The 121,896-nt window shown below is 41.1% G+C and overlaps 3 protein-coding genes across 5 annotated transcripts; 2 read left to right on the top strand and 1 right to left on the bottom strand.

Moving 5' to 3' along the window:
• Positions 1-6,090: 6,090 nt before the first annotated feature.
• Positions 6,091-30,535, top strand: DDX21 (DExD-box helicase 21). Its single transcript, XM_079900718.1, has 15 exons — positions 6,091-6,272; positions 8,181-8,630; positions 9,798-9,873; positions 10,590-10,768; positions 12,561-12,678; positions 15,014-15,199; positions 17,155-17,300; positions 18,018-18,167; positions 18,549-18,710; positions 20,616-20,735; positions 21,898-21,971; positions 23,935-24,094; positions 24,882-25,016; positions 27,092-27,136; positions 27,704-30,535. The coding sequence occupies exons 1-15, from the start codon at positions 6,186-6,188 to the stop codon at positions 27,971-27,973; spliced, it is 2,358 nt and encodes a 785-aa protein (XP_079756844.1). The 5' UTR covers positions 6,091-6,185; the 3' UTR covers positions 27,974-30,535.
• A 4,353-nt stretch (positions 30,536-34,888) lies between these two features.
• On the top strand, positions 34,889-76,687 carry KIFBP (kinesin family binding protein). 3 transcript variants are annotated; one of them, XM_079899427.1, is made up of 7 exons: positions 34,889-35,374; positions 42,107-42,205; positions 58,442-58,521; positions 58,831-59,014; positions 61,552-61,648; positions 70,584-70,699; positions 74,941-76,686. In XM_079899427.1, exons 1-7 carry the CDS (start codon positions 34,949-34,951, stop codon positions 75,814-75,816), a joined length of 1,878 nt encoding a protein of 625 aa, XP_079755553.1. In that variant the 5' UTR covers positions 34,889-34,948; the 3' UTR covers positions 75,817-76,686. The 3 variants fall into 3 exon arrangements, with proteins under 3 accessions (XP_079755553.1, XP_079755554.1, XP_079755555.1); XM_079899428.1 differs by having other exon boundaries at positions 34,892-35,374; positions 61,552-61,636; positions 74,941-76,684; XM_079899429.1 differs by lacking the exon at positions 34,889-35,374 and adding an exon at positions 41,153-41,697 and having other exon boundaries at positions 74,941-76,687.
• On the bottom strand, positions 46,731-47,900 carry LOC307175573 (thymosin beta-4-like). Its single transcript, XM_079900784.1, has one exon. It carries the CDS (start codon positions 47,280-47,282, stop codon positions 47,148-47,150), a length of 135 nt encoding a protein of 44 aa, XP_079756910.1. The 5' UTR covers positions 47,283-47,900; the 3' UTR covers positions 46,731-47,147.
• Positions 76,688-121,896: the final 45,209 nt, after the last annotated feature.

The raw sequence follows: 121,896 nt of genomic DNA, 5'->3' as shown, positions 1-121,896 counted from the left end.
GAATAAAACCTAGGCTTTGTCACTGAGATAGGTACTAGAACAAAGCAAGAAGAGTTATGTGGGGAGAGAGTGGGAATATGATTAGTTCAGGATTAGATGTATTTTAATATTGAGTAGTCCATGAGATATAGCAGAGGAGATAAACAGTAGGCAGTTGGATTTATAGGTCTGAAGCAGGAGAGAGATCTGTTCTAAAGATTTGGGAATAATAAACAAAAAATGGTAATTGTAGTTAAGTTAGTAGATGAGATGATCCAGGGAAAGTATAGTGAGGTAAGAGGGCTGAAAAGAACCCAGAGGCACACCAACATACTTAACTGCATAGCAGAGGAAAGGGGATCCCACTGAGAAGGGATGACAAGAAGAGGGCATAAAGCCCAGAAGTACAAGGCTTTCAAAGGAACCAGAAGACAAGTCTGAAATGGCCCTTGGATTTGGCAAAAAGACATTGACATGGGGAGCAACCATATATATATATATTTTTTAATTTAATTATTTATCTTTGGCTGTACTGGGTCTTCGTTTCTGTGCGAGGGCTTTCTCTAGTTGTGGCGAGCGGGGGCCACTCTTCATCGCGGTGCGTGGGCCTCTCACTATCACGGCCTCTCGTTGTGGAGCACAAGCTGCAGAGGCGCAGGCTCAGTAGTTGTGGCTCACAGGCCCAGTTGCTCCGCGGCATATGGGATCTTCCCAGACCAGGGCTCGAACCCGTGTCCCCTGCATTGGCAGGCAGACTCTCAATCACTGCGCCACCAGGGAAGCCCCGGGAGCAACCATATTAATAGAGTATTGAGAGTAGAAGCTATTTAACTGTGGCTTAAGCAGGAAATGGGAGATAAAGCAGTAGGGACAACAAACATGAACACGTCTTCTAGAAATTTGGCTGTGAATTCAAGGGAAGAATAAGCTAAAGCTGGACGTAGAAGAAAGGATATGAAATTGCAGTGAGAATTTTGTGTTGGTGAGGTGGAGAGATGAGGGAAATCGGAGCATGGTGAAATACTAATATGGGAGGGAGCCAGAAAGGAGGCAGGAGGAGACAGAATGAATGTATGATGGAGCAAAATCCCTATGAGGACCCAGACAGATGAGCTCAAGCACACTCTGGAGATTTTAGCCTTAGATGGTAGAAGCACATCTCTAACATTTTGTCAGAGGAAAGTATGATTATCATGTAGGTGTTTGCAGGTATTAAGGTAAAAAGTTGAGGGAGTGCCTGCCTGATGTCTTCTGGTTTTTTTTTTCCCTGTGGTATTTTTGCATGGTCATCCACTGAAGGTGAAGAGGGAAGTAGTACGCTAGGAGATTTGAGGAGAGTGGAGAAATGCTCAGGTATTGACTACAGAACATGATGAAGAACTCCTCAGGCAAACTAGGGGTCACAGCTGAGGTGAGAGACTGAATTTGTAGTGGCATTAGAGTGATTATGTGATTTCCTATGACAACCCTCAGCATCGAGTTGTAGGAGTGGAGATGGGAGACAGTTGATTGAGGATTGGGGTTTTGCTCTGTAAGATGAAAGGATGACAAGGTGAAGATGTTAAGGACTCAGCAAAAGTGATTAGAGTAATGGTCCAAGGAATCTAGACTGCTTAGGGATTGAAGTGGAGATGGGGTTGATAGCAGGGAGGACGTAGAAGGGGCATGGGAGTGAAGGTCAGTGAGGGCTGACTGAATTTGAGATTTCAAAAGTGGAGCACTTGAGGAGAAGACAATTGCAGAGTATGGTGGTAGGCCTGTTGGGGGCAAAGGTTATTTCAGTTGAGGTGGTCAAAGAACTGAGAAGCCAGTGTTATGTGGATGGTTTTCATGGACGGTGAAGTCCTCTCGAATGAAGACAAACAAGGACTGAGGAGGGAGAGGAAGACTAACCCAGGTGCCAAAATACCAGGAAGTGGTGGAGGTTGGTAAATTACCTGAATTAGCAGGGGGGAAAGGTGAGATTACCACAGATTTTCAAAGGGACCAGGGCGTTTATGTGAAAGTCAAGGAGTAATAATCAGGAAGCTTTGGGGAAGAGAGGAGGACACCAGTGTATATCGAATGTGAGGGAATAAGCAACATATGTATGAGAAAGCTATATGGGAGTATTTTCCAGTAAGAGCCAGATTTTAGTTAAACCAAGGAGGGAAGAAGGACTCTCAGTGCTGGATTGAGAAAGGGGGAAGTTTTGATTATAGGCAGTGGGATTCCAGATAGCTATGACTGGGAGGAGGGGATCTCAGTTGCCTCTGCATCTGAGTAAATGTGAGCTCTGTATTTATACCCAAGATGGAATAGGGGCTCCATTCCTACTGAGGTGCTTGGTTCACCAGCACCTACTGCAGGTGCTGTGTTCCTACGAGGTGCCAGGCACTATGTTTGGGATATAAAGGTGAATAAGGAGTTCTCAGTCTCTGCCCTTGAGAGCTCAGAATCTAGTGAAATAGATGGACACATAAACCTAGGTCCATGTCAGTGACTAAGTGTGATGATTTGAGAGTTCTGAACAAGGAAGCCTAGCTCACCCCAGGAATGCAGGTGGGAGTTCAGAGAAAGCTTTTGGGCCATGATGACTGAATGTGAATTAAGTGAGGTAAAAGAGACAGAAGTGGGAACATGCATCCAGGCAAAGGCACAGAATAGTTAATAAAACACAGCCTATGTATGGTGAACTGTAAGTAGCTCTTGTTGCCAGGATCTTAACTATGAGGAAAGCAGTGGTGAGAACACGACAAGTGTCATATCTTGTGTGTGTTTTTTTTTAAGTGTCATATCTTGAAAGGCTTCATAGGCCTTGTTTTGGACAGCCACAGAAGGGTTTCAGGGAGGAGAGTGAAAAAGATAAGCATGTAGGCAAATGCCAGCAAGGGGGAGGATGGATTTAAGGGGTCCTCCTGCTAAAGGCTGGCTTCCCTATTAGCAAGGAAAGGGGGACAGATCCTAAGAAGATAAAATACCTTTCCATGTCTCCTGAAAGAAGGAGGGGGCAGGGCAAATTCCTCACCAAATTCTCAGCTTTGGACTGCATTCAGCCACTTATATTTACTCTGCTCCTTCTTCACAGAGCCCAGCAACTTCATGGCTCCACCTTTTGGCTATTCAGAGCCTTCTGTTTAGTACTCTGTACCCTAATGTTGTGGTCCCTTAATATCTACTTGAACTTGAATCTATTACCCTGATCTTCAGCTTTTGAATTTGTAAATAATATGTTTTATTCCCTTCAGCATTATAAATCTGAATAATAAATTCACATTTAGGTGTGAATGTCTGAGAGCCTTCTCTCACATTATTTTTGTTTTGTATAATTTGGGAGTAGTGCTTAATAGTCATTTTTAAAAAACTATATTCCTTTTCTTTTTAACAATTTTTAAAATTTTTATTTATTTGTTTTTGGCTGCGTTGGGTCTTTGTTGCTGAGCGCGGGCTTTCTCTAGTTATGGCGAGCGAGGGCTACTCTTCGTTGTGGTGTGCGGGCTTCTCATTGCAGTGGCTTCTCTTGTTGCGGAGCACGGGCTCTAGGCGCGCAGGCTTCAGTAGTTGTGGCTGACGGGCTCTAGAGCGCAGGCTCAGTAATTGTGGCGCATGGGCTTAGTTGCTCCGCGGCATGTCGGATCTTCCAGGACCAGGGATCGAACCCATGTCCCCTGCATTGGCAGGCGGATTCTTAACCACTGCGCCACTGGGGAAGTCCCAAAACTATACTCCTTTTAAAAAATATTATAATAGTAATATATGTCCATTGTTGAAAATTTGAAAAAATAGAGAAGCAAATGGAAGAAAATTAAAACCACCTATAATACCTCTCTCAGAGATAATTACTGCTAACATTTTGTGGTGTAGACTTTTGAATTCACTGTGTGTGTATACAAACTTTTTGAAATAGAAATTCTCCCAATTTTATGAAAACATATTACATCATCTACATCAGAGGAAACTGGTCTGGCAGAATCAATATTCAAGAAGTACTTCCCGTTTCCTATCAAATGGATATAAGACCCATATATTCTACTTGTTACTGAATTTTGTACTGATGATTAGATTAAATACAGTAATTTGGCCACCTTTGAGCCAGAAAGGGCCTTTCGCATGTTTCCTCTTGGAATTTTGGCCTTGTGCCTATGTGCAGGTATGTTACAAAGGAATTTATATACTTTATAAGTCTTGACAAAAATTTTCCATTTAGTACCATTTTGGGCTTACCCTGTTGCTGAACATCTGTTGGTAATAAAAATGTCCCCGGGGCTTCCCTGGTGGCGCAGTGGTTGAGAGTCGGTCTGCCTATGCAGGGGACACGGGTTCGTGCCCCGGTACGGGAGGATACCACATGCCGCGGAGCGGCTGGGCCCGTGAGCCGTGGCCACTGAGCCTGCGCGTCCGGAGCCTGTGCTCCACAACGGGAGAGGCCACAACAGTGAGAGGCCCGCGTACTGCAAAAAAAAAAAAAAAAGAAAAAAAAATGTCCATGTACTGTGTACAGCCATATCATATACTGCAGTATCACATAATTTTGTGGTTTATTAACCAGACTGCAGGTTCCTAACTGCTTTCCTGCCTGGGCATACAACTAAAATTTATTTCAAAGGGTTTCTTCCTTATCCCACTACTGGTGGTAGGCTAGTGTGTGTCAGGCACTGTCCAAAATCTTAAGGATACAAAGAGAAATCAAAGCTCCTGGCTCAAGGATATCAGAGTGTAAGTGAAAGCATTGTTGTATATTTACATAAATTTATCTGCTAAAAAATTGACACTGTGAAACAATAATTTGTGAAATATGAAAAATTTCCTTTAAACTGTCAGATTAAAAAATGTGCAGCAAAAACTAATCTTATGAAATACAGAAATAGAACTTCCAGCATTTTCCTTTGTCATAAAATGATTACATTTTGAATTGTCTTTCTAAAAGCCTTGAGGTACCTATGAGGTTTTTTTTCCCCATGGTTTTATTTTATTTTTTTATTGAAGTATAGTTGATTTACAGTGTTGTGTTAGTTTAGGTTAGTGATTCAGTTATACATCTCTATGTATTTTTTTTCAGATTATTTTCTCTTATAGGTTATGACAAAGTATTGAGTATGGTTCCCCCTATGAGTTTTAATAGCTCTTATTTATTGTGCTCTGAGTGCCAGGCAATGCTAAACCTTTTTCATTCATTATCTTACTTAATTTTGTCAACTGATGAAATAGGTTTTCTTATCCCCATTATGCATGAGAAACTCAGGTTCAGGTTAAGAAATACACACATTTGTCATGTGTCCAAAATCACAGAGGAAATGGTGCAGGTTTTCAAAGCCAGGCAAGATTTCAACCCATTTTTAAAAACGATTTTGTAATGCACTGGCTCCCAATTCTTTGCCTCACTTGTTCTTCACAGAAAGTTTAGCAATATTGTCACACATCATTCAACGAACCACTTTCCCTCAACCGCTTGAATTAGTACATGTCCAAATTCTTCAAGACTAAGAGCCCCTGTATTTTCTAATAGAGGTCTACGTGGTTTGGGGATCCTTTCTACAGGTCCCAAGGCCGGCTTAGGTGCCTCTCCGTGCCTTCAAAACAACTGACATTCATCCGTCTCCCACAAGCCCATAAAGCTTATTGAAGACAGGCTTCTGTGCTGAATCCTAACCTTGTTTCTCACACCTGACACGGTGAATGCTCAGGAGATGTGTGTTGAGTGCACACATAAACGAATGACCAGACCCGCCCGACCTCTAGTTCTTATCCAGGTTTATGAGCCTGGGTGTCTCCTTTCAAGTGTCGACGTCTTCACAAGATGATCAAGAATATACATCTAGCGAGTCTGCGCGTGAAAGGACCTTACAAAAGAGAGCAATCTAATATAAAGCACTGAAGGGGCGCTATTCAAAAGCAACTAGAAAGCTTCATTTATCAGGCCGGGGCTGGCGAGAATCTGGGCAGGGTGTGAACGAGAATAAAGCCAGCCTCTGGGTTTCCTACCCTTCTGTAGGTGCCTTTTAGTCCAGGCGCCTTACTCGGCTAATTCAGTGAGTCCAGCCACCTAGAGTGGCAGCTGCTCTGGAACTACCACGTGCGCCCCAGCCTCTCGGCAGTTTCCGCTTCCGCAGGATACGCTTTGCTGCCGGAAGTGACGAAAGCTGGGTGGGCTAAAGAGAACGCTGGGCATTTTCTTCCTTTCCACGCGGTAGACGAAAGCGGTCGGCCTGTTCTGCTTGTCCTGAGTGATGCCGGGGAAACTTCTTAGTGAAGCGGATTTGGAGTCGGACACGGCCATGGCGAAAGTGGAGATGCCGCGAAAGCGAAATGAGAAGGTACCGCCGGGGGCCGAGAGACTTGGGGCAAGACAGGACACGGAGTGGGGGGACGGCCGCTAAGAGGAGGGGCCCGGGCTGGGGGCGCGTGGCGCGCCGCGCGAACCCGGCTCGTCCCGTGACCCGCGTGAGTTTCGGCCAAGGGGCGTCCGGGGGTGGTCGGTGCTCTCCGCGGGCGGTGGGCGCGCTGCCCAGAGGTCCGGGCGGATCGGAACTGGAGAGCGGGCCGGGTGTCCCACGTGGTCCCTGAGTCTGGGCGTCCCGCACCCGGTGCACAGAGTAGGACGGTCATGGTTAGGCCCCACGTTTTGCCCCAGACTCAGACCTACCGGCTTTCGACTAAACTGGCGAGACCATAAAGCCATCCGCACACGTGGGCGGCGTCCGTGGTGACATTTTTTTTACCTTAGTAGTGGGAGTACAGTTTTCTGGGAAGCGACCCTTAGACGATAAAGTAGTTCAATTGCTCTTAAGATTTATTGGCCATATTTCCCGTGGAAATGTAGACATGTTGTGGTGATAACTGCGCACCATATTTTTTATATAGGCCGCCAGTGTGCGGAAGTCTTAAGTTACCTCGATAGCCGTCTGCCTCCTTGATGTTACTTCCTTAGATAGCGATTTAACTTGTGACTGAGTCTGTTCTGAGATAAGGTCAGTGAGAACAAAGATTGTCTCAGAACTTGTGTTGTACGTGACTTAGAATTTTCATTCCTTGCTGTTTCTGGCAAGGAATATTTTGCTGTTGTAGGAAGCCGAGGTAGCTCAGACTTGTCCCCACAGGTGGGGAGGAAGTGGTCTTGGTTTTACCTGCCTTGCATTAGTCAGCGTGTCCTGTTGTGAGATGCTGAAATTAGAAGGGACATGACCAACAAACTCCATTGTATTCCAAAGACCACCGGGATTGGAAATCCACTGATTGGTGGAACCAAGGGATGAAAGAATTGAAGTCTTGGGATGGGGTGGACCAGATTGGTTTTCAGATGTCTGAAGGATGGGTCATATGGGAGAGATTATCGTTCATCCATGATTTAAGAGCAGAGGCCAGGCCTGAAGTTTCATGGAGGCAGACAGTAATAGTAGCTCAATGTAACAGTCCCCATACTTCAGGAATTGGCCTGAGGCTCTGCCACAGAGGTCTTAACAGAGGGTAAAACACGTTTTCAGTAATACTAAGTTTTCAGAAATACGAAAAATTGGAGAGGGTCAGACATTTCAAGTAGGAGCTGTAATCTGGTTTGGTTCTGAGGTTTCACCCATTCCGTTTTCTTGTAACTTGTGCTCTTTGTTTTTCCCTGTAAATTAGGTACACCTTTTTTACACATGGGGTGATAGACTGTGGGTTTTTATAACTTTTTGGTTCATAACATGTCTTTATGTAAATTTATGTGCGTTTGTGAGATTAACAAGGCAGATACTATGAATTCCTGTCTTACTTGTAGAGGAATTCTAGCAGAGAAAGAAATCTGCTTAACACCATCCGTCTGTGGGTATACATGGTCTTATTACTCTACCAGAATTAAGTTAAATTGTTCTTGATCACTTCCTATATAGTGTGTGTAGTTTACAATATGTTGGAGCATCCCATGAGCCACTCCAAGTCCCATATGAAAAATTGACTTTACAACTAGTTCGACCACCATGAATTGAATAATTACCAAGAAGCGCGTTTTTTTCCAAGCTAATGAAGTTATTGATATATTCTTCTTTCCATATAGCCAAGAAATGGTATTAAAAAACATACCGTTTGATTTTTGCCTTATTTCAAGATGAAAGTACACATGTTGAAAATGCCCCCAAATTGTATTCTTCATAATTATGTGATCTTGAATTAATGCAGAATCGATATATTATACAAATGTATCAATGTTTTGTTCATTGTTTGTATTGTCTTTATTAATTTTTTAGAAAGGTAAAAAAGAGAAGCCAAAATCTAATAAGACTGAAGAGGCAGCAGAAGAAAAGGACGAAACGATTTCTCCCAAAGCTAAAAAGGTTAAAAAGAAAGCAGGGCCTTTTGAGGCTGACATGAGTTCTCCTAAATCCAAAAAGGCAAAAAAGAAAGAGGAGCCATCTCAAGATGACATTATTTCTCCTAAGACCAAAAGTGCGAAAAAATCAAAGGAGCCCTGTGAAAAGACAGTTGTTTCTCCTAAAACCAAAAAACTAATAAAAAATGAGGAGCCTTCTGAGAATGACTTGGGTGCGCCTAAGTCCAAGAAGATGAAGAAAGAAAAAGAAATGAATGGAGAAATTGGAGAGAAAAGCCCCAACCTGAAGAATGGATTCCCTCATTCTGGACCTGACTCCGACTCCAAGGAAGCTGCCAGTGAAGAAAGTAACAGTGAGTTAGAGCAGGTAAAGTGGCATTTTAATATGTAGAATGTATCTTTCGATGTTATTTCAGGTAAATAAGTACATAATTATTAAATGAATTATTTAATAATGGGAGGAAATTTGATGTGTCAGCACTTCATGGGGGGGGTGTCCCTTGAGCTGCAGGGTGAGACTTCATCTTAAAAACTGCAGTGTTAGAATGCCTCCTTTGCAACTGAGCAGATCTGTTTAAGTTTTGAGAAAGTCTTCTCTCCACACATGGTCTGCTTATTTGCAAGTCAGAAATCAACAGGAGGGATCTGGTTATGCAAATATGCTCCAGTTTCCCTCTGAGGGGTTTCACCTAATAAATCATGATTAAGTGGAACCACTGAAAAGGTGTTTGCTTGATTGCATAAGTCTTTTTGTATAGGCCATAAACTAACTTGAGTTGAATAAGATACTTAAATGTCCCTTTGGAAGCTAATACTGCTATCTTTCAGAAACTCAGTCATCAAAGAAAAATCCTAAATCTAATAATTTTCTCTTTGCTGTAGGTCATGATCAGCATTTAAAAATTTTTCCTGATTATAAAAAATATATACAGCTTTTTAAAAATCTGATTATGATTGTACTATATGCAATATTGTAGTTTGCCTTTTCCTATCTTGCCTATATTTTTATATAGGCATTTTTCCCACTTTTAAATATTAAATATTTTAAATGGTTACATAATACATCATATAAATGTTTAGAAATTCACTTAATTATTCTTTTGTTGGGCATTCAGATTGTTTATAATCAAATAGTGCCAATGTGATCATTTTGTCATAAATGTTTGTTCCTTACTTTCTGTGGATGTATATATGAAAGATGTTGCTATGAGAAGGGGTTAATAACCTGTTCAACAGTGTATTATTCATTTGGAATGATTGTGGAAAAGTTCTTAGTCGAGACTGAATCTGCTTTCACTAGCTACACATGGTATATATGTGCTGTATATATTTGCTACAAACTTTTCTTTTGTTAGAGTTTTACCTATTACTATGATCTATTTCCATTTCAAATCTTGATTTACCTACCAAAGTTTTTGTGTCTTTTTAGTTGATTTAGAAGAGATGTTTTGGAATAGTTTTTCTCAGAAGGCTTTCTGTATTTAGCTTGTAGGGTAAAGTTATTGATTTCTTTCTGTGGCCCTTTACTTGACAGGAAATAACTGTGGAGCAAAAAGAAGGAGCTTTCTCTAATTTTCCCATATCTGAAGAAACTATTAAACTTCTCAAAGGTAATGTTCTTGGAAATATTGAATAATGTTAGAACATATTATTTGGAAGCACTCCACTGTTTCTGTTGAGATGAACCGGCACATGTTCTTATTGGAGGATGATATAGGCGACCATATAATGAAGTAGATCTGTATATTTGGTATAGGACTAAACTAGTGATGGCCTTTGCTACCTCTTAAACGAGTGATTAAAATTTATTCAATACAATATATATATTCAGAAGTGTAATGACTGATCGTGCTGGTGAAAGTAAACAATGGATACCATGTTGGTATTTTCTTTTTTACCTTCTTCCACTTCTTGAGGCATCTCTAGGTTAATGATACCAGCCTGACTCAGAACTCAGCATAGTGCCTGTGAACCAGGTAGGAAGTCACAGATGCCCAACTTAGGTGTTTTCTGAATCAGGTGTGGCAGTCAGACAGCAAAACACCTGATTTTCAGGCTTATACTGGCCTTTGGATGAGATTTTGTGACAAGGGCTTAATCTCTTAAGATAAGTATTTACTATAATTTGGTGCTTTAAAATTTATTGATATCTTTTATTCAAGCAGATTCTTGCCAGAATATATTTGAACTTGACTTTGTAGATGTGACCAGAATGTAGAATTCCATAATTCTGCAGGACCAGAAGCATGGCTATGCTTTCATTCTCCAGTATGGCTGGGACTTTTAAGAACTGCAGTGTCAAATAACATGGTTCATGTGTTCACAGCCCGTGGGGTGACCTTCCTGTTTCCTATACAAGCAAAGACGTTTCACCACGTCTATAGTGGGAAGGACTTGATTGCACAGGCACGGACAGGAACTGGGAAGACATTCTCCTTTGCTATCCCTTTGGTTGAGAAACTTCAGGGAGAACTGCAAGACCGGAAGAGAGGCCGTGCCCCTCAGGTAAGTATCTTTAATGCAGTCCTTAGGGGTTCCAAGTCTGCACAGGAAGAGACATTGCTTGAGCATCATTTACATACCCTGTTGTTTTTTATTGGGTTCTCCTTAAGGCCTTTCTCTGGTATTTATTGGAGATCTTTATCTGAAGGTAAACCAGGATAATTCTTTTAAGACTGTTGACTACAAACCTTATATATTTAAATATTGTAATCTGCCCCCATGGTTGTGATCACCGGTATTATTAAAGCTCGCATATTTCTTTCAGACTCTTAGATGTCCCTGGGGCTCACAGGTTTGGTCAGGTTTTGCCTAAAATGGAGAAAGCATTTTTAATAGAGATGCCTGAATAGGAGGGGTATCAGAGGTGAAGAGGCCAGGCCCTGTGATCAGGATGGTGCTCATTGAGCTCATTTCTGGAGAAGCTGGCGTTTGACAAACCTTAACCTCATTGAAATGCCTGTGTTGTCACCTTGGCTTTGGGTTCTTTCACCTAACTTTCTGGTCTCATCTCATTTATTGGCTTTCCAGTGTCCATGCTCCCTCCTAATTAATTGATTTGTTTACTGTTGTATTAATCTACAGTTACAACAGCAGTAAACAAACGAATTATTCTAGCACCTGGAATAGTGCCTGACACATAGTGGATGTTCAGTAAATATCTGTTGGATGGTTATACTAAGTTTTTTTTTTTATTATTTATTTTTACTTATTTTTTGTTTTTTGGCTGCGTTGGGTCTTCGTGGCTGCACGCGGGCTTTCTTTAGTTGCAGTGAGCAGGGGCTACTCTTCGTTGTGGTGCGTGGGCTTCTCATTTCGGTGGCTTCTCTTGTTGCGGAGCACGGGCTCCAGACACGCAGGCTTCAGTAGTTGTGGCATGCGGGCTCGGTAGTTGTGGCTCGCGGGCTCTAGAACGCAGGCTTGGTTGTTGTGGCGCACGGGCTTAGTTCCTCCGTGGCATGTGGGATCTTCCCGGACCAGGACTCGAGCCCGTGTCCCCTGCATTGGCAGGCGGATTCTTAACCTCTGTGCCACCAGGGAAGCCCCTACAAAGTTGTTCTTAAATCATACTTGTTTCATGCTGTTAGCCTATTTGAGGACCTGTAGTGGTTGTGTCGTGTGTCCTGTTAACTGCTGTAGGATTCAAAGCCCCTCACCACGTTGGCCCTGCCTTACTCTTCTGACTTCCATTCTACTTCAGATTCAGTGTAGTGCAGAGGTTCAGACTCTAGGTTTTGTAGCGTGGCTACCTGAATTTAAATCCAGGCTCGCCTTTTGGTTTTAGAGATCTGTTGTATGTTATTGTAGATATTATAATACAATTGTACAGTGTAGTTGTAGGTAACTTCATTGTGAGAAATAAAAATAATGCATATTAAGCATTTAGTAGCTCCTGACACATAATAAAAGCTCAAATATTAGCTGATATTATCATCAGCAGTATTACTCCTTGCTCAAGTTGTTCTTTTCCTGGAATGCTGTTCCTTAAGTACTAGTAGCTCCATGAAACTTATCCCAATTCCTCCAGCTTGCTGTGTGCAACCATCCTAGAGCACCATAAATTTGAGTACCTGTTTCTCTTTTGATTGGTAAGATCACAAGCTTTTCTAGTGGGTAGATTTGTCAGAAACCATATTATATTTACTATTCTCCCACACCACAGTGTATTGCAACGCACATAATAGATGTTTTGAAAATAATTATTAGGATAAGTTGAACCTCCTGGTGCATTCCAGATTTGTTAAGAAACAAATACTGCATAATACTTTGGATTCCATTATTAGTTTTTCCTTTTCAGGTACTGGTTCTTACACCCACAAGGGAGTTGGCAGGTCAAGTAAGCAGAGATTTCAGTGACATCACAAAAAAACTGGCAGTGGCTTGTTTTTATGGTGGAACTCCCTACGGAGGACAAAGTAAGTAAATCCAATGTGAGGGAAGGAAAATGCCATCTCCTGTTGGGTGCCCTGATTGGATTTCTTCTGACCTTGACGTCTGGCTTTACCTACCTGATCTAGTCATTTATGGTGGTTTTCTTTTGTCATTATTGTGTAAAGATGGTCAGGCACATGGTCCTGCATGATGATGTATCAAATCCTGTATGTGGTTCTTAGGACTTTTGTATTATTTATCTGTATTTATCTAAAGGCTGCAGTGGTACTTTGCTGAGCCCAAGAGGACAGAGTCTAGGAACTAGAAAGTCAGAATTCAAGGTTATTTTTACCTGTCAGGGACCTTGGGTCTCTGCCTCTTTTTACTGTAGACAGGCTTTCTTTTTTCTGGTCCTGAGGGCCAAATCTTGTAGGCTCTGCTGTAGTATTCCATTACTTCCCAGTTCAAGACCTTGAAGCTTTATTTTGTAGATTAGATATGTAATTTGGGAAGGGATTTAAGCATTTTAGAAGTCTTAGCATTGGACAGATAAATGGGTAAAGAAGATGTGGATATATACAGTGGAATATTACTCAGCCATAAAAAAGAAAGAATGCCGTTTGCAGCAACATGGATGCAACTAGAGTTTATCGTACTAAGTGAAGTAAGACAGACAAAGACAAATATCACATGATATCACTTATATATGGAATCTTAAAAAATGATACAAATGAACTTATTTACAAAACAGAAACATACTCCCAGACATAGAAAACAAACTTATGGTTTCCAAAGGGGAAGGGTAGGGGGGTGAATAAATCAGGAGATTGGGATTAACATGTCCACACTACTATATATAAAATAGATAATCAACAAGGACCTACTATATAGCACAGGGAACTCTACTCAATACTCTATAATAACCTACATGGGAAAAGAATCTGAAAAAGAATAGATATATGTATATGTATAACTGAATCACTTTGCTGTATACCTGATACTAAAACAACATTGTAAATCAACTATACTCCAATATAAAATAAAAAATAATATGAAAAGATAAAAGTAGAAGTCTTAATATTGGCACAGAAGGCTTGTGATTGTCTCTTTTCAGCTTTGGTGGAACTAACATAGGCTTTGGCATCAGGACGGCCTGGGTGTGAATCTAAACTCTGCTCACAGAGTAACTGATTTTTCAGTTCAAGTTGCTTGATTTTTTTGTACTTTAGTTTGTTTATGTATAAAGTAGGGTTGCTAAACTCACCCTGCAGTGGTGTTGTGAGGATGAAACTGGGTAAGTAGAGTGCCTAGCAGTAGATCTCTTTTTTTTTTTTTATAAAAAACTTTTATTATAAAAACGTGTATATTATTTAAAAATGTAGCTCATGGTGCGTCAAAGTATTACTTGCTTTATTCTTGCCTTTTCTCGTTAAATCCAGTATGTGGTGAACAGGCTATTTCCTTTTTATTCTTAGGTTTTATAATAATATATAAAGTTACTATTCCATTTGTTCTTTCTGCTCCATATACTACATAGGTCTGGAAACAATAATTTCTTTTTAACTTTTAACCGATTTCATTTCTTTTTATGGTAAGGAGCAGTAATTAGGTCCCCTGATTTAAATTGTTCTAATTTATACTTAAATCGTAATCCTTATACAAACAAACTTTTTTAATTTGCTCACAACTCTCTCTCTCTCACACACACACACACACACACACACACACACACACACACACACACAGTATTTTATTTTTACAAGAGATAAATAAACTGACACCAAGCATTGTAAATGTGACCACAACAAAAGCAACAGTGATTGCAATTACCAAACACGAAACACACTCACACTATGTCATAATATTGACATTCAGTCCAGGAATCCTCCCTAGCAGTAGGCTTCTTTACTGCAGTAGTAACCCAATAGAAAGTTGCATCATTACCATCTCATCCTAGTTATATTGAACTCCATTTTTCTGAACATCTCTGTACCTTCTTGGAATATTTGCCCTTCTATCTTGTCATTCTCCCTATACCTGCTTACCTTATAGAAAGTTCTCATTTCTTTTAAGATTCTTATTTTCACTTTGTGAAATCTTGATACCTTCCTCCAGCAAAGGAAATCATTTCTTTCCTGGTGCTACCATCCCCCATTGGTGCATTTTTCTGTTTTGTCATGTAATACACTGGACTGTCACTTCTTACATGTTTCCCCAGTAGGTCAAGGAGTGCCTCGAGCGTCTTTATCTTCAGTAGTTAACATATTACCTTGTATGTAGTTAATAAATATTTTAGAATAAAAATGTATCTAATTTGGTATCCCAGATTAATAAAAGGAATTAAAAATCCATAATATTTTATCATTGGTGTTCTTATAGTTGAACGCATGCGGAATGGGATTGATATCCTGGTTGGGACACCAGGTCGTATCAAAGACCACCTGCAGAATGGCAAGCTAGAGCTCACCAAACTTAAGCATGTTGTCCTGGATGAAGTTGACCAGATGTTGGACATGGGCTTTGCTGATCAAGTGGAAGAGATTTTATGTGTGGCATACAAGAAAGGTAAACTCCACATTCAAGAACTGGTATAAGGGATTGGAGGAAGGGTGGTGATTAACTATCTCCTGAAAGTTAAATGAAGCCTTAGGAAAGTTGGTAGGTGGCTTATTTTATTCAGGAAAACTTAAATTAAAAAAAATGTCCGGGACTCCCCTGGTGGTCCAGTGGTTAAGACTGTGCTTCCAATGCAGGGGACATGGGTTTGATCCCTGGTCGGGGAACTAAGATCCCATATGCCGCTCAGCGCAGCCAAAAAAAATTTTTTTTCCCCATCAATTGCACATAATTACAATAGGGAAAATAAAAGAAACCAGCTTGGTATACTTTGCTTTTGGTTTATTTCTTCCCGATTTGTGGTATTGTGTGTATGTGTGTGTTAATTGTAATCTTACTGTACATATAAAACTCTGAACTGTTTGTGCCATGATTTAATCCATCTATATATTTTAAGTTTTACATAATATAAATCTGCTTGCAGACATTTTTATGTAGACAGCTTTCTTCAAACATCAGTATTTGGGGGCTTCCCTGGTGGTGCAGTGGTTAAGAATCCACCTGCCAATGCAGGGGACATGGGTTCGAGCCCTGGCTCAGGAAGAGCCCATATGCTGTGGAGCAGCTAAACCTGTGCGCCACAACTACTGATCCTGCGCTCTAGAGCTTGCATGCCACAACTACTGAGCCCATGTGCCACAACTACTGAAGCCTGCGCACCTAGAGCCCGTGCTCCACAACAAGAGAAGCCACTGCAATGAGAAGCCCGCACGCCACAACGAAGAGTAGCCCCTGCTCGCTGCAACCAGAGGAAGCCCGCACACAGCAACGAAGACCCAACGCAGCCAAAAATAGAAATAAAAAATAAATTTATAAAAAAACAAAAAAAAATAAGTATTTGGCATCAGTTCTTAAAGATAGATTTCCAGAATTGAAATGACTGAATTGAAAGGTATAAATAGTTCATGTTCTTCAATATACTTTGTCAGCTTACTCTCCAGAAGGGTTCTGTCAGTTACGCTGCCATTTGAAATATATGAAAATGCAATGGTATTCTAAGAGCAAACGAAAAAAAATTGGGGTTGGGGAGCTATTTTTAGTACCTGACCTCAAAGGATGAATAGACTAGAATTCTAACCGTAAAGTGTTGAGGAAATGCTAGGGAGTATAGATGACTATAAAATCTGTTCTGGAAATGCTAGGGAGTATAGATGAATAGAAAATCTGTTCCGGTGTTTATTATAGATTATTTATTTAGTGATTTAAGTTGGTTGGTTACTGGGCTTGATTAATTGTTTTCCACTTAGTAGGTCTCATTATAAAGGACAGATTTCCCTCGTGGTTCATATAGGCCAATGGTTAGAAAGCAAAACAACTTGAAAGTACTCTGAGTATTTCAAGGATCCTTTACATAAATTATTTAGGCAGCATTTCTTTGTCCATTGGGTACTTCCCTGTTTTGCGCTTTTTTTTTTTAATTAATTTATTTATTTTTGGCTGTGTTGGGTCTTCGTTGCTGTGTGTGGGCTTTCTCAAGTTATGGCGAGCGGGGGCTACTCTTCATTGTGGTTCGCGGCTTCTCATTGCAGTGGCTTCTCTTGTAGAGCACGGGCTCTAGGCACACGGGCTTCAGTAGTTGTGACATGTGGGCTCAGTAGTTGTGGCTCGTGGGCTCTAGAGCACAGGCTCAGTAGTTGTGGTGCATGGGCTTGGTTGCTCCGCGGCATGTGGGATCTTCCCGGACCAGGAATCTGACCCATGTCCCCTGCATTGGCAGGCGGATTCTTAACCACTGCGCCACCAGGGAAGCCCGTGTCTTCCATTTTTGTGTCCTTGATGCCTCGCTTGGCCTCAGGTGTTTTCTGTAGAATGCTGACGAACCCTGGAAGAATTGGGTGAGGTGAAATACTGTGTAGGCTTGTTTGACTTATTCATACTGACTTTTTTTTTTCCCCCCCGCAAAGATTCAGAAGACAATCCCCAAACATTGCTTTTTTCTGCAACTTGCCCTCATTGGGTTTATAATGTTGCTAAGAAATACATGAAATCTACATATGAACAAGTGGACCTGATTGGTAAAAAGACCCAGAAAACGGCAATAACTGTAGAGGTAAATGATTCATTCAGTTGCTGGCATTAGTAATAAATTGTATATAATTTTTTTTACCTGTTGGATAGTATTAAGACTGGCAAAAACAAACTTCTTTTCCAAATAAATACTAAATCCATGTCAAAAGCCATGTGAAGTTATATTTCTATTTGAATTGTATATGGTATCTGTGTTTTCTAAATTTCATCATCTGGTGGCCTGATTGCAGAATCTTTTGGAACCTAAATCTGTCTGAATTAGTAAGCAGAGTGACATTACACCTAGAGTTTATACACTAGAGGGCAGTAGAGAATCCTAGTGTTTATGTTGAAGCTGTTTTTATCTTAGGGTCTGGTACCTAGATGAATTCGTTGCACCCAAGGAATAGACCTGTACGGAAACTGACTACTGACTGCATTTTTAAGTGGATGAAAGGACAAAACACAGAGGCTTTTCTCCTGTCAGTTATTTGGTTTCCTGTAGCAATCTAGGGAATGGTATTTCTTTTCCTACATTACCTGTATTAGGTCAGAAAATGGATAAAGAAGCCAGATGCTCTTTGGAGAAAGGGGAAGGGCTCTCTTCTTTAGTGGTTTAGTTTTTTCCTCTAAACAGTGGTGGCAGAAGTTTGCTCTAGTCAGGCTTAAACAATTGCCTCTAGTATCATTAGGGTTGAGCAGGTGATTTTAGATTCCAGCTAGGCTTTACTAAATAATCTTTTTTTCCTTCTTTCCTAAGCATCTGGCTATCAAGTGCCACTGGACTCAAAGGGCAGCAGTTATTGGGGACGTGATCCGAGTGTACAGTGGTTATCAAGGGCGCACTATCATCTTCTGTGAAACCAAGAAAGAAGCCCAGGAGTTGTCACAGAATGTGTCCATAAGGCAGGTTGGTCCATCCCCTCTCTTCCCTTTTAGGGAGAAAGCATCTTTCAATTAATAGAGTATACATCTTAGCGCTCATCTGATCTGCCCATCTCATCTCACAGATGAAGAAAGGGTAGCTCAAACCCAGCGTTACCCTGACAAAGTAGGTTTGATCACTCATGTTTGGTGTTCTTTATCTTGTAAGTATAGTTGGATACAGTTGATTTCATGACCAAGGGTTGGAAATTTGAGGCTTGTCCATGTAAGGCACGTTTTCCCCTTTGTATTATTTTCAGCAGAAATGTCACCAAAATATGAATGTCTTTATAGGCCTAATTGGTGATTTTAAAAGTACCTGTATTGTAGGATCTGGTATTCTTAAATGAGCTTATTTCTTTGGCAGGATGCCCAGTCATTACACGGAGACATTCCACAGAAGCAAAGGGAAATCACCCTGAAGGGTTTTAGAAATGGTGATTTTGGAGTTTTGGTTGCAACCAATGTCGCTGCACGTGGGTTAGACATCCCCGAGGTTGATCTGGTTGTACAGAGTTCTCCACCAAAGGTAAGTGTTTTACACTTAGATTTTACTTTGTTGTTTCTTTTGGGTGCTAAAACAAATTGGAAGTTGTATCTCTTCCTTTCCCATGATTAGTAATAGCTTTCTCTTGGGTGTTATGTTGCTAAGGGTGATTTTAAAATGAACCTCTTGGGGCTTTCCTGGTGGCACGGTGGTTGAAAGTCCGCCTGCCAATGCAGGAGACGGGTTCGAGCCCCGGTCCGGGAGGATCCCATGTGCCATGGAACAACTGGGCCCGTGCGCCACAACTGCTGAGCCTGTGCTCTGGAGCCCGTGAGCCACAACTGCTGAAGCCTGTGCGCCTGGAGCCCATGCTGTGCAACAAGAGAAGCCACAGCAATAAGCCTGCACACCACAGTGAAGAGTAGCCCCCACTCGCCACAACTAGAGAAAACCCTGCGCAGCAACGGAGACCCAACGCAGCCAAAAATAAAATAAATGAATGAATAAATAAATTGAATAAATAAATAAATAGAATGAACCTCCTCAGAACTGACAGTTGAGGGGAAGTGCGGTGAGTGGCCAGAGGTTGGCAAGGTAGTTTCTAGTCAGAGGGAGTCCTGAAAGGCTGCATGGGTGGGGGTAGTACAATTTTGAACTGGACTTTGAAGATAGATAAGACTTAGATGGGGTGGTGGTAGGGTAGATAAACTTGTGAGCTAGAGGACAGAGAAGGGAGAAGAGGCCTGTAGTTAACAGCCTCTGTAGTTAAAACTGCTTGGGTTTGTATATGATAGGAACTGCCCAAAGAGAGCCCTGAAGCATAGTTTATATGGTGTGGACAATGCTTCACTTACATATAAGTTAGTCTGAAGGAACTTGTTCCCATCACTTCAAGCGTGAAGATGCTATTACCCCCAAATTTGGCAAATCCCTCAGGATTAATGTTCACAGTGATGGAAAAACACATTACTGCGAAGCCACTGTTTCTTGTAAAGAAAGTCCCGTACGTGTGTGCCATCGACTTGTTTAAATAGCCTGTGTACCTGTGCTGTCCAGTATGGTGGCCACAGCCACATGGGACTCTTCAGCACTTGAAAGGAAGCTCGTCTGAATTGACGTGTGTGCTGTAAGTATAAAATATACAGTGGAGTTCTAAAAATTTCAAACTTTCTATTATGCACAGTGGATTTTGAAGACTTGTGGAAAAAGAACGTATAATATTTCATTGATAACTTGTTTTGTAGAGATAGCATACTGAAATGATAAACTTTTGGATATATTGGGTTAAATAATAATAAAGTTAACTTTTTTTAACTTTTTAGTGTGATTACTAGAAAGTTGCCTATTAAAATTACATATATGGTTCTGTTGGACAGTACTATTTAGATAATGCTTTTTGCAGATTTACCCACAGGATAAGGACCATTCTTCTAGAGGTTTTTAAAATGTTTTTATAGTTCTTTAATAAATAAATTAATTTTATTTTTGGCTGCGTTGGGTCTTCGTTGCTGCGCACAGGCTTTTCTCTAGTTGCGGCGAGCGGGAGCTACTCTTCCTTGCGGTGTGCAGGTTGCTCATTGTGGTGGTTTCTCATGTTGTGGAGCACAGGCTCTAGGTGCATGGACTTCAGTCGTTGTGGCATGTGGGCTCAGTAGTTGTGGCTTGTGGGCTCTAGAGCGCAGGCTTAGTAGTTGTGGCGCACGGGCTTAGTTGCTCCGTGGCATGTGGGATGTTCCCGGACCAGAGCTCGAACCCGTGTCCCCTGCATTGGCAGGCGGATTCTTAAACACTGCACCACCAGGGAAGCCCCTACAGTTCTTTAAATTAAAGTGCTTGGGAGCCTCCCCCAACCCCGGTCTATAACCACCACACTTGCCTCTGCCTAGGCTACTCAGGTCTATGTCTCTCTTTGTTGTTCGCTGTCACTGACGTATTTTACTTCAATAGGATGTGGAGTCCTACATTCATCGTTCTGGACGAACAGGTAGAGCTGGAAGGACTGGGATTTGCGTCTGCTTTTATCAGCACAAGGAAGAATATCAGTTAGCCCAAGTGGAGCAAAAAGCGGTAAAACTATTTTCTAAGCCTTCACTCAGCAAACGTTGAGTTTTAAAGTCAGTCTTTGGTCTCTTTATTCAGTTTTTATTAACTTGAAATTTTTATTTCTAGCACATGGCCATGACTGAAAGATTGTTGTTAGATATGTGTTTTATATGTTGTCCTATGATATACAGCCCATTTTGAATACTTTGCATTTGAAAACAGTGGTTTTGTCTTCATATTTATAATGACAAGAGGTCTTTTTTATGTTTGAGAGGTGGTTTTCAGTTTTCAGATACACTGTGAACGCACAAGAAATACTTAAGTGTAGATTTAGGGGGTTATAGGAATTGCTTGAAAACCAAAAAGATGAGAATATGTTAAAAGGATAAATTTTTAAATGGGAAAGAAGACATTGATTTTTTTTACAGAAGAATTTTGTAAGGAAATTCTTATGCTGGTACTTCCTCCTCTGGGAAGTAGAGTTTAATCTCCCCGCTTCACTGTCAGTGGACGGTACTTAGTGACTTGCTTACAAAGAGCGGAGTAGGGTCAGGGGGGAGGACTTTCCAGGGCAGAAGGCAGGCGAACACTACCTGGCCAGGGGATCATGGTCAACATCAGTGATAAGCAGGTGCCCCTGGTATGCAACGAAACCAGTCATCTTCCCCCCAAATCCATAACCGCAGTCTAAAGATGTAAAAAACTGATGTTCACGAATTGAGGGACATTCTACAGAATACCTGACGAGCACACCTTAAAACTATCAAGGTCTTGAAAACCAAGGAAAGACAAATTACCACAGATTAGAGAAGACTAAGAAGACATGTTGACTAAATGTAATGTGGTGTCCCGGGTCGAATATCAATAGGAAAAGGATATTAGTAGAAAAACTAGTGAAATTCGAATGAACTCTGGGGTTCAGTTAATAGTAATGTAACAATGTTGGTTTCTTAGCTGTGACAAATGTACCAAAGTAATAACAAAGTAACAGGTGCAGGTAGACAAGAACTCTATACTATCTTTGCAACTTTTCTATAAATTTAAAACCTTTCTAAGATAAAAAGTTTATCTTTTAAGTATGTAACAAATATGTTTGGTAAATATTAAAAAATTGGGGGAATACTAATCTCAATGGAAACAGTTGATGGCCTCATTGTACATTAAGTTATCGTTCATTTTCTTATAGGGAATTAAATTTAAGAGAATAGGTGTTCCTTCTGCAACAGAGATAATAAAAGCTTCTAGCAAAGATGCCATCAGGTATGTTCCCTACCACTGCTATGGTCTGTTTTAGTGCTTGCTCTATTTATTACATGTTTTTGTGTAGTAATGAGATTTAGCCTTTTAAAATTTATTTTATTTATTCATTGTTTTAAAAATTGATAATCTGCTTGTTAAAAAAATAGGCTGTGCTTAGAAAACAAAAACTCTTGTTTCTACTCATCCCTACCCAATCCTGTTCACCAGAGGAAACCACTATTAGTAGTTTGGTTTGTCTTGGGCATTTTAAGTAACTGTACCTTATATATCGTGTAGGAAAAAGTTATGGTAAATATCTAGATGGTGAGGATTAGATTAAGAGTGTCGTTGGAGGTGCTGCTGGCATGGGGGCAAGAAAATTCTTTATTTTGTGCAATTGTCTTACAAGTTGAAGAATATTTTTTATTGAACTATAGTGATTTACAATATTGTATTAGTTTCAGGTATATAGCAAAGTGATTCAGTTTTGTGTGTGTGTTTGTGTGTGTGTATAATTTTGCAGATTTCTTTTCCATTACAGGTTATTACAAGACATTGAACATAGTTCCCCGTGCCATATAGCAAATCTTTGTTGTTTATTTATTTTATATATAGTAGTATGTATCTGTTAATTCCATACTCCTAATTTATTCCTTCTACCTCTCACTCCCCACCCCCAGCCTTCACCTTTGGTAACCATGTTTGTTTTCTATGTCTGTGTGTCTATTTCTGTTTTGTAAATAGGTTCATTTGCATTACTTTTTAGATTCCACATATAAGTGATATATTTGTTTTTGTGTTGCTTACTTTATTTGTATGATAATCTCTGGGTCTGTCCATGTTGCTGCAAATGGCAATATTTCATTCTTTTTTATGGCTGAGTAAAATTCCATTGTATGTATGTACCACATCTTTATCCAGTCATCTGTTGCTGGACACTTAGGTTGCTTCCATTCTTGGCTATTGTCAGTAGTGCTGCTATGAACGTTAGGGTGCGTGTATCTTTTTTTTTTTTTTTTTTTGCGGTACGTGGGCCTCTCACTGTTGTGCCCTCTCCCGTTGCGGAGCACAGGCTCCGGACGCGCAGGCTCAGTGGCCATGGCTCACGGGCCCAGCCACTCCATGGCATGTGGGATCTTCCTGGACCAGGGCACGAACCCGTGTCCCCTGCATCGGCAGGTGGACTCTCAACCACTGCGCCACCAGGGAAGCCCACGTGTATCTTTTTGAATTAGAGTTTTCTCCAGATATATGCCCAGCAGTGGGAACTATCACATGGTACTTCTATTTTTAGTTTTTTAAGGAACCTTTGTACTGTTTTCCACAGTGGCTGTACCAATTTACATTCCCACGAACAGTGTAGGAGGGTTCCCTTTTCTCCACACCCTCCCCAGCATTTATTGTTTATATAGACTTTTCGATGATGGCCCTTCTGACCACTGTGAGGTGATACCTCATTGTAGTTTTGATTTGCATTTCTCTAGTAATTGGCATTGTTGAGCATTTGTTCATGTGCCTATTGGCCATGCATATGTCTTCTTTGGAGAAGTGTCTGTTTAGGTGTTCTGCCCATTTTTTGATTTGCAAGGATATTTAGCTGTTTAGCATCCCTGGTTGTGCAGTGTATTCCTGGGAGGTGAGTGACGTTGGTATTATGGAGACCAATAAGGTTCCGACTGTTTTCCAAATGTTTCCAGGTGGCGAGCTACATCCTCTGCTTCAGAACCAGAGTCTGAGCAACATTTTTAGAGTGCTTTCCACAATTACTATTATAAATATGTGAGATGCTTATTTAAAAAATAGACAGGGAGGATTCATGATCAAAAGAAATGCTAATAAGTATTATACACTGCATCAAAATGATGTTAGACGTATGCAAGATTTGGTTTCAAAGATATTGATTTATCTTGAGATGATGTTGTCTTGAAAATGAAATCTGTCCACTTTTGTCCTTTCTCCTAACAAATATATTCTCAAACCACAGGCTTTTGGATTCTGTGCCTCCCACTGCGATTGTTCACTTCAAGCAGTCAGCCGAGAAGCTGATCGAGGAGAAGGGAGCCGTGGAAGCCCTGGCAGCAGCCCTGGCCCATATTTCAGGTGCCACGTCAGTCAACCAGCGCTCCTTGATCAACTCAGATGTGGTAAGGGTCCCTGTCAAATTCCTGACACTTCACAATTTAGAGTTTGAGCAGGATTCAAAAGTGTTCCATTGAAACTTCCAGTTGTTTTAACTTTTTCATGAAGGTTGAGATATATATGTAAAAACACAAATCTGTAGGGACAGAAAGTAGATTAGTGGTTGCAGTGTCTCCTCAGAGGAGGGAATGACAGTGACTGCTAACGGGAATGTGGGTTTTTGTATTTGTTGGGGGGGGGGGTGGATAATGACATGTTCTGGAATTTGAGATAGTGGTGATGATTGCAAATCTTGTGAATATACTAAAAACCCCTGAACTGTATACATTAAAATGGCAAATTTTATGGTATGTGAATTATATGTCAAGTTTTTTCATCCTAAAAAACCCAATCATGTGGACACATAAGTGCATATGATACATTTAGCCAGCATACTTAGAAACTTAAGAAGGTGATGCTTTTCTTTTTTTTTTTTTAAGTTGAAATCTTTGAGATAATTGTAGGTTCACATAAAGTTTTAAGAGTTAATACGGAGAGATTCCTTGTACACTTTGCCAGTTTCCCCCAGTGGTGACATTTTGCAAAAGTGTACTATCACAGTCTGGATACCAACGCTAGCAGTCCACCAATCTTATTCAGAGTTCCCCAGTTTTACTTGTACTAAAATGGTGGGGTGGGAGGGGTATGCTTTTAGGAAGAGCTTTCCTGTAAATATTTCAGAAACATGAGGACAAGTGCTTATCACTTACGTTTGTTTCTGAGACTTTAATTTTGTTCCCCTTTCTTCCATAGGGTTTTGTGACCATGATCCTGCAGTGCTCAATAGAAATGCCAAATATTAGTTATGCTTGGAAAGAACTTAAAGAGCAGCTGGGTGAGGATATTGATTCCAAAGTGAAGGGAATGGTCTTTCTCAAAGGAAAGCAGGTAAGGCTGGGGCTTTTGTGACTTTGCCTTGGTTCGTTAGCTTCATGCTGGCAATAAAACACTGCACAGTAGCTTCTCCCTGTTCTATGGGGATGCTGCGTGTTTTCACTCTGTATATAGTCTTCTCTGGGCATTGTCATCCATGACCCTCAGTTACCACTTAGTCATTGACAGCTACCCTCTGTGTATCTCTAACCTGAACCATCTGCATGAAGTGCCAGACTTGAAGATCCAGCTGCTTCCCTGACATCTCCACCCAGATTGGGTTTATTAAGCACCTTAATACAAACTTACTCAAAATTGAATTCAGAATTTAAAATCTTGCCTTCCAAGCCTGGTGTTCTTTCTTCTGACTCCTGTTCTCAGTTAATGGCATAGACTAGCACAGCAATTCTCAAACATTTTGGTCTTATGACCTCTTTACATTCTTAACAAATGTTGGGGATAGCAAAAAGCTTTTGTTTAGATGGGTTATATCTATTGATATTTAGAGTATTAGAAATAAAGACTGAAATTCTAATAAAGCGTAAGAATATCATTTTCTGTTAGTCATCTGAGCAATATCATGTGTAATGTAGTGTCTGGTAAACTCCTCTCTACCCTTAATGAGAGTGAAAAGGACAGAAGAGGCCCGTGTACTGCAAAAAAAAAAAAATTTGACTTTGTGGACCCCCCCCAAAAAAAAAATCTCAGAGTTCCAGGGGTGCATGGACTATACTTGGAGAACTACTGGCTTGTGAACCATATCAGGTTTATCTTCAACTCACTGCTTGTCTGACCATGTTTTTCACCTCCTTAAGCAACTCCACATAATCTATGGGGTAAAGTTCCAACTTTCACATGGAGCTTCTTCACGAGCTGGCTTCTGTCCTCCTTACCAACTTCATCTGTCTCCTCACCACCAATGCCCTCCACTCCCAACAATGCCAAGTACATCTTGCTTTCTTTCATCCTTATGCTCAATCCACTGTTTATATAGTATTTCTTATCTCCATGGTATCCTTTATGACTTGGTCTTAAGTCTTTTTGGAGCTTCCCCTGGCCTCTACATATACTTCACAGTTCTTAAGGCATAGCTTTATTCATGTAAATTTTGCCTTGCTGTGCTTGCTTACTGACTGAGAGCCTCAAGAACACGGTGGCTGAGTCAAGGGCCAAAACTGTTTTCTAGACGTCTCTGTACTGCAATGAGTGCGTGGTATTGAGTACTTAGTAAATATGTGAATGAAGATTCCCACAAATGGCATTAGTACCTGATGCTACCTGTGGTTATAATTGGGTAAATTGTTGGGTGGAAGGGATGTTCCTCAAAGTTGTAATTAAAGACAGCCAGGGGAGAGGAGTGCCTGTGTCAGTTGCGGGGGGAGTTTGATTATTTTGTGGACGCCAAGAAACAGGATTTTTTTATTTTTTATTTTTTGTCTGCACCCCGCAACTTGCAGGATCTTAGTTCCCCAACCAGATATTGCGGACTTCATTGGTGACGATGGTACTGCTTGTTATCAAAGCTAGTGTCCTGTAAAGTATTTAATTTTTAAACTCTTTTCATAGGCGGCTGAATTATAAACATAGAAAACAATACAAGATCATTTATTTTTCTGCTTTTAGTTAGGTCATCCTCACTAGTTCAGTCTTTCTGATGGAAGGCAGTGTATTTTAATGTTCTTAAACCATAGGTATTATTTAAGAGCCATACTGACCAGATTTTTAAAAGCTGCTCTTACCAGCTGCGGGGCCTTCGACAAGTGAGTTAGCCTCTCCAAGCCTCTGTTTCCTCAGCTATAAAATGTAGCTAATAGCTCTGTGAGGATTAGCACAGTGTGAAAGCCAAGAATGATGTCTAGTCGGTTCCAAGTAGTTTTGAGTCCTTCTTTTTAATATCCCTGGCTTTTTATTATTGTGCTTTGGGGAGGTATTATGTGTTGGGGCTTGGTCTAAAGTTTATCTAAAATGGATACCTGGTTTGTTTGGGTTGTTTCTTTTACATAATACCTGGTCTTTTGGAGTATCATTTAAGGTGCATTTTATAATTCTTGTCAAAGTGTGGATTAACTGGCATTTGTTTTGATTTCTAGGGTGTTTGCTTTGATATCCCTACTGCATCAGTAACAGAAGTACAGGTATTCTTTTCTCTTAGATTTTGAAGTTAACATATCTAAACGGTAAAATATTTATTATTTAAAATATAGAATAATAGAACGGGAAACAATAGCTCTAGTCCCTTTACTAAAAATAACTAAGAATTATATTTTAGTATTTTTTTTCTCCTACCCTCTTTATACTAATATTTTTCTTATTCAGCCTGCCTGTTTTCCTTTTTTCCTTTCTACAGCATTGTGAACAATATCCAGCTTTTTTCACAAACCCTGTGTATGTTACACGAGGTTTATATAGACATTGCTATATCTTTATTCCGTACTGCTGTGAGAAATGTGTTTGCAAGTGGTATATTTATATGTTTACTACCTGACAGCTGTGGATATCCTGTAGTAATTGAATTGAATAAATGATGAGGGTATATCTCATAGTGAAACTTATTTTATTTTTGACCAGTGATCTTTTAAGCACTTAGGTTATCAATCAAGTTTTTCTTCAGAAAAAGGGAAAAAATGTTATCTTTCTCATGCCTTTTTAAACCAAATTCAGTAAAAATCAGAGCAGGTAAAAACGAAACCATCTCTCAACAGGAAAAATGGCATGATTCACGGCGCTGGCAGCTTTCTGTGGCCACAGAGCAACCAGAGCTAGAAGGACCACGGGAAGGATATCGAAGCTTCAGGGGACAGCGGGAAGGAAACAGAAGCTTCAGGGGACAGCGGGAAGGCAATCGAGGTCTCAGGGGACAGCGGGAAAGAAATAGAAGCTTCAGAGGACAGCGATCAGGAGGTGGCAACAAAAGTAACAGATTCCAAAACAAAGGCCAGAAGCGGAATTTTAGTAAAGCATTCGGACAGTAATTTGAGGTAGAGGATTTATGTGGCAAAAACAGAACTATGTTCAGCAACAGGAAACTGAACATTATTTTTCATAACAAAGTTAAAAGCATATTGTATTTCCTTCCTGACCACTTGCCCAGTCCCCATCTCTTCAAGAGAGACAGGCTTCATCTAAATTATTTCATCTGATCATTGTCGTTTATAACTTTGTTGCTACTTCTGTTTCGGGTATTCCTTTGGAAAAGGTGTGTGAATTCAGTACATATTCTAATGCAGTGTCTATAGATTATAAGATAGAAGCAAGCATGTATCTGCTGATACTTGTGAAGTTGACCTGTCTTTATACTTAGAGGTGTCTCTTAATAGTGTCCTTCCTAAATACCATGGGGGAACGCAACAGTTTCTGGAGAAGCACTTTGAGCACTCAAGGCTTTGTTCTGTAATTGGTATTCCTCAACCACTTGTCTAACAATTACTCCTATGGTCCTATAATGTATCTTCTGAGAATTAACACTGAGCAATGTTTTGAAGCAAGATTCAATCTCAGCTGGGATGTAACACAGTTTATGCCAGCATATGCTCTAGATTTGGAGGTGGTGATACATTTGATAGGCGATAGTATATAGATTAGCCATTGTTATGTGCATTTTGATACATTATTAGCTTCTCAATATAAGGTGATTCATGCTTCAGTGAATTCTTCACAGATTTTTAAAAAATATATATGTACATATAGAAGTATTTTACTAGAAAGCAAGTATCTTTAAGGAATTCCAAGTGTATAGCATGGCCCAGTAACTTTCTTCATAAGTAAGGAGACAGGATAAATGGTGCTTGATGATAACATAGTCCACTTCCTATTGGAAGATTAACATTATTTACTAAGGAGGAACTAGAGGAGTAGGGGGCAGAGATTTGCATGGCTGAAGAGTCAAAAAAACCCCACTGAAAATATATTCCACATGCAAGAAGGAAACGTGTATTGAGAGCAAAGAAAAGAACAAGTGAAGGTGTGGGATAAAGCATTCTTTTAATGGTGAAAACTTAATGAGTCATTAATGTTTCTAGAGTTTAACTTCTAACAGGCAAGCTGGGAATTTTAGGTAGAATGATCCAGTTTAGTTTCTCAAGGCCTAGTTCCTATAGCCACGTATAGGATCTCTTTCTTTTTATTAGACGGCTGCTACTCTGTTGATAGGTTGCAGCTACCTAGAGACTTCCTTTTAAGACAAACTCTATATGGTTATTTTTAAGTTGTTACTTTGAGGGAACTGAAGAACTTAATATAGCCCCTGGCCCGATATTGCTCTGAGGTCTCAAGTATTATTTTTCTGGGAAACCTTGTGCAGGAGCTTACGAGTAACATTGTCTTCTTGCCTTAATTCCTAGAAATTCTGTACTGGGAATCTCAGGAAATAAACTATGACAGGAGGAGTTCAAATACATGGCCTGTCTTGTTTTCATTTAATTATTTTGAACAACTGAAATCTTTCTAGGCACTGGTTTCTCTGGCAGGGTCTTTATATCCAACTGGTTCTTAGTCACCTTTGCAGTAAGGGGCTCAGATAGCCAACTCAACTCCTTGATTCTTGAGGCAGCGTCCTTTTTCTATTTGGACTTCATTTCTGACCTTGCATCCTGACTGGATGTTTCTCTGTTCTCAAATTCGCTTGGCAATTTGTTCCTTGATCCTCTTGACAATTTTATCGCTTGACCTTCTCGTGGTTTCCCATCAAGCCAGAGGGAGTCATGGGGAGGTAGGTATTTGATGACCAACAACTCGTGCCTTGTGGATCATGTTTTATTAAATTCTGGTTTTGCTGAGATGCTGAGCATACTTAAATAACAACCAAAACATTTAAGTTTGGGTAAGAATGGGTTACTTTATCAAGTAGATTAAAAGAACAGTGTACCTGTCCTTTAGGAAGAAATAATCAGGCATAAATCAAGAGTAAGGGGGAAGATTAATGGGAATTTCACTTTACACAACTTAGGACAACATGGCTGTTTTAGTAAATGAAGCTAAAGTTTCTCCTGGGTCCCAGAATTCAAACCATATTTATAAATGTATAATTCAGCTACTGTACGGTTTAAATGGGCTTGTTGTGCTAGCTTGGGAAATGTTAGCATTTTTACTATTTTCTACAGAGAAAATATTTTCCAATTTATGTATCAAACAACTCAGTGAACTTTTAAAATACCAATTTTTATGTTGGAACTATCTGTGCAGCAGTTTCTTTACAGTTATACATAAAGTGTTTTTACTGTAAAATTGAGTTAATGTATAAAAATACAGCTTTATGCCACAATAAAGTTAGTATTTACTATTTATGTTTTTGGTGACTTTTTCCCTAAAATTGAAGCTTGAAATTTTTGTTTTAAACATAATAAGTGATGGGTATAAAAATCCAAACATAGAAAAAACAAGCAAGTCACCACATATCCAACATATTTGTGAGCATCTCTTCCAGGAATTCGTTTACAAAACTGGAATCATTCCTTCAGTTTTGTGAATTGCTTTTCCCTCCATATGTGCATCCTTTACTGTAAGTACAGATCTGTGCCTTTTTTTTTTTTTTTTTTAAGTTCCCCGACCAGGCATCAGACCAGGGATCCAACTGGCACCCCCTGCAGTGGAAATGCAGAGGCTTAACCACTGGACCACCAGGGAAGTCCCTGTGCCACTTTTGATGACTGTGCCATCTCATAGTATCTCACAGTATGAGCATGTTATTTTATCTTTCATTATTATAAACAACCCTAAAATGAATGTCTTTGTGTAATCTTTGTGTATTTGTCTGATTGTCACTTGTAGGAGTGCAGGGTCAAAGTGAATGTATTTTAAATTTTGATGCAAGTTGCTCTCCAAAGCAGTTCCAGTTTACGTTCCTACGCTAAAGCCTAGGAGAGAACCTGTTTCCCCACAGCACTAACATTAGGTGTTGGCTTCCTTTTGTCACTTTGCTAGGTGCAAACTAATACATCGTTTTCATTTGTGTCTTTTAATTGAACGAGGATTAACATCTTACATTTATTGGTCACTTGCATTTCTTGAAAAGATTTTATTTTGAAATAATTTTAAGACTTACATAAATGTTGCAAAAATAGAACAGAAAGTTTGTGTATACTCTACACTGTTTCCACCAGTGTTAATGTTTTCCGTAATCATAGTACAATTATCAAAACGATATTAACATGAAGGGTGCCATCCTATAGATGCTTCTTTGAGCTTTTTTTTCTTAACAGTATATGCTGGAAATCACATCAGTTCATAGCAATCTTATTCTTTGTTTTACAACTGCATCATACTCCACTGTGTGGGTATACTATAGTTATTCAACCATTTTCTTATTATGTATGGGCACATAGGTTGTTTCCAATATTTTTCAATTACAAACATTGCTGCAGTGAGGAACCTTGTTATGTATGTATTTACATACTGTTGGAGGGGTATCTTCAGAGTAGATTCCTAGGAGTGGGACAGCTGAGTCAAAAGATAAGTGCAGGGACTTACCTGGTGGCTCAGTGGTTAAGAATCCGCCTCCCAATGCAGGGGACATGGGTTTGATCCCTGGTCCGGGAAGATCCCACATGTCGCAGAGCAACTAAGCCCATCCGCCACAACTACTGAGCCTGTGCTCTAGAGCCTGCGAGCCACAACTACTGAGCCTGCGTGCTGCAACTACTGAAGCCTGCACACCTAGAGCCCGTGCTCCGCAACAAGAGGAGCCACCGCAATGAAGAGTAGCCCCCGCTCACCGCAACCGGAGAAAGCCTGTGCACAGCAACGAAGACCCAATGCAGCCAAAAATAAAAAATAAATTTATTTTTAAAAAATTTTAAAAAAAAGATAAGTGCATATATAGTTTTTTGGGTTTTTTTTTTTTTTTTGATGTGGACCATTTTTTAAAGTCTTCATTGAACTTGTTACAACATTGCCTCTGTTCCATGTTTTTGGTTTTTTGGCCCAGTGGTATGTGGGATCCCAGGTCCCCGACCAGGGATCAAACCCACAACCCCTGCATTGGAAGGCAGAGTCCCAACCACTGGACTGCCAGGGAAGTCCCCATTTGTTCTGTAGATTCTGCCACATTCTGAATTTTGCTGAGACATCTCCATCTGTCACTTTACAAGCTCCTTGTCCCCCTGCATCTAACGTAATAGATAATTAGATCGAGAAGTGTACCCAGTGTCCAGTTGTCCCTCTGTCTTTTGATGTTAACAGCAAGAGGTGATCATTGCCTAAATGTCAGGTCACTGTGTTAATGGTGACCTGTACTCTGTGCCATTCATTGGACAATTTCCACAGGGACTGTTCCCCAAATGGCAGGCAGAACTCTCCCATCTTGAGTTTCCTAGTCCCATGTCTTTGTGTTTCTCAGGTGTGTCTGTCTAAGGATTTATCCTTACATTTATAAAAAATCTTTATTTTAATTTTCATCTGGGCTATTTCAGTTTTCATCTGGGCATTTTTCCAGCTAGGTCTTTAGAGGTCAGCACTGTGTATTGCAGTGGTTTATTGAGCTCCTACTACAAGACAGTATTGCATAACGATTAAAAGTGTGGGCTCTGGAGCAAAACTGCCTATTTATTGTACGTGACCTTTGATAAATTATTAATCTCTCTAGACTTCAATTCCTAATCTGCAGAATGGGAATAATAATAGTATCTCACAGAGTTCTGAGGATTAGATTATTTAAATATAGAATGTTAACTGGTTCATAGTAATGATATACCATTATTAACCATGTGCCAATCACTTTCCTAGTCACAAACAGATATATACTGAGCACTTACTATGACGTTTTTTTTACACTACTGATTTTTTAAATAAATTTAATTTATTTTTGGCTGCATTGGGTCTTTGTTGCTGCGTGCAGGCTTCCTCTAGTTGCAGCGAGCAGGGGCTACTCTTCGTTGCGGTGCGCGGGCTTCTCATTGAGGTGGCTTCTCTTGCGGCAGACCACAGGCTCTAGGCACACAGGCTTCAGTAGTTGTGGGAAGATCTCACATACCGCAGAGCAGCTAAGCCCGTGTGCCACAACTACTGAAGCCTGCGCACCTACGGCCTGTGCTCCGCAGCAAGAGAAGCCACTGCAATGAGAAGCCCGCGCACTGCAACGAAGAGTAGCCCCTGCTCGCTGCAACTAGAGGAAGCCTGCACGCAGCAACAAAGACCCAATGCAGCCAAAAATAAATAAATAAATAAATAAAATAAAAATAGCAACCTTGTCTCACCTGCTAACGTTCCTTATCTCCTCCTTTGTTTCCATAACACTTACCATCTGACATTACTATATAGTTTATTTAATGTCTTTCCCTATACTAGGGCAGAAAGTTTTTTAGTTGCTGAATTTCCAGATCCTAGAACAGTGCCAGGCAAATAACAGGCATTTTAAATATTTATTGAATGAACGAATTAGTTATTTGAAGTGTTGTGGAAAATGCTCTGATAGGAAGCCAGACTGGCAGCAAGAGTACCTGTTAAAAGTAATTCAGAAGATGATGGTCTAAGTCACTGGAGATGAAAAGTAGACCAATGTAAGAGCTTTTTAGAAGGTGGACTGGAGGTGGCTAGTACTGGGTTTTATATTTAAGGATGAGAGAAGAAAGGAGAGTGAGTGTAGGAAATCATCAGCTTGGTGTATGGTGGTGTCACTCACTGAGATGCAGAACTTAAGAGCAAATTTTGGTGTGGGAGGGAAGGGGTATGTGAAGAGGAAACTGATTAGTTCCAATTTGAACATACTGATATACAGGAGTCAGTGGGACATTCAGGAGCGGTTGTTCCAGTTGAGAGATGAATATTACATTCTGGAGCTCCAGAGTGCCATCTGGCCTGGAGACCCAGGTTTTGGAAGTGAGCAGCCCATGTAATGAAAGTCTTGGAAGTGGGTAAGATCTCCCTGGGACAGAATTTAGGAAAGAATCCTGAGGAGCACTAACATTTATAAAGGACAGATGTTTAATTTCATTTATTCCTAATAATTATTCTGTAGAGGTAAGTAATATTATCATTTATGTTTTACTTGAGAAACCCGAAGCTTAGAAAATTAGAAGCTAATCAGTTTGAAGCTGAGATTCAAACTTTGTGTCTATGAGCCTCCAAAATCAGTGCTCCTTTGTGTATCTCAAAGCATTTTATATACCCAGCTCTTGAGAGTAAACCTTCTCCGGCCTGGCCCCCGCCCCTCGTATTTGACGATAATTTTGGAAAGTTATGTAATGAGAAAAGCCTTGCTTGAAGTGTCTTGTCACAGCTCTGGCACTTAACTCTTGTATTACTTTGAGATGTTGTACATATCCCTACAACCTGTATTTCAGGGTTGAAATGAAAATACTTTTCGATCACTCAGTGCTTTTTACATTCTTTTTTTTTTTTTTTTTTTTTGCCCGCGCCATGTGGCATGCGGCATGTGGGATGTGGGATCTTAGTTCCCTGACCAGGGATCAAACCCGTGTTTCCTGCATTGGGAGCGCGGAGTCTTATCCGCTGGACCATCAGGGAAGTCCCGAAGCTATGCATTAATAACAATACACGGATCCTTGTTACATTTTTATCCAGTGATGGGCTGGGTTATATACTGTCAAAAGGTTTCTGCCTTTCAGCTTATATCAATTGACGAGAGTACTTAACCAGCTATGTTTGTAAACAATATTTCCTTGTGATCTGCTGAAGTCAATCGTATTTTTAAGCATCTACAACTTCACCGGGTCAACAAGAGAGAGACTCACCACCGCAGAGGGCGGGGCTGGAGGTGGGACTATCGTCAGTACAGGTTCCTTTCCATGACAACGGTTGCTATGGTGACTACTGCGCCTTCCCATTGGTCACTGCCAAGCATATTGCCTTTCCCCTGGCGGACGTCATTGGATAGCGTTCTGCAGTGCGCAGGCGTAGGGCTCTCGGGGGCCGTAAGTGAAGTGTCGCAAAGCAGAAGGAAGGCGGGAGTCCTGTTTGCAAACACTGAGGAAACCGAGGCTGTGGAGGACGGTATGGCGGATGCTCCGTGGGCCGAGATTCGTGAGAAATTCCAGGCTGCGCTAGCCTTGTCTCGGGTAGAATTGCATAAAAACCCGGAAAAGGAACCGTACAAATCCAAATACAGCGCCCGGGCGCTGCTGGAAGAGGTCAAGGCTCTGTTGGGCCCTGCGCCTGAAGACGAGGATGAGCGACCTCAGGCCGATGACAGCTTGGGCGCAGGGGACCACGCCTTGGGACTGCCGGCTGAATTGGTGGAGGCCGAGGGGCCCGTCGCCCAGGGGGCAGTGAGGCGGGCGGTTATTGAGTTCCATCTCGGGGTGAACCACATCGACACGGAGGAGCTGTCGGCGGGGGAGGAGCATCTGGTGAAATGCCTGAGACTACTGCGCAAGTACCGACTGTCGCACGACTGCGTCTCACTCTACATCCAGGCTCAGGTGAGAGCGAGCCCGGCCCTGGTGTTGGCTGGAGGCTAGTGGGTGGCGAGGGGCCCCAACTCTTGCCGAGACCAAAGGCAAACGTATAAGACACGATTTGTCCCCACGTTTTCGCACTTTTGTGATAAGCGGCTTCCAAACTTCCTCTCCACCCTCTTCGCACACTCCACCAGCATTACTTAATTGCTTTGCGTAGTCGTGGTCAACGCGTTGGTTTCCCGAGACCCTCCAACTCTCCACTATTCCAAATCCTGTTCATTCTGTTAAGAAAAATGCAAGGTAATTTACTTCTTAATTTAAGGTCTCAAGGAAATTGTAAAGAATGACCAGAGTACATTCTTAATTTGAAACAAAGTATCTAAAATCTTACGTTTCTGTTCTTGCCGTAGTCATTCGTTTGCTTCCCAGGGAATTCCTGCCTGTTCTTCAAAACCGATCTCAAGACTCACCTGATACTTGTATATAACTTTCTTTGGATCATTTTGTTCTTAACTGACCTCTTCCTCCTACCTTTGAATTCTTAAAATACTTGTTTCCTATTTATATGGTGCTTGGTTTATTAAGAAATAAGTCTGACATTGTGGTCAGGAACATAACAGTTCAGAATACAAATATGTATGAACTTTTTTTTTAAGTTATTTATGTATATTTAATTTATTTACTTATTTATTTTTTGGCTGCGTTGGGTGTTTGTTGCTATGCGCGGGCTTTCTCCAGTTTCAGAGAGCGGGGGCTACGCTTCACTACGGTGCACGGGCTTCTCAATGCGGTGGCTTCTCTTGTTGTGGAGCACCGGCTCTGTAGTTGTGGCACGCAGGCTCCGTAGTTGTGGCTCACGGCCTCTAGAGCGCAGGCTCAGTAGTTATGGCTTACGGGCTTAGCTGCTCCACAGCATGTGGGATCTTCCTGGGCCAGAGCTCGAACCCGTGTCCCCTGCATTGGCAGGTGGATTCTTAACCACTGTGCCACCAGGGAAGCCCTTGTATGAACTTCTTGTGTCAGGTACTTTGCTTAAGTAAGCTCACAAACTCTTATATTCAGTAGTTCAAGTTCCTAGGATGTGTGATCCAGGGAACATTTACCACAATTGATCTTATGGTGAGTAGGTCTCAAAGAAAAACTTCAGAATTAAAAAGGAAATTGTATAGGTTATATTCTGTTATCATGGCCCAATTAAATGAAAAGTTACACATATAACAGGAACTATATCTCTTTTTGCTCACTATTTGTAATCTCAGTCCCATTATAGGTCTCAGTCCCATAATCTCAGTCCCATAATAGGCCCATTCTAAATATTTGTAGAGTGGATGAATGATCTAATGAAATCCATAAGATATTGAATTCAAACAAAATCTCAGTTATTTGAAATTTTCTTCAACCATTTGGCTGCCTAAAATCTTAATGAACATTTAAAAAAAAGTACTTCAATATCTCAAAACTTGAATTAGAAACCTTCCTTAATGTAATATAGGATCTCCAGTATTTGCTGTATTTTATTGATTTTAATATGCATGTTCTTAAATATATTAATATCTCTGAAATCAGGATCCATCTTACAGCTGATTGATTTTGTGTCATAATTTTCTTGGCAGTGTTTTCTTGTTGATACATAAAATAATTGTGTCTTAAAACTTGTGACATCGTACGCTCAATGAATTACAGTATTTTGAACAGTAAGCCTTTTCTGAAGGGTGAATTATTAGAGATATTTTTACTAAAACCAGGAACAAAACCTTGATTAGATGTTCTGGCCGTTGCAATAGTATAGAAAGCAAATAAGAATATCAGTCTTTAAAAATAAAAATCATCTTTTTTTTTTTTTTTTTTTTTTGTGGTACGCGGGCCTCTCACTGTTGCGGCCTCTCCCGTTGCAGAGCACAGGCTCCAGATGTGCAGGCTCAGCGGCCATGGCTCACGGGCCCAGCCGCTCTGTGGCATGTGGGATCTTCCCGGACCGGGGCACGAACCCGTGTCCCCTGCATCGGCAGGTGGACTCTCAACCACTGTGCCACCAGGGAAGCCCCCAAAATCATCATTTTTATATGTGATCCTTATATACCTAAAAAACCTAAAGTCATCAACTGTAAAAGTCTTAGAACTATCAGTGTGATAAAACAGGAGGATATAAGGTAAATATATAATATCAGTAATACTCTATATATAAGCAAGAACTTGTTAAAATATTATTTTTAGAAATTGCATTTACAAAGAGAGTATTGGGGTAATAGAACTGATAATCTTAAAAGGAATGATATACCATGTTCCTAGGTGGCAAGATTAAACATATCATTTTCCTGATGTTCATTTATAGGTCTGATGCAATTCCTGCTGAAATCACAATAGGCTTTCTTTTTTCTTAGAACTGGACAAAATGAATATGTTTATCTGAAAGAATAAAGAAAAGTGAATATAAAAATATGAAAAGAAAAGTAATGCACTGGTACTAGCCTGGGAGGTACAACAGTAGTATTTTAATTAGATTGGGCTTATGCTAGTCTGTTTCTGAACTCTACTGTTCAGTTGATCTGTTTATTCCAATGGCATTACCACTCTATAGCATTTTATTACGTTTAATATTTGCTATATATAATGAGAGATTTGACCTCACTACTAATAAAGCAAACTGAAAGAATGAGATAGAAAAATTGTATCACATTGGCAGAAATTATTAAAGATATTGGTTACGTTTATTGTTGGAGAAACAATGAGGAGATGGATACTGCCCATTAGCATTATCGCTAGTGGAAATATAAATTCATAGAACTTTCTGGAGATCAGTAGGTATCAAAACTCTTGAGTCAAGACTTTGACTTAGGGCTTCCCTGGTGTCGCAGTGATTAAGAATCCGCCTGTCAATGCAGGGGATACGGGTTTGAGCCCTGGTCCTTGAAGACCCCACATGCCACAGAGCAGCTAAGCCTGTGCGCCACAACTACTGAGCCTGCGCTCTAGAGCCCGTGAGCCACAACTACTGAGCCCACGAGCCGCAACTACTGAAGCCCGCGCTCCTAGAGCCCGTGCTCCGCAACGAGAGAAGCCACCACAATGAGAGGCCCACGCACCGCAACAAAGAGTAGACCCCGCTTGCCGCAACTAGAGAAAGCCCACGCGCAGCAATGAAGACCCAATGCAGCCAAAAATAAATAAATAAAATAAGTAGTTAAAAAAAAAAAAGACTTAAAAATTCCACATCAATATTCTAAAATAATATTGAGACAGGTATGCAAAGGTAGGTTAACATGGATGTTTGTCACAGCATTGTTAGTTTCAAAAAAGAATAAATTAAACATTAGTGAGATCTATAGTTAAATAAATACTGGTACATCCATACAGAAGAACAATATGCAGCCATTAGAAATAATGATTTATACTTGTTAACCAAAACTATCAATACTAAGAGGAGAGGGAAGACTAAAAGGCATGTTTGGAATTACATAGAGTGATTCTATTTTGGCAAAAGACTACCTGTGTGTGTGTATGTATGTGTAGGAAAAAGTTTGAAAGTATCAGTCCATGGGAATTTGTGATATTCTGACTCTTTTGTCTCAATCTGGTGTCTCCTTCCTGGGAAACTACAGATATACAGGACCTGGACCCACATTAGATTATCAAGGGAGACTGTCCCCATCTACCTTCCCCAGAAGAAGGGGGCCTTAGGAATGGTTTTTATCTGGTTTTCCTTCTAATTTGTGCTATCAGCAATATACACTTGCATTTCCTGAGTGAAATTTAACTTGACAAATTAGTAAATTATTCTCCCCACTGCCAGGATACATATATATAAGGAGGGCGGTTTTTGTGTGTTTATAGCTTTATTGAGGTACAGTTGATGTACAGTAGACTGCACATATCTAAAGTATACAATTTGATGAACTTTGACATCTTTATATTCTCATGAAACAGTTACTGCAATCAAGGTAATGAACATATCCATCACCACTAAAAGTTTCCTTGTGTCCCTTTGTAATTCCTCTCTCACTCCTTTATTCTGTCTCCCTTCTCCTTGCCCTCCTCCACCACATTTTCTAGAATTTCATAATGGAATCATATGGTGTATACTCTTCTTCTGGTCTGACTTCTTTCAATCCGCATCATTATTTCATTGCTGCATCTGAGATGATTTTTTTTCTTCCTTTTTTAGTCTGTTAATATGGTGAATTACATTGATTGATTTTCCAATGTTAAACCAACCTTTCTTTCCTGTGATAAACTCCACTTGGAGTTTTTGCCAAGCCAAACGAGTAAAATATTACTCTTTTATATATTGTTGGACTGGATTTGCTAAAATTTTGTTAATATTTTTTGTCTCTTTGCTCATGAAGGATATCAGTCTGTAGTTTTCTTGTTGTGTCTTTGGTTTAGTATGAGATGGGAAGTGTTCTTTCCTCTTTGCTTTTCTTGATGAATTTGTGTAGAGTTGCTATTATTTTTTCCTTACATTTTTGGTAGAATTCACCAGTAGTACTTTTTTAGCAGTTTTTGTTTTATATTTATTTTTTTCATTACCTATTCTGTTACCCCAAGGGCAAGAACATGATGTTGCTTTGTGAATGATACAGTACTTTCTGACATATTATGGGATTTATATTGTAAAAATAATTCATGTAGAATGTCAAAAGCAGTCACCTATGTGGAGTAAACACTGAAAAAAACATTAACACTATTAATTTTGAAAAATCAAATCAGTTCTAGATCCCTTGCATGGTCCTTAACTTCAGGACCTCAATAGGTTATGGTTAAAAAAAGCCTTTAGTCATTTGTAGACACACTCTAGGGTCTCTACTTGATTTAAGATTTATCACACACCAGAGTTGTTGCTTTGTGGCACAGCCTACCCTGGATCTAGCAGCCTAAATGCATCACCATCCCGTCAAAATAGAGTAAATGTGGCTAACCAGTTCCTGGTAGTGGATGTGTCGCTAATCTGTCTAGGCTAGGTACAGTCTGCTGGGGTTGTGCTGGTGTCATGGGCCAAATGGAGTATCTCAAGGACTGTTGTCAGAGGAAAAATAAGCTGACCTAGGGAGTGAGAAAAGGTGACTTGTGGATTCATTTCTAAATTCAAGAAATGAATATTAAGGGAGATTATATTCTCTGAGGCTAGGTGGGCAGAATAATCGGTAAATTAGTAGTGGGCCAGAGCCCTTTAAGCTTCCCCAGGGTACCGCAAAGGATTGCATAAGTAATATAGAGGAGAGAACTGCCCAATCTCAGTAATTTATCACTATGACCTACCTGCAGTCCTAGACACTGAGAACTGATCAAGTCACTTAAAAAAAATTATAGAATAGGTATATTACGTGAAGCCATGAGACCAGAGGTCTGTGTTTCAGGGCAGTGATCATGTCACCTTTAAACTGTAGGGTTTCTAAACATGTTTTTTTGTGTCATGTACCCCTTTTGCAATCTACTGAAGCCTGTATTTCATGAAACAGAATAATGATTTTAAATGTATAAAATAAAATGTAGGGGTTATAAAAGAAACCAATAACATAGAAGTTACTAAAATATTTTTAAAACAAATGTATGATATAGTGATACATGAGCTTCCTTATTAACACATTAAATAACATCTGTGTCTAATAACTTCCATAATTTTAAAGTACTAATGAATATAAATGGTATTTTGAGATATCTGCAAGCTATAATATGAAGATTTTTTTCACTTCTATAGGCCACAGAAATCCCAGGTACTGTAATACTGTTTCATAGGACATAGTGAAAATAAGTTTGTAATAGTTCTCCATCTACATTCATAGACTCTGAATTCTCTTCATGGGTAACTTGTGGGTCCTTGGGCCCAGGTTAAGAATTTGCTTTAAAAACTTTGTTTTCCTTATTCTGTTCCCTTCCCTAGGGAGGTAAGCAAAAGATGTTGGAAGCCCAGCCTCAGAGGTATCCCTGTGCCTGAAAGCCTGTCACAAGCGTTGGGAGGCAGAGTAACCCGTCTAAAGGGGAGCTAGTCTTGAATTCTGACCATGTAAACAGGCCTGATTTTCCCTATACAGAGTCTGATAAAAAGAGTCCTGTGGCAGGGGAAAAACTGGCTTAGTTTTTAAAATGTAACATTGTACCCCTAAATGTAGCAGAATGAAACAACAAACTTTTATTATAACAGGAATCCAGGCATGGCTTAGCTAGTTGCTTCTGGCTCAAGGTCTCTCATCAGATTGTTGGCCTGCTTGGGACTGCACTTGAAGGCTCAGCTTGGGGAGAACCTGCTTACAAGCTCACTCATGTGGTTGCTGGCAGGATTCAGTTTCTTACAGGTTGTTGGTCTGAGGGGCCTCGATTCCTTGCTGGCTGTTGACCTCCCAGACCATGTGAGTCTATCCATAGGGTGGCTCAGAATATGGCATTTGGCTTCCCTCAGAGAGTACAAGCAAGAGGGAGCACCCAAAATGGAACCACAGTGTTTTGTAACCTGATGTTGGAAGAGACCTTCTATCACTTTTGCCATATTCTATTTGTTAGAAGCAAGTCACTAAATCCAGCCCAGACTTAAGGGGAAGAGATTATACTGGGCATGAGCACCAGGAGGCAGGAATCACCAGGGAATCCATCTTAGTGGCTGCCTCCCACGACATAAGGACAGTAGTATTATGAATAATTAATTCATGGTTAATCAGACTGTGGTATTGATACTATCTGATAGGTAAGTATTGACTTTGAAACTATGAAAACTACTTCATTGGAAGATTTATATTGTCATTATTTGTTTTTATTTTCCAGAATAACCTGGGCATCTTGTGGTCTGAAAGAGAAGAAATTGAAACTGCACAAGCTTATCTAGAATCATCAGAAGCTCTATATAATCAGTATATGAAAGAGGTATGTTGCATGTCAGATAAATTTTAATCTTTTTTTTTAAAAAAATATTTGTTTGGCTGCACTGGGTCTTAGTTGTGGCACGTGGGATCTTCATTGCAGTGTGCGGGAACTTCTGGTGCGGCGTGTGGGATCTAGTTCCCTGACCAGGGATCCAACCTGGGCCCCCTGCATTGGGAGCCTGTAGTCTTAACCGCTGGACCACCAGGGAAGTCCCTAAATTTTAATCTTTGATTGAAACTAGTCAAGAATTGACATTAAGAATTCCTCACTCATAATATTGGAATATGACTTTTCAGTATACTTTGGGACCTCTCTATAGAGCTGTCTAGGTGGTCATCTAATAGCTGAAATTATTTTATATTAAAAACTTCAGAGTTCTTAAAAATAACCCTTGGATAAGGTCTACTGGCAGCCTTAATCCAAATATAATTGTGTAAGAAATATTATTCTAATATCCTAAAATACTGATATTTGCATGTTTTCATCTATAATCTAAAATTTCTGTTTTGATTTCCACTGAGGATAGCAGTGCTTAAAGGAAGGCAAACAACTACCTAAGCAAAATATATGAAATATTGGAGGCACTGGTTCTCAAATTTCAGCATGCATCAGAATCACCTGGAGGACTTGTTAACACACAATGCTCATCCCCAGACTCTGACTCAGTAGGTCTGGGTTGGGACTTGAGAATTTGCATTTTTAACAAGGTGCCAGGTGCTGCTGCTAGTTTGAGTACTGCACTTTGAGAACCACTGCTTCAGGGCAGTGATTTTCAATAACTTTTTTTTTTTTTAACTGTAAAACCCTTCTGAAATACAGTATGTAAAAACTGATTGAGGTACTCTGGTTAAACAGGTCAGAAGAACCCTGAGCCCAATCCACTACAGATACCTTCTTCCCTCCCCATTGTGGTAGTACAAAAGAGATGCTGTAGAACTTCTAGGGCTCTGGAGAGCCTAGATTGAAAACTTTTACTTTAGAGGGTCACGGTCCTACAAAGGTGAACTTTGTAACACCACTGTGTTACCGTTCATTTCCTTAGTAAATTTTACCTACCACTTGGCAACCTGGAGGAGGCTATACATGTTTGGGGGCAAGGAGGTAGATAGGAAATCTCTGTACCTTCCACTCAGCTCTGCTGTGAACCTAACACTGCTCTAAAAAATGAAGTCTATTAAAAAAAAACTTGGCAGTCTTCTAAAATTAAAATGGATTTAGTTAATTTTGTTTTGAGGCTATGTGTAGCACTTCTTTCTTTTTTTTAATATTTATTTTTGGCGCTTTGGGTCTTCGTTGCTGCATGTGGGCTTTCTCTAGTTGTGATGAGCGGGGTCTACTCTTCGTTGCAGTGCGCAGGCTTCTCATTGCAGTGGCTTCTCTTGTTGCGGAGCATGGGCTCTAAGCACGCAGGCTTCAGTGGTTGTGGCACACAGGCTTCAGTAGTTGTGGCTCACAGGCTCTAGAGCGCAGGCGCAGTAGTTGTGGCACACGGGCTTAGTTGCTCCACGGCATGTGGGATCTTCCCAGACCAGGGCTAGAACCTGTGTCTCTGGCATTGGTAGGCGGATTCTTAACCACTGCACCACCAGGGAAGTCCCAAGCACGTCTTTAAATAACCAGATATTTTGAGGTTTTTCAAGCCCACGGTTAAGAATCAATGTCTTATCAAGTTCACCAGTGATTTATACTTTGCCAAATTTAGTGGTAAATTCTTAGTCCTCATCTTATTTGACCTATCGGTAGCATTTGGCATAGTTGATCAATCTAGCCTCTGGCTCAGTTGATTAGTCTCTCTTCCTTGACATACTTTTTAAGTTTAGCTGCTGCTTGTCTGTTTTTCCTTCTTTTCAGTCCTTGTTGCATCCTCCTTATATCCCCAACCTTTGAACAGTGGGGTACCCAGAGTTCAGTGTTTCGATGTCTTCTCTTTCCATCTGCATTCATTCCCTTGTTCTAAATATCATCTCTGTGCTGATGACTCCCAAATTATATCCGCAGTCTGTACCTCTCTAATTGCAGACTTGTCTGTCCAACTGCTGATTTGGCACTTGTACTTTTTATGGGGTAGGTATCTCTAAAACTACTAACACTGAGTTTCTGATAGCCTTCCTCTCCCTACCTTGCTTGCTATAAACACCAGCTTCTTTCTTCAGTTGTTGAGGCCTAAAACCTTGGAGATGCCTCTTCTCCTCACACTATCTAATACGTCAGCAAATTCTGTTGGTTTCACTTTTAAATTCTGTCTAGAATCAGACCACTGCTGTCACCATCATCTCTTGTTGTAGTCTCCTAGTTGGTCTTCCTGCTGTCATACCCCCTTCAGTTCAAAGGTACATTAGACCACATCACTCCTTTCCTCAAAATTTTCAGTGGTTTTCCCATCTTACTCAGACTCCAAAGACCCTTGAAGACCGGCAAGTTCAGCAAGTTCATTTTCTGATCTGGCTACTATTACTTCTCTGATTTCATCTACTATTCTCCCCTGTCTTGTTCTGTTCTAGCTGTACTGGCCGTCTTGTTCTAAAACACAGCAGACAAGCTCCCAACTCAGGGCCTTTGCCCTTCTCTGTTTCCTCTGCTAATGCCACTCTTCCCCTAGATATCTACCTGGGTCACTCCCTCATTTCTTTCAGATTTTTTTTTTAAATAAATTTATTTGTTTATTTTTGGCTGCGTTGGGTCTTCATTGCTGCGCGTGTGGGCTTTCTCTAGTTGTGGAGAGCGGGGGCTACTCTTCGTTGAGGTGCACACGGGCTTCAGTAGATGTGATCGCAGGCTCTAGAGCGCAGGCGCACGGGCTTAGTTGCTCCACGGCATGTGGGATCTTTCTGGACCAGGGCTCGAACCCATGTCCCCTGCATTGGCAGGCGGATTCTTAACCACTGCGCCACCAGGGAAGCCCCATTTCTTTTAGATTTTGACTCAGACATCTCCCATCTAGTGAGGACTCGTTGGCCACTCATCTGACACTGTAGACCACCCCTCCGCAGCACTTCCTATCCTATCCCCCTTTCCTGCTGTTTTTGCTTTGCACTTATCACTAACATATTCATTTTAATGATTTATTTATCACCCATCTTCAGTACTGGAAAGATAAGCTCCAGGACAACAAGGATATTTTTACTATTATATTCACTGCAGCATCTAGAACAGTATCTATTTCTTGATAACGAATGATATTCTGCCTTGTTCATCCAGATCAACCAAAAAAAGAACAGTGTTACTACCGTGTGAATGCTTGAATGAATTTAATGGAGGGTTTCAGTTTTAAAATATGTAAGGTAGTGTTCAGTTGGAGAAGTTTAATTGCTTATATGGTTTTCTGCTTGTTTGGTAACAGTCAATAATTAATAATTCTGAATAAAAATATTTTTAATATTTCATAAATTATTGACCTAATGGTGGCAGAAGTTAGAATGTCATTTTTAAAAATCTATAGATACAAAATGTAGTTCTAGATAAAGGAGAGATCTAAACAGTGTGGAGAATCACTGAATTTGAAGATAGGAAACCTGGGATTTCTAGTTTGACTTTGGTTGTAACGAACTGACTTGGGAGAATTCAAATTTTCTGTGCCACCTATTCCTCATTTGTAAGATGGGGATACCCCTCCTGTCTCAACAATACAGAAGTGTTACGGGGATCAGATAATAAAGTAGTTAATGCAGAGTCACTAAAAATACACTATCTAATAATTGCAGAATGGTTAAATAAATTATGATACTCTTAGCAAGGGAATGTGATATAACCATTAAAATGATAAATATTTAGATCATCAATACATGGAAAAGGTGTATAATATGTACACCTTGATTACAACTATATTAACATTTTTCCTGGTAAGGCCCTGCAAAGATGAACTAGATGATATAAAACTAACATTTTAGTTTCATAAAACTAACATTTTAGTTTTAGACGATGTAACTAATAAAAACTAGTATTTATTGAGTGCTTAAGCAGGCTACATTTTATTCTCACAACAATACTATGAAAGAGGTACTGTTATTCTCATTTATAGGTAAGGAGTTTGTGATTCAGTGAGGTTAGCATATACTATGTGACACAATCAGAATTTAAATATGGTTCATCTGACCCCAAACTTTGGTTCTTTCTACTCTACCATGCTACCTTCCAAGGTAATATTATAGTTAAATATTTAGTGTATTAAAGGGATTCTTTTTCTCCATAAAATTGCTCAAATATAGAATAATAAAAAAGAAAATGTAGTTGTGAAGAGTTATTTATTAGTAGGTTTTGGGTGGGGGGGTGGTAAAGAGACACAATCTTATAAGCCAGAGGGATTTTAAACATTGATTCATTCATTTATTTTCAGATTTGAGATATACTTGATGTATATACTACTGTGTACGTTTAAGATGTACAGTGTGATGATTTGATTCACAGATACATTGCAAATGATTACCATAACAGGGTTAGTTAACACCTCCATCACCTCACATAATTACCTTTTTTTTTTGTTTTTGTTTTTGTGATGAGAATATTTAAGATTTACTATCTTAGCAACTTTTTTTTTTCAGGTTTTAAAACTTTTTATTTGCATATTAAAAAAATTGTGCATTCCAATAATTAAAATCATTTGAACAACAACAAAAAAAAATGGCACTGATTAAACTGCATTTTACAGCCCGCAGGACACCCTGGACCAGCTTGCTCTTTACTCTAGATTTCACTGTCGTCCCACCCAGCCTCCTTCACCAACATGCAAGTTCTTTTCCTTCCCTGCCAGCCAGACAGGCGGATGGGAAGCAGGCGCGGCCTTCGTTGTCAGTAGTTCTCCATTCTTTGATGTGAAAAAGGGCAGCACAGTCATTTAAACTTGATCCAACCTCTTTGCATCTTACAAAGTTAAACAGCTAAAAGAAGTAAAATAAGAAGGCAATGCTCGTGGAATGTACAGTGCATATTGGCGGCGCATGCCTCATTACGACTCGCCTGCTTGCTTCTCCTGTTCAGTCGTTTCTTGTGAAGGCAGTGGATTTTTCTCTTTCGTTTCTGTTTTCTTCAGTTTCGACTTATCGAATTTCTCAATCTCAGCCATATCGGGTTTGTCAGACATGGTTGCAGAGGAAGCGGAGCGAGTTACGAGCGAACGAGGTCCGACCTGCGCAGTGGTCGCCGCCGAGTCTATCTTAGCAACTTTTGAGTATACAGTACAGTATTTTTTTTTTTTAAGATTTATTATTTATTTATTTATTTTTGGCTGCATCGGATCTTAGTTGCGGCACACGGGATCTTTGTTGAGGCATGCGGGATTTTTCATTGCAGTGCACGGGCTTCTCTCTAGTTGTGGCTTGTGGGTTTTCTCTTCTCTAGTTGTGGCGTGCGGGCTCCAGGGCGCGTGGGCTCTGTAGTTGTGGCATGCAGGCTCTCTAGTTGAGGTGCACGAGCTCAGTAGTTGTGGCGTGTGGGCTTAGTTGTTCTGCGGTATGTGGGATCTTAGTTCTCTGACCAGGGATCAGACCCGTGTCCCCTGCATTGGAAGGCAGATTCTTTACCACTGGACCACCAGTGAAGTCCCTACAATACAGAAGTATTAACTGTAGTTAACATGGTGTACAATTAGATCCCCAGAACTTATTAATCTTATAACTGGAAGTTTGTACCCTTTGCCAAACATTTCCCCATTTCCCCCATCACCTCAGCCCCTGGCAACCACCGTTCTACTCTGTTTCTAGTTCACCATTTTTTTTTTTTTTTTTAAGATTCCACGTACAAGTGATACCATAAAGTATTTGGAAGATGACCATTTTAAAAGCATTTGGCACACATTATAAAATTGCTTTCCAAAAAGACTACTAATGTATCCTTACTCCACTAGTGTATGAGAATTCTCATCTCCTTCACAACTTTTCCTTATATAGCTTTAAAAAAAAGTCTTTGCTAATATAGGCAGAATGGTCTCATTTTAACTCAAATTTCTTTGATTAAAGAGATTAATTTTAAAATATTATTTTCTGTTTGTATTTTCTCTTTTGAAAGTGTTCATGGTTTTTTACATTTATTTACTCATTTGTGTTTTCTTGCTAATTTTTTGCTCTTTTATGTTAAATCTTTTAAAATTGAGTTATAATTGGCATATGACATATTAGTTTAAGGTGTACAACATAATGATTCAAAATATGTATATATTATGAAATGATCACCACAGTAAGTCTTGTTAATACTCATCACCACACATTTTACAATTTTTTCTTGTGAGAACTTTTAAAAGCCACTCTCTTAGCAACTTTCAGATATACAATACAGAATTAAAAAAAAAAATTTTATTGGAGTATAGTTGATTTACAGTGCTGTATTAGTTTCAGGTGTACAGCAAAGTGAATCAGTTACACATATGCATATATCCACTCTTTTTTAGATTGTTTTCCCATAAGGGCCATTGCAGAGTATTGAGTAGAGTTCCCTGTGCTGTACAGTAGGTCCTTATTCGTTATCTATTTTATATATAGTAGTGTGTATATGTCAATCCCAATCTTCCAGTTTATCCCTTCCCCCCACTTACCCCCTGGTAACCATAAGTTTGTTTTCTACACCTGCAACTCTATTTCTGTTTTGTAGATAAGTACATTTGTACCTTTTTTTTTTTTTTTTGGCCGTGCCCCACGGCGTGCAGGATCTTAGCTCCTTGACCAGGGATTGAACCCATACCCACTGCAGTGGAAATGGTAGAGTCTTAACCACTGGACCCATTGTGTGCAGGATCTTAGTTCCTTGACCAGGGATTGAACCCATTCCCACTTTAGTGGAAACAGTAGAGTCTTAACCACTGGACCACCAGAGAAGTCCTTGTACCCTTTTCTTAGATTCCACATATAAACAATATCATATAATATTTGTCTTTCTCTGTCTGACTTACTTCACTCATTATGACAATCTCTAGGTCCATCGATGTTGATGCAAGTGGCATTATTTCGCTCCTTTTTATGGCTAATATTCCATTGTATATATGTACCACATCTTTATCCATTCATCTGTCGATGGACATTTAGGTTGGTTCCATTTCCTGGCTATTGAAAATAGTGCTGCAGTGAACACTGGGGTGCATGTATCTTTTCCAGTTTTGGTTTTCTCTGGATATGTGCCCAGGAGTGGATTGCTGGATCATACAGAATTATTAACTGTAGTCACCATGCTATACATTATATCCCCAGGCCTTATTTATTTTATAACTGGAAGTTTGAATCTTTTGACTGCCTTCATTTGCCCTTTCTGACCACCCCCCAACCTTTTGCTTCTAGAAACCACAAACCTAATCTGTTCTATGTATCTGTGAGGTTGGTTGGTTGAAGATTCCACACGTGAGATCACTGGTAGTATTTGTCTTTCCTTGTCTGACTTACTTCACTTTGCATAACATCCTCAAGTTCTATCCATGTTGCAAGTGGCAAGATTTCCTTCTTTTTTTTTTTTTTTTTTTTTTTTTGTGGTACGCGGGTCTCTCACTGATGTGGCCTCTCCCGTTGTGGAGCACAGGCTCTGGACGCGCAGGCTCAGCGGCCATGGCTCACGGGCCCAGCCGCTCCGGACACACAGGCTCAGCGGCCATGGCTCACAGGCTCAGCCACTCCGCGGCATGTGGGATCTTCCCAGACCGGGGCACAAACCCGTGTCCCCTGCATCGGCAGGCAGACTCTCAACCACTGCGCCACCAGGGAAGCCCTATTTTGTTCTTTTTTATGGCTAAGTACCTTATAAATCATTTTTCAGTACAGTTTCGTGGCATGAAGTGCAACTCATATTGGGCAATTATGACCACTACTGCGCTTTCTGGGTAGCAGTCTACCAGTTTTCCTTTAAGGAACCACCGACCCCCAAGTCTCTGTCCATGTGGTTTGGTGGGGCTTCCCCTGTTTCAGCTCCAACGGTGCATATGAAATTCATGCCTGGCCAGTGAAAGTTCTCTCCTAGGCCAGAGTAGTTGGCCCAGGGACAGTCTTGGAAGGAAGCTGGGTGAATCAGAGTCAATGCTCATCATCCTGGGTTGTGCTAAAGTACTGGGAGAGGGGACTGCCATGCTGCTAAGCTGGCAGGATGTAAGCCTGGTGATGCGGGGTCCTGTTCATAGAAGGAGGTGCCTGAAAACCAAGAGAGGAAAGTAGATCCAAGAAGTGAAGAAAGACACAGGCCTCAGTTATTTAAGCCAATATATTTCTTTTCTTCTCCTTCTCCTCCCTCTCCCTCTCCTTTCCGCTTTTGTTTTTGCTTTTTTTTGTTGTTGTTTGCTTGCAAGGAGTTCCAACTAACTAGCCCAGTATGGCAGGCAGAATAATGGCCTCCCCAAGATGTCTCTGTCCTAATCATCCTAATCCTTGGAACCTGTTACCTTACATGGCCAAGGGCAATTAAGGTTGCAGATGGAATTAATGCTGCTAATCAGGTGATCTTAAAAGAGGGAGTGGCCTGGATTATCCAGGTGGGACCCATGTAATCACAAGCGTCTTTAAAAATGGAAGCCAGAGGCAGAAGGAAAGTTCAGGGTGATGTGGTGTGAGAAGGTGCGGTTTGCCTTTGCTGGCTTTGAAGATGGACTAAAGGGCCCCAAGCCGAGGAATGCAGAAGCCGGAAAAGGTAAGGGAGCAGATTCTCCTCTGGAGTTTCCAGAAAGAAAGGCAGCCCTGCCAACACCTTAGTTTCAGCCCGGTGAGACCCATGTCAGACTTTTAGCCTATAGAACTATAAGGGGACACATTTGGGTCATTTTAAGCCACCAAGTTTTGGGCAGTTCGTTACAGCAGCCACCAACAGTGTGGTGATTTGTTACAGTTAAGCTGAGAAAATTAAACACCGTGCGTTCTACCCGTTGCCTCCCAACGCTGCCCTGTGAAAGCACAGCCGGTGGTTCCACACGCCCGCGGGCCAAGCCCACAGTTCTCACCGGGAATTGAGGGCTTGCGTGGGCCGCCTGGCCGGCCTCAGCCTATTTTTCCAGACTCATGTCTCCATCCGTGCTTCTTTCAGTAGTTTCTTCAGCTAGGGTTACTCTTCTCACTTTCCTCTCCAGGCCCTTGGTGTTGAGGCTGAGCCGCCCCTCCTTTCCAGCCCTCCCCCCACCGATGATGCCTTGCTCTCCTTTCTGCCATTGTAGCACTCCGACTCCGACACGCCCGTCCCTTCCTTCAGGGCTCAGCTCTCGTCGCACCTGCCCGCACAAACCCTCATTTGGGCCTGGACACTCCTGCCTAAAGCTGTGATAGTTTCAGATGTGACAGGACTATGGGTTGTCCCCTTGGTGCTGTGTTCCTGGTCCTGGAGGGACCTGCCCAGGCTGGGCATCTGGTGCTCTCAGCACTTCCAAGCCCTGCTTCTTGGGAGAAAACGGGCTCTGAGAGGGCAAGCGATGCCCCCCAAAGCCTCCTAGCCTTCAGTCCATAGGTCTTTCCACTTTTCCCTGCGGCCTTCAGGCCCTCAGTAGAGATGTTGCACGTGTGATTGCTTGATTGTTTCCTCAACGCGGCTGGATGACTCACCAACCTCCACAGGCCAGCCATCCCTGCCTGCGTTCAGCAGGGCTCCCTCCCTCAATGTCCCCAAGCTGAAACCGCAGAAATGCGTCTGGGGTAGGGGGAGCCTCCAAGAACCTCCACTTTTTTATGTCTCAGGGCAGAAAGAATCCATCGAGAGGCAAAGTGATAGAAGTGATTTATTAGAATAGGACACTTGTGAGGCTTACAAGCAGGTGAGCAAGGGAGTGCTGTACCCTGAGAACGTAGTGGGCTACAGTTTTATAATCAAAATTGGGGAGGGGGAGAAGGCCACCTTCTTCCTCGTTCTTTTTTTTGGGGGGGCGGTATGCGGGCCTCTCACTGTTGTGGCCTCTCCTGTTGCGGAGTACAGGCTGCGGACGCGCAGGCTCAGAGGCCATGGCTCACGGGCCCAGCCGCTCCAGACGCACAGGCTCAGCGGCCATGGCTCACGGGCCCAGCCACTCCGCGGCATGTGGGATCTTCCCGGACCGGGGCACGAACCCGTGTCCCCTGCGTCGGCAGGCGGACTCTCAACCACTGTGCCACCAGGGAAGCCCTCTTCTTCTTTTTTTTAATGGCTGAATGATGCTCCATTGTGTGTGTGTGTGTGTATACACATTTTCTTTATCCATTCATCCACTGACAGACACTAAGTTGTTTCCATGTTTGGCTATTGTAAATGTTGCAGTGAACATGGGGTGCAGATAACTTTTCAAGTTAGTGTTTTTGTTTCCCTTGGATAAATAAACAGAAGTGGAATTGCTGGATCACATGGTAGTTCTATTTTTAATTTTTTTTTTTGCGGTACGCGGGCCTCTCACTGCTGTGGCCTCTCCCGCTGCGGAGCACAGGCTCCGGACGCACAGGCTCAGCGGCCATGGCTCACAGGCCTAGCCGCTCTGCGGCATGTGGGATCTTCCCGGACCGGGGCACTAACCCGTGTCCCCTGCATCGGCAGGTGGACTCCCAACCACTGCGCCACTAGGGAAGCCCTATTTTTAATTTTTTGAGGAACCTCCAGTTGTTTTCTATAGTGGTGGCACCAATTTGCATTCCAACCAACAGTGCAGCAGGGTTCTCTTTTCTCCACATCCTTGTCAACACTTGTTATTTCTTGTGTTTTTAATAATAGCCATTCTAACAGGTATGAGATAATATTTCATTGTGGTTTTGATTTGCATTTCCCTGATGATTAGTGATGTTGAGCGCGCTTTCATGTGTGTGTTGGCCATCTGTATGTCTCCTTTGGAAAAATTCAGATCTTTTGCCCATGTTCTAATCAGATTTCTTTTTTTTTTTGGCTATTGAGTTGAATGAGTTCTTTATATATTTTGGATATTAACCCCTTATTGCATATATGATTTGCACATATTTTCTTCCGTTTGATAGGTTGCCTTTTCATTTTGTTGATGGTTTCCTTTGCTGTGCAGAAGTTTTTTTTTAAATGTTTGATGTATTCCCACTTATTGATACTTTATTTATTTAACAAACATTTATAGTAGCACTTGTGGACACTGTTACAGGTGATTTACAAATTTTAACTCATTTAATTCTCACGACAACTTAAGAGGTAGATTTTTTTTTTTTTTCCTGTATGCGGGCCTCTCACTGTTGTGGCCTCACCTGTTGCGGAGCACAGGCTCCGGACGCACAGGCTCAATGGCCATGGCTCACAGGCCCAGCCGCTCCGTGGCATGTGGGTTCCTCCCAGACCGGGGCACGAACCCGTGTCCCCTGCATCAGCAGGCAGACTCTCAACCACTGCGCCACCAGGGAAGCCCAAGAGGTAGATATTTTTATTATTTTATAGATGAGGGAACACATGCACAAGAGATTACATGACTTGCCCAAGTCCACACACCAGTAAGTGGCAAAGCTGGGGTTACAACCTATTGTTAACGTGGTCTGACTCCACACCACACACTTTTAACCACTATATCCTACTGCCTCCCTTAGTAGTTGGACTTAGTCTAAAACACAAGTATGAAGTGCTCCTTTAAGAACTGTGTAGTGTAGCGAGGACTCCATATCTGTACCAAAATAATGATGGCAGATAAAAGAAATGTGCTGTAAGCAGAATGCATAGACTAAGCGTTCCTATTTGCTTTGTCGGTTTAATTCACTAGACATTTATTGTTTTTACTTTGTGCCAGGTACTATGCATAATGCAGGGGAATCAAATATGAATAAAATATGGTCCTGACGCATGACAAGCTTCCCCTGGAGGAGAAAGATTGGAGCAAATCAACATGTTAATTACACCCACAAGAAATTTTAAAATGTACTTTTAGGTTTTTTTTTTTTTTTTGGTTGCGTTGGGTCTTTCTCTAGTTGATGCGTACGGGCTTTCTTTAGTTGCGGTGAGCAGGGGCTATTCTTCGTTGTGGTGCCCGGGCTTCTCATTGCGGTGGCTTCTCATTGTGAAGCATGGGCTCTAGGCGTGCGGGCTTCAGTAGTTGTGGGGCGTGGGCTTAGCTCGTAGGCTCTAGAGCGCAGGCTCAGTAGTTGTGGTGCACAGGCTTAGTTGCTCCGTGGCATGTGGGATCTTCCCAGACCAGGGATCGAACCTGTGTCCCCTGCCTTGGCAGGCGGATTCTTAACCACTGCGCCACCAGGGAAGTCCCTAGTTTTTTTTTTAATTTTTATTTATTAAAAAAATATATATTTTTTAACATTTATTTATTTATTTGGCTGTGCCGGGTCTTAGTTATGGCATGTGTGGGATCTTTAGTTGCAGCATGCAGGATCTAGTTCCCTGACCAGGGACTGAACCCGGGCCCCCTGCATTGGAAGTGCAGAGTCTTAACCACTGGACCACTAGGGAAGTCCCTAATTTTTATTTTATACTGGAGTATCATTGATTTACAATGTTGTGTTAGTTTCAGGTGTACAGCAAAGTGATTCAGTTATACAAGTATGTATTCTTTTTCAAATTCTTTTCCCATTTAGGTTATTACAGAATGTTGAGCAGAGTTCCCTGTGCTATACAGTAGGTCCTTGTTGGTTATCTATTTTATTTTTCTTTTTTCTTTCCTTTCCTTTTTTCTTTCTTTTCTTTTCCCTCCCTCCCTCCCTTCCTCCCTTCCTCCCTTCCTTCCTTCCTTCCTTTCTTTCTTCCTCCCTCCCTCCCTTCCTCTTATTGAAGTATAGTTAATTTACAGTTGTGCCAATCTGCTGTACAGCAAAGTGACTCAGTTATACACATATATACATTCTTTTAATATTCTTTTAATATTCTTTTCCATTATGGTTTATCACAGGATATTGAATGTATTTCCCTGTGCTATACATTAGGACCTTCTTGTTTATCCATTCTAAATGCAATAGTTTGCATCTACCAATCCCAAACTCCCAGTCCATCCCTCTCCCTCCCCACCCCCCTTGGCAACCACAAGTCTGTTCTCTATGTCTGAGTCTGTTTCTGTTTTGTAGGTAGGTTAATTTGTGCCATGTTTTAGATTCCACATGTAAGTGATATCATATGGTATTTGTCTTTCTCTTTCTGACTTACTTCACTTAGTATGGTAATCTCTAGTTGCATCCATCTTGCTCTAGTGACATTATTTCATTCTCTTTCTATGGCTGAGTAGTATTCCATTGTATATATGTACCACCTCTTCTTTATCCATTAATCTGTTGATGGACATTTAGGTTGCTTCCATGTCTTGGCTATTGTAAATAGTGCTGCAGTGAACACTGGGGTGCATGTATCCTTTTGAATTATGGTTTTCTCCAGATATATGCCCAGGAATGGGATTGCTGGATCATATGGTAGCTCTATTTTTAGTTTTTTAAGGAATCTCCATACTGTTCTCCATAGTGGCTGTACCAATTTGCATTCCCACCAACAGTGTAGGAGGGTTCCCTTTTCTCCATACCCTCTCCAGCATTTGTTGTTTGTAGATTTTTTTGATGATGGCCATTCTAACCAGTGTGAGGTGATACCTCATTGTAGTTTTGATTTACATTTCTCTAATAATTAGCGATGTTGAGCATCTTTTCATGTACCTGTTGGCCATTTGTATTTCTTCTTTGGAGAAATGTCTATTTAGGTCTCCTGCCCATTTTTTGATTGGATTAGAATGTACATTTAGAATATGTGTTTATAGCCCTTAATACTTTTTTTCTGAGAAGTATATCCCCAAATTGCAGAATTTTAAAAGTCATGGATCCTCTACCTTGGCGTTTTAACTTTCCTCCTAAAGTGCTAAGAGGAGCAGAACACCACAAAGCCAGACTGAGATGTTAGTTGCCTTTCGTGACTTTAGGCTCACACTCTTACTCATGAAATTGTTAGTTTAAAATGTGAAGAGACCGAACACCTATAATATTTCATTAAAAACTGGTATAAAGGGACTTCCCTGGTGGTGCAGTGCTTAAGAACCTGCCTGCCAATGCAGGGGACACGGGTTTGATCCCTGGCCCGGGAAGATCCCACATGCTGCGGAGCAACGAAGCCTGTGTGCCACAACCACTGAGCCTGTGCTCTAGAGCCCGCGAGCCACAAGTGCTGAGCCCGCGTGCCACAACTACTCTAGCCTGTGCGCCTAGAGCCCGTGCACCGCAATGAGAAGCTTGCACACTGCAACGAAGAGTAGCGCCCGCTCACCACAACTAGAAAAAGCCTGCGTGCAGCAATAAAGACCCAATGCAGCCAAATAAACCTGGTATTATTATGGAAACATAAAACACATAGCAAAACTCTTTGTACTTAATTATACCTATATTTTAGTTAAGAGAGGAGACTATTTTGACTGTTAGTGTTACAGGATGAAGTGTGATGGTCATAACAGTGAAGTATGTACATAAAAAATACATTGATTAATTTCCCTCATCAAGATAGGGCTAAGCATACAAAACAGCCCTCAAACTTCTTAAGGAGATCTTTGAAGAACAGTTTATCTATTGTGTTTGCCTTGTGCCTTGCTTCCTGGCTTAGTCATTTTTACTTTTTGTGAATTCTAGGGACCCAAGTTGTGGTGTCCTTTTTTTTTTTTTGTCTGCGCTGGGCCTTAGTTGCGGCAGGTGGGATCTTCACTGCAGCATGCGGACTTCTTAGTTGCAGCATGTGGACTCTTAGTTGCACCATGCACGTGGGATCTAGTTCACCGACCAGAGATCAAATCCGGGTCCCCTGCCTTGGGAGCTCTGAGTCTTACTCACTGGACCACCAGGGAAGTCCCCGAAGTTGTGATGCTTTTAGTGTTTGCGTCCAGAATGTAAGGTCACATTTTTTTTTTTTAATGGAAACCATGGCTGCTATTTGGAGTTTAGTGAATTCAGTTTAAAGTTGAGGATCCTATCCTCACAGAAGTAGAATGAGGCAGTGGTTGAGGCAGTGGTTAAGTAGTTCTGCTTTTTTGGAAGACCTCAGATGGGATTATATGTGATATACACAACTTGCGGCGAGCAGGGGCTACTCTTAGTTCGGGTGTGTGGGCTTCTCATTGTGGTAGCTTCTCCTGTTGTGGAGCATGGGCTCTAGGCGCGTGGGTTTCAGGTAGTTGTGGCTCGCGGGCTCTAGAGCACAGACTCTGTAGTTGTGGCTCACGGGCTTAGTTGCTCCGCGGCATGTGGGATCTTCCCGGGTCAGGGATCGAACCCGAGTCCCCTGCATTGGCAGACAGGCAGATTCTTTTTTTTTTTTGGCTGCGTAGGGTTTTAGTAGTGGCACGCAGGCTTCTCTCTAGTTGCCGCACACAGGCTTAGTTGCCCCGCAGCATGTGAGATCTTAGTTATGCGATCAGGGATCGAACCCGTGTCCCCTGCATTGGAAGGCAGATTCTTTACTGCTGGACCACCGGGGAAGTCCCGGCAGGCAGATTCTTAACCACTGCGCCACCAGGGAAGTCCCATCCTTATTTTATAGATGAGGAAACATAAGCACAAGAGATGGGGTGACTTGCCTAAGGCAATAAACAATGGAATCGCCCCTGTATTGAAAGGGTATAATCTGTATATCATGTTTTGTGCCCTTGAGAATATTAGAATATTAAAAACTTTGATTGGGCTTCCCTGGTGGCTGAGTGGTTGAGAGTCCGCCTGCCGAAGCAGGGGACACGGGTTTGTGCCCTGGTCTGGGAAGATCCCACATGCCGCGGAGCAGCTAGGCCCGTGAGCCATGGCCGCTGAGCCTGCGCGTCCGGAGCCTGTGCTCCGCAACGGGAGAGGCCACAACAGTGAGAGGCCCGCGTACAGCAAAAAAAACAAAAACAAAAAAACTTTGATTTTTCAGATGTCATCCTGAAAGTGTCATCTTTTAAGAACAGGTAGCTTGTATTTTATGACATAAACTGGATAGAAAAATGCAGCCCAGTTTGCCAGTGTACTAAAGTGGTCAGTTTAGAACAGTATTGCTCTCAGGATGTATACATTTTTGGGTTTTGTCATGCTTATGTAGGTTTTCAAAAGAGCTTTTCTTTACCAGACAAAATTAAGACTTAAAATACTTAAAGAATTATACATCTCTAAAAGCAAAATGGTAGACTTTTGTGTGTGTGTGTATTTGAAGTTCACCTGCAACAGCAGTTAAAATTTTGTCAGGTGTGAGCTTGTAGGGAAGTCTCCTTTTATTTGTTTGACTCTGATTTTATGGTTAAGAAAATTACTTCTTGGATAATATGAAAGTGAACTAGTAAAAACTGAAGTAAAAATTAAAAATTTTTTTAAATTTTATTTCTCCTTTTCCTCCAGAGGAGGGCGCTTGATGTTTACAGTAAAATTTTAGAGTTTTGTTTTGCTTTAATTACAGATTGGGAGTCCTCCTCTTGATCCTACGGAGCATTTTCTTCCTGAAGAAGAGAAACTTGCTGAACAAGAAAGATCAAAAAGGTGAGTAGGTCTAGAAATCAGCCCTCACAGGTATTTCCACATAGAGTATTTGAGATGATTGCTCAAAAAAAGCACAGTGCTTTCTTTTTCAAGGCACTCAAAGGTTATAGAATGTGGATTCTGGCATGGATTAAAACCTTCATTTGCCACTTCCTAGATAAGTTACCCTGTTCAAATCTGGGGCTCAGTTTCCTTATCTGTCAAATAGATACAAGTCATACCCAACTGAAGGGGTTGGTGGGAGGATCAGTATATTTGAAAGTTCCTTACAAATTGTAAATCGTTACACAAATGTTTTTTCCTTCATAGATTTGAGAAGGTTTATACTCATAACCTGTATTACCTGGCTCAAGTCTACCAGCACATGGAAATGTTTGAGAAGGCTGCCCATTATTGCCATAGTACCCTAAAACGCCAGCTTGAGCACAATGCCTACCATCCTATGGAGTGGGCTATTAATGCTGCTACCTTGTCACAATTTTACATCAATAAGGTAAGCTTCTCAAAGTAGTTATCTAACAGAGTTACCAATAGTGTGTATAAAAATAGAACCAAAAGTACCTTGAAAACGTCATCTTTTAAAAACAGGTAGCTTGTATTTTATGATGTAAACTGGATAGAAAAATGCAGCCCAGTTTGTCAGTGTACTAAAGTCTGTAGCTTTTTGTTGCAGTAATCCTTTTGAATCTTAAAATAATTTTATCATAATTTTATCATGTCCTACGTTGACTAAGACCAGTTCTTTTTTGATACAGACAGGCTATCTCTATTTTAGTGAGATGTTATTTTAAATTGCAGATTTTATCTTGTAGGCTTAACTATCTTTATGCAGTGACTATGAGAATTTGTCTGAGGAAGTTGACTGTTAAATGTGGGCTTTGATAAAAGCATGTGATGCATTTCAGTTATTCTTTAGAATTAACTCCTTCATAGTACTTTTTCTATGTTGGGAATATCTCTGCTTAATTTCTGAGTTCCAGGTCGTTATACTTTTTCTGGAGTATTACACAGGGACAAATTTGAGCTTCTTAGTTGCTTTCAGAATTCAGAATCATGTTGGTATATTCTTAATTGACCTTTTAAATTTTTTAGTCCTTAAGAGAATTTTTAATGCTAAAACACTTTAAAGCCACCTTTCCCAGCCAGATTTTCTATTAATTCTCAATTAGGTATCTCAGTGATAGAAATTACTTTTATTTGTATTTCTAATTCACAAGCCTCTCTGAACTTTTAGTAATTCTTTGCTTATCAGAGTTTCTTCTTAGATCTCTGTTTACCTGCTGCTGTATCCTTACTGGGCCTTTATCCTTTCTAAGTTTTTTTTGCTAGTGCTGGTTCTATAAATGCGCCCTATGTTTAAAGTATTGTCCCATGGAATTTCATTCAGAAAAGCTATTAACAGGAGAGAAAGGGCTGTGGTGACTGCAGCATCGCTTCTAGGACTTTGGTCTAAGATCAAGCGTGTAAGTAACGCTACTGCATCTATATCAGAGCATTCAGTTAAATCTAAATCTCATGAATCCATTTCATTGTGATCATCATCAAAGTGTTACCTGGTGCTTCTGCTTGTGGCACCTTTTTATGGTTTTTTTTTAAAAATAGCTTCCAGAGGCCCTTTGTTTTGTTTAGCAACTTTAAAATTACATATTCACTGTAATTTTAATTAACATTTAAAACTCCATGGATTCTAACAGTACTAAGATATCTAGATATTAAAGTGTAATTAAAAATTTTAAGTTGTTAAGCACTGCTTATGCTGAGCATGCAGTAAATTTCATGAGTACCTCCCCACTCTGTGCTTTTATTTTTTTACCAAAATGTTTTATAAGTTGTGTTATAACTAGATAAGTTATACTGCAAAAAGAGATTTGATCCATGTTTTTAAAAAATGCAATTGTCATTTATATCACTATCATCTTCATCTGGTTCCATGAGGTTTTGCTACTTAGTGAGTCCCTGCCTTGCAGGTGAAGTCCCACATTTACCAGCCACCTAGAGGGCACAGGGCACTCACTGTTTTCTAACAGTGGTTGCTTTCAGATAGCCAATCTGGACAAAGCTGAAGTGATAATGATGAGTAAGGGATTATAGAGCAACAATTAAAACTTCTTTACGTAAGCTGTAACTTTCTTTTGGTTTGAGGTTTAACACCAACATTTTGATCTATAAATACTGCTGGGCTAATACTACACATGGTGCCCAGCTGTTCTCAAGATGGCTTCTGAATTTGCAATAATGGGGAGATACATTTAATGCTGAGATTTTAAAGTCGTAGTCAACCATTAAAAATCCTCTTAGCAAAAATCAGTGTTACTAATATGAAGTAGACATACTTAATGAGGGTGGCTTCCAACTAAAAGTTGGATGTGGTAATTCTGCTGAGTAGTCCTGTGACTTACATGACAAATGTAAAGCGTTAAAGTAACAAGGAGATGTTCTCAAAGTGTTTGAGAAGTTTACTGTGCCCCAGTTTGGATTATGAGGTCTTTAACTGTGTTGGTAAAGCAGTTCCATAGAGTTCATCTGTGGAAATCTGCTGACTTCAGAACTTGGTGGGAAGCCTCGTATTGTAAATTCCAAAGATTTTAGAAGACAGGAATCTCTATCAAAATTTATCCTGTTTGCCTTTGAATGGTAGGATGTAAAAGGGATCTCTAAACCTAAGAAAGATTAAATCTTCAAGTCCTCTGACAGAATGTAAATGGTCTAAAAATTGATCATGTGTGGAACTTTGGCTACTTAGCCTGCACCTAAAAGGACTGTGAGGTACTGAGTCTAGGATGATAGCCATTCTTGTATGCTGATTAAAAGTTAGCTCTCCTTCAGTAGTCAATCAGCAGTTGTTTTTCAGCCAGTTTGGATTAAGAGTTTGGGGGTATTGTTATTTTAATCTTTAAGGTAGTTTTTTCAACCAGATAATACTAAAATATATCTTATATACCTTCTTGTTTAGTTACTATACAGGGTCTCCTTAGTAGTGGTTTCTACCTGATTTTGTTAAGACTTTATTCTTGTTTATTTCCTCAACAGCAATGCTTTATGGAGGCCAGGCACTGTTTATCAGCTGCTAATGTCATTTTTGGTCAAACTGGAAAGATCCGAACCACAGAAGACAGTAAGTTTAGGTGTGCGTGTTTAATTACATAGCTTTTTAAAATTTTTATTTTAAAATCATGTTAAACTTTAGAAAATTCAAGAACAGAACAAAGAACTACCATACGCCCTTCTAAATTTACCAGTTTTTAGTATTTGCCTCATTTGTAGTCACATTTTTTCTTTCTGAACCATTTGAGAGAAGATTGCATACATTAGGTTCCTTTACCCCCTAATACTTCAGTGTTTTTCCTAAAAATAAGAGTATTTTCTTATATTATAGAACAGGAAATATAATTGTTATACAATTCTTTTATCTATAATTCATATTTAGTAGCTGTCCCTGTAATGTCCTTTATAGCAATTTCTCTAGTACCAGAGTATCCAGTTCAAGGTTGTATTTAGTTGTCACATCTCTTTTTAAAATTTTTATTGGAATATAGTTGATATACAATGTTATGTTTCTGCTGTAGAGCAAAGTCAGTCAGTTATACATATATCCACTCTCTTAGATTTTTTTCCCATATAGGGCATTAGAGTATTGAGTTCCCTGTGCTATACAGTAGGTCCTTATTAGTTAATCTGTTTTATATGTAGTAGTGTGTCTATGTCAATCCTAATCTCCTAATTCATCCCACCCCCTCCTTACCCCCCAGTAACTGTAAATTTGTAAATTTTCTACATCTGTAATGCTATTTCTGTTTTGTAAGTAAGTTCATTTGTACCATTTTCTTAGATTCCACATTCCACGTCTAAGCAACATCATGATATTTCTCTTTGACTTACTTTGCTCAGTACAACGATCTCTAGGTCCACCCATGTTGCTGCAAATGGCATTATTTCGTTCTTTTATGTCTGAGTAATACTCCGTTGTATACATGTACCACATCTTTTTTATCCGTTTTTCTGTTGATGGACGTTTAGGTTGCTTCCATGTCCTGGCTACTGTAAGTAGTGCTGCAATGAACACTGAGGTGCATGCATCATTTCGAATTATGGTTTTCTCTGGATATATGCCCAGGAGTGGGGTTGCAGGATCATATGGTAGTTTCTGTATTTAGTTTTTTAAGGAACCTCCATACTATTCTCCACAGTAGTTGTCACATCTCTTTAGTCATCTTTAATCTGGAACAGTTCCTCAGCCTTTCATCACAGATATTTTTGAAAATATATAGGCCAGTTATTTCATAGATTTTTCCAATTGGTGTTCGCTGTTTCTTTACACTAATATTCACGTTATACATTTTTGGATGGAGTACAATATGTGATATGTCCAAGTATCTAGTTTATAGTGTTTCATTTGGTTTTATAAATCACAGTTAACATTTGAGCACATCAAAACCACAATGAGCTATCACCTCACGCCTATTAGATTGACTATTATCAAAAAGACAAGAAATAACAAGTGTTGGTCAAGATGTGGAGAAAAGGGGACCCATGTGCACTGTGGTAGGATTGTAAATTGATGTAGCCACTATGAAAAACTGTTTGGAGGTTCCTCAAGAAATTAAAAATAGAGCTATGTATGATCTAGCAGTTCTACTTCTGGTACAGTCATCCCTTGGTATCCATGGGAGATTGGTTCCAGGGCCACCATGGATACCAAAAATCTATGGATGCTACAGTCCCTTATATAAAATGTCATAGTATTTGCATATAACCAATGCACATCCTCTTGTATGCATTAAATCATCTCTAGAGTATACTTATAATACCAAATACAGTGTAAATGCTATGTAAATAATGGGCAGCACATGGCAAATTCAAATTTTGCTTTTTGGAACTTTGTTTTTTTTTAATTTTTTTGGCCACACTGCACAGCAAGTGGGATCTTCGTTCCCCAATCAGGGATCAAACCCATGCCTCTTGTGTTGGAAGTACGGAGTCTTAACCACTGGACTGCCAGGACGTCCCTTAAAATTTTATTTTATATTGGAATATAGTTGATTAACAATGTTATGTTAGTTTCAGGCGTACAGCAAAGTGATTCAGTTATACATATATATGTATCCTTTATTCAAATTCTTTTCCCATTTAGGTTGTTACAGAGTATTGAGCAGAGTTCCCTGTCCTTGTAGTTAACCTGTTTTAAATATCAGTGTGTACATGTCACTCCCAATGTCACCCTCCCCGCCCCCCCATAACCATAAGTTCCTTCTCTGTGAGTCTGTTTATGTTTTGTAAATAAGTTCATTTGTATCTTTTTTTTTTTTTTTTTTTTGCGGTACACGGGCCTCTCACTGTTGTGGCCTCTCCTGTTGCAGAGCACAGGCTCCGGACGCGCAGGCCCAGCAGCCATGGCTCACGGGCCCAGCCGCTTCGCAGCATGTGGGATCTTCCCAGACCAGGGCACGAACCCGTGTTCCCTGCATCGGCAGGCGGACTCTTAACCACTGTGCCACTAGGGAAGCCCTGTATCATTTTTTAAGCTGTATTATATGATATTTGTCTTTCTCCATCTGACTTCCTTCACTTAGTATGATAATCTCCAGGTCCATCCATGTTGCTGCAAATAGCATTATTTCATTCTTTTTAATGGCTGGGTAATATTCCATTGTATATATGCACCTCTTCTTTATCCATTCATCTGTCCAATACTAAGACTTTTAAAATGCTTCAAGTAGCTAACTAATGAGAACCCACTGTATAGCACAGGGAACTCTACTCAGTGCTCTGTGGTGACCTAAATGGGAAGGAAATCTAAGAATGGATATATATTATACATATGACTGATTCCCTTTGCTGTACAGCAAGAAACTAACAACATTGTAAAGCAACTGTATTCCAATAAAAAAAAATTTAAAACTGAAAATGGATTAAAGACCTAAATAAGATTGGATACTATAAAACTCTTAGAGGAAAATACAGGCAGAACACTTTTGACATAAATTACTGCAAGATCTTTTTCAATCCAAATCCTTGGGTAATGGAAATAAAAAAAACAAATGGGACCTAATTAAACTCAAAAGCTTTGCACAGCAAATGAAAGCATAAACAAAAAGACAACCCACAGAATGAGAGAAAACGTTTGCAAATGACACCACAGACAAGGGATTAATCTCCAAAATTTACAAACAGCTCATGTGGCTCAACAACAGAAAAAAACAACCCAGAAGACGTAAACAGACATTTCTCCAAAGAAGACATACAGATAGCCAACAGGCACATGAAAAGATGCTCAGCATTGCTAAGTATTAGAAATGCAAATCAAAACTACAATGAGGTATCACCTCACACCAGTCAGAATGGCCATCATCAAAAAGTCTACAAATAAAAAATCCTGGAGAGGGTGTGGAGAAAAGGGAAACCTCCTACACTGTAGGTGGGAATGTAAATTGGTGCAGCCACTGTGGAGCACAGTATGGAAGTTTAAGGAACTAAAAATAGAGCTACCCTGTGACCCAGCAATCCCACTCCTGGGCATATCTCCAGAGAAAATCATGGTTCAAAAGGATACATGCACCCCAGTGTTCACTGCAGTGCTGTTTACAGTAGCAAAGACATGGAAGCACCCTAAATGTTCATCAACAGATGAATGGATAAAGAAGATGTGGTACATATATACAATGGAATATTACCCAGCCATTAAAAAGAATGAAATAATGCCATTTGCAGCAACATGGATTGACCTGGAGATTATCATGCTAAGTGAAGTCAGTCAGATGGAGAAAGACAAATATCATACACTGCTATATTTAAAAGAGATTTACCTACAGGGACTTCCCTAGTGCTCCAGTGGTTAAGCTGCCTTCTAATGCAGGGGGTGCAGGTTCGATCCCTTGTTCGGGAACTAAGATCCAACATGCCATGGGGCATGCCATGGGGCAACTAAGCCTGTTTGCTCTAGAGCCCGCCCGCCACAACTAGAAAGCAGCCCTGTGCACCGCAACAAGAGATCCTGCAGGCTACAATGAAGATCCCATGTGCCACAACTAAGACCCAATGCAGCCAAATAAATATTTTTTTAAAAATTAAAGAGGACCTACTCGGTAGCACAGGGAACTCTGCTCAACAGTCTGTAATAACCTGATAGTTATAGTAAGGGACGCAGCCTAGCCCAAACCTGTCTTTTCCAGCTCGTTTGTCACAAAAGCAGTTATTTAAAAATCTGACACCCACCCCCTATCCCCATCTTACCACTTTGGTTTGATTCTCTACTGGGATATTTCAGTTCATTTGGTAGGGGACCAAAGTTCTGTCCCCCACCAAAACTAAGTTCTCAGTTTTGGGTTTTTTGGTTTTGTTTTGTTTTTTTACAGTGTTGAGAAGGGGCTCTTGTCATGTTGGTTTCTAGTGTGTGAGATACTGTCTGCTATGCTTTTTTTTTTTTTATTTTTTGACTAACTGTATGGAAAGTTGTTAGTAAAGCCTTTGTCATAGGATGGATTTAAAAAAAAAATCTAATAACCTAAATGGGAAAAGAATTTGAAAAAGGATACAAGTATATCCTATGTATAACTGAATCACTCTGCTGTGCACCTGAAACTAACACAATCTTGTTAATTAACTATACTCCAATATAAAATAAACATTCAAAAAAATAAATAAGATCAGTAATATGTCCACCAGGACCTCTGAGCACATTTTAGTAAGGTATACAATCCAGTAACTTTTGCTTCCAAACCTTAAGTCAGTTACCCAGATCCATAAGCTATTTCTGAAAAGGAAAGATCAAGGACTTCATATGTAAGTGCAGGTTCCAAAATACTCAATCCTCATTATTTGTAGATTCCATATTTATTTATTTTTTTTTTGCAGTACGCGGGCCTCTCACTGTTGTGGGCTCTCCCACTGCGGAGCACAGGCTCCGGACGCGCAGGCTCAGCGGCCATGGCTCAGGGGCCTAGCCACTCCGCAGCATGTGGGATCCTCCCGGACTGGGGCACGAACCCGTGTCCCTTGCATGGGCAGGCAGACTCTCAACCACTGTGCCACCAGGGAAGCCCTGTATATTCCATATTTTTGAATTTGCCTACTTGGCACAATTTACTCATAACCCCCAAAATCAGTACTCGAGGCACTTGTGTGGTCATTTGCAGACAGCAGAGGATTTGAGGCACGTGAGGTGCACATTACCAGCTGAGGTTAAACAAGGTAATGATCCACCTTCTTGTTTCAGCTCTCATACTATAAACACGTATCCTTTTTGTGGTCTAAGTTACTCAGTGCCACATTTTTCACATTTTTTTTTTTGCATTTTTTTGGCGATTTCATTGTTTAAAATGGCCCCCAAGTGTAGTGCTGAAGTGGTATCTAATGTTCCTAAGCACATGAAGGCTGGGATGTGCCCTCTGGAGAAAATACTGTGCTAGTTAAGCTTCATTTAGGCACAAGCTACAGTGCTATTGGCCATGAGTTCAATGTTAATGTCAATGTTAATGAGTCAATTATATATTAAATAAGGTATCTTTAAACAGAAACACATTAAAATAAGGTTATATATTGATCAGTTGATGAAAATATTGTGACCAGAAGCTCATCAGAACGTAACCCTGTATTTTCCCTAGGAGTGATGTTTTAGCATTCCCAAATTCACTGTTCACAGCAGCTTTATAGAACATAACTACCAGGAACAATGAGAATCAGCTATACATTGTTTCCTTATAAGAGAATCCAGGTACAAAGTTTTACTGTTGGGATTAAAAACCACTTTTTCTATGGAACTGAATGTTCACCTGAAGGAGACAATCCAACTGACTGGTGACTTACATCAGTGTTGTGCTTCTATGTTGCTTCCATGTTGCTTGGGAGGTGAGCGACTTGATTCTTTCCCTGTAGAGCTGGGCGGTGCCTGCTGTACTTGGCATTTGTGTCACACCCATGTTGAGGGAAAAAGGAAGATTATAAAGGCAGAGCAAAGTACACAGATTAATGGCAATACTGCATTAAATCTAACATGACGACTGAAAATGTTACTTCATGTTACAAAGGATTTTTAAATACTAGTGAAAACCAAAATAATTTAAACCATGAAAAATTTAAAAATTGTTCTTTGCAAAAATAAATTCCTTCCACAGATGTAACAGTATTTTGGTAAAACTGGACGTGGGACTCATTACAAAATGAAATATTTGACCCTTCATTAAATCACCCCCATCATTCCAAACATTGTTTTGGGGGGTGCTTTCCACTCAGGACCACTTTTAATTTATGAAAAATCCATTTCAATTTGGATTCTACTAAATTGGAATTTGACAGATTAATTAGGAGCTGTGCTAACCTTCACCTTGTTCAACACTATTTCTTCATTTACAGAGACCATAGCATAGGCGAGGTGGTAAAAGCAAGTGCTTCAACATTAGAGGAAACTGCTTTCAACAAGCTACCTCTTAAGAACCCGTGTATAGATTCGGGGTTGCCGGGGGGATGGTGTTGGGGAGGGTTGGATTGGGAGTTTGGGACTAGCAGATGCAATCTATTATATATAGAATGGATAAACAGCAAGGTCCTATTGTAACTGTATTCAACATCCTGTAATAAACCATAATGGAAAAGAAAAAAAAGAATCCAAGTAGACATGAATTATGGAATTCTTATCCTAAAGTATTCTAAAAACCTGTATGAGCAATCCTTTTATTAATCTAATTCGATTAATAATGGTATTAATCACCCACATATACCTGTTCTAAGGTCTAAGAAATTGTTTTGGGGTGCCACTAACTGTGTCCATATAAGATGGTGAACTTAATTGGTAAATGTGTGTTCTGACTACTCCACTGACTGGCTGTTCCCCCATGTCTTCCTCCCTCTCCTCCGGCCTCCCTGTTTCCTGAGAACACAACACTATTGAAATTAGGTCAGTTAATAACCCTACAGTGATCTCTAAGTGAAAGGAAGAGTTGCAAATCTCTCACTTTAAATCAAAAGCTAGGAATGATTAAGCTTAGTGAAGAAGGCCTGTCAAAATAGACCAAAAGATACTCCCTCTTGCGCAGGTTAGCCAAGTTATGAATGCAAAGGAAAAGTTCTTGAAGGAAATTGAAAGTGCTACTCCAGTCAACACATGAATGATAAGAAAGCAAAACAGCCTTATTGCTGATATGGAGAAAGTTTTAGTGGTCTGGATAGAAGATTAAACAAGTCACAACATTCCCTTAAACCAAAACCTAATCCAGAGAAAGGCCCTTTCTTCATTTCTGTGGAGGCTGAGAGAGGCGAGAAAGCTGCCGAAGAGAAGTTTGAAGCTAGCAGAGGTTGGTTCATGAGATTTAAGAAGCTGTCTGCATAACGTAAAAGTGCAAGGTGAAGCAGCAAATTATCCAGAAGATCTAGCTAAGATCATTAACGAAGGTGGCTACACTAAACTGATTTTCAGTGTGGATGAAACAGCCTTTTACTGGAAGGAGATGCCATCTAGGACTTTCATAGCTAGAGAGAAGTCAGTGCCTGGCTTCAAAGCTTCAAAGGACAGGCTGACTCTTTTGTTAGGGGCTAGTGCAGCTGGTGACTTTTAACTTGAAGCTAATGCTCATTTACTACTTTGAAAATCCTAGGGCCCGAAAGAATTGTGCTAATTATGCTTTATGCTAGTTATGCTACCTGTGCTTTGTAAATGGAAAAACAAAACCTGGATGACAACACATCTGTTTACAACATGGTTTACTGAATATTTTAAGCCCACTGTTAAGACCTACTGTTCAAAAAAAAAAATTCCTTTCAAAAGATTACTGCTCATTGACAATGTACCTGGGTCATCCAAGAGCTCTGATGGAGATAACAGTGCAATTAATGTTGTTTTCACGTTTGCTAATACAACATCCATTCTGCAGCACATGGATCAAGGAGTAATTTCGACTTTCAAGTCTTACTGTTTGAAGAAAAAAATCATAAGGCTATCACTGCCATAGATGTGATTCCTCTGATGGATCTGGGCAAAGTCAATTGAAAGTCTTCTGCAAAGGATTCACTATTCTAGATGCTATTAAGAACATTCATGATTCATGGGAAGAGGTCAAAATATCAACATTAACAGGAGTTTGGAAGAAGCTGACTCCAGCCCTCAGGGATGATTTTGAGGGGTTTAAGACTTCAGTGGAGGAAGTAACTGCAGATGCGGTAGAAATAGTGTGAGAACTAAAAGTCGAGCCTGAAGATGTGACTGAAATGCTGCAATCTCATAAAATTTTGACAGATGAGGATGAGCAAAGAGAATGGTTTCCTGAGATGGAATCTACTCCTGGTGAAGATGCTGTGAAGATTCTTGAAATGACAACAAAGGAGTTAGAATAGTACATAAACTTAGTTGATGAAATAGTGGCAGGGTTTGAGAGGATGGACTCCAATTTTGAAAGAAGTTCTGCGTTGGGTGAAATGCTGTCAAACAGCATTGCACGCTACAGAGAAATTGTTCATGAAAGGAGGAGTCCATCAGCACAGCACACGTCACTGCTGTCTTGTTTTAAGAGATTGCCACGGCCCCCCCACCCTTCAGCAACCACCACCCTGATCGGTCAGCAGCCACCAGCACTGAGGCGGGGCTGTCCACCAGCAAAAAAGTTTATGACTCTCTGAAGCCTCAGATGATGGTTAGCATTTTTTAGCAATAAAGTATTTTTTAATTAAGATGTGTACATTTTTAAGACGTGATGCTATTGCACACTTAATAGACTACAGTATAGTGCAAACATAACTTTTATATGCTATGGAAAACAGAAAATTCGTGTAACTCACTTTATCACAGTGGTCTGGAATCAGTCCTGCAATATCTCTGAGGTATGCCTGTATTCAAAATTTAATATACATGGTGACCTTAGTTTTTACCTATAGGTAATACATAAGAAAACACTAGAAAGAAATATGCAAATAATAGTGAGTACCTCTGCGTGGTAGGAATTTTTTTCCCCCACTGCTTCAGTGAGGACTTGTTACTTTTATAATGGGGGGGGGGTAAGTAATACAAAAAAGAATGCAGTACACAATGAAAATTCCAATTGTGACCCTTAACTTACACAAATCATGTATCATTTTAGCTACTGAAGCTGAAGGAGATGTGCCAGAGCTTTATCACCAAAGAAAAGGGGAAATAGCAAGATGCTGGATCAAATACTGTTTGACTCTCATGCAGAATGCCCAACTTTCCATGCAGGTAATACAGTCAAAAGTGGTCTTTTCTTTCTTAAATAGCAGGATGTTAAGTAAAAGCTTAAAATGGGGAGTATGCTCATTGGGCTCACTGCATGTGTATTATTCAAGGCATGCAGAATGCTCATATGTATTTGTTTCTTGTTCTCCCCCATCTCAGCCTTTTCAAATCTTACTCATCAATCGAGGCCATCTCACATAACACGTCTTCCTTCAAGACTTCCCTTTGGATAGAGCATAAGCTCCATGAGAGGGAGTCTTCATCGTATTTGTATCATATACTAATCTCCAGACACAACAGGTTCTCAAAAATTATTTTTTTAAATTTATTTTTGGCTGCGTTGTCTTTGTTGCTGCACAAGGGCTTTCTCTAGTTGTGGGGAGCACGGGCTTCTCACTGCTGTGGCTTCTCTTGTTGTGGAGCACGGGCTCTAGGTGTGCGGGCTTCAGTAGTTGTGGCACGCGGGCTTCAGTAGTTGTGGCTCATGGGCTCTAGAGCACAGGCTCAGTAGTTGTGGCGCACGGGCTTAGTTGCTCCGCGGCATGTGGGATCTTCCTGGACCAGGGATCAAACCCGTGTCCCCTGCGTTGGCAGGTGGATTCTTAACCACTGCACCACCAGGGAAGCCCCTCTCAAAAATTACTGAATGTATAATTATTCATCCCCTACAGATATCTTCTCCCTCCTTTAAATTCCATAGAACCCTACCTAAGTCACTTGACTTTGTATTATCCCTGTTATCCCTATTCATATTCTTATCTTATTCCTTTTCCTCTTTTTAGACTATAAGCAACTTGATGGCAGGAAGTCTTACTAATCTTTACATACTTTATGGAGTAAATATATATTTAATAAAAATATAAGTATAAACGTATCTGCAAACAGCCCTGCTAGTTTGTAGCTGTGTATTCATGGCAGTTAACTTCTCTTTGCCTCAATTTCCTCACAAGTAAGATGGGGGTAATAATAGTACTTAATAGTGTTGCTGTGAGAGTTAAATGTATATAAAGGGCTCAGAAAAGTGCCTGAGACATAACCAAGTCCTCAGTAAGTTAACTATCATCATTGGTGTTGTTATTACTGATCCATACCTAATGGATTCTAGTTCCTAACCACTACAGAGGAAAATAAATCATTTGGATGCACCATACTAAGTGTAGATACATTGGAGACTTTCCTGAAGGAGTTATGCTGCTTTTCTATTTACATGCATTAAAGTATAATCAGTTTTAGTCAATATAGAACCTTGTGAAACTACTAAACAAAATAAAAGCAAACAAGCCACAAACTCCTGGAAGCATGGGTCTTTCAAAGATGAGAGCACTTCAGAGGTAGAGGGTAAAGATGAGGCATGTTTGGAAAAGAAAGGAAGTGGGGAGTAAAACTAGGGAGCTTTATGTCTAGAGAAGTTGCCAGGAAAATCTGTCAGCTTTCTTCTCAGAAAGCAGCCTAGAAAGCATGTAAACAAACAAGCAGCCAGGAAGCACATTAAGTAAACAAGATTTAGAGACTTACGGCCTGCATTTGAAGTAATTATGTCAAGCAAAACACCCTGTGTCGGGCTTCCCTGGTGGCGCAGTGGTTGAGAGTCCGCCTGCCGATGCAGGGGACACGGGTTCGTGCCCTGGTCCAGGAGGATCCCACATGCCGCGGAGCGGCTGGGCCCGTGAGCCATGGCCGCTGAGCCGGCATGTCCGGAGCCTGTGCTCCGCAACGAGAGAGGCCACGACAGTGAGAGGCCCACATAACACAAAAAAAAAAAAAAAAAAAAACACCCTGTGTCATTTAACTCTTACCCTTCCTTTAGTTGATGTTTTCCAGACTGGACACTCGAGTTTATCACCTGGTTACTTTAAACTCAAATAGTTGCCATGCTACTACATTACTCAGATTTTCTTAATCTGGCTTTGTTACTTTAACTTTATCCTTTGATGATCTGTTTACCTGAAAAGCCTTCTTTAATTCAAGTTTAATAACATACAAATTTAAGTATTTCTGCCAGCTCTATGGTAGTCATTGTACTATGATGAACAAAATTAGACGGTGTTTTTTTTTTTTTTTACTTCGTATGAAAGTGCAATTTTAGTAAGTTCCACAAAGGAGAGATACATGATAAGAGAAGTCATAGTAGCAGGAAGTAACATCTGAACGAAGCTCTGGGAATGAGAAAGCATAGCATTCCAAGGAGCTGAAGCTGCACGTTTAAAAATTCTATGGCGGGGGCTTCCCTGGTGGCGCAGTGGTTGAGAATCTGCCTGCTAATGCAGGGGGACACGGGTTCGAGCCCTGGTCTGGGAGGATCCCACATGCCGCGGAGCAACTAGGCCCGTGAGCCACAACTACTGAGCCTGCGCATCTGGAGCCTGTGCTCCGCAACAAGAGAGGTTGCGATAGTGAGAGGCCCACGCACCGTGATGAAGAGTGGCCCCCGCTTGCCTGTGAGGCTAGAGCAGAGTGAGAGCACATGTGATAAACGATAGAGTTAGAAAGGGATAGAACAGGGACCTCCCTGCTGGCACAGTGGTTAAGAATCCGCCTGCCAATGCAGGGAACACGGGTGCAAGCCCTGGTCCGGGAAGATCCCACATGCCGCGGAGCAACTAATCCTGTGCGCCACAAGAACTGAGCCTGCGCTCTAGAGCCCATGCTCGGCAACAAGAGAAGTCACCGCAACGAAGACCCAACGCAGCCAAAAATTAATTAATTTTAAAAAAAGGATGGGATAGAACAAGCAGGGCCTTCAATGAATGGAAGCCTTGGAGAGTTTTTGGACTCATCACTTATGTAGCAGAATGGAGAATGAATTGAGGGAAAGCAAGAGTGGATGGGGGAAATTAGAAGACCATTGGAACAGTGGAGGTGAGATGTGAAAGGAGCTTGGTCTAGGGTGGTGGCAAAAGATGGTGGAAAAGAATGCATTCAGGAGGTATTTAGGGGGCAAAATGTAAACGACCTGGTGATGGATTGGAAGTGTGGGGTCAAGGGGAGAGGAGAGGAGAGGAACATCTCAAGGGTGATTCCTCGACTGCTGGCTGTCCAGATCGATGGAGTGTCCTTCACTAAACTACTACTAGAATAGGAATGTGTTTGCTGAAGAGTAAGAGTTCCATTGTGGACATGTTGAGGATCAGGTGTCTGAGTCTTCTGAGAGAAGATGTTGTGTGGGGAGCTGTAGTTATGGGTCTGGAGCTTGAGAAGAGGTCCAGGTCGTACCTGTAGATTTGTGAGTCCTCCTCCCATGGATGGCAGTTGCAACCGTGGGTATGGATGGAGTCACCTGTGTAGAGCAGTGCTGTCCAACAGAAATAAAATTACATATGTGGCTGGTATTCCACGTTTTCTAGTGGTTACACTAGAAAAGGAAAAAAGCAGGTGAAATTTATATTTCTTAGCCTAGAATATAAAAAGAAATAATCATTTCTATTTGTCATCAATACTAAAGAGTTGAGCTATTTTAAATTTTGTACTAAGTCTTGGAAATTGGGTATGTATCATTTTACACCGATGACATCTCAGTTTGGACATTTCAGATGCTCAATAGCCATCCACACGCAGCAAATGGCTACTGTTTTGAACAATGCAGATCTAGAGAGACAACTTCAAATGAAAAGAAGAGAAGGCCTTGGGGCTGTCCACTGAGGGGTCTGATGTTTAATTTTCTTGTCTAGGAAGAAGAGAATGAGCTTAGCCTTTTTTTTTTTTTTTAACCATCTTAGTTTTTTTTTTTTGGTCCCAGGAGGTGGGGGAGATAACTTTAACTATGAGTAGATTTAACTCTCTTTATTTTAGTATCTTTGAGACTTAGAGCATTTCTCTGTAATATATTTCAGTAAATAACTTAGCATAAACATGTTGTTAATTTTAATTGCATTGCTATACAATATTTTTAGGATGTAGATTTCAATCTTACTCTAATGTTAAAATACTACTAATAATGTATTAGATGTATATAATGTTTCACAGCTCTTACAGTTTTCATATGCATTTATCTTACCTTAAAAAGAGTAACTATAAATGAGTTAGTGCCCCAAAGAGGAAATAAGCAGTTTTACTTTTTCCTAGTTTCTTTCATTTTTAATATAAGTGGAATATAATTAGAAAGAAGTTTAAAAACATGTGATTATATCACCTCCCTAAACCAGGCTGGGAAGAGGGTTTTCTTATCTTTACTCTTAAGTTTGCTGTAGTATTGACAGCAGGAGACCAGTATCTGTCCTCAACCATAATTTATTTTTTTCTTTCAGGACAACATAGGGGAGCTTGATCTTGATAAACAATCTGAACTTAGAGGTTTAAGGAAGAAAGAACTAGATGAGGAAGAAAGTGTTAGGAAAAAAGCTGTGCAGTTTGGAACCGGCGAACTGTGTGATGCCATCTCTGCAGTGGAAGAGAAAGTGAGCTATTTGAGACCTTCAGATTTTGAAGAAGCCAGAGAGCTTTTCTTAATGGGTCAACACTATGTTTTTGAGGCAAAAGAGTTCTTTCAGATTGATGGTTATGTCACTGACCATATTGAAGTTGTCCAGGACCACAGTGCTCTGTTTAAGGTGCTTGCATTCTTTGAAACTGACATGGAGAGAAGGTGCAAGATGCATAAACGCAGAATAGCTATGCTAGAGCCCCTAATTGTGGACCTGAATCCACAGTATTATTTGTTGGTCAACAGACAGATTCAGTTTGAAGTTGCACATGCTTATTATGATATGATGGATTTGAAGATTGCCATAGCTGACAAGCTGAGGGATCCTGATTCACACATCGTGAAAAAAATAAATAGTCTTAATAAGTCAGCATTGAAGTACTACCAGCTCTTCTTAGACTCCCTGAGAGACCCAAATAAAGTATTTCCTGAGCATATAGGGGAAGATGTTCTTCGCCCTGCCATGTTAGCTAAGTTTCGAGTTGCCCGTCTCTATGGCAAAATCATCACTGCAGATCCCAAGAAAGAGCTAGAAAATTTGGCAACATCACTGGAACATTACAAATTTATTGTTGATTACTGTGAGAAGCACCCTGAAGCTGCCCAGGAAATAGAAGTTGAACTAGAACTTAGCAAAGAGATGGTCAGTCTTCTTCCAACAAAAATGGAGAGGTTCAGAACCAAGATGTCCCTGACTTAATAATCCTTGTTTTTAATGACAGAAAAAGTGCACTAATGGATTTTTTTCCCCTTATTCAAACAGGCCCAATTCCATTATGATGTCTACCTTCATAGCCAGATGAGTGCTGTTTGAACTTGAAATAGACCAATTGAGTTTTTGCTAGGACCTTAATCAACAATAATTTATACCTAACTATGTAAATAAATTGCCTTGTTAAAGTGACATGTGATTGGTATTTAGATTGCTCGTTTCCTATTTAAATATAAACCTTTTCTGCCTCATTTTCTAAAAGTAGGTTCTTTGTTGGCTAATACTTGATGGATTCATTATAAAGGAAAAATGCTGGGTAATATACCTGGTGGGCAAGCTGTTACTGTATTAAAGTTGAAAAAATAACTTCTTGTAGTTATTCTTCCCAAAATATTTGCTTTCCTAAATTCCCAAAGAAATCTTTCCCTTCTGGAATATTAAAAAAACTAAGTTATGTTGTAAAATATTGTAGTTTGTTTCATTATAGAGGAAGAAGGCCATGTTGGAAATATAATAAATTGACTTGCTTCACTAATAAAAGCTTCCATTTATTCTTTTGTCTTCTTGTAAGAGTTGGTTTATTTTCGATACTTCAAAGGGTATTAGCTTATTTGAAGCCAGAGAAGAATATTTCTTTGGTAACATTGTATAGAGAGAACACATTAAAACATTCATTGAATACACTTTTTGAAATACTACTATGTTCCAGAAAAATTTTATTGACTGCAGTTTCTCAGAGGATCCTAGTATATCAAGCTTTAAGCACTGTTGAAAAGATATGCAAATAACAGTTAGTATGTGTCATTTTAAGTGGTTGCAGAATTGAAATGAAGTCGCTATCCAGTGCAAAAATCAAGATCAGTTGTAAAATTTGATACAGAGAATAGCTTTGTATGTTGACCTAGTCCTAAGCCTTCCAAAGCCAAGTCTAAGATTCGGTAACATGTATGTATGTGTGGTAAATACCTTGCTTTTCCTTTGAGATCAGTTTGCCAGGAAAAGAAGGTCTTTGAGTATAACAGCAGCGTGTAATTCACTCAATATTTAATATTTATTAAATGTCTCCTGTGGATCGGGCACTGTTCTCGGTTTTCTAGGCTTAGAGGATACAATAATGAACAAGATCAGCAAGATCCTATTCTCATGGAGCAGATCAATAGATAAGAGGATTTCAAGTCATGAATGCTATTAAGAAAGGAACCAGAATCCGAGGTTTCATGGGAAGTGGTGCGACAGTGATCTGAAAGGCCGCTGAAAAGGTGGAAAGTGACAATGAGCCGAGAACTAAACGGCCAGAAAGGGGCAGCAAAGTAAAGATTCTTAGGTAGAGTGTTCCAGAGAATGCTAGGCCCTCAGGCTGGCTCCAGCTTAGGAAGGAGTTTTGCATTTTAGAAGATGGGAAAGGCCAGTGTGGCTGGAGCAGATGAGGTGGGAGTAGAATGGGGTGGGGCAGGAGTAGGGAGTCCAGATGGACAGGGCTTTGTAGATTGTAGCGAGAAGGGAGAGGCACCAAAGGGGAAGCATGGAGACAAGCTCTATTAGGATTAATCCGAATGGTTTGGACCAGGGTCATCAAGTAGGGATGGAGAGAAGTGGATAAGTTCATTATGTGCTTTGGGAGTAGAATCACAGGACATGCCAGAGGATTACGTGGAAGGCATGAAGGGGAAAGGAGAATCAAGAACCATATGAAGTTGGAGTATGCAGGTGAAGCACATTTCTATGAGGGAGATGTGGGGTTAGAATTAAGAGTTCTATTCAGGTCATACTGAGTTTAGGATATTAAGATGCTTGAGATGGGATGATTGCTAACACCCCCCTTTAATCAAACTTTAAAAGGAAAGTGAAGAGGGTCAAGAGGCAAAGAGGGGAGGGAGGTTTGGGGGTAGTGAGATGGACTGATTCTAGAACAAGTCCCCCTGTTATGAGCCTTTCTTGATATAGCCATTTTGCTCTCAACCTTAGTCAACCTCATAACTTCATTTTAAAGTCGCTCATTAGCTTGCTTAACCAATACTGATCTCTTTCTCTATGCTGCTCACTGTGCTAAGCTCTAGAATATGGTCTATAAGGCACAGCCTCTTAAATCCTGATAGCTTTTCCTCTTCCCAACTGTGTTATTCAACTTGAGTTCAAGAGATAAAATTCAAGTGTAACAGGCATTAGTCTTAAAACCAATCTTTATCCTAATAACCATCAACATACTTTGCTATTTGTCATTTGCTGTCTATAGTGACTTTTCATATTTTAAAACACTGTCTTTAGTTAACAGCAGAAAATCTCACTGGCTGCTTTGCGTCCTGCACTGTATTCATGTAGCCTGTTCCACAAACTGCTTTCCCTGAGCACGGCTTCCTAGAGACATCTGCCCTCCGAGACTTTGTTGCTTCTCTGGATTAGTAGTTCTCAAACTTTTTGGTTGCAAGGCCCCTTTGCACTTAAAATTGAGGATGCCAGAGAGCTTCTGTTTATGTAGGTTATATCTCTCGATGTTTATCCTATTTGAAATTCGATTTAAGGAAATTTTAACAATTTATGTTAATGACAAATCCATTGATTTAAACAATTTTACGAAAAACTTATTTTCCAGAAGTGGCATATTTTACACTTTTGCAAACATCTTTAATATCTGGCTTAATAGGAAACAGGTTGATTCTCATAACTGGTGTGATATGTCATGTAGCCTTTGGAAAACTCCACTGTACATTTATGAGAGTGTGAGTGAAAAAAATAATGTCTTATTATGAAGCTAGTTTCATGGGATCTCCTGTCCCAGTCTGAGGTCCCCTGAACCCCTACCTTAAGAACTGCTGCCCTACTTAATCTCCAAAATATACAAACAGCTCATACAACTCAGCAACACCACCAAAAAAAAATCCTAATCAAAGAATGGGCAGAAGACCTAAATGGACATTTCTCCGAAAAGACTACAGATGGCCAATAGGCACATGAAAAGATGCTCGACATCACCAATTATTAGAGAAATGCAGATCAAAACTACAGTCAGGTACTATCTCACACCAGTCAGAATGGCCATCATTAAAAAGACTACAAAAAAAAAGTGTACAAATAACATGCTGGAGAGGGTATAGAGAAAAGGGAACCCTCCTACACTGTTGGTGGGAATGTAAGTTGGTGCAGCCATTGTGGAAAACAGTATGGAGCTTCCTCAGAAAACTAAAAATCGAATTACCGTGATCTAGCAATCCTACTCCTGGGCATATATCCAGAGAAAACCATAATTCAAAAAGACACATGCACCCCAGTGTTCATTGCAGCACTATTTACAATAGCCAGGTCATGGAAGCAACCTAAATGCCCATTGACAGACGAATGGATAAAGAAGTTGTGGTACATATATACAATGGAATATTACTCAGCCATAAAAAGGAACGAAATTGAGTCATTTGTTGAGATGTGGATGGACCTAGAGACTGTCATACAGAGTGAAGTCAGAGAAACAAATACCGTATATTAATGCATGTATGTGGAACCTAGAAAAATGGTACAGATGAACCGGTTTCTAGGGCAGAAGTTGAGACACAGATGTAGAGAACAAACATATGGACACCAAGGGGGGAAAACCGCAGTGGGGTGGGGATGGTAGTATGCTGAATTGGGCAATTGGGATTGACATGTATACACTGATGTGTATAAAATTGATGGCTAATAAGAACCTGCAGTATAAAACAAAACTAATAAACCTTCTTTGGGTTATTTGTATGGAAATATGTTAATATAAATATTTCAGACATTACATGAAATTTCTAAAAATCTTATGTTCCGGTATAATGTTATAAGTCAATTCTAGTTATTACTTTAAAATGTATATCTCAAATAACTAAAATTTCCTTGTCAATTGCATTATTATGAACTTTCATCAAATCTTTAACCGTGGTCATTTTTAAGTCTTTTGTCATTTACAGACAGTTCTGGGTATACTCTGTTGCTTTTGCAAAAATGTTTCTATAAAAGGGTTTCAGCTTCAAGGAATTCATGGAAAAGACTCTGACAAGTACAGGTTTCTGGTAACTGACTATACTGCTGAACTGAATGAATAAGCATTTTCAGAACTCTAACGGAAAACTGATGAATTCATAAAAGTGCTAACAAAAGATCAAGATGAAAAAAAATTACATGGGACTGAGTGAACTGATGAGGATAATTATAATTTTTGTGACTTTCTGTTTGAATAAAAATAATAATTTTAAAAAATAAAATAAAATAAATCCCACAAGGACTCAGAGGCAAAAAATATACAAATCAATTTTCACTGCAAAGTAAAGGAGCTGTTACATTGGAAGGTTCCTGGACTGAATGTCAATATTATGACATAGTATGAGTGTATTTCGTGTTTGGTAATTGCAGTCATTGTTGCTTTTGTTGTAGTCATCCATTTACAATGCTTGGTGTCAGTTTATCTCTTGTAAAATAAAATAGTGTGTGTGTGTGTGTGTGTGTGTGTGTGTGCGGGGGAAAAAAAAAAGAAAAGCTACATATACCCTAATGTACATTGCAGCACTATTTACAATAGCCAGGACATGGAAGCAACCTAAAGGTCTGTCGACAGAGAAATGGATAAAGAAGTTGTAGTGTATATATATCTATATATATATATACACACACACACACACACAATGGACTACTACTCAGCCATAAAAAAGAATGATATAATGCCATTTGCAGCAACATGGATACAACTAGAGATGATTATTATGCTAAGTGCAGTAAGTCAGCAAGAGAAAGACAAATACCATATGATATCACTTATATATGGAATCGAAAATATGGCACAAATGAACCTATCTACAAAACAGACTCACAGAACAGACTGGTGGTGGCCAAGGGAGGGCAGGTGGGGGGGGGAGGACTGGGAGTTTGGGGTTAGTAGATGCAAACTATTATTTAGAATGGATTAGGGACTTCCCTGGTGGTCCAGTGGTTTAGAGTTCGCCTTCTAATGCAGGGGGTGCAGGTTCGATCCCTGGTCAGGGAGACAAGATCCCACATGCCTCCCGGCCAAAACCACCAAAACATAAAACAGAAGCATTATTGTAACAAATTCAATAAAGACTTTAAAACAGAATGGTTAAACAACAAGGTCCTCATGTATAGCACAGGGAACTTTATCCCAATCTCCTGGGATAAACCATAATGGAAAAGAATATAAAAAAGAATGTATACATGTGTCTAATTGAGTCACTTTGCTGTACAGCAGATGTAACACAACACTGTAAATCAACTATATTCCAATTGAAAAAAAACAAACCTGCAGCTCTATAGCCTGCACTGTGTTGGGCAAGGTGCAGCAGAGTGGATGCTGAGAGTTAGTTTAGGAAAGTAATGTGCCTGCAGTGGCTGGTCTAGGTCTCCCAACCAAAGAAAAAATTGACTTCTCTATTATTTAGTGCACATTGGTTTTGGGTGAGTCAAGAGTCATGGCAATGCCATGGCTTTATTATTTTATCATGGAATGTACTGGGTTTCTTGGCAATGCTGGGTTTTGGTTTTTTTTGACATCTTTATTGGAGTATAATTGCTTTACATTGCTGTGTTAGTTGCTACTGTATAACAAACCGATTCAGCTATATGTATACATATATCCCCATATCCCCCCCCCTTGCGTCTCCCTCCCTCCCACCCCTCCCTATCGCACACCTCTAGGTGGTCACAAAGCACAGAGCTGATCTCCCTGTGCTATGTCGCTGCTTCCCACTAGCTGTTTTACATTTGGTAGTGTATGTATGTCCATGCCACACTCTCACTTCGTCCCAGCTTACCCTTCCCCCTCCCCGTGTCCTCAAGTCCATTCTCTATGTCTGTGTCTTTATTCCTGTCCTGCCCCTAGGTTCTTCAGAACCTTTTTTTTTTAGATTCCATATATATGTGTTAGCATACAGTATTTGTTTTCCTCTTTCTGCCTTACTTCACTCTGTATGACAGTCTCTAGGTCCATCCACCTCACTACAAATAACTCAATTTCGTTTCTTTTTATGGCTGAGTAATATTCCATTGTATATATGTGCCACATCTTCTTTATCCATTCATCTGTCAATGGACACTTAGGTTTCTTCCATGTCCTGGCTATTGTAAATAGTGCTGCAATGAACAGGCAATGCTGGGTTCTTTAATACTGTTTTATCTGCTTGAATTCTGTCAAAGCTGTTTCATTGTTGTTTTCATCCCTATTACTGTAGAGTCACTGAAAGGTAACAGAAGTTCTCCCTTACCTAGACAGTTGGTTCATTATTCTGGGATAGTTTTGCAAAATCTAACATGAAATACATATGCCCAGAACCCTTAGAAGTGTTGGCAGCATGATAGAATTTGGGCAAGAGGCATAGGGTTATTTTAAATAGACTTTTGTTCTTTTGCTCACTCCTAAAACTAATTATTGAGGCAAAGAGTATATACTGAGCTAATAAAAAGTGGGATTTTTTTTTTTTCTTTTTGCAGTACACAGGCCTCTCACTATTGTGGCCTCTCCCGTTGCGGAGCACAGGCTCTGTTCACACAGGCTCAGCGGCCATGGCTCACGGGCCCAGCCACTGCACGGCATGTGGGATCTTCCCGGAACAGGGCACAAACCCGTGTCCCCTGCATCGGCAGGCGGACTCTCAACCACTGCGCCACCAGGGAAGCCCAAAAGTGGGAATTTTTGATACAAGAGTCCTTTGCCATTTTCTTTTCAGTCTTGCTAGATTTACATATATACAATGGACAATCACACAGCCATTAGAAAGAATGAAATAATGCCATTTGTAGCAACATGGATCGTCCTAGAGATTACCATACTAAGCGGAGACAAATATCATGTTATCACTTATATGTGGAATCTGAAAAAATGATACAAATGAACTTATTTACAAAACAGAAACAGACTCACAGACTTTGAGAAAAAAATTATGGTTACCAAAGGGGAAAGGTGGGAGGGAGGGATAAATTAGGAGTTTGGGATTAACATATATACACTACTATATATAAAATAATCAACAAGGACCTACTGTATAGCACAGGGAGCTCTACTCAATACTCTGTAACGGCCTATATGGGAAAAGAATCTAAAAAAGAGTGGATAACTTCAGACCTAGAGACACATACAGACTGAAAGTAAGGGGATGGAAAAAGATATTCCACGCAAATGGAAACCAAAAGAAAGCTGGAGTAGCAATTCTCATATCAGACAAAATAGACTTTAAAATGAAGACTATTAGAAGAGACAAAGAAGGACACTACATAATGATTAAGGGATCGATCCAAGAAGAAGATATAACAATTGTAAATATTTATGCACCCAACATAGGAGCACCTCAATACATAAGGCAAATACTAATAGCCATAAAAGGGGAAATCGACAGTAACACATTCATAGTAGGGGACTTTAACACCCCACTTTCACCAATGGACAGATCATCCAAAATGAAAATAAGGAAACACAACCTTTAAATGATACATTAAACAAGATGGACTTAATTGATATTTATTGATATTTATTGATACTTATTGATATTTCTCAAGTGCTCATGGAACATTCTCCAGGATAGATCATATCTTGGGTCACAAGCCTTGGTAAATTTAAGAAAACTGAAATTGTATCAAGTATCTTTTCTGACCACAACTATGAGACTAGATATCAATTACAGGAAAAGAGCTGTAAAAAATACAAACACGTGGAGGCTAAACAATACACTACTTAATAACGAAGTGATCACTGAAGAAATCCAAGAGTAAATAAAAAAATACTTAGAAACAAATGACAATGGAGACATAACGACCCAAAACCTATGGGATGCAGCAAAAGCAGTTCTAACAGGGAAGTTTATAGCAATACAATCCTACCTTAAGAAACAGGAAACATCTGGAATAAACAACCTAACCTTGCACCTAAAGCAATTAGAGAAAGAAGAACAAAAAAACCCCAAAGTTAGCAGAAGGAAGGAAATCATAAAAATCAGATCAGAAATAAATGAAAAAGAAATGAAGGAAATAATAGCAAAGCTCAATAAAACTAAAAGCTAGTTCTTTGAGAAGATAAAATAGACAAACCATTAGCCAGACTCATCAAGAAAAAAAGGGAGAAGACTCAAATCAATAGAATTAGAAATGAAAAAGGAGAAGTAACAACTGACACTGCAGAAATACAAAAGATCATGAGAGATTACTACAAGCAACTCTATGCCAATGAAATGGACAACCTGGAAGAAATGGACAAATTCTTAGAAATGCACAACCTGCCAAGACTGAATCAGGAAGAAATAGAAAATATAAACAGACCAATCACAAGCACTGAAATTGAAACTGTGATTAAAAATCTTCCAACAAACAAAAGCCCAGGACCAGGTGGCTTCACAGGCGAATTCTATCAAACATTTAGAGAAGAGCTAAGACCGATCCTTCTCAAACTCTTCCAAAATATAGCAGAGGGAGGAACACTCCCAAACTCATTCTACGAGGCCACCATAACCTTGATACAAAAACCAGACAAGGATGTCACAAAGAAAGAAAACTACAGGCCAATATCACTGATGAACATAGATGCAAAAATCCTCAACAAAATACTAGCAAACAGAATCCAACAGCACATTAAAAGGATCATACACCATGATCAAGTGGGGTTTATTCCAGGACTGCAAGGATTCGTCAATATATGCAAATCAATCAATGTGATACACCATATTAACAAATTGAAGAATAAAAACCATATGATCATCTCAATAGATGCAGATAAAGCTTTCGACAAAATTCAACACCCATTTATGATAAAAACCCTGCAGAAAGTAGGCAGAGAGGGAACTTTCCTCAACATAATAAAGGCCATATATGATAAACCTACAGCCAACATCATCCTCAATGGTGAAAAACTGAAAGCATTTCCACGAAGATCAGGAACAAGACAAGGTTGCCCACTCTCACCACTCTTAATTAATATAGTTTTGGAAGTTTTAGCCACAGCAGTCAAAGAAAAGGAAATAAAAGGAATCCAAATCGGAAAAGAAGAAGTAAATCTGTCACTGTTTGCAGATGACATGATACTATACATAGAGGATCCTAAAGGTGCTACCAGAAAACTACTAGAGCTAATCAATGAATTTGGTAAAGTTGCAGGATACAAAATTAATGCACAGAAATGTCTTGCATTCCTATACACTAATGAAAAAATCTGAAAGTGAAATCAAGAAAACACTCCCATTTACCACTGCAACAAAAAGAATAAAATATCTAGGAATATACCTACCTAAGGAGACAAAAGGCCTGTATGCAGAAAAGTATAAGACACTGATGAAAGAAATTAAAGATGATACAAATAGATGGAGAGATATACCATGTTCTTGGATTGGAAGAATCAACATTGTGAAAATGACTATACTACCGAAAGCAATCTACAGGTTCAATGCAATCCCTATCAAACTACCACTGGCATTTTTCACAGAACTAGAACAAAAAGTTTCACAATTTGTATGGAAATACAAAAGACCCCAAATAGCCAAAGCAATCTTGAGAACAAAAAACGGAGCTGGAGGAATCAGGCTCCCTGACTTCACACTATACTACAAAGCTACAATAATCAAGACAGTATGGTACTGGCACAAAAACAGAAAGATAGATCTATGGAACAGGATAGAAAGCCCAGAGAAAACCACGCACATATGGTCACCCTATCTTTGATAAAGGAAGCAGGAATGTACAGTGGAGAAAGGACAGCCTCTTCAATAAGTGGTGCTGGGAAAACTGGACAGGTACATGTAGAAGTATGAGATTAGATCACTCCCTAACACCATACACAAAAATAAGCTCAAAATGGATTAAAGACCTAAACCTAAGGCCAGACACTGTCAAACTCTTAGAGGAAAACATAGGCAGAACACTCTATGACATAAATCACAGCAAGATCCTTTTTGACCCACCTCCTAGAGAAATGGAAATGAAAACAAAAATAAACAAATGGGACCTAATGAAACTTCAAAGCTTTTGCATAGCAAAGGAAACCATAAACACCACCAAAAGACAACCCTCAGAATGGGAGAAAATATTTGCAAATGAAGCAACTGACAAAGGATTAATTTCCAAAATTTACAAGCAGCTCATGCAGCTCAATAACAAACAACCCAATCCAAAAATGGGCAGAAGACCTAAATAGACATTTCTCCAAAGAAGATATACAGACTACCAACAAACACATGAAAGAATGCATCTCATCTAACACCAGTCAGAATGGCCATCATCAAAAAATCTACAAACAATAAATGCTGGAGAGGGTGTGGAGAAAAGGGAACACTCCTGCACTGCTGTTGGGAATGTGAATTGGTACAGCCACTATGGAGAACAGTATGGAGGTTCCTTAAAAAACTACAAATAGAACTACCATATGACCCAGCAATCCCACTACTGGGCATATACCCTGAGAAAACCATAATTCAAAAAGAGTCATGTACCAAAATGTTCATTGCAGCTCTATTTACAATAGCCCGGACATGGTAGCAACCTAAGTGTCCATCAACAGATGAATGGATAAAGAAGATGTGGCACATATATACAATGGAATATTACTCAGCCATAAAAAGAAACGAAATTGAGCTATTTGTAATGAGGTGGATAGACCTAGAGTCTGTCATACAGAGTGAAGTAATTCAGAAAGAGACAAATACCGTATGCTAACACATATATATGGAATTTAAGGGAAAAAAAAGCCATGAAGAACCTAGGGTTAAGACAGGAATAAAGACACAGACCTACCTACTGGAGAACGGACTTGAGGATATGGGGAGGGGCAAGGGTGAGCTGTGACAAAGAGAGAGAGAGGCATGGACATATATACACTACCAAACGTAAGGTAGATAGCTAGTGGGAAGCACCCGCTTAGCACAGAGAGATCAGCTCGGTGCTTTGTGACCGCCTGGAGGGGTGGGATAGGGAGGGTGGGATAGGGAGGGTGGGAGGGAGGGAGATGCAAGAGGGAAGAGATATGGGAACATATGTATAACTGATTCACTTTGTTATAAAGCAGAAACTAACACACCATTGTAAAGCAATTATACCCCAATAAAAATGTTTTAAAAAAAAATTATTAGCTTCAACATATGGCAGAATTTTAAAATAGGAGATATATTTTGTGATTCTTTGATTCTGTCCTATCCCAGGTCATTATATTATAGCATGACAATAAAAAAAAGAGTGGATATATGTATATGCATAATTGATTCACTTTGCTGTACACCTGAAACTAACACAACATTGTAAATCAACTATACTCCAATATAAAAGAAAATGACATTTAAAAAAACAAAGAACTGGGGCTTCCCTGGTGGCGCACTGGTTGAGAGTCCGCCTGCCGAAGCAGGGGACACAGGTTCGTGCCCCGGTCCGGGAAGATCCCACATGCCGCAGAGCGGCTGGGCCCGTGAGCCATGGCCGCTGAGCCTGCGCATCCGGAGCCTGTGCTCCGCAACGGGAGGGGCCGCAACAGTTAGAGGCCCGCGTACCGCAAAAAAACAAAACAAAAAAAAACAAAGAACCATTTAGGTGGAGACCAGGCAAAAGTCTGTGAAAATTAAAGTATATAATTTAAATAATTATATATTAAATAATTATATAGTTTAAGTAACTGTTCAGGGTAAAGAGTAAGAAATATCCCAGGGTATTGAATGCTTTAACGACTAGGCAAATGACGATCCATGCATAACTTTTGGCTCGTGGGACCTGAACAGGCATTAGAAAGCAATGGAATTAATAACACTGCTGTATGTCGAATATGAAAGTTGTCGAGAGTACACCCCTAAGAGTTCTCATCACAAGGAAAAAATTGTTCCCTTTTATTTTGTGTCTGTATGAGATGATGGATGTTCACTAAACTTACTGTGCTCATCATTTCATGATGTATGTAAATCAAATCATTATGCTGTACACCTTAAATTTTTTTTTTTTTTTTTTTTTTACACAAACAATTTTTTGGGTTTTTTTTGGCCATGCTGAGACCAGGCCACATTCAATCCTGACCATGGGTCAAACCCGGGTCCCCCAGCAGTAGAAGCACGGAGTCCTAACCACTTGACCACCAGGGAAGTCCCCTGTACACTTTAAATTTATATAGTGCTTATGTCGATTATAGCTCAATAAAACTAGAAGAAAAAAATCTCCAAAAAAAATCTTGCTAGATTTAGACAACAGACTAAATGCATCATTCCTTCATTCATTCAACAAGTGAATGCCTACTATCAGAAGACTGAATTTTTTACCTGTCACTTCTGAGCAGTTATGTGAGAAAAACACTGAAATTTGTCTATGAATTTTAGGGTCTTTCAGATGGTGCAGGCTATCTTTGGGGGAAAAACCTGGTTATTAAGGCTAGGTTTATTTAAATGCCATTCTCAATTCTTGGCTGTTATTCTCAGGGGCCAACACTGGGTGCAGGAGAGACTTCTTCCCTTGAAATTGCCTTGGGGGAAAGTTTTTGCAGTTGCCTGTAATTCAGTGGAGTTTTCTGGGTTATTTACACCTTGTTCATCTCTGCTCCTCAGATCAGTTTTAGCCGGTGCTGTTTCTCCCCAGATCATGTGAGAGGGAGGGCTTGATAGATTTTGTATTTTCCTTTTTTCGTTTTTGTTTTTGACTAGAAAATAGCCACATCCCCATTTCGAATGCTACTTTTGTTTTGGCCAATTAAGTTTCTTCTCGTTGTACTTGGGGGTTGGCAAACTCTCTGTAAAGGGCCAGATGGTAAATATTTTAGACTTTTCATGCCATGCAGCCCATTGTAGCTATTCAATGCTGCTGTGAAAGCACCTGCAGGCAATACATAAATGAATGAATGTGGAATGAATGTGGCTCTTACAAAAATTTACTCTTGACAACAGGCGGCAGGCCAGATTTGGCCTAGGGGTGTGGTTTGCCAACTCTTGCTTTTACTGGTTTACTGTTGGAATTTCTTTCTACCTTATATATAAAATGTACTTATAAAAACTAACGTTATTGAGCACTACCTAGTCTATTCCAGGTACTCTGCTAAGCACTTTATATGCATTATTGCATATAACTGTCTTGAAAACTTTAACGTGGATACCATTATCCTCTTTTTTACAGAATGTGCAGCTGAGGCTTAGAGAGCTCCAGTGACTTGCTCAAGGTCATGCAGCTAGGAAGTGGCAGAGCAATTTGTTTTCTGGGGATTTTTTTTTTTTTTTGGCTACACCGCACAGCTCACAGGATCTTAGCTCCCCTACCAGGAAATAAACCTGGGCCCAAGGCAGTGAAAGCTCTGCGTCCTAACCACCGGACCGCCAGGGAATTCCCCAGAGCTCTTATTTGAACCAAGGTCAATATGAGTATCTTTCACAAAGTTAACAAGCTGCTGGTTCTATTAATTTTAGTTTAAATGGACTATAAGAAAAGACAACCATCCATAGACAGATGAATAAATAAGATGTGAGATATACACACAAATATTACTCAGCCATAAGAAAAGGATAGGAGGGTGGGAGACGCAAGAGGGAAGAGATATGGGGATATATGTATAGGTATAGCTGATTCACTTTGTTATAAAGCAGAAACTAACACACCATTATAAAGCAATTATACTCCAATAAAGATGTTAAAAAAACACCAAAAAAAGAAAAGGATAAAATCTTGCCACTTGCAACAACATGGATGGACCCAGAGGGCATTATGCTAAGTGAAGTAAGTCGGACAGAGAAAGACCATACCATATGATTTCACTTACATATGGAATCTAAAAAACAAAAACGTGAATAAACAGAAACAGACTCATGGATACAGAGAACCGGTGGTCACCAAAGTGGGGGGGGGGGTGGGCAAAATAGGTGAAGGAGATTAAGAGGTACACACTTACAGTTATAAATCACAGGGATGTAACGTACGGCATAGGGAATATAGTCAATAATATTATAGACATAGTATTACCATACAGTAACTTTGTATGGTGGCAGATGGTTACTAGACCTATCGGGGTGACCATTTCATAATGTATATAAATGTCAAATCATGTTTTACACCTGAAACTAATATTGAATATCAGCTGTACATCAATAAAAAAGTTTTGGTTTTTTTTTTTTTTTTTTTTTTTTTTTACACGGACCTCTCACTGTTGTGGCCCCTTCCGGACGCGCAGCCTCAGCGGCCATGGCTCACGGGCCCAGCCGCTCCACGGCGTGTGGGATCTTCCCGGACCGGGGCACTAACCCGTGTCCCCTGCATCGTCAGGCGGACTCTCAACCACTGCGCCACCAGGGAAGCCCAATAAAAAATTTTTAAAGGGCCAACTACACCTGAAGTAAAATTGCTGACAAGCCATTGAACCAGGCCGTTGAACCATTCCCTTCCTATAATAAGGGAAGATTAACCTAAAATTATGTTGTCCAAATCATAATTGTAGGTATATCTATGTATATAGACATAGATGTTAAAAATTACCCATTTTGTAGCTAAGTAGCTGTTGCAGTATTGCTAAACTTTTCATAGCTACCTGCATTGCAGGTCTGTTCTTGATTATCAGTCAGTCAGTTACTAATCATGAGATATGAAGGGAGAAAACTCAAATATGTTAGGACAACATTTTTTAAATGGTCCAGATGCATTTTTATAGGGTAAGTGTCAGTACACAACTGGGCCTTTTAATCATTTTGCACTTAAGAGAGATGTGATATTTTTGGGGGGAAAAAAATCAGTTGGGGGTCATAGTATCCATTCAAGTTGTTTTCATCATTACTTATTTTGGGACTTTGAAAAAACCTAAAATAGGAAATAAATTCAAGAAAGCAACCAGGGGCTTCCCTGGTGGCGCAGTGGTTGAGAGTCCGCCTGCCTATGCAGGGGACACGGGTTCGTGCCCCGGTCCGGGAGGATCCCGCATGCCATGGAGCGGCTGGGCCCGTGAGCCATGGCCGCTGAGCCTGCGTGTCCGGAGCCTGTGCTCCGCAGCAGGAGAGGCCACAGCAGTGGGAGGCCTGTGTACCGCAAAAAAAAAAAAGAAAAAAGAAAAATAGAAAGCAACCAGGAACTGTGTGTCAAGGAGAAATCCCAGAGAAAGTACAGTTCCCATAAAAAATCTCACCCATACAGCCCAGTCAGACTCTTGTGGTACGCGGGCCTCTCACTGCTGTGGCCTCTTCCGCTCCGCGGCATGTGGGATCTTCTCAGACCGGGGCATGAACCCGCGTCCCACATCGGCAAGCAGACTCTCAACCACTGCGCCACCAGGGAAGCCCTGGACTCTTGAAGCCAGTAACTTCTCAGGGAGGTCACAACCCAGTATTAACTTTTCATCTATAGAAGTGCCAGGAAAGCCTTATTACGTGCGTTGTATGAAATTGGGTTCAAGAATACAGTTAAGAAAAACCAACCAGAAAACCTGCTGGATGATAATGTGTTTCTGAATCTGACATGATCTGCAGCAGTCGTGCACCAGCTATCAGTACAAAGCTCTTTACCCCCTCTTCCTTCTGAATTTTCTCACTCACTTTTCCTCCCCTGGTTATCTTAATCACTTTGCCTTTCCTGTTATCACCCTAAGTCAGGTTTTGTTATCAAGAGACTCATCACCCTCCAAAGTCATCTGTGATCTCCTTTAGATGATGTTTATGCTTTTAATTTTCACCCCAAAGCTATTGCTTGGACCTAAGAAAATGGGGGCTTCCCTGGTGGCGCAGTGGTTGGGAGTCTGCCTGCCGATGCAGGGAACACGGGTTCGTGCCCCTGTCCGGGAAGATCCCACATGGCGCTGAGCCTGTGCTTCCGGAGCCTGTGCTCCGCAAAAAAAAAAAGAAAGAAAGAAAATGGTACAATCATGTAAGAAATTATAAAAAATAAAACAGAGTAATTGCCAATCTGCTGATTATGCAAAACTATAGAATGGCTTTATGTTAAAAACGTATTGTCCTTTTAGACTGGGGTTTTGAACTTTGCTTCTGAATAGTTAATCTTTCATTTGTCTTTCTCTGCCTGGAGCCCAGAAAATCTAATTACATTCCACTTAAAAATAAGGAGAAATGATTCCCAAGCTCCTCTGGAAGAATACCTTAAGTTTCACTTACTGAGGATGTGCCAGAGTATCTGTTGCAATTTAATTCAATTCCATGGGCCTGCTTTTGCCTCTCTAATTTGAATATATATCTTATCACACAAACTTAATAGAGCATGTATACTAAATACAGAGGGTATGTTTGCAATGATCGGACTTGATGTATGATTACACGTTAGAAATGAAAGTCACTTTGAGATTGCTTGGTGTGCTTACAGAACTTGGCAGGCACCCTCCATAGCAGCTGATGTTAGAGGCTTTGCTGACCACTGTTCAGCAGAGGTGGCACTAAGCTGCCAGGGACGGAATACAAATAGCTTTCAAATATGAACTCAAAATTCAAGTACCGACTGCTAATTAAGCAGCTTCTCATGTGGGGCAACTCCGCTGTTCCAGGATCAGCAGCAGGAATTTGTTTATAAAATTAGTTAATGATAGTCAATGACTGTTGAATAATTTCGATACTTACACTTAAGATGTTTTTAATAAGTTGTGTTAGCATAAGCTGTAGGGCATTGTTTCCTAGAGTTGAGTCCCAGGGCCCACCTGCATCAGAATCATTTCAAGGCACTTAAAATGCAGATTCCCAGGCTCCAGCCCAGAACTAATCAGAAACTCGGGGTGGGAACCAGGGGTCTACATTTGAGTAGAAGCCCATGCGATTCTTATGTACGTAAGTGAAAGAAGCTCTGCTGTAAGAATTAAGAGAAGGAAGCTAGAGCAGCTTCTGTAGGGAGAAGAGTCCTGAACCACAAAGCTACTCTGTGCCTTTGGTTCCCAGGGGGAACCAAGCCTGGGGACAGGGCATTCCCAGCAGCTTTAGGCAGCCAAGGAGCTACAACTCTCTCCTGCTAGTTCTCCAAGCACTTCCTCCTGTGCGAGAACGAGAATTCTGCTGCGTGCACCCAAGTAGGGGGGCTGAGACTGGTAACCACAACACTAGGGCTTTCAGGGCCCACGGGGAACCCTCCTAGATGAAAGCTAAGGATTCCCTAGTGACCCCTGAAGAATGTTCTAGAATACCTCAAGGGAGGTGAGGAAAAAGAAGGAGGTTGTTCTGCAAGGAACACAGACTAGGCAAGCAGCAATTTTGGGGGGATTTGAATGGAAACACTCAAATTGTTGTCCCAGTGGCGTGGTGTTAACTACTCTGCCTAGAGAGCCAGGACCATCTTTCGGGAACTGGACAAGTTTGGGGTAGAGCAAATACTCATTCCCCCACTTTCACATTCCAAGACAGGCTGTGTTCTGGTGACATCTGGTTAAAATGAAAATTGAGTGCCTGCCTGAGGGGATGCAATCGTTTCTCCTATAGTAGAGCATCTCTTCCCTAGGGAAATCCCCAAATTGCAGAACGGAGAAATGCTTCTAACTTGGACCTGCCATTGATACTCTTCCTCAGGACTTCCCCCCTGGTGGCGCAGTGATTGAGAATCTGCCTACTAATGCAGGGGGACACGGGTTCGAGCCCTGGTCTGGGAGGATCCCACATGCCGCGGAGCAACTAGGCCCGAGAGCCACAACTACTGAGCTTACGTGTCTGGAGCCTGTGCTCTGCAACAAGAGAGGCCACCCCAATGAGAAGCCCGCGCACCACAATGAAGAGTAGCCCCCACTTGCGGCAACTAGAGAAAAGCCCGCATGCAGCAACGAAGACCCAACAGAGCCAACAACAGCAACAAAAAACACTCTTCCTTTGGAGGGGATGAGAGTCACAGCCAGGTGGATGAGAGCTTGGAACCCTGCATGAGAAAAATGCAACCCTCCCCTCATAGTTCTGTAGCTACGCAGTCCAAGACACCAACACTGCATACAGTGCATATAGTCTGATATACCAATGTATGTGCACATGGCACATGGTGGACTTAACCATTGGCCAGAAGTCCAGGGACTTCCATGCTGCTCAGCTCAATGGAAACTTTTCAGTCCTCATTCACTCATTCATTCCTGACCTCTTGACGGCATGGCATTTGACAGACCGAGGCTCCCTCCTTGAAACGCCTCTTCGCTCATCCTTCCACAGCACAGCCTTCTCCCACTCTACCTTGCCAGCAACTTCTTGTGTTTCCTTTAAGGGCTTTTAAAATCACTTAAATATGTGATCCTTAGCATTCTGACCTAGTGTCTTAGTCTCTCCAGGCTCCCCGGGGCAATGTCATCCACTCTTAAGATATAGGTTACCACTGATATGCAGTTCTTGATCTTTTTAGTTCACTTACCCCCAAATTAGTAGAATTTGTTGACTGCTACTTACACTCACAATTATTGCCTTCATTTCCTTTAAAAAAGTTTTTATTTTAAATATTAAAAAAATTTAAGAAATACCTTTGATTAAAGAAAAATAGCTTCAAGGAGTTTAAAATGAAAAGTAGCAGTTTCGAGTACTGTCTTTCCCTACACCTCTCCCCCCCACCCCGACCCTCCCTCGCAACCACTCCCAGGAGGGAGCCTGTTCAGACCTGTGTTTTGCTGGTTACCTGGTTATGTGGTAACGACATGCTCAAGTCACTACTTCTTGATTTATCAATTTAAAACATCTATTGACTTTTTCCAGTGATAGTAAAGGATATAGCTCACGACACCCTACTCCCCTCCTCATTTCTTTCAATATAGCTCCAATATTAAAATTGCTTTTGGTTAAAAAATGTGTGTTCGGGCTTCCCTGGTGGTGCAGTGGTTGAGAATCTGCCTGCCAATGCAGGGGACACGGGTTCGAGCCCTGGTCTGGGAAGATCCCACATGCCGCGGAGCAACTGGGCCTGTGAGCCACAACTACTGAGCTTGTGCGTCTGGAGCCTGAGCTCTGCAACAAGAGAGGCCGTGATAGTGAGAGGCCCACGCACCGCGATGAAGAGTGGCCCCCGCTTGCCACAACTAGAGAAAGCCCTCGCACAGAAACGAAGACCCAACACAGCCATAAATAAATAAATAAAGCAAACTGTCAATAAGTAAAAATAAACACTATAAAAAATAAAATAAAAAATATGTGTTATATACATAATAGTATATAATGAATTTATATATAAATATGTAGGTATACTTATGTAAATAAAATATTTTATACGTGTATATTGTTCTATTTTTTCTATTGTTCCATTTCTTGATCATCCACTAAGGATATTAGTGTCCAAACCCTTGCCTTTAACTTTCCTCAACCTCACAAATCACCTATATTTTCATTTATACATTGGCAGTGTTGATAAATACATTCTATTATGTATACATTTTACTCTGTCATAATCAAATTTCTGTATCTTTGTAGAGGGATTCTAAAAGTTGATGACGAATAAGCTGTATTTACATTACAATGATTATATAAATACCACCCACTGCAGAATTAAGAATATATTATGATTATATTCCTTTCCTGTACAGATTTATATTCTTAGAGCTTCTAACTGCCCCCCGCCTCAGTATTTGCCCTTATATTCTGTCAAATCCACCATCATAGTCATCTATTCGTCCTTTCCCCCCTCAAAGACCTCCCTCCAGGAGCCCTCCCTCCTGCTCTGATCTGCACTGATTGCTCTCCAGATCAGATGCTCCACTACCAGGCTGGGACTCCCCTTCTCTACTCTCCCAGTGTGTAGCTACTCTTTCCTGGAGCCTGTGTCTTCCTTTTTCTTGGTTTATTAAGATTTCTAATTTAAAAAGTATAACATGCTTGTTGTAACAAGTATATAGATATAAAAATCTCCCCTCATTCTCCTCCAACTTTGCACCTCTGAGGGAATCTAAGTTAAAGGTGTGGTGGGTCCCCTTCTACACCTTCATCTATGCTCAAATACACATCCTCGAACATATAAACACATATATGGGTTCCTTCTGTTCTTTTAAAAAATGGAATATTATACATCTTACTCTGCAACTTGCTTCCGCCACCCCTGATTTAATGATTTATCATAAACCTTTCTCCAGCTCAATACAGATTGATGTACGTTTTTAAATAATCTGCTTCAGGTTCCACAGTGTGGGTGTACCTTATTTATTCATCTATTTCCTATGATGAACAGTTTATTTTCTGTTTTTATGTCACTGCAAATCAATAAAAATGCTTATGAGGGAATCCTGACATACTGATGCTTTTATTTTTGTAGGATAGATTTCGAAAAATCAAAATTACTGGGTCAAAAGACAAGCATATAGTATTTTAACTATCGGAATATAACATGTACCAAAAAGTGCATCATAAATGTAGTTGTTCATAAATGAATTCTCACAAATACAACACGCAACGTGACCAGTACCCAGATCAAGAGACAGAATATTGCCAGCACCTGAGGCGCCCACCCCATACACCTGTGTCAATACTCCACTCCCAAGGGTACCCTCTCTCCTGACCGCTGACGGCGTGCGCATTTTTCATTTGAAGATATTGCCACACTCTTCTCCCCAATGGCTGTAGGAATTCACATTCCCACAAGTAACGCGCAAAGGTATCAGTTTCCCCCGTAACATTAGATATTACTTTTTACAACTTTTGCTTACCTGATGGGTGAAAATGGTATCTCACTGTTATTCTAATTTGCATGTTTCCTGACTGACCAGTGACCGGTGAGCACTATGGCTCACATTCCTTCATTTACAGATGAGAAAACCAAGGCTCAGAGCAGAGCACTGACATCGCCCAAGTCAGTTTAACACCTGCTTTGCTTCTGTGGTTAGCACAGTATTGTGGGACTCAGCAAAGAATCACAGATCCCTCCCCCATTAGTAAAGTTCTCTAAGCACACCTTATTCAAACTCTAAAGGAAAGCGGGGAGAAGAAGGACACACGCACATTCCATTTTACTCTGCTGGACTGGGAGACGAACACTGTTCGGCTCATAGAAAGCTTCTGTGATTTTGTAGACTTGGCCCAAAGACTGGTTTTGATAGCAATGGAGTAAAGTGACAAAGTAGATGATTAAATAGTTAATCCCACTAGAGGATTGTAAGTAGAGAAAAAGGTATGGGAGACTCCTGTAAGTATGATCACTTAAGAAAGCAGGTTTGCTTAACCACAAAGCCATGCAACAGAAACATGAGACATGCCCCCAAACAATAAGCAAATGGTGGAACGCAAACCACATCCTACCCAGTGAGCTCAGTAAGCTAATGATTCCTAGGATGTGCTCCTCTGTGCACACTAAGAACAAAAACATAAGGAAAAGGTGACATTATACTGAAACCTGAGATGATTTCTGTTTTTAGTATATGTTACCGCCTTTTTGCTCATTTCCATTGCTCCAAGTCAGTCCCCATTTAATCACATAGGGACAAGAAAACTCCCCCGCCTAACCTGGAGGAGGAGTTGATGATGGAGGCATGACATCTACTCAAGAAAAAGGAAGTGGGGCTTCCCTGGTGGTTAAGTGGTTAAGAGTCCGCCTGCCGATGCAGCGGACACGGGTTCGTGCCCCGGTCCGGGAGGATCCCACATGCCGCGGAGCAGCTGGGCCCGTGAGCCATGGCCGCTGAGCCTGCACTCCGCAACGGGAGAGGCCACAACAGTGAGAGGCGACAACATTGAGAGGCCTGCGTACAGCGCAAAAAAAAAAAAAAAAAATGAAGAAGGCGGCCTTCTCCCCCTCCCCAATTTTGATTATAAAACTGTAGCCCACTACGTTCTCAGGGTACAGCACTCCCTTGCTCACCTGCTTGTAAGCCTCACAAGTGTCCTATTCTAATAAATCACTTCTATCACTTTGCCTCTCGATGGATTCTTTCTGCCCTGAGACATAAAAAAGTGGAGGTTCTTGGAGGCTCCCCCTACCCCAGACGCATTTCTGCGGTTTCAGCTTGGGGACATTGAGGGAGGGAGCCCTGCTGAACGCAGGCAGGGATGGCTGGCCTGTGGAGGTTGGTGAGTCATCCAGCCGGGCTGAGGAAACAATCAAGCAATCACACGTGCAACATCTCTACTGAGGGCCTGAAGGCCGCAGGGAAAAGTGGAAAGACCTGTGGACTGAAAGCTAGGAGGCTTTGGGGGGCATCGCTTGCCCTCTCAGAGCCCGTTTTCTCTCAAGAAGCAGGGCTTGGAAGTGCTGAGAGCACCAGATGCCCAGCCTGGGCAGGTCCCTCTAGGACCAGGAACACAGCACCAAGGGGACAAACCATTGTCCTCGCACATCTGAAACTATCACAGCTTTAGGCAGGCGTGTCCAGGCCCAAATGAGGGTTTGTGCGGGCAGGTGCGACGAGAGCTGAGCCCTGAAGGAAGGGACGGGCGTGTCGGAGTGCTACAATGGCAGAAAGGAGAGCAAGGCATCATCTGTGGGGGGAGGGCTGGAAAGGAGGGGCGGCTCAGACTCAACACCAAGGGCCTGGAGAGGAAAGTGAGAAGAGTAACCCTAGCTGAAGAAACTACTGAAAGGAGCACTGATGGAGACATGAGGCTGGAAAAATAGGCTGAGGCCGGCCAGGCGGCCCACGCAAGCCCTCAATTCCCGGTGAGGACTGTGGGCTTGGCCCGCGGGCGTGTGGAACCACCGGCTGTGCTTTCACAGGGCAGCGTTGGGAGGCAACGGGTAGAACGCACGGTGTTTAATTTTCTAAGCTTAACTGTAACAAGTTACCACACTGTTGGTGGCTGCTGTAACGAACTGCCCAAACCTTGGTGGCTTAAAATGACCCAAATGTGTCCCCTTATAGTTCTATAGGCTAAAAGTCTGACATGGGTCTCACTGGGCTGAAACTAAGGTGTTGGCAGGGCTGCCTTTCTTTCTGGAAACTCCAGAGGAGAATCTGCTCCCTTACCTTTTCCGGCTTCTGCATTCCTCGGCTTGGGGCCCTTTAGTCCATCTTCAAAGCTAGCAAAGGCAAACCGCACCTTCTCACACCACATCACCCTGAACTTTCCTTCTGCCTCTGGCTTCCATTTTTAAAGACGCTTGTGATTACATGGGTCCCACCTGGATAATCCAGGCCACTCCCTCTTTTAAGATCACCTGATTAGCAGCATTAATTCCATCTGCAAACTTAATTGCCCTTGGCCATGTAAGGTAACAGGTTCCAAGGATTAGGATGATTAGGACAGAGACATCTTGGGGAGGCCATTATTCTGCCTGCCATACTGGGCTAGTTAGTTGGAACTCCTTGCAAGCAAACAACAACAAAAAAAAGCAAAAACAAAAATGGAGAAGGAGAGGGAGAGGGAGGAGAAGGAGAAGAAAAGAAATATATTGGCTTAAATAACTGAGGCCTGTGTCTTTCTTCACTTCTTGGATCTACTTTCCTCTCTTGGTTTTCAGGCACCTCCTTCTATGAACAGGACCCCGCATCACCAGGCTTACATCCTGCCAGCTTAGCAGCATGGCAGTCCCCTCTCCCAGTACTTTAGCACAACCCAGGATGATGAGCATTGACTCTGATTCACCCAGCTTCCTTCCAAGACTGTCCCTGGGCCAACTACTCTGGCCTAGGAGAGAACTTTCACTGGCCAGGCATGAATTTCATATGCACCGTTGGAGCTGAAACGTGGGAAGCCCCACCAAAGCAGACGGACAGAGACTTGGGGGTGGGTGGTTCCTTAAAGGAAAACTGGTAGACTGCTACCCAGAAAGCGCAGTAGTGGTCATAATTGCCCAATATGAGTTGCACTTCATGCCACGAAACTGTACTGAAAAATGATTTATAAGGTACTTAGCCATAAAAAAGAACAAAATAGGGCTTCCCTGGTGGCGCAGTGGTTGAGAGTCCGCCTGCCAATGCAGGGGACACGGGTTCGTGCCCCGGTCCGGGAAGATCCCACATGCCGCGGAGTGGCTGGGCCTGTGAGCCATGGCCGCTGAGCCTGCGCGTCCGGCGCGGCTGGGCCCGTGAGCCATGGCCGCTGAGCCTGCGCGTCCGGAGCCTGTACTCCGCAACAGGAGAGGCCGCAACAGTGAGAAGCCTGCATACCGCCCCCCCCAAAAAAAAGAACGAGGAAGAAGGTGGCCTTCTCCCCCTCCCCAATTTTCCTTTGATTATAAAACTGTAGCTCACTACGTTCTCAGGGTACAGCACTCCCTTGCTCACCTGCTTGTAAGCCTCACAAGTGTCCTATTCTAATAAATCACTTCTATCACTTTGCCTCTCGATGGATTCTTTCTGCCCTGAGACATAAAAAAGTGGAGGTTCTTGGAGGCTCCCCCTACCCCAGACGCATTTCTGCGGTTTCAGCTTGGGGACATTGAGGGAGGGAGCCCTGCTGAACGCAGGCAGGGATGGCTGGCCTGTGGAGGTTGGTGAGTCATCCAGCGGGGCTGAGGAAACAATCAAGCAATCACACGTGCAACATCTCTACTGAGGGCCTGAAGGCCGCAGGGAAAAGTGGAAAGACCTGTGGACTGAAAGCTAGGAGGCTTTGGGGGGCATCGCTTGCCCTCTCAGAGCCCGTTTTCTCTCAAGAAGCAGGGCTTGGAAGTGCTGAGAGCACCAGATGCCCAGCCTGGGCAGGTCCCTCTAGGACCAGGAACACAGCACTAAGGGGACAAACCATTGTCCTCGCACATCTGAAACTATCACAGCTTTAGGCAGGCGTGTCCAGGCCCAAATGAGGGTTTGTGCGGGCAGGTGCGACGAGAGCTGAGCCCTGAAGGAAGGGACGGGCGTGTCGGAGTGCTACAATGGCAGAAAGGAGAGCAAGGCATCATCTGTTGGGGGAGGGCTGGAAAGGAGGGGCGGCTCAGACTCAACACCAAGGGCCTGGAGAGGAAAGTGAGAAGAGTAACCCTAGCTGAAGAAACTACTGAAAGGAGCACTGATGGAGATATGAGGCTGGAAAAATAGGCTGAGGCCGGCCAGGCGGCCCACGCAGGCCCTCAATTCCCGGTGAGGACTGTGGGCTTGGCCCGCGGGCGTGTGGAACCACCGGCTGTGCTTTCACAGGGCAGTGTTAGGAGGCAACGGGTAGAACGCACGGTGTTTAATTTTCTAAGCTTAACTGTAACAAGTTACCACACTGTTGGTGGCTGCTGTAACGAACTGCCCAAACCTTGGTGGCTTAAAATGACCCAAATGTGTCCCCTTATAGTTCTATAGGCTAAAGTCTGACATGGGTCTCACCGGGCTGAAACTAAGGTGTTGGCAGGGCTGCCTTTCTTTCTGGAAACTCCAGAGGAGAATCTGCTCCCTTACCTTTTCCGGCTTCTGCATTCCTCGGCTTGGGGCCCTTTAGTCCATCTTCAAAGCCAGCAAAGGCAAACCGCACCTTCTCACACCACATCACCCTGAACTTTCCTTCTGCCTCTGGCTTCCATTTTTAAAGACGCTTGTGATTACATGGGTCCCACCTGGATAATCCAGGCCACTCCCTCTTTTAAGATCACCTGATTAGCAGCATTAATTCCATCTGCAACCTTAATTGCCCTTGGCCATGTAAGGTAACAGGTTCCAAGGATTAGGATGATTAGGACAGAGACATCTTGGGGAGGCCATTATTCTGCCTGCCATACTGGGCTAGTTAGTTGGAACTCCTTGCAAGCAAACAACAACAACAAAAAAAAGCAAAAACAAAAGCGGAGAAGGAGAGGGAGAGGGAGGAGAAGGAGAAGAAAAGAAATATATTGGCTTAAATAACTGAGGCCTGTGTCTTTCTTCACTTCTTGGATCTACTTTCCTCTCTTGGTTTTCAGGCACCTCCTTCTATGAACAGGACCCCGCATCACCAGGCTTACATCCTGCCAGCTTAGCAGCATGGCAGTCCCCTCTCCCAGTACTTTAGCACAACCCAGGATGATGAGCATTGACTCTGATTCACCCAGCTTCCTTCCAAGACTGTCCCTGGACCAACTACTCTGGCCTGGGAGACAACTTTCACTGGCCAGGCATGAATTTCATATGCACCGTTGGAGCTGAAACATGGGAAGCCCCACCAAAGCAGATGGACAGGGACTTGGGGGTGGGTGGTTCCTTAAAGGAAAACTAGTAGACTGCTACTCAGAAAGCGCAGTAGTGGTCATAATTGCCCAATATGAGTTGCACTTCATGCCACGAAACTGTACTGAAAAATGATTTATAAGGTACTTAGCCATAAAAAAGAACAAAATAGGGCTTCCCTGGTGGCGCAGTGGTTGAGAGTCCGCCTGCCGATGCAGGGGACACGGGTTCGTGCCCCGGTCTGGGAAGATCCCACATGCCGCAGAGCGGCTGGGCCCGTGAGCCATGGCCGCTGAGCCTGCACGTCTGGAGCCTGTGCTGCGCAGCGGGAGGGGCCGCAACAGTGAGAGGCCCACATACCGCAAAAAAAAAAAAGAACAAAATAATGCCATTTGCAACGACATGGATGGACCTATAGATTGTCATACTGAGTGAAGTAAGTCAGACGGAGAAAGACAAATATATGACATTGTATGTGGAATCTACAAAAAGGCTACAAATGAACCTATCTTCAAAACACAGTAGAGTTACAGATTTAGAAAATAAACTTATGGTAACTGGGGGGTAAAGGGGAAGGGATATATCAGAAGAATGGGATTGACAGCACACACACTACTATATATAAAATGGATAACTGTTACGAACCTACTGTATAATACAGGGACCTCTACTCAATACTCTGTAATGGCTTATATGGGAAAAGAATCTACAAAAAGAGTGGATATATGTATATGTATAACGGATTCACTTTGCTGTACACCTAAAACTAACACAACATTGTAAGTCAACCATACCCCAATAAAAAGTATTAAAATAAAAAAAAACGATTTACAGGGTATTCCCTGGTGGTCCAGTGGTTAGGACTCCGTGCTTTCACTGCCAAGGGCCCGGGTTTGCTCCCTGGTCGGGGAACTAAGATCCTATAAGCCACCTGGCTGGCCAAGAAAAAAGAAAAAAAAGATTTACAACGGTAAATTTTATGTCATGTATATTTTACCACACGCACACAAATTTTGGAGTTTTGCTAGACCTGTTAGAAAAGAGGATCTTTGTTTTTTCAGACATCGCTAGGCGATGTGAGCCTAGTTTGAAACTGCTGGGGCCACCGTGCCACCATGTGGGGACAGAACCTTGGCTGAGAGCAGAGAACAAAGGTGCAAACAGATTCCTGATGATGATGGTGGCACCTGGACCCAGGTGTGCCTGAAGTCCTGACATGCACAATAAATTACCTCTTATGCTTAGATCACCCCAGTTTGAGTCTCTGTCACTGGTAGTTAAGAGTACTGACTTAAAAAAACACTACACAACACAACACAACAAAATTCCTCATGCCCTGCTGGTGGAAGAAGATAGCAACTGTCAAAAAATCACCCACCTTATTGGAGTTACCTGTGTGTTCTCTCCAAGCTTAACCGTTCACAGGGCCCATTTTGAATGAAAAGATGTGATATTGTTACGTAATGAAGCTCGTGCAAAGCAAACTCCCTGTAGAGTGATTCACTTTAATAGAAAATGTAAATTGGGAGTTATTTCCTTAAAATAGTTGTTCTCAAAGTGTGGTCCCTGCAGCAGCAGCAGCATCAACTGGAAACCTGTTGGAAATGCAAACTCTCAGGCCCCACACACCCCAGAGCTGCTGAATCAGGAACTCTGGGGTGAGGCTGCCGAGGTGCTGACTAGCCCTCCAGGTGACTCTGCTGCAAGCTCAGGTTTGAGAACCACTGTCTCCAGGGGTTCTTTGTTTTGTTGTTCTCCTGAACATTTTAAACATGATTCACTTTGAACAAATAGACTTAACCGTGGATTTTCAGGGGATAACAAATTATTGCATAAAGTGATATGCAATACACATGGGAACACATGTGTCATATTAAAGTATTTGCCTTAACTTGTTAAATAAAATAAAATATAACTATAATTTTAAAATTTTAAAAATTAAAAAAAGAGAAGAACAGGGAATGTAGGGTAGTAAATGCAAGAGAAATCTACAAATAGGAGCTGCCCGAGAGGGTGGATCAAGGGCAGGCAGCCTGAAGGCCAGAAAACATCTGAAGGTTCTTAAAAATTTTAGATGTGAGATGTTGAGGAAATGGAAAGGAAAGACAACAAGAAAAGCTTTAAATCAATGGTTCTCAATCTTTTTGGTCTTAGGATCACTTTACCTTTTTTTTTAATTATTGAATTTTGTTGCTGTGGGTTATATCCACTGATGTTTACCATAATAGAAATTAAAACTAAGAAAAATCCAAATAACAATAATAAACCCATTTTGTGTTAACTTAGTTAACATATTTTCTGATTGATAGTTATATACTCCAATAACTGAATCACTTTGCTGTATACCTGAAACTAACACAATACTGTAAATTAACTATACTTCAAAACAAAAATCATGATATATTCCAACATGAAAAAAACTAGTGAGAAGGGAGGCATTGTTTACATTTTTTCAGATCTCTTTGATGTCCAGCTTATGAGAAAGACAACTTGTTGGATTCTCATATCCGTTTCTGCATTCAATCTATTGTGATACCAAGTATCACAGTTTCTGAAACTCCACTGTACGCTTATAAGAGAATGAGAGTGAAAAAGGCACATAACTTATTGTGAAAAAAGTGTTGACTTCACAGACCCCTGAAAAGGCCTCAGTGATCCCCAAGGATCCTTGAACACACTGAATAAACCTGCTACTCATTGGAAAGAGACCTGGGTTTGAGTTCCGGTTATGCTTCTTTCTAGCTGTGTGACCTTGAGCAAACTATTTGACCTTTCTGAGCTTCCCTTTTCTCATCTGTGATGGAGCTCACCTCATGGGTTTCTGGGAGGGTTAAATTAGAAAATATATGTGCCTGGAACATATTTAGCCCTCAGTAGATGACCCATTTCTGTTGTTACTGAAGTTTGGGGCTGGGGTGACTGGGTAAGTAGTGGTGTCATTGGCAGGAATAGGGATGCAAAGGTGGGGATTAGGGAGGGTAAGAAAACTTTGATCAAGTCCTAGTGAGTTGGGCCATCCAGATGCACCAGCTGGGCTGGAGCTCTGGGGTCAGGTCCCAGCTGGAGGTCAAGATTTGTGAATGGTAGATTCCCATGAAGAAATGGAAGATGTAAAGGCCAAGAATGCCAGCTCTGTGAGGGCAGGAACAGTGTAGGGGGGCCCCTGCTCTGAAAGCAGTGCTGCACACCAAGCAGCTCTAAGTCAGTGTTTGGTGATATGGCTGAATGCTCTCTGGGGGGAAATCCACCGCTCGGGACTGGAGGTGGAAATGAACCAGGGAAAGGGAAGGACAACCAATCCTGGGGCTACGGAGAAGAAGGAACAGCTCTGATGTTGGAGATGAACAGGGATGCCAATCTCCTCTGGAAACATTTGCTTTCAATCAACAAGGGGATCCTTCCTGAAGCTTTGGTTGAGACACACACCTTTTAAATTGGGACCATTGGGGCTTCCCTGGTGGCGCAGTGGTTAAGAATCCACCTGCCAATGCAGGGGACACGGGTTCGAGCCCTGGTCTGGGAAGATCTCACATGCCCCAGGTCAAATAAGCCTGTGCACCACAACTACTGAGCCTGCACTCTAGAGCCCGCAAGCCACAACTACTGAGGTCTGCACGCCTGGAGCCCATGCTCCACAACAGAAGAGGCCACCACAATGAGAAGCCCGAGCACTGCAGTGAAGAGTAGCCCCCGTTCACTGCAACTAGAGAAAGCCCGCGTGCAGCAACGAAGACCCAACTCAGCCACAAATAAATAAATTATTAAAAAAAAAAATTGGGACCATTGAACTTTGGTCCAGATCCAGACAAACAGGTCAGCGAGGGGTCTTGGCTGTGCTCTGGCCCTCCAGGTGTCCCTTCACACTTAGTCTCTCATTTACTTAGGTTACCTTGCCCCTGAGCTGTCTTACTTCATATTGCAGGAGGGAGGGAAGGTGTGTTTTCATGTGATTCTTGAAGTTGGGATTTAAAGTAGAAGATCGCCGACACTCTAGTCTTTCTGTCAGTCCTCCACCCAGAAGAATAAAGAGGAGGTGCAGGACATACTACCATGTCTCTTCTCCACCTGTGTCTGCTCCTGCCCCGGATATGCCGCGGGGTACGGGGATGGGGGCCCTCCATCTCCACCCCCACTTGGCCCAGTGCTCTCCTTTTCCAGAATATGCATGCAGGCCATCGTCTTGGAGGGAGCAGATGTGTGTCCCATAATTTTTCCATCAAACCTGGAATGGACATTTTTAAGGTCAGTATGAGTTTTTAAAAGTCATTCTTAAGTTTAAATTTTATTTCAGGCGTCTTAGGGCAGTGTCAATGGCTGAAAATGACTGGATAATGGAAACCTAGGAACCTATCTAGATTTTGGATTTTAATTCTTAGGGAAATGTTTCCCTTTTACATGTGCGTTTGCTATAAGCTGTCTGTTTTCAGGCTTAACTTTGTCATACAAGATGAACTCTTTGCTGAGGGCCTCCTGGGGATCCTTTCTTGGATGGATGTATCTGATGGCCTGATCCTTCCTCTAAGGTGAGAAGGGACACAGAGACAGGTCACTGGAGCTGGCCTGCCTCGGGATGAAACCTGGTCTTTCTTCAGCTAGTGCATTGGCATCACTGCCCTCAGGATGGAGCTCAAAAGTGACCATGAGTGGACTAAATACCTTCCCAAGACATCTAGACTGGAGTTTGACCAAACAACTGGCATTGTAGCCTAGCCCAGCCCAGCCAAGTCAGGCCATCTAGAGAGAGGCAGCTGACACTTATGGCTTCTGTGTTTCCAGAAGGAATGGGTCATGAATATGCGTCCCTGCCCCAAGCTGCTCTCTAACCTGGCAGAATGCATATACCTGGTTGGAAAGGTGGCTCAGCTGCCACTGCCACTCGCATCAGAGGCCTGGATCCACCCCCCACCCCCCCCACCATACTCTGCTCCCAGGGGTCCCACCCAGACTTGACCGCACTCACCATGTGCCAGACACTGTGCAAAGCGCTGGTGTGTGTACCTTGTCTGACCCTCCCAACACTTTTAGGAAGTAGATGCCATCACTGAGGCCCAAGTCACAATCCAGTAAGTGCCTGAGATGGTTCATTTTATGTGTCAGCTTGGCTAGGCTACGCTGCCCAGTTGTTTGGTCAAACCAGTCTAGACGTCATTGGAAAGGTATGTTTTAGAGGATATCTTAGTCCGTTCAGCGTGCTGTAACAAAGTACCATAGACGTGTTGGCTTACAAGCAACAGAAATTTATTTCTCATACTTCTGGAGGCTGGAATTCCGAGATCAGGGTGTCAGCATGGTTGGGTTCTGGTGAGAATCCTCTTCCAAGCTGCAGATGGCCATCTTCGTCCTGTGTCCTCACAGGGTGGAAGCAGAGCAAGCTAGCTCTCTGGACTCTCCTTTTTTTTTTCCATTTGCAGTTTTTTTATTGAATGAGTCTGCATATAATTTTCTACATTAAAAGGTTACTTATATTTATTTTCCTGTAGACTCTCTATTCATACCTTCAGTCACTTTTTTCTATTTGGCTGTTCATCTTTTACTTATTTACATATTCTTTCATTATTAATGTATTTATTGTTGGTATCCTTAATTATTAAACAAAAAAGAGCCTTTTAACAAAGTAGAGAACTATCATTGTAATGCATGTTGGCCTTTTGCTATATTAAGAAAATTAGCCTACATCATATCTATTATATCTATTATTATACCTGTGTTTTTCCCACTTTTTTTGAACTTTGTATGTGGTATTTTTTTCTACAGAGTTCTTTTTTATTACGTCAAATTTGTTGGTTTTGTCTTTTGAGCATCTGGATTTTCTTCCTTGCTTAGCAAAATCCCCCAGTGAAGAAGGCCTTCCTGAGATTATCAGAAATCATCCAGTATTTCCTTCTAGCACTTTCATGCTTCCATGTTCTGTGGTTAAGTCTTGACCTCTTGGAATTTATGTTAGTGTTCACCCAGCTGTCCCAGCATTGTTTGCTGAATTCAGCCAAGGTCAGCGGGGACACATGGGGGATCCTGGAAGGAGGAGGGGCCCAGCCAGGTTGGGAGAGAAGAGCAGGGCGGGCACTGGGCCAGGCAGGGCTGGTTGGCCAGGGGCCCCATGGGCTTCTCACTCATTCCCTTCATGTTCACTGGGGGCCTGCTGTGGGGCCGGCACTGTCACAGGCACTGGGGAGACAGCAACCCAAAAGCAAACAAAAAAAAGCATGTTGTAAGCAGCCGCACAGCACAGGGAGATCAGCTCGGTGCTTTGTGACCACCTGGAGGGGTGGGATAGGGAGGGTGGGAGGGAGGGAGACGCAAGAGGGAAGAGATATGGGAACATATGTATATGTATAACTGATTTACTTTGTTATAAAGCAGAAACTAACACACAATTGTAAAGCAATATACTCCAATAAAGATGTAAAAAAAAAATTAAAAAAAAATCAGATCAGAAATAAATGAAAAAGAAATGAAGGAAACAATAGCAAAGCTCAATAAAACTAAAAGCTGGTTCTTTGAGAAGATAAACAAAATTGGTAAACCATTAGCCAGACTCATCAAGAAAAAAAGGGAGAACACTCAAATCAATAGAATTAGAAATGAAAAAGGAGAAGTAACAACTGACACTGCAGAAATACAAAGGATCATGACAGATTACTACAAGCAACTATATGCCAATAAAATGGACAACCTGGAAGAAATGGACAAATTCTTAGAAAAGTACAACCTTCTGAGACTGAACCAGGAAGAAATAGAAAATATAAACAGACCAATCACAAGCACTGAAATTGAAACTGTGATTAAAAACCTTCAAACAGGGCTTCCCTGGTGGCGCAGTGGTTGAGAGTCCGCCTGCTGATGCAGGGTACACGGGTTCGTGCCTCGGTCCGGAAAGATCCCACATGCCTCGGAGCGGCTGTGCCTGTGAGCCATGGCCGCTGAGCCTGCGCGTCCGGAGCCTGTTGCTCCGCAATGGGAGAGGCCACAACAGTGAGAGGCCCGCGTACCGCAAAAACAAACAAACAAACAAAACCTTCCAACAAACAAAAGCCCAGGACCAGATGGCTTCACAGGTGAATTCTATCAAACATTTAGAGAAGAGCTAACACCTATCCTTCTCAAACTCTTCCAAAATATAGCAGAGGGAAGAACACTCTCATACTCATTCTACGAGGCCACCATCACCCTGATACCAAAACCAGACAAAGATGTCACAAAAAAAGAAAACTACAGGCCAATATCACTGATGAACATAGATGCAAAAATCCTCAACAAAATACTAGCAAACAGAATCCAACAGCACACTAAAAGGATCATACACCACGATCAAGTGGGGTTTATCCCAGGAATGCAAGGATTCTTCAATATATGCAAATCAATCAATGTGACACACCATATAAACAAATTGAAGAATAAAAACCATATGATCATCTCAATAGATGCAGAAAAGCTTTCGACAAAATTCAACACCCATTTATGATAAAAACCCTTCAGAAAGTAGGCAGAGAGGGAACTTACCTCAACATAATAAAGGCCACATATGACAAACCCACAGCCAACATCGTCTTCAATGGTGAAATACTGAAACCATTTCCACTAAGATTGGGAACAAGATAAGGTTGCCCATTCACACAACTATTATTCAACATTGTTTTGGAAGTTTTAGCCACAACAATCAGAGAAGAAAAAGAAATAAAAGGAATCCAAATAGGAAAAGAAGTAAAGCTGTCACTGTTTTCAGATGACATGATATTATACATAGAGAATACTAAAGATGCTACCAGAAAACTACTAGAGGTAATCAACGAATTTGGTAAAGTAGCAGGATACAAAATTAATGCACAGAAATCTCTTGCATTCCTATACACTAATGATGAAAAATCTGAAAGTGAAATTAAGGAAACACTCCCATTTACCATTGCAACAAAAAGAATAAAATATCTAGGAATAAACCTACCTAAGGAGACAAAAAACCTGTATGCAGAAAACTGTAAGACACTGATGAAAGAAATTAAAGATGATACAAACAGATGGAGAAGTATACCAAGTTCTTGGATTGGAACAGTCAACATTGTGAAAATGACTCTACTACCCAAAGCAATCTACAGATTCAATGCAATCCCTATCAAACTACCACTGGCATTTTTCACAGAATTAGAACAAAAACGTTCACAATTTGTAAGGAAACACAAAAGACCCCAAATAGCCAAAGCAATCTTGAGAAAGAAAAACGGAGCTGGAGGAATCAGGCTCCCTGACTTCAGATTATACTACAAAGCTACAATAATCAAGACAGTATGGTACTGGCACAAAAACAGAAAGATAGATCAATGGAACAGGATAGAAAGTCCAGAGATAAACCCATGCACATAGGGTCACGTTATCTTTGATAAAGGATGCAAGAATATACAATGGAAAAAAGACAGCCTCTTCAATAAGTGGTGCTGGGAAAACTGGACAGGTACATGTAAAAGAATGAAATTAGAACACTCCCTAACACCATACACAAAAATAAACTCAAAATGGATTAAAGTCCTAAATGTAAGGCCAGACACTATCAAACTCTTAGAGGAAAACATAGGCAGAACACTCTATGACATAAATCACAGCAAGATCCTTTTTGACCCACCTCTTAGAGAAATGGAAATAAAAACAAAAATAAACAAATGGGACCTAATGAAACTTCAAAGCTTTTGCACAGAAAAGGAAACCATAAACAAGACGAAAAGAGAACCCTCAGAATGGGAGAAAATATTTGCAAATGAAGCAACTGACAGAAGATTAACCTCCAAAATTTACAAGCAGCTCATGCAGCTCAATATCAAAAAAACAAACAACCCAATCCAAAAATGGGCAGAAGACCTAAATAGACATTTCTCCACAGAAGATATATAGATTGCCAACAAACACAAGAAAGAATGCTCAACATCATTAATCATTAGAGAAATGCAAATCAAAACTACAATGAGATATCACCTCACAACGGTCAGAATGGCCATCATCAAAAAATCAACAAACAATAAATGCTGGAGAGGGTGGGGAGAAAAGGGAACCCTCTTGCATTGTTGGTGGGAATGTAAATTGATACAGCCACTATGGAGAACAGTATGGAGGTTCCTTAAAAAACTAAAAATAGAACTACCATATGACCCAGCAATCCCACTACTGGGCATATACCCTGAGAATTATGAATAATTCATAATTCAAAAAGAGTCATGTACCACAATGTTCATTGCAGCTCTATTTACAATAGCCAGGACATGGAAGCAACCTAAGTGTCCATCGACAGATGAATGGATAAAGAGGATGTGGCACATATATACAATGGAATATTACTCAGCCATAAAAAGAAACGAAATTGAGTTATTTGTAGTGAGGTGGATGGACTTAGAGTCTGTCATACAGAGTGAAGTAAGTCAGAAAGAGAAAGACAAATACTGTATGCTAACATATATATATATATGGAATCTAAAAAAAAAAAAAATGGTCATGAAGAACCTAGAGGCAAGACGGGAATAGAGACACAGACCTACTAGAGAATGGACCTGTGGATACGGGGAGGCGGAAGGGTAAGCTGGGAGAAAGTGAGAGTGACATGTACATATATACACTACCAAATGTAAAATAGATATCTAGTGGGAAGCAGCCATGTAGCACAGGAAGATCAGCTCGACCACCTAGAGTGGTGGGATAGGGAGGGTGGGAGGGAGGCAGACACAAGAGGGAAGAGATATGGGGATATATATATGTATAGCTGATGCACTTTGTTATAAAGCAGAAACTAACACACCATTGTAAAGCAATTATACTACAGTAAAGATATTAAAAAGTAAAATAAAATAAAAATAAAAACCTAAAAGTAGAGCTACCATATGATCCAGGATTCCACTCCTGGGCATATATCCAGAAAAGATGAAAACTCTAATTTGAAAAGATACATGCACCCCAATGTTCATAGCAGCACTATTTACAATAGCCAAGACACGGAAATAACCTAGGTGCCCATTAACAGATTATTAGTTTAAGAAGATGTGGTATATTTATACAATGGAATATTTGTCACACAAAAGAATGAAATATTGCCATTTGCAGCAACAGGGATGGACCTAGAGAATATCATACTAAGTGAAGCAATTCGGACAAAGACAAATACTATATATCACTTATATGTGGAAAATAAAAAGTAATACAAATGAATACATATATAAAACAGAAACAGACTCACAGATATAGAAAACAAACTTATGGTTACCAAAGGGGAGAGGGAGGGATGGGGAGGGATAAATTAAGAGTTTGGAATTAACAGATACAAACTACTATACATAAAATAGATAAGCAACAAGGATTTACTGTATAACGCAGGGAACTATATTCAATATATTGTAATAACCTATAATGGAAACTAATCTGAAAAATATATATATATATAACTGAATCACTGTGCTGTACACCTGAAACTAACATGACATTGTAAATCAACTATACTTCAATTTAAAAAAAAGATATTGGCATTTTTTAGAGCAGGCTGGCTGAAAGTGACATCTTTTTTAACCATTAACTCCACAGACTCTCTATGAAGACTCACTATGGTACCTTCACTTTCTGCCCCTGACATGTGATTTTGTAGATGTGGTGCCTATGAGTCCACAGGTTGGCATCACCCAGACCTGGGCTTGGGTCCCAGCCATCCATTTGTCAGCTGTGTAATCTTGGCTTCATGACTTAATCTCTTCCAACTTCCCTTTCCTCATCTATAATACTAATCTGAGAAAAATAACAGTTCTGTACCTACCTGGTGGGCCTGTTCGGGAATTTAGTGAGATGATATGTACTCTAGTGCCTTGCATAAGTGCTAAAAATTTTTTTTTTAATAAATACTTTAATATTTATTTAATAAATAAAAGCTTCCATAATATTATTTTCATCATTGTTACTCATCTCCTTATATATATATATATTCTTGATTCTTCAAGAACCATTTTTTCCCCTTCTCTTTTTACCCTCCACATTATTCTAAATAGAACTTATGGCAAATTTCAGCAGGTTGATGAGAAAAATAAAGGGAAAAATGAAGATGTGAATATAAAACAGAGGCAGTGAAGAGATTGATATAGAAATGGACATCCTCACATTGGTGGGTCACAGGATTGACCCTGAGGTTCCTAGCAACCAATGAGAAAAGGGAAACTAGATCAATTAAATAGTTCAACATTGTGTCCATGAAATAAAATAAGCTAATGACTCAGGAAAAACACACTCTGGGCAGGATGTTTTCCTTCTCAATGTGCTTCATCCTTGACTTTGTGGTTCATTTTGCTTAAGGGAAGCCCATTTATGGAAAAGTGTCTGAATATGACATAGGTTCTAAAACTTAGTAGAGGCCCACCCCTGACTATCTTCAGCTGATCCAATAGAGAAGACCTAGTTCCTGGCCCAGGGAACTAATCTTGCAATAGGCCTGTGTTTCTGAAACCAAACGTGTCACATACAGATAACAAACAAGATATGTGCACACTGCGGTGAGGTTGTTTTGTAGCAACCCCTGTTTCCTCTCTTGTGCAACTTCAAGTTCAATGAAATTCAACGTAAACATGAGTCATGGAGACCCAGTTCTCAGACTGATATAATTTATGTCTGGGCCCTAAGTTAATCTGAATTTCCACTTCCACCTCTTGGAGAGCTTATCTAACTGTACAATTGACAAAGCTTTATTGAGCATGTCTTTCGTGCAAGGCCCCTGCACTGGGCCCTGCCTGGGAATCCAGGCTTCCAGTAAGAGGTCAAGGCGGAAGTGCAGGTAATCAAGGCTTTGGGAACTCAGAAGAGGGAGCTTGCAAACTCGGGGAGCTGGAGAGGCCTGGAAACTTCTTGGAGGAGGTGGGACTAGAAGGGTGAAAAGGGGCAGAGAAAAAAAGAAGGCACGGGTGATGATGAGGACTCAGGCTAGGCTGGGCCAGTGATGTTCAGGCACAAGGAGGAGCCTCATGTACATGGAGTGGAGGTGCATGAATGGGGAAAGGAGAAGAGAGTGTGGATATGAGTCTGTTCTGTGCAGCCAAGCCTGCTGGAGCTGCTCCCTGAGCCCCCCACCATCATCCACCCAGCACAGGGGAGAGGGAAATACATACTTGTTCCTCATGACAACCCCCCCGAGGATCTCTGGGAATAATCTAATATGGGACTTTCTGAAACAATTTGTTACTTGGGGGTTTATGGACTTTTTAAAGTACTTGGTCTCACAGCCACATGTAAATCAAGGAAGTTAGAACACACCCTCTCACTATACACAAAAATAAACTCAAAATGGCTTAAAGACTTAAACATAAGTCATGACACCATAAAACTCCTAGAAGAGAGCATAGGGAAAACATTCTCTGATGTAAATCGTACCAATGTTTTCTTAGGTCAATCTCCCAAGGCAAAACAAATAAAACCAAAAATAAACACATGGGGAGCTTCCTTGGTGGCACAGTGGTTAAGAATCCGCCTGCCAATGCAGGGGACATGGGTTTGAGCCCTGGTCCGGGAAGATCCCACATGCTGCAAAGCAACTAAGCCCGTGCGCCACAACTACTGAGCCTGTGCTCTAGAACCTGTGAACCACAACTACTGAAGCCTGCACACCACAACTACTGAAGTCCGTGTGCCTATCACCCGTGCTCTGCAACAAGAGAAGCCACTGCAGTGAGAAGCCTGCTCACAAAGAGTAGCCCCCACTCGCCGCAACTAGAGAAAGCCCTCGTGCAGAAACGAAGACACAACGCAGCCAAAAATAAATATTAAATAAATTTTTAAAAATAAAAAAAAACACACACATGGGACCTAATCAAACTTATAAGCTTTTGCACAGCATAGGAAACCATAAACAAAACGAAAAGACAACCTACAGAGTGGGAGTAAATATTTGCAAATGATGTGACCAACGAGGGCTTAATCTCCAAAATATACAAACGGTTCATACAACTCAACAACAAAAAAATGAACAACCCAATCGAAAAATGGGCACAAGACCTTAGTAGACATTTCTCCAAAGAAGAAATGCAGATGGCCAATAGGCATATGAAAAGATGCTCAACATGGCTAATTATTAGAGAAATGCAAATCAAAACTACAATGAGGTATCACCTCACACCGATCAGAATGGCCATAATTAAAAAGTCTACAGGGCTTCCCTGGTGGCGCAGTGGTTGAGAGTTCGCCTGCCGATGCAGGGGACACGGGTTCGTGCCCTGGTCCGGGAGGATCCCACGTGCCGCGGTGCGGCTGGGCCCGTGAGCCACGGCCGCTGAGCCTGCGCGTCCGGAGCCTGTGCTCTGCAATGGGAGAGGCCACAGCGGTGAGAGGCCCGCGTACCGTAAAAAAAAAAAAAAAAAAAAAAAAAAAGTCTACAAATAACAAATGCTGGAGAGGGTGTGAAGAAAAGGGAACCCTCCTACACTGTTGGTGGGAATGTAAATTGGTGCAGCCACTATGGAGAACAGTATGGAGGTTCCTCAGAAAACTAAAAATCAAATTACCATATGATCTAGCAATTGCACTCCTGGGCATATATCCAGACAAAACTGTAATTCAAAAAGATACATGCACCTCTATCTTTATTCACAATAGCCAAGACATGGAAACAACCTAAATGTCCACTGACAGATGAATGGATAAAGAAGATGTGGTACATATATGCAATGGTATACTACTCAGCCATAAAAAAGAATGAAATGATGCCATTTTCAGCAACACGGATGCAACTAAAGGTTATCATACTAAGTGAAGTTAAGTCAGAAAGAGAAAGACAAATACCATATGATATCACTTACATGTGGAATCTAAAATATGGCACAAATGAACCTATCTATGAAACAAACAGAAATAGAGAACAGACTGGTGGTTGCCAAGGGGCAGGGGGCTGGGGGATGGATGGAGTGGGAGGTTGGGGTGAGCAGATGTAAGCTTTTATATATAGAATGGATAAACAAGGTCCTACTGTTTAGCACAGAGAACTATATTCAATATCCTATGATAAAACCATAATGGAAAAGAATATTTAAAAAAAGATTGTACATATATGTATAACTGAATCACTTTGCTGTACAGCAGAAATTAACACAATATTGTAAATCAACTATATTTCAATTTAAAAGAAAGTACATGGCCTCAAAGGAAAAAGAAAAAAAAAAAACCCTTGTCTCTGAGTGTGGCCGAGGGTCAACATTAACATTTCTGTTGATGGAAATTGCAGGATCCTAGACACTGGCTTTGTGGGAAATCTGTAGTGTCACTTTGGATCATGTCAAGACTGAAATTGGTTGCAGGAATATTCTTTTTCCATTGGGGAGGGGATGGAAATAACTATGATTATCTTTATTTGGGCATCTTGGGAGGAAATTAAGGAAGTGTCTTGGCCCTCAATGTGCTGGTGTCTGAAATATTTGGTTCTTCTTCAAGCCACTAGAGCACATTTTTGAAAGAAAGTTCCCAGTTAGATGGGGTGGGGGGAGTGCTGGGCTCAGGAAACTGCATCTGCAGAGCTCTTACAGTGGCTAAAGATTTAATCTCATATTATCTCTATTCTGCATGTAAGGAAATGGAGACTCAGAGAAACTAAAACAAAAACTTGCCCGAAGTCATAGAGCTAGAAAGTGGCAGGAGTCCAGCTTCAAAATTCAGGCCACTGCAAAGCCCAGCCCTCATTCTGGCACCTTCCTTAGGAAAAAGAAACAAATCCAAAGGCAACCACAAATGAAATCACTAGGAGAACTCTATCAATAGAGGATTCCTGGGCCCTTTTCCCAGAGACTTGGGTGTAATGAGTCTGGGGCCCAGGCACCTACAATTTCAACACCCCCAGGTGTTCTGATAACCAGCCAGATTTGGGGACCCTCACTGTATAAGAGCCTTCACTGTAGGTCTGCCCTGGGTGGCGGGTGAAGGGTCACTGCTGGGAACTTCCCTCTGAGCGGCAGGGTGGAGACTCACAGATGATGAACTCTTGACGACGAAGATGTGGCAAGAACAAAAAAAGGAAGATGTTCTTTCCGTGGCAACTTGTGTGAGAACGAAGATGAGTGCAGAAGAATGCGTCACACTTGTAAGCGCAAGAAGCTGTGGAAACTACTGCTCACTGACTTCAGCTCCAACCTCCACCCCACTGCTGGTATCACATGAAGAATCTGAGCTGCCCTCCAGGGCTGGGGGCAGAGGTGGCAGGGAAGGAAAACAGGCCCCAGGCATGGCTTCTATTCCGTGCTGTGTTCCTTGAGTGCAGTGCTCCCCCACAGCTCGTCCACAGACTCCTGTGCTGCAAAATGAAGGCATTGGACTCCATCCTCAGCCTATAAATCTGTACCCACTATGGCGGTTCTTAACCTTTTGGGGGACCTCCTTTGAAAATCTAATAAAACTAACTCCTGAGGAAAAAGCACATGTACTCAAATTTTGGCTAGCAATTTCAGGGAAATTAATGGACTTCCCAAAGCTCATTCATGAAGCCCTAGGGGTACATGGCCCCCCCGTTAAGCCCTGCCAGTCTGTCTGGTGCCTCTATGACTGCATTGTCCAGTGCGGCAACCTCTAGCCACACATGGCCACTGAGAGCTTGAAATGTGGATGGTCTGAATAGAGCAGTGCTGTGAGTGCAAAGTGCACACTGAATTTTGAAGACTTTGTATGAAAAAAGAATGAAAATGCCTCAATAATTTTTATATTGAGTATATATTAAAAGAGAAGTTGGATATTTGGGGTTAAATATTTTATTAACATTAATTTTGCCTTTTTCTTTTTACCTTTTAAAAGTGTGACTAGAACATCTGAAATGACATCCGTGACTGTCATGTGTCTATCGGGCAGCGCTGCCCTGTGATGCCATCCTGTTGGCAGGGACTCCCCACCCTTTTCGCTCAGTCAGCATGTGCCCTTCACAATGTATGCTTGCTTCACTGCAACCCATCACTTCCTCTTTCTAGAAGATGCAGTTACAAGAATGGACAGGGAAATCTTTGCAAGCACAAGCTGTAAGTCATGTCTTCCCAACTAGAAAGAAAGCTCCTTGAGGGCAGGGGTATGTGTCTAGTTCCTTCCAGAGACGGGAACCCAGCAAATAGAGTGATCTATCTTTGGCCATTTAAGAGACTAGAGTTCCAGATAGCATTGATGTGTTACTTCCTAGGGCTGCCCTAACGAAGCGTCGCAAGCAGAATGGCTTAAAACAGAAAAGTATTCTTTCACAGTCCTAGAGACCAGAAGTCAGAAATCAGGGGTCAGCAGGGTCACGTTCCCTTGGAAGGCTCTAGGGGAGGATCTTTCTTTCCCTTTTCCTGGCTTCTGGGGGTGGCCAGCAGTCCTTGGCTTGTAGATGCATCACTCCAATCTCTGCCACTGTGGTCCTATGGCCTTCTCTCTCTGTCTCACATCTTCCTCCTTCTATGTCCTAACTGTCCTCTTCCCACAAGGACAACTGGATTCTCCAGTATGACCTCATTTTAACTAAATTTCATCTGCAAAAACCCTATTTTCAAGCAAGGTCACATTCTGAGGTTCCAGTGGACATGAATTTTGGGGAGACACTATTCAACCCAGTACAACTGGTGAGTATCATTTGTGGGAAAGATATTTCCAAAGAATCTGGTTAGTGATCAGGTATTTTTCCCCAGCATGTTCTAACCCCAAGAAAGGGAAGATCACAGATAAAACTATAATTCAGAAAGATACATGCACCTCTATGCTCGCAGCAGCATTATTTACAATAGCCAAAACATGGAAAAAACCTAAATGTCCATTGACAGATGAATGGATAAAGATGTAGTATATATACAATGGAATATTACTCAGCCATCAAAAAGAATGAAATAATGCCATTTTCAGCAACACGGATGGACCTAGAGATTATTATACTAAGCGAAGTAAGTCAAAAAGAGAAAGAAAAATACCATATAACATTACTTATATGTAGAATCTAAAATATGACACAAATCAATATATCTATGAAACAAAAACAAACTCACAAATATAGAGAACAGACTTGTGGTTGTCAAGGGGGAGAAGGGGTAAGAGAGGGAAAGATTGGGAGTTTGGGATTAGCAGAGGCAAACTATTATATATAGGTTGGATAAACAATGAGGTCCTACTGTATAGCCTGTGCTATACAGTAGGACCTCATTGTTTATCCATTTATATTCAATGTCCTGTGACAAACCATAATGGAAAAGAATATATGAAATTAAAAAAACACTCCCATTTACCATTGCAACAAAAAGAATAAAATATCTAGGAATAAACCTACCTAAGGAGACAAAAGACCTGTATGCAGAAAATTATAAGACACTGATGAAAGAAATTAAAGATGATACAAACAGATGGAGAGAAATACCATGTTCCTGGATTGAAACAATCAACATTGTGAAAATGACTCTACTACCCAAAGCAATCTACAGATTCAATGCAATCCCTATCAAACTACCACTGGCATTTTTCACAGAATTAGAACAAAAAGTTTCACAATTTGTATGGAAATACAAAAGACCCCAAATAGCCAAAGCAATCTTGAGAAAGAAAAACGGAGCTGGAGGAATCAGCCTCCCTGACTTCAGACTATACTACAAAGCTACAATAATCAAGACAGTATGATACTGGCACAAAAACAGAAAGATAGATCAATGGAACAGGATAGAAAGCCCAGAGATAAACCGACGCACATAGGGTCACGTTATCTTTGATAAAAGATGCAAGAATATACAATGGAAAAAAGACAGCCTCTTCAATAAGTGGTGCTGGGAAAACTGGACAGCTACACATAAAAAATGAAATTAGAACACTTCCTAATACCATACACAAAAATAATCTCAAAATGGATTAAAGTCCTAAATGTAAGGCCAGACACTATCAAACTCTTAGAGGAAAACATAGGCAGAACACTCTATGACATAAACCACAGCAAGATCCTTTTTGACCCACCTCCTAGAGAAATGGAAACAAAAATAAACAAATGAGACCTAATGAAACTTCAAAGCTTTTGCACAGAAAAGGAAACCATAAACAAGATGAAAAGACAACACTCAGAATGGGAGAAAATATTTGCAAGTGAAGCAACTGACAAAGGATTAATCTCCAAAATTTACAAGCAGCTCATGCAGCTCAATATCAAAAAAACAAACAACCCAATTCATAAATGGGCAGAAGACCTAAATAGACATTTCTCCAAAGAAGATATACAGATTGCCAACGAACACATGAAAGAATGCTCAACATCATTAATCATTAGAGAAATGCAAATCAAAACTACAATGAGATATCACCTCACAACGGTCAGAATGGCCATCATCAAAAAATCTACAAACAATAAATGCTGGAGAGGGTGTGGAGAAAAGGGAACCCTCTTGCACTGTTGGTGGGAATGTAAATTGATACAGCCACTATGGAGAACAGTATGGAGGTTCCTTAAAAAACTAAAAATAGAACTACCATATGACCCAGCAATCCCACTACTGGGCATATACCCTGAGAAAACCATAATTCAAAAAGAGTCATGTACCACAATGTTCATTGCAGCTCTATTTACAATAGCCAGGACATGGAAGCAACCTAAGTGTCCATCGACAGATGAATGGATAAAGAAGATGTGGCACATATATACAATGGAATATTACTCAGCCATAAAAAGAAACGAAATTGAGTTATTTGTAGTGAGGTGGATGGACCTAGAGTCTGTCATACAGAGTGAAGTAAGTCAGAAAGAGAAAGACAAATACCATCTGCTAACACATATATAGAATCTAAAAAAAAAAAAGGTCATGATGAACCTAGGGGCAAGACAGGAATAAAGACACAGACCTACTAGAGAATGCACCTGAGGATACGGGGAGGGGGAAGGGTAAGCTGGGACAAAGTGAGAGAGTGGCATGTACATATATACACTACCAAACGTAAAATAGATAGCTAGTGGGAAGCAGCCGCATAACAGAGGGAGATCAGCTCGGTGCTTTGTGACCACCTAGAGGGGTGGGATAGGGAGGGTGGGAGGGAGGGAGACACAAGAGGGAAGAGATATGGGGACATACGTATATGTATAACTGATTCATTTTGTTATAAAGCAGAAACTAACACACCATTGTAAAGAAATTATACTCCAATAAAGATGTTTAAAAAAAAAACGAACATATATATATGTATAACTGAGTCACTTTGCTGTACAGAAAAAATTAACACAATACTGTAAATCAACTGTACTTCAATAAAACTTTTAAAAATTAAGAAAAAAGGGCTTCCCTGGTGGCACAGTGGTTGAGAGTCTACCTGCCGATGCAGGGGACACGGGTTCGTGACCCGGTCTGGGAAGATCCCACATTCCGCGGAGTGGCTAGGCCCATGAGCCATGGCCGCTGAGCATGTGTGTCCGGCGCCTGTGCTCCGCAACGGGAGAGGCCACAACAGTGAGAGGCCCGCCTACCGCAAAAAAAAAAAAAAAAAAAAAAAAAAAAAAGGGCAGAACAGAGTACTTAGCTCATGGAAGGCACTGGTCTAGACTCTAGGGACACAATGATGAGTGTGACAGTCTTTGCCCCATGGAACCCACTTTCTAGTGATGGAGACAAACAATCAATACATCCATACAAGGATGGATGGTGACACAGTGGTTAAGAATCCGCCTGCCAATGCAGGGGCCATGGGTTTGATCCCTGGTCCAGGAAGATCCCACATGTCGCAGAGCAACTAAGCCTGTGTGCCACAACTACTGAGCCTGTGCTCTAGAGCCCGCGAGCCACAACTACTGAAGCCCACGCGCCTAGAGCCCGTGCTCTGCAACAAGAGAAGCCACCACGATGAGAATCCCGCGCACCGCAACGAAGAGTAGCCCCCACTCGCCACAACTAGAGAAAGACCGCGCGCAGCAATGAAGACACAAAGGAGCCAAAAAGAAATAATTTAAAAAAACACATCGGTACACAATATCATGTCAGGTTGTGGTAAGCAGGATAGAGGGATAGAGAATAACAGGGTGATAGAGGTGCTGGGCTATTTCTGATAGGATGGGATGGGCAGGGAAGACCACTCTGAGGCGACATTTGAGAGAAGAACTGAGGTGACAGTGAGTCACAGAAGTACCTAGGGGCAGAGATTCAGGGCAGAGACGAGAGCAAGTGCAGATTCCCTGAAACAGGACTGTGTTTGATGAGTTCACGGAACACAGGGCGAGCACAGGTGATGTGGGTTGCCCACGAAGGTGCCAG

Source organism: Stenella coeruleoalba (genome assembly GCF_951394435.1).
Source record: "Stenella coeruleoalba genome assembly, chromosome: 16".
Taxonomy (NCBI): Eukaryota; Metazoa; Chordata; class Mammalia; order Artiodactyla; family Delphinidae; genus Stenella; species Stenella coeruleoalba.
The sequence above is the reverse complement of the archived record's forward strand: the minus strand, read 5'-3'. Positions and strand labels throughout refer to the sequence as shown.

Coding starts and splice junctions, on each gene's coding strand:
- DDX21 (XM_079900718.1), top strand. CDS start 6,186: ATGCCGGGGAAACTTCTTAGTGAAGCGGATTTGGAGTCGGACACGGCC. Junction 8,631..9,797: donor GTAACAGTGAGTTAGAGCAG/GTAAAGTGGCAT, acceptor TTTACTTGACAG/GAAATAACTGTGGAGCAAAA. Junction 10,769..12,560: donor AGAGAGGCCGTGCCCCTCAG/GTAAGTATCTTT, acceptor TTTCCTTTTCAG/GTACTGGTTCTTACACCCAC.
- KIFBP (XM_079899427.1), top strand. CDS start 34,949: ATGGCGGATGCTCCGTGGGCCGAGATTCGTGAGAAATTCCAGGCTGCG. Junction 35,375..42,106: donor CACTCTACATCCAGGCTCAG/GTGAGAGCGAGC, acceptor TTTATTTTCCAG/AATAACCTGGGCATCTTGTG. Junction 58,522..58,830: donor GAACAAGAAAGATCAAAAAG/GTGAGTAGGTCT, acceptor TTTCCTTCATAG/ATTTGAGAAGGTTTATACTC.
- LOC307175573 (XM_079900784.1), bottom strand. CDS start 47,282: ATGTCTGACAAACCCGATATGGCTGAGATTGAGAAATTCGATAAGTCG.